Raw genomic sequence first — 144,179 nt, forward strand, 5'->3', positions numbered from 1 at the left:
ATGTGGTAGACACTATGAGGTTGACTTGGGCAGGAGCCATCAAACACTTCTGACTGCTCAGCCTCAAAACATGCATGATATGGACGTGGAAGGCATCTTCAGGTTTCTACACAATAGCTAGTCAGAACCTGGAAGCTGTTTTGCCTCTGAGGAGGGATTTCCAGGCTTAGGTATTTGTGGTTAGACACAGCTCCGGTCTCCTGGACCGAGGGCCAATGAGCTGGATTGAAAGTTATAGGTTCAGCTATCTTCTTGGCAGTACTACTTGTCTGTTAATAACAGAGGACCTCAAAGTAAGTCCCTGGGAAAAAAAGGCTGTAGGTCACATAAATCTTCAGACATTTTTAAAGAGGATATAGGGGAATATGCAATAGTTCACTGTTTGCTTATGCATTTTATTGCATGCTGTGATTTTCAAATGCTAGTTCTTGCTATGATCTTTATGTTCCTTGGGAGCTCAATTAACCTCTGTAACTGCAAGTATGTAATGCCTGATTTTTTTTTCATGTGTTTCTCCCAGCATGGTCTGTTAGCTCAAGTCTATTGCTGTCCATTTTCAATTCTATCTACAGGGATTGGCTTGGGGATTGATTTTGCTGGGGAAGAGGGAGTGAGAGGGAGACTCAGTCAGTGGTAACTTCTCCATGGCATTGCCTTGAAGAATGTGCACTCTGAAATGCACTAGCATCAGCATCTGCTGTAGCTGCCCTCCCTAACATTAACATCATCCCACATTTGGCAACAGAGTCCTGCAGGTTAACTTACAGTCCAAAACCACAATTACACCAAAAGGAGAAACTAAGAGCAGTATGTAGGGATGAGACTGCTATCTGTCCTGTAAGCCCATTCCTGTTCTGTCCTTTTTCCTATGGAAAGCTCATGGGCCAGATGTGTTGTGAAACTGCTCCTTAAATGTTTAATCTGGATATTCACCACTTCTGCTGCAATGTTACAATAGCAGCTTATACCTACAGGCTCAGCGGTTGCAGCTCCTTTCTCCCGGGGCTTGAAGCAACCTCGTTCTGTCACTTGCACCCCTCCATAGGCAGGCTGCCAGTAACACGGCAGGCTGACACGACGTTGGCTCCAGCGCCTACAGACCTGGCTTATGGCTTAGCCCAGCCTTTGAGTCACATCCTAGCGTGTCTGCTCGGGTGCACTTCAGAGGTGTAACTCACCCTCAGCCTCCACACTGATTGCCGTGGTGGGAACAGTACATGCCAGCTGCTGGCTCTGCCCTTGTTCCAGCCTTTCTTTCCCTTTAGCACCCAGGACCCCTTTCTGTCGTGTCCTGATGACAGCCTAGAGGTGGGAAGTGGAGAAGCAGGCACTCACAGTTTCCACAGGATTGCAGGAAAGGGGATCAAAGTGACATTCAGAGCTCCCTGAGTCTGGCTTCCCTTCTGAAGCAGGACAAGCTCTACCTACCCCACATCAGAGAGGCGTTTCGCTGATCTGCTCTTGAGCTCCTGTGGTGGAAATCTCACAGCCTTTGGCACGCTCGCAGCATCATACAAATATAGGCAGACCAAAGTTACCTGCTCCATTGCAGATATGTAAGGAAGGGCATAAGGAACAGGGCAAGTACAGAGTGATCTTTTTCTCAATACATGCTTCCAGCCTCAGGCCATCACTGATTTAAGGATTTCTTAAGCATCTAGGTTCTCAGGTACAGTAAATCTCAGTAGATTTATCACTTGTGACCATATCTCACAGCCCTTCTAGGATTAGTACCTATTAGCTTCACAATGTACCTTCATACACATAAATACTCAGTATGTTTGTCTTAAACCCGCTACCTGATAACTTCAACTGATGGCACCTGGATCTTACATTATGAAGAATATTTAATAGTAGTTTTGTAACCTCCCTCTGCATACCATTCCAACTATTTTATAGGCTTCTATCATATGGCTGCTCAGCTGTCTTTGTTTCCAAGCCAAAAAGTCCCACACTATTTGATCTTTATTTGCAAGGAAACTCTTCATGTCTCTTATAAAAACTGCTGATTCTCTTCAGTGCAGAGTTATACCACACCCTTTCTTGAAGTGAGGTGGTCAGAACTAAATATAACACACAAGGTACAGGAGCTCTGGGGGGGGTTATGTATAGCACAGATCTTTATTAATTTTTTTGTTCTCTTCCTCTCCTCCCATTTCCAGTAACATTTGATTATTGGCAAACATTGATTATTCAATGTTTTCAGAGAACTTTCTCCAGTGATCTTTCCTGAATATCAATAATGAGCTGAGAGGTTACTGTTGTGCCCCTGCAGCTGACTGGATTTTGCTGCCCGTGTCTATTACTGTGCACAGCTGACGTGCCACTGCCATGTCGCAGCAGACCACAGTGACAGCTGTCGCTTTGTTTTCTACTCAGGTTTACTGAATTCTGATTACAGGTCTTTGCAGCCTTCTTTAAATTTTACTTTCCTGGGTGACGATTAATCTTCCCAAATCGCTTATAAATACATGGAAGAGCACAGGGCTTCACACAGGTCCCTGGGAAACCCCACTGCTACCCTCACCCTGTCAGAGAAACTGCCTGTTTACTGTCACCCTTTCTTTCCTATCTATAACAACTTATCAACTTGCAGGAGGACCTCTCCTCTTACCCCATGACAACTGACAGAAACCAAGCCTAGTTTCCAAGCAAAAGGCAAAATATATTATTAATAGCATTCCAGAAAGCCAAGTGCTCTGAATTGTTTGCGCGTTCAGGGATATCCCAAACATGGGGCAGCTTCTGTACAAGCAGAGACTGAATAGTTCAGGGCTTTAGTCTGGAAAAGAGACAACTTAAAAGGGTCATGAAAGAAGTCTACAACATCTCGAGTGTTGTCACAAAGAGGAAAAAAAGGGAACAGCTGCCTTACCATTGCCTCAAATCCAAGAACTGGAACGAAGCTCAAGGGAAGCCATGGATCCAGGCGCAGCACTAGCAGTAGGAATTGTCTCACCACACAGTGGCAATAGGTGTTGTGGATGCTAAAATCTGCAGGCTTCAAGGGGAAGCTGGAGGAGTACACAGAAGATGAGGTACCAAGGACACAGAAACCATGTCCAGCTAAGGCTGTCTCCAAGCTAAAGAGTGGTGATAGCTGGGTGAGTATTAGACAGAAGCTGCTGCTGTAGAAACAAGCGTCAAATCTCCAAGTAGACATGGGCTACACCATAACTGTGCACTGCTCAAAGAAAAGTTTTGCAAGAGAAGTGCCAGCTCCTCTGAAGCTGAAAATGTTCATGGGCTTTTTGTCTCTCCCCAGGCACTCTGACAGTTTACAATCCCATTGCCCTTGTCTACCCCTATAACCATGTCACCTACACTGTGCAGTCACCTACAGATACTGAACCTGTTCTCCAGGGAAAACTTCAAAGCCTTCTACATATAAAACCCAAACAACAGTGGCATTTAACACCTGAACTGTTCCTGATGGTGGCTGCAGACGTCTTTGTGAGCAAGATCCATAGTTTCAAGGGCACAAACCACACAAAAGTAGACTCTGCTGGTATCCCTTAGTTCAGCAGAAGTAAAACAGAAGAAAAAAAAAATCAATGAATTCTTTATTTATAAATATTTGTAAAATATTCTTTTTTCTTTTTTTTTTTTTTTTTCCCCTCTCAAATTGTATCTTCTCAGAGAAAAGGGTGTCTTTGGTTTACACCCTTAGCAACAGCAAACGGAACACAGATGTTTTGACAAATACTGTCTCTAATTAAATCACCAATTTCAGAGCAGGGAATGCACCTTTGTTTTCCTGCCTTCCGTGTAAGGCAGAACCCATTTACATTTAACTACCTTCCTGGTGTAAGATGTGCCATACTGTTGGGAAATCAAAGCAAGAATGTAAAAGGCCTTGTCCATCAGAGAAGCTTGAAACTTCAGCCCCTTCTCATGCCAGTTAAGACAGTGCTCTGACAGAACCACTCAGCAGATTCAGAAACTTTCACCGTGATCTTCTGAGATATGGTTCTCGCCTCATCCCTTCCTATTTTGGGACATACATTGGGAATGGGTGTGAAGTGAGGGAGCAGCAGAAATCCTACAGTTTTCAATATTTTCCTGCATCCTTCTTCCACTTTGGGAAATGACTTGGCAACCACGAACTGGGTCTACGCAAAGCATATGGCAGTTCTGACTCCCCAAGGAGGGGACCCTGCTAGACTTGTGCATGACTCTGGCTTCCACCACAGAGCAGGAATTACGAGCTACTCATTAGGGGCCAGGGCAGCAGCCATTAGAGCTAGTGAACTCATGACACCTCAAGAGCCATTTTCCCTTACCCCAATACAATATACTCCTTCCCCTCAACTCTGCCCACCAGAACAACCCAAACCAACAGGCAACTAGTAAGGCAGTATGTGCCTTGCAGTTGTCACAGTAAACATGTGGCCAACACCATCTCAACACAGGTAAAACTCCTTTGATGTCAGTGAAAGTGTCACTTGGGTCAAAGCAGCAGGATCAACTCTGTTGTTTTGAAGGCTGTGTAGGTGGAAAAGACAAGACTTGCAGGTGGAATAAAAGCCCGAAGAAAATTAATTGAGAAATTATTCAGTAACAGTTCAAAGCCCTGCATGTGGGATGAAAGCCGGAATATGCTTAATAAAACTAAGAAATGATTCGGTAATAGTTCATCCTGTGCAATGGGTTCCCTGTAATTAAAAGCAGCATCCATGAGAGCCAATACAAATTAAGTACTGGTCGTTCAAATTAACTCTTTGCCTTTGGGCTGCTTTACTTATGTACCAAAGTAAGAACTTTTAATTGAGAGAAAAGTAATTCTTTCTCAACAATCACATGCTAGTCAACCCAAGTTACAGATCTGTTGTTGAGGGATTTTGAGCACAGTCACCATAGCCAGATCTCATGCTGTCATTGCTTCTCTGGTAAAAACACCAGATATGGGTAAAAATCCATTGATATAACAGAATTTCCCTCTTTCAGTGCTTGAAATCCACATGCAAAAGGGTGTTCAAAGAAAACTGTTTGAGTAGCTTTCAAATTTCTTGCATTATTTTGAGGCGTTTGCATTAGATGCTTTGGGAGACCAACACTGAAATGCCTCAGAATCGTTATTGTCCCTTGTTTATTTATGCCCTTCTGCCTTAGGGATTAGTCCTCCTTTCTCTGAACCCTGTGGCCAGCTTTTCTTTACTTTCAGAGACTCTTAACATTTATGGAAGAAAATAAAATCTACTACGGATAGTTTGGGTTTTGTTGCTTTTCAGTTTGGTGGTGAGGAACACTGCCTAGGCCCCACAGGGAACTTGTGGTACATTTCTGAAACACTGAAGATAATTCTAGATATACACTGGCTTCCAAATGCTTTCCAGAAAGATCAGGAATATTGCTCAGAGAACGCATGGTAGAGGGAAGGCTGGGAGCATGGCTGTGCCCAAGCTCTTAGGACAGCCTTGTGCTGAAGATTTCTGAGCTGTGGTCAAAGCAGGGATGGGCCTATGTTTTCAGATTCAAGCACCTTTGAACTCTGAGCAAGTCTGGAGCCAAGTCCAAATTCTTGCCTTAGCCCAGAAATTTTGACCTATGGAAATTGCACAATCTAATACAGTAGAAGTTTGTTGGTCAAACAAGTACCTTACACAATGGCAGATTCTTAAGCCCATCTGGTACTTCAGCATGGTTTGTACCTTGATGTATTAGTTCAGATGCCCTACAATGCATTACTCTATGGTGAGATAGATGAAGTGATGCATGAAGTAAGCCAGAAGTAGGCTTGTCTCAAAGTCAGAAGCTCCAAAGCTCCCTGTGATTAAGAAATTATCTCCACTTAGCTTCTATCAGTTAGTTGTCACCAATTCCCAAGAACACTAGGAAAAAAACATCAGCACTGATAATAATTTTCATTCCCACTATTCCTACTTAGTGCAAAAACTGGTTTGATATTAGAACTTAATAGCTAAAGATAGCTTGAAGAAATTAAGAAGTTGTCTATCAAACTTCCTATAACTGTTTTATCCTCTGAATAGTATTCACTAGAACCATTTTCCATCAGCTGAAAGGAGGCTGGGAAACCTGTTGCTGACAGCTGCTGTGGGTCAATTTCTTGATGCTGTCAGTGCTGAAACATGCTTACCCAGAAGAAAGGAAAGGTAGAAAGGGTTCGGACAGCTCAGCACTTCAGTGGTCACAAGCTGCAGGCACTTCAGACTGCTGTTCCACATGGGTGCTCACTGACTCAGGCCTTGTGATTAGATAGTGCCCGATTATCTAACCCCCCCATAACTCCAGATGTTGGGGGGGGGTAGAGAACCAGAAAAAAAAAAAATTGAAAGAGTTTGCATTACTATTTCTACCCGACCAGCTCTAGTAACCCTGTCATGCTGGCTGGAGGAATCCAGTTTTCAAAAGATACTGAAGTGCAAGAAGCCAGAGCAGGTCAGGACAGGACTGTACCCTCTAGGAGAAAATGGTCGTAAAATTAAAAGCTAGAAAGTCTTCACTGAAAACCCCAAACCAGAACAGATTAGTTTCAGCTCTTGAAAATTTGACATTTACATTGATAAGCTCTTTTCTCTGTTGGAAAGTCTTTTAAGAGAAACATTTGGCCAGATCTCAAATGATTTTCCACTTCTCCTCTCTCTCTTCCTTCCCAGCTGCTTTACTGACTGCCTTACCAGACAGTTCCTCTTTCTCCAAATTATCTCTTTCTATGAGAAATTCATCTAATTTCATGGGAAGTGGTGGCCTCTTTGAAGGAAGGAGCTCCTCTTCCCCAGATCTTCAGAGGCAAAGGGAAATAATACGTCTTAACTGACATGAAGGGTCAATTACTTTTTCTGTGATTAAGAGGAAGCATGTAAATATCACTAGAGACCAAGACAGACATCCACCGTTGGTCATTATTCTCTAGAAATTGCTTCTGTAGACATCACGTACACATCATATAACAAGGGAAGTTAAGAGAGATTCTCTAGAAAAACAGTTGAGAGAAGGAGCTGCCTGCCTTGACTGTTTGGTCATTGCATCCTCCACTACCCTGAGGCGCTGTGTCCTCTCTACTCAGGTGTAAAATCTCCCTTGCTTTGGTCACATCAAATATCCACCACATACTAGCAGCCTTGCCTTCGTGTCTATCCAAAATGCCACCACTGAAGTCAGTTTTTACTTCCATCACTCCAGGGAGGTCAAGCATTTCTTGACTACCTGAAATAGCTTTGTGTCTCATCTCTGCTCTGGAGAAGTTTCCATCTTCCAGTTTTGACTGGAACCTCCCACAGTTTGAGAGACTGACCACAGAAATAAAGGATTATCTCCTTCAAATTCTCCTAAAATATCTTTCTCTAAACTTATCAATACTTCTAATGTCTTCCCTTAACTGGCTAAACTACAGTTAATTTAGTGATACTAGTTCCCAGCTATATGCACATGTGGGATATTGCACACGATGTTCTTGCCCATGTCTATACTCCTAAACAGGACAGCATTAGGCCCCGTCCTAGGCACCGGAGCATGATCATCTATGCTCTGCTTCTAGTAATATTTAAATTGCAGCATTGTAGTTACCATGGCATTATGCAAAAGTGATTTGTTGCAACCTGTCTAAAATATCTCAGATGGAGGATATTTATTTGCTGTGGAGATCTGTTTAAAATATTGCCTCATATTTTCAGTGCAACAGTGTCATAGTCCTGTTGGGCAATCTCCTGTTTATATCTGGGAAAGGAAAAAACACAGTAGCTATGACAGGAGTGTTGCAAACTTCCCTTTTGATTCACTTTATAAGAATATCAGCAAAATCCTAATAGACAAGATAATTACTTTTCACAACATTCTCATTTGCATAAGATGATTAAATCATTACAGGTAAGTATGTGGTCTTTTATGACCCCTACTGTATGAACTTTGCTTGCGATATAAAGTTGCAGTTTTACAAAGGTTAAAATATGTAAGATAATATATTTACATAAGAAATGTTGGTAAAATGGAATGGACATAATATTAATTACTGAAGTCAGATGATATATAGTTTGAATGCTTCTGAATGTCGAATCTTTTGTGTAATCGTACATAATGTAATTGTGTATGTATGTAATTGTACATTGCAATTGTACTGATGCAGTAGTAAAAGTCTTGAAAAAATTATAAAACACAGCCACTGCCCCCCAAACAACTTAGACCCTAACTGAAGTAGAACTAGCACGGCGGTACAGATGCACACAGAGCAATAAGAGTGAAATTTTGGGGGGTAAAAGCAACATTCCCCACTGCCTGTCATCTACATGCACAGGAACGTGTGCCAACTCTCCAGACCCCCACTGTGCACTTCAATGTCAGAACTCTCCGCCTCTCCAAGTTCATAGAAATCCATTCTTCTCAAGATATTCCTCTACACAACCCCTCTACTATTACCATTCTAGTGCTTATTCTCAAATCTGTACTGTATCTGTACAATTTGTACTATAGTTCCTGATACTAATAGAAAACTGGAGTGTAGAGGTAGGCACCCCACAAGAAATAGCCAGATGTTAAAAGAAGAGATAATAAGTAGGAGAGAGAGAGAGAGAGCAGCTTTGGCAGAAACCGCTGTAGGGAAGGGAAGGGTGGTTCCAGGAATTGGGAGTATAAATTTTCATTAGGGCTGGGCTGGTATTTCCCACTTCAACTGCCTAGTTTTCTCTTTAATGAGGAAATGGGATTTTCACTTTTGCCCCACTCAATGAAGAATTAAATGGGAACAAGGACTTGCCTTCATAGGTAAGCTGACCCAAATGTCACTTGTAAACTATGACTACACTGGTAACAATAGTGTTTGAAAGTCATACCTGATATTGCTGTAAATTTCTTGTACTTTAATTGAATGTAACTGTCAAAGGAACTGCAGCACTTATCTCTGCAATTATTTCTTTCAAACAGAAGGAGAAAAGTGATTCCTTTCTCAACATGCTTAGGGCCAACCTTCACTCCTTGCATATGCACCACAGTCTAAAACACTAAGCAAACAAAGAACAGAAGATGAGATCTTGAAAAACATGGTCAGCAGACACATATCAGAATTTATACTAGTATGGATGATTTATAGTCATTGTAGTTTTCATTCACTTGTACAGAAATCAGCTTCACCTCTGCTGATGTGTGAGTGTGCGAACTAGCCTGTACCATGGGACGCTCACAAGTATTTTGTATGGAAATGCCACTTTCAGAACAAACGCAGGGTAACGTGTGACATATCCACAGAAATTTGCTACTAGGCCCCATGTAGATCAAGGATCCAGGCCAAATTAAAAAACAAAGAAGGGAGGAAGTGATACTAAAGTGCAGTTTACACAAGTAGAGTCATCAGAGAGAGGAATGGGGCAGAGAGAGAATGCCTAAATTATAGGTGAGGGAATGGCTGTGGAAATTAGCAATACTCAGTTTTATAGACTGAATGACTTATGAACCGTGTCACAAGGTTTAGCGTTATCCATCTACACAGTCTTCAAAATGTGGGAATTCTTTTTCCTCTGCTAAATTTGATTATTTTCTGCAGGCTGTATTATAAATTGTTTGTTTTAGTGATTGAATAGGACTACTTCTTCACGTTCATCACTAAGAGTCAGTTGTTGAGTAAAATGCGCTTTGAAACACAGAGATAACGATCAAGAGCTAAAGTATATTAATAGATTTATGTGCTTTCATTCAGCTTAAAAACCCCATACTTCCCAAGATCAGACAAAATATATTAGCTATGGAAACAAGCCAAAAAAAGTATTTAATCTTTATGAAAGAGATAAAAAGATAAAACTAGTGAGTGATTCAGTTGAAGAATGGGACAAAGGGGGAAAACGACTCCAGTCAAGTAATGGTGCATGTCTCCTCCTTATGCCCTACAACCACTCATAGAGGCATCGGGCTGGAGAGGTCCTCTAAAGTTCATTAATCCATTCCTCCTCCTCAAGGCAGGCTCCACTATACCTGTGGGGTTCCTGCAGATGTTTAGTCTGCCATCAAAAGTCTTTCAGTGGGCACTGCATAGGCTCCCTAGGTAAGCTGTTGTATGCCTTCACTGTCCTCCTACATCTGAAAGTTGGTCCTTTCTTCCTGGAATTCAAGTCCATTACTCGTTTTTCCATCTGGAAACAAGAACACAAATATAAAAGGCTGCTGCAAAGCAAGGAGGAGTAATTTGAAAACTGTTACACCCTCCTTCATAACTGTTCCTGAACCTGGTAATCTCAAATCATACCTACTTTAAGCTCCATACATAAATGAACCCCATAAGTATAAAAATGTGTATATACATTTTACACACACTTGCTATTTGTGAGAGGAATATCTTAAAATCATATTGCACTATTTTGTTCCAATATTAAAAACCAGCATTGTGGCACAATAAATTCTTTCATTGTTTTATATAAACTGATGGATGCTCTCCATTTCAGACAATTATACCAACTACAGGAACACAGCATGCTTCTTGGCTTGGTAATAGCATTTTGGAAAGAACATTATACAAATAATTTTGGTTCAATGCTTGTTCAATGACTAATAGCTTAACTGAAGTAAACTGTATTACTTGTGGAGTAAGAAAGTACTGAAGTATAGGTGATGCATCAGATTCAGGCCACTATCTCTCTAGTATTTCACTCACATTTAATCACTCTCTGTAAATTCATTTATAGGGAGTTTTTAAACTGATTCTCACCACCAAATTCTCATACGTATGAAACAATCAGGGTTTCCACGAGGCTATAGCACCTTATCACTTTTACCTTACAGAATCACAGAATGGTTTGGGTTGGAAGGGACCTTAGAGACCACCTAGTTCCAACCCCCTGCCATGGGCAGGGACATCTTCCACTAGACCAGGTTGCTCAAAGCTCCGTCCAGCCTGGCCTTGAACCCTTCCAGGGAGGGGGCAGCCACAGCTTCTCTGGGCAACCTGTGCCAGTGCCTCACCACCCTCACAGGAAAGAATTTCTTCCTTACAGCTAATCTAAATCTACCCTCTTTCAGTTTAAAACCATTACCCCATATCCTATCCCTACACTCCCTGATAGAGTCCCTCCCCATCTTTCCTGCAGCCCCCTTTAAGTACTGAAAGGCTGCTACAAGACCTCCCCAGATCCTTCTCTTCTCCAGGCTGAACAACCCCAACTCTCTCAGCCTGTCCTCATACAGGAGGTGCTCCAGCCCCTGGATCATCTTTGTGGCCCTTCTCTGGACCAGCTTCAACAGGGTGATGTGGTTTGAGGTCAGAAGCAACAGAGCACCATCCAGCCGCTCACTCATCCCTTCCCCCTCGGGAATGGGAGGGAGAAAATAAAGTAAAAGGCTCCAGAATCCAGGTAAGGACAGGGAGCGCAGAGAGGTAGCTCACTCATTAGTCATGGGCAAAGGACAGACTCCTTAGGGGAAGAAAAAAGAGTATCACTTTAATTCAAACACTAACAAAAACAACACTGAACAGACAAAGCGGGGACAGTGAGAAGCTCCACCACATCCAAAAACACCTCCCCCCACCTCTCCCTCTTCCCAGGCTCAGCTCTGCTCCCCATCTCTCTACCTCCTACCCCAGCAGTGCAGGGGGCAGGGGATGGGGGTCGTAGTCAGCTCAATGCTCCTTCCTTCTTGGGAGGTGGGGGGAGCGCTGCACATTCCTCCCTTGCTCCACGTGGCTCCCCGCTCACTGCAGACAGCCCTCCATGAACCTTCTCAGCAGTGAGTCCTCCCCACAGGATGCAGCTGTTCCTGTGCTGTTCCTCCGTGGGTCACCCCCGCATGTTGCAGTCCTCCCAGTGCCAAACTACATCAGTGGGGGCCACTGCTCCCCTCAGAGTCCTGGCTTCCTTTAAGGGCAGCTGCCTGTCCTGGTGTGGGCTCCTCCACAGGCTTCAGGTCAGCCTCCGCTCCACCGGTGACCTCCAGGGGTGTCAGGGGGGTGGCCCTGCCATCTCACCCTGGATGGCAGAGGGGCTCTGCTCTGGCACACCTCCCCTGTTTTCCCCTTCTTCCTTCCACTGACCTCGGTGTTCACATAGGTGTCCTCCTTGTAACTCCTCCTCACAAATCCCAACTCCACTCTTAAGTTCCCCTTTTTAAATACATTATCAGAGGTTCAGACATCATCGTTAATTGGCTTAGTCCTGGCCAAAGGCAGGTTCCACCTGGAGCCAGGGGAGCTTTCAAGAAGCTTCTCACAGGGGACCACTGCTGTAGCCCCCTCCCCTGCTACCAGAAAACCATGCCACAGAAACTCAGCACATCTTAATGAGTCTGTCTTGTGCCCGTGACTGTAATGGGTGAGTCATGCCTCCCCCGCTACCAAAACCCCTGCCACCCAAACCCAGTACACAGGGCCATGTCCTTACGTTGAGGGCCCCAGGGCTGGACATAGGACTCCAAGTGGGGCCTCATGAGAGCAGAGGGGGAGAATCCCCTCCCTTGACCTACTGGCCACACTTCTCTTGATGCAGTCCAGCGTATGCTTGGCTTTCTGGGCAGTGAACACACACTGGTGGCTGATAGTCAGTTTTCCATCCCCTACAACCCCCAAGTCCTTCTCTGCAGGGCAGCTCTCAATCCACTCATTGCCCAACCCGTATTTGTGCTTGGGACCACCCTGACCCATGTGCAGGACCTTGCACTTGGCCTTGTTGAACTTCATGAGGTTTGCATGGGCCCCTCTCCAGCCTGTCCAGGTCCTTCTGGGTGGCATCCCTTCCTTCCCGCGTGGCATCTGTACCACAGAGCTTGGTGTCATCAGCAAATTTGCTGAGGGTGCACTTAGTCCTACTGTCCATGTCACCAACAAATATGTTAAACAGCAGCAATCCCAACACTGACCCCTGAGGAACGCCACTCATCACTGCTCTCCACTTGGACACCGAGCTGTTGACTGCAACTCTTCAGGTGCAACCATCCAGCCAATTCCTTACCCACCGAAAGGTCCAGCTGTCAAATCCATCTCTCTAACTTTGAGACAAGGATATCATGCATATGAACCTTAAATGACAAAAAGGATCCCAGCAGCTGCTCAGCTTCTAGAAATGGCAATACTGGATCACTATGGATTCCTGCAGTATGGAAAATGAAGTACTGTTGACTGAAAAAAGGTTGATGTAATTAGGCTGATACCTAAGAAATGTCTGCTTTGGTTGTATTATGAAGTTAATTGTTTGCAATGATGTTGAATTAATATGTCAGCTACTACTGAAACTCCAATCTTCCCCCAAATAGTTGCTCAAGGGCATTAACCTGCTTTATCAATCTCAAGAATCTAAATATGCTTCATGCCAGGTCCCTACATGGGACCTTAGGGCTCTGCTACCTCTCTCCCACCTTGCCAAGGATTTGCCTGACTGTGCTGAAAGCCAGCTCTGGTAACAGTATTGCCAAACAATAGGGGACCAGACTGCTATGAGAAGAGATGTGTGAGAAAGAGTTCTGAGCACCCTTGCCAGAGGCCTGCCCCTGCTTTGCTTGGGAGCCACACCACCCTTAGTCCTCACCTAAGCTACGTTGCTGGTGTGCCTATGCCTGCCCAAGTACCTCACTGATCCTGACCTGCTCACTTGATCTCGGACCTGCCTTCTTGTTATGGACTTCTCTGGTCTGTTGGTTGAACCTCATTGCCATCACCCTACTACTCTTCTTCGATAACTGCAGGACTGCACCTCCTGCCAGGAAGGTCACTGCCCCTGCCTGCCTTGTCACCCCAAGCTCCCAGCCTGCCTTCCCTCACAGAGCTGCCCACTCTTGCTGCTCCCCAATTCCTCAAAAGCAAGGCTTGCAAGGAATCTTCATCCCTATTTCACTGAAAAGCTTTTAGGCTCCAACGCACGCCAGGCATGTTGGTACTATACCTCAGCTGTGTGCCAGAGTTCCAGTGCTGGACACCCTGATGAGCCATACCTCACTGTTCGCAAAAGTCAAACATCAAACACCTCTCCTGACCGAAGTGAGCAATATAGAAAGAACACCGCCTTATTTCAAACATTTAATAGTCAGATGAAGGCTAGGAAATCCACTTTTCTGGGTATCACTGATTCTAACAGGTGCTCATGGGAAAAAGTAGCCTGAGATTAAATATTAGTTCAATTAATTTATGAATTTTTAAATTTTATACTATTTTCCTGCTTTAGAAACATGCTGGGTGTCCCTCTGCCTGTATTAGAATGATGTGTCCTTCCTTCAGGAGAATGACCGCAGCAGGAGAACACCTTTGGCACTACAATTTTTGCTTGATTCTCTGTGGTCTTTCAAAATCTGTATCAGCCGCTGGTTATCCAGTAGAGCACAAATTCAGTCAGAGGTAAGATGGAGACTGCACAGAGCTTTGCCTCTACTTCACCTTATACGACAAGCAGACAACTTTACAATGCAGTACAGTCTTCCTTCCTGGAGGAACACATAACAACCAGTTGTTACATATGCTGTTCACAAATATTCAGATTACTGAGCCAGTTGTAACGTTCTCATTCACAAGTGCTATGTGTGACCTCCAGCTTTCTAGGATTATTCTCCAGAATGGCTGGTTAGATAACATTACTTACACTTTTACCTCTAATTCGCCTTAATCATAGTCACAGTCTTATCTTTCCAGAAATTTCACTGGTTATGCCTAGTCTATTTAAGCATCGTTTAAAGTATATCCCAAATATCCTTTATATGATATAAAAGGTGCAATAAGTACAATTTCCATGTGCCTTCTCTCTAGCAGTATGAAGTGTATTCTTCTAATCAGTCTCCAGCCTAAATACATGATCAGTATTATCACAATGAAGTACTCTGTAAACACGTAAAAAACAAAGCATATGCTGACCTAAACCAGTGTTAGTCATGAGAACCTCAAAGAAATATAATTTTTAAGCTGAAAGTTAACCATTTCAAACCCAGTTCAGTACTATACTGAAGATGAAGCAGATTTTCTTTTTTTTACTGCTCTTGACAGCCAGCAAAATCACTGCTGAAATAAGCATGCCTTAAACCATAAATGCACCTCTAGCTCTTGATCAAACATAATGGGATTTAGGCTTACCATGAGGAGCAAACTCCTCTGAATTCCTGCTCTTACAGTACCAGTTCTGTCCATGTAATCCCCAATTCTCCCTGTATCAACCAGAATGGTGCCAAGTTTCTACCATTAATCTTTCCACATTCAGTATAGCTACGTATATGAAGCGAACACACCTGAATTGCATGGAGATAATTTCTATGAGATAACACAATGCTCCAGGGGAAAGATGTTGCACTAGTACAAACTTTAACTTGTCATTGCAATTGGATTTAAAAGGCTTGACTGTTATCAAAAGACAAGACTCCAAAAACAGGGACATACCCTGGAGCAACCACAACTGCGTTCCATCTTCTCAGTGGCTAAAGAGAAGTAATAATGGTACTTCTGGATATACAACATGGGTGAGACCGACATTTGAATACTGGATAGTTCTGTGTAGAACTAACTTTCTCACAGAAAGCATAAGAAGCTTATGGAAAATGCAGAAATTTGACAGCTAGAGGTAAAAAATAAGTATTAAGAGACTCATCCTTCAGCTGAATGCAAGGACAGAGAGGTGATGATTACAATGTATGTTTTCAAGATGAAAATAGCAGGTGCAAAAGGCATTTTTAAATTAAAGGAAACAATATAATTAAAAACAGAAGCAAGGAATTAAAGTAGGTAAAATTAAATCAGGGAGAAGAAAATAAATTTAACCATGTAACTGATTATTCTACCATCTAAAAAAAAAAAGAAAAGAAAAAAGAAAGTCTGTGAGAAACCAAGGTTTTTACTGAAATAACTGCAAAAATTCTATGGTAAATACTGTCCAAGAGACCTGACCAGATTAATAACCTAGCTAGTTTATAAAGCAAAATACTTAAAAACCTTCAAGTCTCTTAAGAAAACTGAGACTGATGGGGAGATTCACTGATTCTTGTTGGATCCAAAGTTCAGTTTCTTGGATTTAGCAAAAAGACAATGTATAAATCCTTTTAAAAAGCAATAAACAAAGCTCCTTTAGCATCAAAGGTAAAAATTAATTTCTTTGCTGAAGTAGTGAACTACTTATGTAAATGATGGGTTTGCAAGATAAAAATCAGGAGATGCTGTATCCTGGTTAGCAACAAGCACTCTTCTGGGAATCGAAAAGAATCAATCATTTCCTTAACGCTGTTTCTAGTTTCTTCAGTTATTTAACTAAACTAGCTTTTTGAAGAACAGGAGGCTCCTGGCATGGCCTTACTGTGCTTGTCATGTGAACATACACCACTTGATCTACGCTGAACCATGGCTGGCTCATCAAAACGTATTAAATTTGGTGCTAAGGATTCTGAGTAAAGGCAATATTCTCAAAATCTAACTTACCAAGACTATCCTTCCAAAATTCCCCTTTGTACATCAGTGTGGCAAGAAAGGTTTCCTTATAGAGTGACTTAGATGAAACTAAATCAGGCATTCTCAGTTGCCCTCATGATGACCATTTGTACTTTCTCCTGGCTACTAGGGCAACTCAAGAATATAAAGCCAAAGTCAGTTTTTGAAAAACAATTGTGTGTCATCCTTCAAGCAGCATAAAAGAAAAATCTGTTGTACCCTTGCAAAGATAAGTTTTTAGACAAAACAACTTACCTTTGATCTTTTAAGCAGTCACAAATAAAGACTTCTGAAAGGAAAAACCCACAGCTCTTAAGTTAAAGACAGGTAGCCTTGCCGCATATGTAAGTTCTTCCATTAAAAACATGCAGGTTTGTACAATAACCAGTTACTGGTGATTTCTGCACAAATACAGTTCACACTGGAGTTTATACTACACCGTACTCGTAGTGTCCTTTGGTTTATACTTTTACTTTCATAAACTTTTCAATAATTACAACAGCCTAGCAAGGTCTGGCTTTTGTGTTCATCAGTGAATCAAAATACAAATACATTGGTACTTTGTCCCAATTTGATGAAGTCCCTTTTTCAAATGAAAAATGAGAGAAGTTTCTTAAAAAAATAATATAAAATAGGTCAATGAAACAGTCGTCCTCTTCCACGTTTGCTCCTGAGATGACTAGCAGAACGCCTAAGGGTTTTCCTCTCTTGACGATGTTGTTTCTCAGCTTCTTGCTGTTTCTTTTGCTGCTCTGACTGCAATATTAAAACAAAAATAGACTCAGGTTCTTGTAAACCTACATATCACCTCATTGTTCAAGTATCTATATATTAAGTCAGAATGCCATAAGGGAAATCTGGAAACGTCACTGTGAATGGTCCCATGCTATTTTGTCTTATACTACACCTGTTGTTTCTGGGCATCCCTAGGCATTATCATTTCAAGTAATTCAGAGCAAACATTTAAGACAAAGATATCAAAAAAACAGTGAATAAAATAATGTGTTTCAGATGAAAACCAACATCTAACAATAGACTGTAAAATGACACTCCAGAATTTACGTTTTAATGCCCTTAAGAAGGTAGACCACAGTTTGAGGCTATTTAGTATCTACTTCGGTTAATGGGTTTTACCACATTTAGCATTTGCACAAATGGATTTTAAAAAGAAGAACAATTAGTTAAATTTGCTGAAACGTACAGGTTTTCTTAAAAGTGTTCTCAGAAGTTCCTGAAAGTGTTTGATATGCTGTAGGCAATTCTACGAAGACCTTCAACGTGAAACTAATTTAAAATCTCTGCTCCTATGGCACATACTCTATTAATGCTTTTCCCCTTCATCAGAAGGGCGCTGAAAGGATTTCATTTACATACCACATAGATGAAATGGCTCTTACAGCCACAAATTGCCATTTTCTTTGGAAGACTAAAGCTTGTCATCAAACTAAGCATAAAATGGAACTAGCAGACTTGAACTAGCCAAGCCCAGGCAACTGTCCATGCTATAAAATACTCCAGCAATTAGAGAAATTCCAATGCCAACACAGAGTAAGTGCATTAACAGTGTGACAGAATTACTGTATATGCAGCTGTATCCCCACTGCATCTAATTCTGTAATCAGCAGCATTCATACGTCAGCCCATCTCTTCCTGCATTGCCCATTAAAGTACCATTTAAACTTCAGCTAGAGATTTGAATGTATAGACAACATTTTGGCTGAGGTGAGATAGGAACCAATTTACCAAATGTAGCAATAAACCCATACCAGTTTCATGGTAATAAAAGCTAGTGGTCTTTAGATGTTGTTGAAATTTATTGACTTCTGGTTTCACTGCAAGTAGGGAGACAAGAAACTCAGTATGTGAAAATGTAAGTAGTTTCACTTTGCCTCCAGACTCCATCTGAAACGGTCTTGAGAAATCTTAATATAATGTTGAGTGCTACCACTAGCATCCTGAAATCGAAGAATCTTGGTCTGCATTAGAAGCTTTGTTTTTTTGGTTTTTAAATGTCCTCTATACCCCCTTAGTAGTGTAAGCACTTAGGTATTTCAGAAACCCTGCTGTTTTGTTTTATGTATTTGCTATCATAAAGCATGCTGAAATTGAAGAACAAGACGCCACACTGTAGGAACCATACATCCCCTGAAAACTAAACTGTGAAATATCAATGACAATTTCATTGCTGGATCTGCCAGTGGTTGCTGGGCATCTAGGAGGCTGCTAACATTCTACAACTGCAGCTGCCAAGTTCAGTCTCAATTCCACTGACTTACAAGGTCAAGTGATACCAATCCCATGAAAGCACAATTCTCCCCTACTAAACCTTTCTACCTACTCCTAAATACACCTGCACTTTAAGGGAAGGGCATCACAAAGCAGAAGCTGATGAACAGCATAACACTAAAATCTCTTTTGTCTTGCCAATTTCATCTCTGCATTCTCTGAAAAGGAATGTCAAGACACAGCATACTGCATAGCATGACTTCTTCCTAGCTCTCCCTGCTCAGTTCCTTGGGACTTCAGAGTATGTACACAGGGTCTGTCTGAGAGAAGACTTGTCTTATTTTGCTATTCTGTTGATAGGAGAAAAGATCTCCACTGTAGATGCATTATTTTTCTTTTAAGTAGACTTAAAAAAAAATATTTTTAATGCAAATGAGCACAACACATATTTCAATACAGCAACATCAGTTAATAGAGAAAAAATTCCATATATTGTAGCAGCAACATAATTAAATAACCCTCAAAGCTATAGCATATCTGATGGAATTAAATGAAAATGGCATTCTGAACCACTGCCATATCTGTCTTCTTCCACCTTACTCCCAAATCTTCACAGAACTGTTAGCAAAAGGTGACAGTTCATTGTTCACCACCAATTACAAGAAACCTTGTGGCTTTGTGCATTCTAATTTGAATACTAAAAAACCCCTATGTTTTCAAAGCTCATTTAACTAGTTGCAAGACACTAGCGTATCAGTTACAGCAGTTGGTAAAACCCCCAGAACGGTTGCCCTACAGAGACCTGCAGAGGAATGTGGGACTTATTCCACAGTCAACACATTTTTAAATACAGCAACACAGGAATCAAGAACAGATGAAGAAAGACATCTGAAAATAGACAATAATGAGGTAAAACAGGTAAGGCATATATAGTCCAATAAATTTGGTTATTTAAAAATCTTTTTCAGGCATACCCAATGTGACAATCAAATAACTACTTAGCCATTCCTGTGACAGCAGTTTTACTGGTGAGAACAGTATTTGATCACTGGAAAGGAGAAATGTATTACAGCTAAGAGGCTTACCTGACAAAAATCAGTTTTAACTGAAGTACATTTTGTCAGCCAAGTACCAATTAATACAGGTCTTCAGCTTTTATGTGTCCTTTCCTCAGCTGTAAAGCAATTTTCTAGCAAAAAAATCCCTAAGTGTTCTACAGCACTAGCAGATGCCCACGTGCATTTAACTCTGCCCTCACTATAATCACCTGTCCGCAATCTACAAAATTCCTTAGGATGGGAAATCAAAACCCTCTGGAAAAGGTAGATAGGCAGCAGTCAACTACACACTTCAAACGGAATTTGGCAAGTAGAACAGGACCAGAGCTCATTCTTGTGATCTATGTTACACACGTTCAATGACAAAGGTGGTTATAAGCTCTGTTTTTACCATGCTGAGACCTAGCAACATTATTAACCAAGAGAAAGCCTGTCACCTACAGCATCCTGATTGCATTCGGACCGGCAGACCAAGATCTGATCAGTCCTGGCATAGAAGTCAGGTAAGGTCACAAGCATCTGATGGTATGTCTGCAAATAAACTATTAAAAGATGGAAGCCAGTATTTTCCACCGGAACAGAAGATTTTATGAGTGCTGCCTGAGTTATAAGGGTATAAATACACAGTGTACTACCGGAGGCTCTCATTCTCTTGGCAAGAAGCAGAAGAGTTGGCAGCTTATAAAGAAATGAAGGGGGACATTTGTTTGACGGTTTTAAAGTTCCTGTTCTTTCATGCAAAAACTAAAGTTACTTGTGTATTATCTTAAAAAACTACATATATAGCTCACCTTCTTTAATTTGAATGTTGCCTGTTTGCTGCCTACTGTGGTATCAGACACATTGAGCGTGCCAAGTTTTTCTTCAAGCTTTAAACGATCTCCAAGAGTTTTCCTGCAGAGAATAATTAACATTAGTCCCTCTTCTTGCCATCTTTTTACTATAATAAAGGCTGATAATGCAGACAAAACTAATCTCAATTTCTCTGAAACCCTGAAATGCCATAGCTCTAAAAAACAAACATTCCGTCAACAGAAAAGACAAGTTCAAATCATTTCCTCCAGGTATTACTTTCAGTAGAAACACTTCTAAAATTTATGTAAAGTTCATCGTTTTTTTTGCGCTAAAAAAGCAACAAGACTCTAGTTGAGAAAGAAACCACACCCTTCTATTGCTATAGTTTTCTATGAAATGTCAGAAAAAGTCAGGAATATTCAGCTGCAGTAATAGATGCATACATAAATAAAAAAAATAGTAAGCCTAGATATATACAGTTTTCTTGCAATCTTATTTCTCAATTGGAAACACTTTTAAGGGAAGGAAATAATCTTGGCTATACATCAGAATGAATTCATCACTGAATGAATCACTTTGCTGATAGAGACAAACTACTTAGTTGAAATACAAATGACTGTTCAGATATTGCGCCTGTAACAATCCAACACAGTTTTCTAAACAAGAGAACAATGCAAACAAGTGAATGTGGTAAATAAGACAGACCCTGACCCCAGACAGGAGCTCCACATAAGCATACACCTTCAAGTGCATGGTACTCATCAGTTAGCTTCTGCAAGCAACCTGGTATAGAGTCTCTCCCTCGGGCACTGAACTCTAGCATTTCCACAGAGGAGGGAGCTGTTGGGGTTGAAACTGATACTGCTTTCGGCTCTCCCCCACTGGAAGTTAATGTCCCTACAAAAGCAAGGCACATGGACATGCCCCAGTTGTGAGCTGAAATTTAATATCACCCTTGCTGACTTCAGTAAGATTGACTATAGACTGGAACAGCTGAGGAGTGGAAATACACCTTGCTCTCAGAGAGCATCCCGCACAGGGGTGAGGCGGGCAGGCAGGGATGGTGCTGGCTTCAGGCAGCCTCCCTAAAGGCACCTGCGAGTCCTAACACAGCTAGTCCTTCCTCTGCAATGCGGGCCTCACGAGGCCGTAGTGCCACCTGAGAGCGTGACATGGCTAGTATGATCAGACAGGCTCACTCTGCAATGTGCTTAAAAAACAATCGCCAAACTGTAAACGAAATTACTTTCTGCAATTTGAGATGCTGTGCCTTATTAGGTCTCTCTGAAGAGGGCTAAGGGACATGTACAAGTTTTAAAGTGGAAAATAAGTCGTCATAAAAATACAGACGTTTAGCAGCCACCAAAGTCAATGGCATTTCCATGGATGAAGGGCTCATTGACTATGGCCTGTGCATGAAGTCTCTGAAGTCTGCTGAATTTTGGTTAATGAGCCATTTTATGTAACAAAGACTTTTCAGATTAACAATGAAAAATTACTGTCAAGAATTACTTTATTTCTCATGACTAGGTACTTTGATTGTATTTTTTTCTGTAGTATATTTTTCATTGAGTACATGTAAAAACTTGTTCCATCTGTGCGAATCGGGAAGACAAGCTAAGCCTTAGAGCTAACTATGGCAGAAGATCAGTCACCAACATTGTGGTGGGATTTCTACATTCAAGTGAAGTCCCATTTTTTTCTCCTTTGAAAGTGAACTGGAGAAATATGGCTACTACCCAGCAATTATTAAGCATGACTGCCTAGATACTGCTTCAGTCAGGAGAAAAATTAAAATGAGGAGATAGTAGCAAAATGCTGTGGGGTTGCAATTTTACTGAATAATTGCAGGTATGGCTATATTTATCTGAAAATGTGCAGACCTCAAATGACAGTGAATTGCTCATACTGAAATGCAAACACAACAGCTGGGTCGTTTTTTTTTTTTTTTTTTTTTTTAAAGTCATCATCAACGAATTGATTCAAGGGATACACTAATAATGTTATTAGAAGCAAGTTCCCCTGCCCTACAGTAAAAAAAAAAAAAAAAAAAAAAAAAAAAACCAAAACCAACAAACAAAAAAAAATTGCCCAGGCACTTCTTTTTCCTTGTTATAAAGAGAACAGTTTCTCAGGACTTTTCCTGCTGTTTTAGTTTAGCAATACCTAGGAATGTCAACTATGCTTTTGTTGGCTTTTGTTGACTTGGCCACCTCTGAAGATATATACATTGACTGTCATACTTTATAAAGTATGACTACTGTTGCTTTTAATTTTGAGATGCTCTAACTTCAATAAAAAACCTTTTAAAGGGACATCAAGAAAATCAAAATAGCTCTTAGCACACTGATAAAACCCTTCCTTTTATGGATTCCTTTAAAGTTACTATGTAAGGAACTTATGCAGTAAGTAAACAAAGCAAAGTTTTGCATCTCTAATATGTTCAGCAGGTTTTCATATGTAAGCATAAGAGTGCAGAAGGGGAAAATTAAATGTAGACTGATTTGAGACAAGGCGTTTTTTACAACCATGAGTAAACTTTGCAGCTTTCCTGCGCAAAGAAACGCATAGACTGTTGGTCTATGAAGAAATTTATAGTACACACCACTGCTTTAGAAGTTGGGCTTGGAGCTGTGCTGAGTCAGGAACATGTCAAAAGAAACACCCAGTTTTATATAAGTCATAAACTGTTTCCTCAGGTAGAACATTATACGATTAGAGAAAAAAAGAACACCTAACCATTAAATGCATAGTGAAGGTATTAAGGTACTTAATTATATTGGTCACAGACCATCATTCCATAACTTGGATAAATCTCAAAGACAAACATGCCAGCCTCACCAGATTGTACATGCCACTACAGTCTTTCCAATTTTCAGTACATTACTTGAATTAATTATTTTTATGCTGACTACTTATCACTGAATAAGGCCAGCAGAAATCATATTTAGGTATTTTCTTCATAAAATTATAATATGTAAAAAACAGTTATTAACCAAGCAGGTTAGCTCACAACACAGACTAAGTCATTACAGAATTGTATCAGCTCTACGTTATAAGAAACAAATACCAGCTGTTAATTTTTAAATTTCACCTAAGAATTTGAGGAATATCAAACTCCATACTCAGAACAATGCTTGAATGAGCACAAATGGGATCAGCGAATATACAGCTAATTGCTTAGACAAAAATTTAAAAAATCATGGGAAGACAAGTCAATGACAGCAACTCAGAACAACATGAAGGATGTAATCCTGTCACATTCATTTTTTTTTGTCATCCTATTCTATCCTCAATCTTCTCTAATTTTTTTTAAACATTTTACATTACATCCCATCTGTGCATGTACCACACAGAGGGTATCTAACCTAAGCTACCCTAATTATGCACCACACCTTGCAAAATATTCTGCAGAAAATCAGTAGTGAATCTTAAAACAGATTATTTCTTCTCTAAAAGCAGTCTTTTACGTCTTTCCATGGTTTATGTCATCACTGATATTATTCCATCTACGGGACAGATCTGCGGTATTTGCTTTCATTTTTCCTGAGCTGAAGAAATTATTTTTCTCCCTCTATACACCAGATGGAAGAATTTATTTTGTCCTGTGTCACACTGTACTATTTTTTTCTAAATGTTTCTCTTCCTTACACCTGTCTTGGCTTATTTACTTAACTTTCAATAACCTTGTTCACATTTAAGCCTTCCATGTTTTGAACGAAATGAAACCTTAATACTTCAAATTGAGTGTCCTTGAGAATTTCCTTTAGAAGTCAGCAACTGAATTTGTGTAAAAGAACAGCATGTAAGTAGGCTGCAGCCATACTGCCTTTTACAGAAGTATTTCAGTAGCAACGAGAACACAGTGCCATTTGACCACTCTCTCAGGCTCCTTTCCAGTCACTTCCTAACATGGCTGTAAATCCAAGTACAACGTAAAAAATATCCTTAAATACAATACTCTGTCAGAGTGTCCAGAGTGGATTTTCTACTGACAAAGAAGAAAAGCTAACAAAAGTGAAAAGTTCCTTCATCTTGTGTAAGAAATAAAGAAAAATAATCAGAAGAAAGTTAATGGAGAAATCTAAGAAAGTTAGAGTCCAGAATGAGTGGGTAAATTCAATCTAAATCATAAAATCATAGAATACCAGGTTGGAAGGGACCTTAAGGATCATTTGGTCCAACCTTTCTTGGAAAAATCACGGTCTAGACAAGATGGCCCAGCACCCTGTCCAGCTGAATCTTAAACGTGTCCAATGCTGGGAAACCCATCACTTCCCTGGGGAAATTATTCCCATGGTTGATTGTTCTCATTGGGAAAAATTTTCCTTGTGTCCAATCGGAACCTCCAGGTTTGTAACTTGTACCCACTACCACTTGTCTTTTCCATGTGACTCCTTGTAAAAAGGGAGTCTCCGTCGTCTTCTTTGTAGCCTCCCTTTAAATATTGGAACCTAATGATAAGGTCTCCTCTAAGCCTTCCTTTCTCAAGGCTGAACATTAGTCAACATTCTGCACTGCATCCAGTGTGGTGCAAAAACTTTGAAGTTATTTTCTTTCAAGATTTTAATATCAACGCCTGCACTCCAAATAATAAAAGGCTATTAAATCTCATCTCCTGAAGGGCTCAACTAACCTCTGGGGAAAAAAAAAAAAAAAAAAAAAAAAAAAAAAATCAATGAGAGTTGCAGACACTAAGCACCTCAAGGCCAAGTCCTTCAGTTTGATGTGCTTTTTATACAGTACCCAATTACCTCAGTTGATCATCAATTTAAGGAAATCCAGATAAAAAAAAAAAAGGTGACCGATTTTTTTGTATTGCAAAAACAGTGAGACCTTACAATATAAGGACAACGTATTTTTTTTTTAAGTTTCTGGATGCCATAAAAATACCCAGGCAAAACAATTCTTGTTTTACCACCTTGTCCCTACCCCCAAAATAATGGCTAGTCATGCAGTATTCTACATCGTTTTAGCAGGTCAGGTGAAAAACATCCAGAGTGTCAACCTCATACTGACACTCACCGAGTAATGGATCCCCAATCTGGTTCAGAATATTAATCTCTTACTCATCTCATTTGTGTTGTCTCCCTGCCATACTTCAATCATTATATTTGTTTAACTACAAAACAAAGCTTTCAACAACTATGTCGCTTTAAGTTATATGCCTGAATTGCCAGATGTGACTTTACTAGTAAAGTGCTTCCAAGCCCAAATGCCACTGGCCTGCATTGTAGAGAACTACTTGAGAATCATCCACCCCCAACTATTAAAATAGGAACATTAGTCTTACTTCATTAATTTTTGTTTTTTGGCAGAGTCTTTGAAGCTTCTGAATTCCTCTCCTTCTTTAATCTCAAAAAACTGAGGTTTCAGTAATGTTTGCTGATCCTCCTTGGACCTTTCCTGCCGTTTTACTTTTTCCTCTTGGCGTAGAAGCTTGCGCTGTTTCCTGACCTCTTCAACCCAGCCTTTTTCATCATCTGAACTCTCGGAACTTTCTGCATCACTTGCTTTTCCTTCTGGTTCTTCTTCCTCTTCCTGCAGGCAAAAATAGCATAAAATAAGAAATCATCAACTAATTTTCTTTTCAAACCACTCCTGTAATTAGAGTACGTGACAGCTTTTACACAGATACAGTTGAAGACAACTAAAATTTGAAAAGCAGTAACAGCAAATGAAGCAGATGTATTATAAAGTTGTTTCCACCTACATATTTTATGTTTTTCAAATCTATATTCATGCAGACACAATATTGTTCACATCTAAAAACTAGGATAACATTATAAATTATATTTAATTACTGTAGCTGATAAGACATTCTTGCACTGCCTTCATCTTTCCTTCCTTCAAGGATGAAAATTCTGCATGCTTGAAACAAAGAAAAAGAACCTACAGATTCCTCCTAATCCAAATGGAAAATATTTTACCTGTTCTTGTGCTTCCAGTTCCTCCAAGATCTTTAGTTTCCTCTTTCTTTTCTCACTTATTTTAGAAACAAGTGGGTTAAGTAGCCTAAATTCTTCACTCTGCTCATCCACCTGGAAATCTGGATTCTCAAACATGACCTTAAAACGATCATCTTTAAGAAGGCTAGGCAGATTCTGGAAAAGAAGCAAAGCATAAGTGAGTTACAAAATTTTGAAACAGACTGGTAAAATAAGTACCACCCTTTTAATCAAACAAAACTCAAAACCAGCATGTGAAATGCCTGTTGCTTTATCCTTCCAGGTCATATAAAAATCAAAATTTATGCTTATTATATTTTATTACTTTCACAAAGATCAAATAAATATAATTCTAAGCTACCTATAAGCAAGACAGGGTATTTTATGTATACTATAGACAACTTAAGTACATTAATTCAAAAATATTAGTAATTGTTTCTCATACATTGAGCCAGCTAGTCTGGAGATGTGTTGGTATCTACTGAGTAATCAGCAGTACCTCCAAGGCAAATACCCTGCCTGACGGGGATGATTCTACAACATGTACAACAAATTATCAGGGTAAACATATCTTTATGCAATGCTACTATTGTTTTACTGTAAATACGTAAGTGTTTCTATACATCTTATAACACTTTTTCTTCACTGCTTTTGCATACAGAATGGAAAAGGCAGTTTCATTCATGTCAAAGTAAAATGAACTCTGTGTAAATTATGCTACTGTTGGATTGGGAACAGTTCAAGCTACAACTTCAATTTATGTGAATACCTGTTGTCATCATTTAAAATCATTTCACACATAGCTTTTTATTATAAAAAGCTGACCTTTCAACATTGCCAAACTTATACTAGCACATTCATCCCACCCCAGCATTAAATTTTCATAGTTACCTAAGAAGTGGGGGGGGGGGGGGGAAGATACAGAAAACAAATGTAAATTTCAAAACCAGAAACTGTTGCAAATGTGTAACTTGCAGTCACACAGCCAAAAAATAAATCCCAAAACGGAAATAAAAATTGCTCTTCATAAGACTGTAATGCCATTTCAGGAAAATAACTGGAACATGCATTTTTAGGCATACTCTTTTTAGTCCACTTATCACAATCTATATGTACTCCTAGACAAATCAACCCCCATTTATTAAACTCATATTTCCATTGTAACATTGGCTGAGACAGTCTTAATTTAAGGTTTTACCACCACCTACTCTTTCAGTAGTTGATGTTTCCTACTAACTGTAACACAGGATTTCATAAGATGCCTGCCTTTCATGAATGCTACATTCCTGTGAGAATGAGCACCTATGAAGTGCTACCTACAGAAAGCACCTCCCTCCCACTAGATATTAAAGATTAACATTTTTTTTTTTCCTTTGGACTTCACTTAGTATAAAAATGGATTGTTTTCAGTATCAGGAAGAATTCCTGTGGCATAAGAGCAAACCATTTTGGCTGGTTTATAAAATGTAGTTAACTGTGTACACAAAGAAAGGTAATTGTATATTCAGTGTTATAGGTAACATCTATCCTGTCATGGTCACCACCAAAATACAAACAAATGCAAACAACAGGTCTTTTTCGAACAACTTTGGTATTGATTCTGCATTTAGCTAGATTCCGGAGTCCTATGAAGCCCATATCAACTTCACAGTATATTTCACCATTTTAAGCTTTAAGTTACTACATGGCCTTTTTGGTGCCGCAACTACAGTGAAGTCCACCTTAAAGCCACCTACTACTATAGGTTATTTATGAGAGACAGAAACAATGGAATTTAGAATCTGTTTGGCCAACTAACAAAAAAAATGAACAACCAAAACCAACAATGACAAAAAAAATCAATACTGTAAGCATTACTGTTTTTGTGCTCCCAGTTAGAGGAATCTCCAGAAGAAAAGCTCACCTTCTGCTTCCTTTTTCTAGTAACCTGTTGCTCCTCTTCTTCTTCAATCAGTTTGAGTGCAAGCTCTTTATTCACTTTTGGAAGTTTCTAAAGAGAGGTAAGCAGTTAATCAGTAAATTAGACTTTTACACATGTGAAAACCTACATGCTTTATATTTCTAAGTGTAGTGAAGAGAGAATTCTTTTTCATTCTTATAACTCTTGCTGAAAAACTCCTTGACTGGTTCCAAATATCTTTAGGCACTAGTAAAGCAATAGTGCTGGGAGAAAATTTAAGGAGAATTTCTGTATCATTTTTTCCTTGTAATGTATCAGCTTGAGTACTTTAAAAGCAATTATTTCTTCTTGTATGTTGAACAAATTCAATCTAGAAAGTTACTAATTATAAACACAACACTATTTTTATATACCTCTTTCCAGAATATTATGGTTTAATGGCTTAAGTAATTTAGTTTAATGACAGAAGTAGAAATTGCAAGTTTTATCAGTGGGTTATCCACACAAGTGGCAAATGTGATGAGAGCTGCTCTTTCACAGTTTGGTATCAGTCTTTCTCATCTGTGGGAATCACACGCATGAGAATTGCAACGGTTCCATTCAAAAAGTTTTATAAATTACTTTGAGTGTCTGATGATAAACAGAATCAAATCCCAAGTCACCACATCTCTGAGATACACTTAGGAATATATTACTCTTTATAAATAGTTTTCCCAGAAGTATACTCATTGTTTACAGGATTTACCTTTAGTTGAACTCTCTGTGCACGTGTTTCTTCTATCTTCTGCCTTATTTTTTCTCTTCTGTATTCTTCATAGGCAAAGGGGTTGGCCATCATTTTTGCCTTTGAACAAGCAGGAGGAAGTAGAAAGAAAATACCATTAATACAGGACAGTCAGTTATTTCGGAAAAAAAAAAAACAACATAAACCCAACACAAAATAACAACAACAAAAATAAGTGAAGTCCAACACACATATTTTATTGTTAAGAGTAAAAATTGACGTGGATCAGCCTTATTTACCTTATGATAGAGTCTTATGTCCATGAAAAAGCCATGCATATATGCTCTGAGCAATGATGATCCGATGAGATGAGCAAGGCCTGGGAAAAACATTACAGAGGATTTCAAAGAGCTTTCATATATAAAGAACTCCTATTCCAAGCTAGCCCCTTCACTTACCCGATTCAAAACAAAAAAGCACTGCCAACGCAACACATGAATCTAACAGTCACATCCATTACATCAAGACTAAGTAAAACCGCAATAAAAAAATCAGTTTGGCCAGCAAGGAATTTGAGCTTCTTCAGAGCAACAAAATCCATTTTTCTTGTCACAATCCATGTTACTGTGCACTTTTTAAAAACACCCACATGCACTGCGATCCATAAAAGTTTACAAAGAAAAATTTGACAGGATTTTTATAAAAGTCCACAGATGTTTGACAATCACTTTTTTAGTGTGGTATAGAGACGTTTTTAATTAAAGAATTTTGCCTTGGGTCACTATCTTTGAAGAATCAACATGTTGAAAAAAATACAGTACCACATCAGGTCATAAAACTGTCACCCTAGGCCGTAACCTAAGTAAGAATGAAGATACTTAAGAGTTTTCTGATTTTCCTTCCATGTATCTTCATAAAATTCCAAGACTGATAAAATGAAAAGCCTTTTATAGCAAAATAGCCTCTACAGACCCCAAATCTTTAAAAGTATTAACAAACTCTTAGAAATAAATGGCAAATAAAGAGTGAGAAACTGCTGTGCACCTCAGAAAGCAAAGTTGCCTCTAAAACTTTTTTAACTGCTTCCATGACACAATCTTCCTGCATATTCCAAAATAAAAGTACTTCAGCTTATGGCTAGTAATACAAAAAAGCCCTGATGTATGAAATACAAAATATCCCCTAAGCTAGTTCTTAATTTGAAAGCTTGCATTTATGGGGAAATTAATTTGACCAAGCTATAGTGAATTTAAAGCAGAGTAAGTATTCCCAGTCAAGTCTCTGTGTAGATTATACTATGCTGCCTTATTCCCTTACACCTGGGATAGGGGTCAGCAGGCTACAAGGAGACCACCTACTCTAGAACTCTAATGCTGGAGATGCAGGTGCTTTGGATGACCTCCTCCTTGTACGGCCTCCTGACAGGCCAAACCCAACTCCCGTACTCATAGGTAAATTAATTAAACTTCAGCAAAACACTGCAATCAAAACATGTAACAAACAGAAAAAGGACTAACTACCTTGGGAGAAACATGCTTAACCATCTCTACTATATTTTATATATTTTATAATTTTCAGCATTCCAATTCCTTGAAACTGTGTTTCTATTAGCTCTAGAATGATTTGTATTTTATGGAAATTACTACATTCAAATAGGGCAGCCTTTGCCAGACTTTGCTCTGAGTTCCAACATACTGTTTGAGCACCTCAAAAATATTTTGAAAACTAAACCAACTTCTCTTCCCGTGCCTTCCGTTTAGTGTCTGAAAGCACACTCAACAGATTCCTAGACATATTAAATCAGGAAATATCAATCATCACCTTGGGATAAAAATCTGAGAAACATAAATATCTAGTGTTGCACTGGTTGGGAACCAAAGAACGTAAAGCCATCAGCCTGGTATATTAATAACCAAGAAGACTGGAGGAAACTACTGCCAGTGAATTTCTAACAGTCCCCACGCGTCATATTGGAATTACAAACTTGCATGTGTAAATCACCAAAAACTGAACAAAGTAGTCAGCTAGAAAGGATATTCAACTGTTTTACCTAAATTTTCAAGGTCTTTTCTGGTAACAAATTTGTAATCATCATAAACTGTGCTCTCTGGATTCTCTTCCAGTTCTTCAGTCAAGTTGTCCAAGAAGGAACACCATTTTGGGGCAGGACCTAAAACCTGTGGAAATTATAGAAAGTTATAACATTTTATATTCTTACAGAAAAAAACTCATTAGGCTCTCAACTACTGTGCTTAATGGAATAACAAGTGAATTCCTCTGAAATCAAACAGACCTTAAGAGCAACAGCAGTTAGAGAACAAAATTAAACCTATTGCTTGCATTACCAACAAGGTAATACAAGATTATGCAAGTGTTATTTTAATTTAGGTCATTTATTTGAGACCAACAATATAGAAGTTTTAAGTTTAACTGTTTCAAGTGGTCCCAGTCTGATTAATTTATTAAAAGCTCAGAGGCAAACATTACAGATAAAAATATGAATTAATGGGACTAGATAGCAACTAATCTGTAGAGCACTACTGGATCTTGAACTCATTAGGTTCACTACACAGTCATGGTAAATACTATTCTGCCCTATGTATTTTAGTTAAAACACCACAGGTGTATTTAATGTGTTTTTATTCAAGGATAAACTCAGATTCTATGAACAGATAATGGGAAAAATTTAAAAAACTTGCATATTTCCATCATGAGGCAAAGGATCTATTTGAATATTATGTTGCACTATCGGTGTACTTTTCCATATAAGCTTCCTCCAATTTCCCAAGTCAACAATTAGCTCCCTTCAGTTTTCCCTCCCACTGTTCTGACTGAAATTGCTCTCTATCCTGATGCATGCAGCCATACTCAACTGTTCCAGTTCTATTATTTTAGTAGGTGAGTTAGCTGAATGGAAAAATCCAACACTATGTTTTTCTCTCTAGAGCAAATCAACTGTTGTTTTAGAATGTGAAGTGACCAGGTAACTGCTAGAGTGGGACTTAAGTCTTGATTTGTTTGCTAAAAATTCACATCAAAATTCTGCAGTCAACATGACCATAGGAATGGTTGTGATTCAACAGCAACGTTTTAAGATCCTATTCAATTATGGAAACAAGTAGAAGTGTTTTTACATATGTAAAATACATGTAGTTTGTTTTAACTTGATAGTGTGGTAACAGTATGAGATAATGCTTTTAATTTAAAAAGAAGTGTGTTACTACTCAATCAAAAGCCTTCTTTTGAAGACAACTATAAAAAAAAAAAAAAAGTAAAATTGTATTCTAGACTATAATCTACTAATATTCTTGACTGTAACACTCCAGACAATAATACTGTATTCCAGAACACTATCATCTCTGTATCAAGTATGATTTATCTTTGTGATATTTCAGCCCTAGCTGAGAACCATAACATGCCAAATGAAAAACTGCACTTTTTTTTTTTTTTTTTAGTTTTTTTAATATTTGATCCAATTCGTAAGCACTTCCAAGGAAAGACCTAAGATGTCACCAACAGAAAGACTTTACCTACTCAGTGAATTAACCAAGACCCCGTGTCTGCTCCAGTACTACTCAGCTTAAACACTATATAATATTCAGACTGATTTCTTGCCAACACTGCAGAAGCTTTTGTCTCCATCCTGTGTCCATCCAGATTTTAGATTTTTCAGTTACTTTCACCAAACCCACTTTTTTAAGTCTAACCACCAAACTTTTATATTAAAAAAGCAGTCTAGATATATTAAATGTACCACCGGGTGTCGTGCCATGCAAAAAATCAGTTATCTGTGCTGCATTACCAGACCATCAAAGCATGACTGGGGTGAAGGAATCTTCTTTAAAGTTTACCTATCATTTTCTTTTGGATGAAACTGTTTGTCCTTCTTATAAAAAACATGTTGCTTACTAACTAAACAAAACTTCTCTCGTAATAAAATTTAAGTACAAGTTTCTCTACTGAAGATTATTAGAAATAAGAATAGAGAATCCTTGACTCGCATCCATTCCCATTAAACAAAAAGTTCCCCTTCATTCCATCTTCCTGACACATCATGTGAAGATCTCTATCACTTCAATAAACCTTTTATCATCACTTCCATGTCTATGACACTATCTGCTCAAGCCTTACAAAGCACATATTACTCATTAGAACCTAGGCCACTCCAACCAGTTAGGGTAATACTATGATGGGATCTTGACTGGTGTAAATCTTTGACTGAATAACTAAAGCAGAGGTCTCAAATAAGGGAAAACAGTTTATCTCCTCCTCAGCTGTAGCTCCACTCACTGTTCCAAGTATCCCTGTAGTTAAAACCTGATGTTGAGAGTAAAACCTTTCATGGCACATAATGAAACACATACAGCCAAAAGACCTGATTATTCATTATAAACCGTGGAGTTGGACGATCAGATCATAGAAAACAAGGCAGGGGAAATGAGATAATTAACGGAAAAAAGCAGCAGCAGAATACCAGGAAAAAATAGAAAGTCCAACCTTTACTCAAATTTCACATGTAAACTGACAAAAAGGAAAACCCTACAGAGATGTCTGTGTATGTTTTATTGCCTTACTTCCCTCTCTCCCACCCTGCCAAAACCACTTGCCCACCTATTCCAGGACACTTTAGGAGCTTTGCTTTGTGTATTAAAATGGAACATTTTTTAAAGCTTCAGAAGAAATTTAAAAATAGAAAAGGCAAAAAAAAGGCAAACAATGACAGCCATAAAGACAAAAACATAAACAAGAGATGTCCTTCTCTTGCAATACTAATTCTTCACAGAATTTAACTGTCACTACATTTTAACTGCAGAGTTTAATGCTCCTCTGTCAATCCACTGTCAACCAACAGACATCTCAAGATGGTGCTGAGGGCACGCTGAAATGGCAGGCTCTGCCATTCCTGTACCCAGGTACAAATGCAACAGTTCAGAGGGCTGGTCTGCACTGGGCCACCCAGGATGAGGCGGGTAAGTAAAGTCTGTCTGTCCCCCCAGTTCACGGGTTTCCACAGAGCGGGCACGCAGCAGCGCAGGTGGGACCCCTCGGAGTTCCTGCCACCCTGCACTGGCACGACCCCAGCCTGGTGTGCAGTCCCTGCCAAAACCAGCACAACAGCCACAAAGCTGTGGAGTTTGGGTAGGCTAATCAATGTACTCGTCAATTTAGATTGGGAATGTACAGTTCTACCATACCTAAGGGAGAAAAACGCACTGGAATTCACAGCAAGAATAAGCAAATGTTATCGAGGTAGGTAATTGTATGCAACTAAACTGACAGGTCTCATTTTTACACTATTTATGATATATCAAACAAGTATTTCCACAAGTTTTAGAAAAGCCCCACACAGCTAATGGGAAAATCACTATTATATGAGTGCACATCCAAACTCAACTTTTACTCAAACATTTCTTTGGACAGGAAAGCGAGACGTCATCCCGAATAGTGATTGAACCAATATTTTTGCTATTTTCGTTATTATTCTATTTTCAGTAGGACAACCACTTCTTGAGACAATTTCCACCACTTGCTGGTGAAAGTCAAGAAGACTGTCTTTTAAAACATTTTGACCTATCAACAGAGGAGCCTCACCTGTGGGCTGGGCTGCTCCCTGCTCTCCTCCCCTCCTGGCACTCCTTAATCACCTGGAATTAGCACCCCTGAGGTGACCAAAATGCAGTTATCCCACATCATGTCCCACCACCACACTGCAAGGCAGAGCAGCAGCTAGGTCACACAGGGCAGGGGCCGAGGAGCAGCCAAGGAGCGTGGGCCTCTCCTCCCCACGGGTGAGACACGCGGCCGGATTTACCACGGGGGGTTCCCCTGTGATACACAGGTAATACAGGCATCACGCCATGGCCTTTCGTGGCTTACACCAAACCACAATAACTAAAGATGTGGAATTTATAATTATAAATATTGTGCCATTCTAATGCCAAATTTTTGTTAGTACACATTAGAATCTTTTTTTTTTTTTTTTTAAACTTCAGACACAAAGCATGATCAGTAATCTAGCATGCAACAGAGCAGAGATAACAAGTGCAAGGCCACACTGTTCAGGGAAGAGAAAGATGTTGACAAAAAATATTCTTTCAATATTGTAAAGTAACTTTAAAGAAATCAGAGTTCTTTGTATTCTATTTTACAAGATGTTTAACTTAATAGTCTTGCAGCACCACAAACCATACGTGGTACAGCTCTGCAATGCTTTGTACTTATGGCCATGCCCAATTCCTGAGCACTTCTGTAGAAAATATTATCCTGTCATCAGTCTGTAATTCCCCTGGAATTAATGAACCCTAAAACAGAGAAGGTATTATTCCCAACCCACAACAGATGTTCCTTATCTTCAATCTGCAACACCAGACAGCACTTGTACACTTCTAAATGCCACTCAACAATTTGACAGCCAGCTTCGCAGAACCCTTAGAGCCACAGAAAAACTGGGTCTGATCCTAACCAGTATCAAACATGCTCAATAGCTTAAAAGAAGCCTAGGATGTGTAGAAGCTTCCAGAGTCAGATGTCATGAAATTTAAATGACTTCGAATGCACACAGAGACGAGTATTACTAAGTATCTGAAGGTTTCAGAGACCAATTCAGCAACAGTGAACTGAACAATTACTCTTGTCTTCTCAGGGAGTCAAAACAGGTTCCAAAGGCTATTTTTCAGGATGTTAAATAGTAAGCCCCTAGAAGGTTTCATACAAAGCAGTGATAGACTCTTCAGCCGTAAATAAGATGTGAAAATATATTAAGACTCAACCAGCAGAAACTCCTCTGAACCTTCACTGATGTATTTTAGCAAACAAACATGGAAAATGTTCACAGACAGCATAAATCGGATTTTAAAAGAACTGACTAGAACTTGCTAAGTTTACACTGCCTTAATTCTGTCTAGAAGACTAACTTAATGTATAGGGACATCATTCCACAAAACACTTCCAGATGCTTTGGAATGCAGAAGTACTAGTCGCTGTGGCTGTACAGGATGGCAACATGCAGTTTCACTGAAACTTCACAGGTTCACAAAAATTAACACTGTAATGCTGTACCATGTCATACCATAGCAATACAGTTAATAATAAGTATGAAAATATATCATATCATTGCTCTTTCATGACGTATTTTAGAAGTAAAATCTTCTTTCAAAAATCCTCAACTTTGTTGTGGTACCCTCTATGGATTTTAAATTAGACTGAAAGACCTTTACCAGGTAGCAAAAATGTACTAGTTAAATCATTCACTGCCACACTATTTGAATAATTTTAATTACAACAAAAATAGCATATTTTTAAGACCTTTAACAGAGCTCTGGGTACAGTGTATTGTGTAAAGTTCCTAAGATAAGAATTTTAGTAACTGTAAGGCAAGATAGAAACTGTCTAACAAGAAACAACTTATGCTGAAAGAGGTGTTACTGCACAGAAAGTAGGTTACAAGTGAAGCTCCAAGGACTATCTTATTAAATATTTTCAGTAATGACTGCCACATACAGTAGGAAAATGCCAATAAAATCTGCTGATGTCCAACTGTCACACAAGAAGTGTCAAAAACTCTCAGGAAATAAAGCTACCTTGTAAACTAAGATGCTGGAAATTGGATGAAATGTATATCTAATCATTATCAGCTGCAAGGAACAGAATAGGGAAAAATGATACCAAGTGATCACATGACAATAAAATAGTCATATAAAGCCACTGTATTACTACAGGATAGGAGTAATGACTCAGTGGAGACATCTTATACAACTCCAGGTAATAATGTTCAGGATGCATTCATGCAAACTGTAGCAAGTACAGTGAAAGGCTGTTAAAATGACTTCTGAAACAGTAATGCTTGTACAAGAATAAATACATGCAAAGTTATCACAGTGACACCGTAAATTAGGAAAGTTAGCTGAGCATCAGGGGAATGTGACTCTTGAACAGCCTTTTACTGGAGATAATGAGGAAGAAACAAACAACTAATTTTCAGATGAAATCTGACATATTAATGGGAAAGATTATATAATCTGATTGCCTGTGATAACATGGGACTGGACTTCATCATCCAAGGAAAATCCTCTGTTCCTCTGTTCCCATTTAAAAAATAAAACAACACAAACTTCAGGCACTCAACAAAGAGAGATTCTTTTCTAGAAAAATAGTAAATCTTAATTTTGGTTGGGTTTTTTTTTGTTGTTGTTGGTTGGTTTTTTTTTTTGTTTGTTTTGGTTTTTTTTTTTAAATGGCACAATAAAAAGCATTTAAAACTTTTAACAGGACACACTTGCTGGAGAAAGCAAATGCACATCTATGCATGCATATTCTCAGCTTCAACCACGCCATTTAACAGGGGAAGGAGATTACAGAAGGGCTAATGAGGGAGGAGAAAAAAATGGGTGATCCCCAGGGTGTGGGCAGTGATTGAAATGTGCAATTGCGTTTTAAACATAATTAGCTCCCTAATTGCATAGCCAAGTTTAATTAATGCAATTACATGAGTAATTAATTACTATTCATTTTAAGAGTACTGTTTTCAATGTTTTGTTCTCTAATTTTAAGAATTAGAGAGATCTCAATATGTAATAACTTTGAAAAGTTTCCATCTATATGCATTGAAAAGGCGAAAGCAAGAACACCTTGTTGCACCTCATTCACAGTCAAGGTTACATCAGTTGCAATTGGTAACTCTCAAAAATCAGAAGGATTATTTCTAGTTTGTAGACGTGAAAAGTTGCGGGTCTCCATTCTTGATTCAATGCTTTTGGGCTCCAGTCCTACCGAGCTCAAGAGTTTCAGTGAGCCCAGGAGATTAGCTCCTGTTAGAAGGGAGCCTTGGGATCACGTTACCTTGTTATGTTTGTCTACTACATTTCCAACTACAGTGTTTCCCTTTGCAGTCAACATGCTCCAACCAATTTGTGATTTTGAATTTTATTCTGCCATTCCTTTCTAATCTACTTTCTCCCTATGAATGTTCTACAATCAACTCCAGTTGTCCTCTGCTAATCTCATGAGTAATTCCATTTAAAGTACAGAATAAAATTATTTAATTCTCTAAATTAAATGGGTTTGGGGAATAAACACCAAACAAACTTCCCACATATTTTCATCTTTTGTAGTTTCATGCTTTCATTCACCATACATTATATGGTGTAGATCTGATGCTTTTACAACCATCAAGTAGCTCACTGGAGTAGAGGTATGACCAAAAGAGACTGAATAGAACATTCTTCCTTTTCGGCACAGTACTGACAAGAGCACTGTGTTTGGGTTTAAGCCCACACACTCATAAATTTCACTGAACTATACAATGAATTGGCTCTTTCTCTCATACTAAATCCAGCACATCCAGACATTTTTGGCAGATTCATTAATCAGAGAGCTTGGTTTTCCTACCTTTCACTCTGCTACATAAGCTGCCAAATCAACAATTTGGAGGTTTTACTCCTTAGAGAGCATGTTAAAGGAAACATTGCTTTTAAGATCTTCCCAGTGTTAAACAAAAACTGCTGCAGGAACTTGCATACATCTTCTAGGAATGAGATACTAAATCTTTATGCCCTGGTAGTTTATCAGATAGTAAGTACTTCTTTTTCTAATCCTAAGCAGTTTGGCTTTGTAGTGGTGGGTTTTTTTAAATCTCATCTTCTCTGATCTGACAGGCATTACAGTCAGATAACCAGTCGCAGGTCTGCTCTCATTGTGAGTGTCTTCTTGGTGAAACCACCATCTTTCAAAGGAGGCAACTGTCCTGTTGTTCATAATGGTGGCGAAAAAAAAAGACAGGAGGAAGATAATAATTATATAATGTTGGGAACAAAATATATCCCTCCAAGATATGAACAGCAAATAATTTTTCAGCAAAGAAAGTTATACCTTAAAATTATAAATAAGAATAGCTCCTCACAAGACAGGAAGAAAAAGGGACACTTCTCAAGACCGTAACTTACGAGCTGTGGCAGTAAGAGTAAGGAGTCTGATGCTTTCACCAGTGTCCCTATCATGTTCTGACATGCTGACATACATAAAAGATAAACACTCGTCACTCTTGCTATGAATCTTTTTATTTATGAGAGTTCCTACACGTTTTAGGTCTTTAGACAATTGGAGCTGAGACAATTTGAGGTCAGAAAAATAGACAGAAACTTGAAGTACAAGAACCCACTACTTTCACATTAAGTCAACTAATCAAATGAAGCTCAAGAGGTAAGAAAAGAGTGGCTTCTCAAAGCATATGTTACAAGCATGACCAGCTTCAAGCACTTTCCCATAAATTTCACCTGGAAATTAATTAAAAGTTCCCCAAAGTCTGTTCTTATTCCAATACAACAGCTTTTATAGCATATCTGGTGTAATAATTGAGGCATTTAGGTAAGTTATTTAAATACTGTGCAATCAGTTCAGCTGAAGCTCATTCCACAGGATTTATTTACCTGCAAACATCTGCTGATGGTTTGTTTCTTTAGCCATGAAAAAAAAGGTGCAGATCAAGTATGATCAGCTGATCTAATGCCTTGCCGACAATAAAAAGCAGCAATCACATTTTACTTTGGCCATCCACACCTCCCATTCCCTACCACATCTGACTACGTACTCTTAACATTTCCTTTGCATAGGTTCTGGCATTCGTTAGAGCCTTCACAAAGCCAATTTACTGTTCAGTGACTCAGTGTAACCAAGCCAGCACAACTTCCCTCACAAACACAACACCTCCGCTTTTCACATGAAATCTAACAAAAAACCCCCCACCCCATTACAATACTCTTCAAATAAATCCCTTGCAAAGCTCTCCCCCTGCATTTACAATTGTGTCTGCAGGGGAGACAAGCACGGCAAAGCAAGTGGGAGACTTTAACTGCCCTGGCCTTTTTCTTACACAAGGAGAGAACTTCTACACAGCTTCTACCTGTACCAACATGGTCAGAAATCTGTTTCTCAAAATATAATAGCATTTCTAGCAATACTAAGGGCATGGGCCATCAATGGACAAAACTTCCACCACTAATATAGATGAGAGTAACATGTGCGTTGATATTAGTATGTACATGATAGCCTCTGATTGCTATCTAAATTAACAAGTAAGAACTGGCATAATCCAGCAATGCAGAATCTTGGCAAGCCCCTTTCTCTGTTTGTCTGATGGGACAGGAAAACTACCAACTGTCACACTGTGCAGGGACTTGTCTCTAATGCTTTTAAATGGCTGGGAACAACAGGGATCTCATAGCACAAAGCCAGGTGTCAAGGAACATTACACTGTAAATGTCTTTATAGTCATGAAAACAAAACTTACTGGAGTTCAGAGGATGACCTGCATTTTAGGGAAATGTGAGGGATGCTATGGATATAAACGTAATAGCAAATCCAGCGGTACATCTACCTTACATAACTGACAAACTACAGGAAATCTAGGAACGTGTGAGCCTCTAATAACTCCCTGCTATGGCAGCTTAATTGCTTTTTGCAAACCTGGGAGGAAGACTGCTCTGTGAATTTATACAACTACTGCCAGACTACACAAAGGGAAGGAAAGGCAACTACCTGTTGGGAACATGCAACTCCTCCAGACAAGATAACGAAGATAACCTCAGCATAAACCAATGTACTCTTTATAGAGAATAATGCTAGAGAGAAGAAATTTTATGTAACTTAGGAAATAATTTTCTTTGAGTAGGAAACATCTTTCAAATATATACTTGAAAGCTTTCATGTATTTGATGGTTTTATTTATCTCTCAGGTTTGTGGATAGAAATCTCAAATCCTCACAACTTTGCTACTAGTTTTATATAAAGTAATCGTATCTTACACACATTGGATTCATCACTGAGTGCAGCACAGATGACAATACAGAGAAGCCACAAGACTCACTTGCCTCTGCCTTCAAATATAATGAAACAGTTAAAATTAGAAATAGAGAAAATTCTCATGTGTTTTGTCTTTTTTCATCCAAAAGCTAAAAAAGACACTAATTCTTATTACATGCTGATAAACCACAGTATAGTACAAACCTTCCTTTCAGCAATTACATCTTTTCATTATCTGTGACTGCTTCTCTCTTCACTGACTGAACCTGAGCAACGGCACCTCTAAATTTTCAGAAACCAGGTGAATAGATGGCCCAAATGAAGGAACAAGTGCAACTTAAGGAATAAAATTATCTTTCAGATACTCAAGGCTTAATTTTTTACCACTTAAAAAGGGGAGTACATTCCCCCCTCAAAACCTGTTCTTAAGATAGAAACTCAAGAACAAAGGGTCCCATACTACCAACTGCTTAAGAAGCAGTCACAACACTAAAAAACATGTGAGTCTATCAACTGGCAGAGCAATCACCTGGTACAACTCAGAAAATAAACTACTTTTAAGAGTTTTCTCCTTTGCTTTATGAAGGGTATGATGTAAACTATAAGGAAGTATAGACTTAACAGTCAGCATGCTGTTCTCTATTAAAAAGATAATGAAGTGCTGCCTATCATGCTATCATCCACAGCAGCAGTAAGCAGGGATCATATACCTTCATAATCTATACATAATGTTGACCTACTACATCATCAGCACGAAAAAACATCTAAACCAAGCTTTACAGGAAGATCAGAAATTGTTTCCTGACTATCGCACGTTAATGTTTTCCTTCTATATATGTGTGATAAGTGGTACAGTGTCTCTCAGCCAGTGCATGGGAAATGGAGGATATCCTTTGTTGGGAATAAGCCTGGCATGTTATTTTTCAGTTTGAAAGTGTTTAGGTTAAAAGTAGGAAGCTCACATTTCTGTTTGTGAAGATAAACAACTTCTTTCCTATGCTTCTAAATACTGTGAGATAGGTAATGCATCATTCACCAGACATTCTTTTTATATTGTTTGCACAATTTTCTGTGTAAAGGATTAGACTGTTCTGGATGGAAAACACAGTTCTGAAAGACTGATATACCAAAACTCAGAATTAGCTTAAAGGCCAAAAATGCACTGAAGTGTCTTTTTTGTTAATGGGAGGTTTTTTCTTTTCACACGTGGCAGCCCCAAAGTACATAACATGCTACTTCTTAACAGCACTGCTTTTCAGTCATTTCACAGTTCTCAAAATGAGCAAACTAAGGTCAAAACCAACATTTCTCATTTTATGTCACAACTACTATATTTTTATTTTACAACATTTTTTTTTCCCCCAGGGAATGAAACATTTTTTCTATACTATATATTGTTTCTGGACAGAAAAAAAATCTCTTAGCACAATTCAGCTTCACAGTTGCTTTCCACTTTATCTAAAACTTCTTAGATAAGAGCTACATTGCAGGAAATGAACAAATGTCTTCTAAAAAATACAGCATCATCATACGATCTTCAAGAAGACAGCTGAGGCAGCATTAATCCAGAATTACCTAATACTGCCAATCAGAACACATGAAAACATCCTAAAATAAATCAAAATCTCACACTCTAGTCCTAATCTTGTTCCATTAGTGTCAAAATGCCAGCCACAAATATAAAAAGAATTGCATCATTTGCTTCATAACTTTTACCATGCAGAAGCCAAAAATCAGTTCAGAAGATCTTGCTGTAACTCTATCAGCACCCATAAAACATCTCAACGACAGCTGACTATACAGAACATTGGTCTTAAGGGCATGAAGTACAAGGTGTGGAGAGGTGTTTTTCTCTAACTGTATCCCCACCATATAAAGACCCAAGAGGAAAAAAGAGTTAGTAGAACCCAAAATAATGAAAGGATGAGAAAGTAAGTCTTAAGAGGGATAAAATTGTTCTGAAAGGCTGTGACTGTAGCGGTAAGTGTGGAGCACGCCACACATGAGAAACCTCCCACATCTTTTAAACTGAAAAATGACAGACTGTATAGATAGATATCTGATGAACATAACTGCTTGTACAGAACTAGTGAGAGCACTCTATCACCAGACTGACAGAAAATACTAACCTATTTCAAATAAATGCTTTCTCTGAGTGAACGAAACACAACTCTGGTCAACTCAGTCACAAGTAGGCTTAGAAGCAGCTAACCTGGAAGCCTACAATCAAACCAGAGCATGTCCATCCTTAAATTAGCATCCAGGACTGTTCCAAACTAGCATCCAGAAAGAAATAAAGGGGGTGAAATAAGGTCTTAAAAAAAACTGCCTTCACTTGTATTTCCTTCAGTACAAGTTCACTCTACAGATTTGTTTCATCAAATATCCAGTGAATTAAATGAAAACATATAAGCTAGTAAGATTTGGTGCTGTTATCTGCAATTATGTTATTTCAAGGTTAACTACTAAGGAAAAAATAGCTTTTCCTACAGTTTTTCTAAAAATCTTTTTCCCTAAATCTTTTTTTCAAGAATAAGCATTTTTGAGGCATATTCAAAACAAAGATGGTGATAAAGAGTAATTAAACCAGGCAAGTAGAGGACCTAAAAAAAGAAATTAAATCGTTTAAAATAGCATATATGAAAGGAAAGTACCAGCAATGGCTGTTTTAGTTGAAAAGCCACTCAATTTGATGAGGACAAAATTAATAAATACTTCTAGCAATAAAGAGCTCCACATATCCAGAGCAGGTATTGTATTAGAAACCAGACCCATTATAAAGATATTCTTGGAGAAAGTGAATCATTGAGTAGGCAAGAAATACTTGCCCTTGAAACATTTCCAGTTTATAACTCCAACAACCCTAAACTAGGAGAGTGCTAGGATACCAAATGATTTTCCAAAACCACCTGAAAAGAAGCCAGAGACGCTCCAGGATTTATTTTTTCTTAAAGAGCTTAATATCTTCTCTACACCAAAAGTACATTGCTTCTAGCCTCAACAGGGAGTTTTCTGCCAAGACTGCAGGAAAGTAAAAAAAATCCAGAACACAGAATATTACACTCAATTAATTACATGCTTAATTGCTCTCTTCTTTTAACAGCCTAATGAATAGAAAAAGTTTCAGTTTCAGTATGTATATGTAGCCCAAAGTTTCAAGTCCAATAAAGGAGACAGGACTGATTTGAAATGTCTGTGCTAAGATCAGACATGTTCATGTAAGCAGTAGTAAACACTCAGAATAAATAACACCTATGCCCTTTACTTTCCACCCACAGCATCCAGGAGCTAATACGTAGGGGTTTTTCTGTACCACCTGAAAAGAGAACATTACGTGTCATGGAAGCTGACAACCTCAATTAAACTTAAGAAAATCCAGCTCATCTTAGATCCCAGGCCAGTGGACCACCATGTGTCAGTGGAGCTTCTTCCTCTCTTCACTTCTTTAGCCAGGACCTAGTTGCACTATTGACTCAACTTATGTTTCTGAGTCAGTAGTCTGAGAAGTATCCCAAGGCACACACAACTTTCATTTCAACCTTCCCGAGGCACACATCAAAGTGATATACCAGGAAGCCAGCTGGCAAGAAGCAGGTTCCAAATGTTTGCATAAACTGCAAGTTAACTATTAAACTATTGGCAAACAGCCCAATTCCAGTCAGAGGCACTTGCCCTCATTAAAGCCCAACAAAATAAAACAAAAACAAAGTCTCTAAGCTAAGCCAGTCAAGATGTTACCTATGTAAAACAAACATTTCATTTTAATGATCAGATTCAGTTTGGCTTTTACTCACTCTGCACTGTGTATCTGCATAAGGCATCTTCTTGCCATTTAAAAGCAAACCTGCCTGTCCTTTCTAGTAAACCAAAAATCACCTTCTTTTCGCTCTACTTAACAGCTTTGCACACAAAAGAAACAACTGCACTGATTTTTTTTTTTTTTTTGTAAGAAACACATCGTTTTCTCAGACATTCCTAGTCTCAAATGTCATACCTATCTTGTTGAAAATTCTGCAGGAAAAGCTGATGCATGCCATTTCATTTACAGACAATATTATGATACCCGTTGTCAACTCTTTTATAATCCTGAAGTTCAAGAGACAGTCATTTTTTGGTTTTGCAATGGAAATTTAGCTTTGGCATTAACAATGGAGAGAATGGGCACATGTACACAGATAATTCAGTCAGACATGAGCTCAGTCAGACCGTACTCCAAGCTGGCCGGACACGAGCCAGCTCTAGTTCACAAGTCATGTAGCTGTGTTAGCATAGCACTATGCCCACACTAATAAAACCTGCTGAGAGGCAGGGTATATGAGGCTGGGCACAATCCTACACTGTCTGGCCAACTCCAATCAAGGACAGAGGATGCTGGGTCTGTCTGCACCCATCCGTGTACATATGTGCTCCTGTTCTGCAAGACTCTGACTGAAGCTTTTTTTTTTTTTCTTATGTTGTAAATTAGAGGACTAGAGCACAGCACCATACATTTGAGATTAAGTATGCTGCTTGACCACAGTCATGGTAATTCCCTGTAGGTGCTGCAATGAAGATTAAAAAAAAAGAGACTAAGTACTGGCACTACAGTGTAATGTGGAGCTAGAGCAATCAATGGATTCTATCTACACAGAAGTACTTCCAAGTGCTCTGAAACACAACGGTCCTTTGTAGTAGTAGCATTCCCCCCCAGGCATTTATTCTGTTGTGGAATTCAAAAATTGTAACTCAGTTCTTGTCAACATCTCAAAAACAGAGAGCACATTTTTAGTAGTACTCACATCTATCTCAAAGTAAACAAACAAACAGAAAATTAAGCTATTCATTCGAAAACCACTGAATCCTAGTTCTTAGAAAAAGCCAGAAAACAAGACTATGACAAGTGACCAGGTAGCAGAGCAAATCACTAGTTCTTTAAAGTTTTGCTCCAAAGACATATGCAACTAAATTCTTCTTTGCCTGTGCAAGGAAATTACTCAGTGTTCCAAGGACGGAAAAAACCTACGTCTTAACAATCTACTGACACAAAAACCAAAGGACAGGTGTGCATCTCTGAGGTCAAATAACTAGCTCAAAAGATCAAGGAATAAAACTGTAACATGAACGCGTTAATAACATGGAGTTTTCCTTAATAACAAATGCCCTGGAGCAGCTTAAGGCTGACATGATTTCTCCATTTTATGTTTTCTTCATTTAAAAGGAGATTAAAAAAAAAAAAAAAACAAAACAGCCAACCAAAACAGACTTAGTGAGCTACATACTGGATTTTTAGGAAATGCAGTAAGAAACCCTTCAATTATACAACACTATCTGTGCCAGCCCCTTCAGCCTTGCCCATGAAAAGGCAGACAGGGTAAAAAAGCCAGTTACTAGAGTATGAGACTTCTGTCTCTATTTCAAAGTAACTTCTTACTATCTTTAGCTTTTCTATTGTTTAAAATAAGCATTCCATCTTTTGAACTGAACTACAGATTGTTGACTAAAAAACGTCATGCCAGTATTTAAGGTATCTTCAAGCAGCCTTCAAACTCAAAGCCGCTGATGCAAAATGAAGAAGTTCACCTTATTCAAAAAGTGAATTTAATGATTGCCTTATACACAACAGTATTTCCAAAATAGAACTCATATTTTGATTTATGCTTTAATGTAACTTGCGACTCATCTTTTGTATACTCATGTGTCACTGTGAACGTAAAACCCATTAAAAGGTACGATCCAAGCAAGTTCAGGCAGACTCAGGTACCAGTAATCACAGAGTGGTGACAAAGGAAGACGGTTTAAGTAAAGATTTGTGTTAATTTTCATTGGAAAAGCCTGCATGCTGCAAAAATACTAGATAGTATTAGTCAATATTTAGGTTTGCAGTAATGTCTGTTAAGTATGATCTGAGATCTAATATAAAGTGCTTATAGTTCTTAGCTAAAAATTAATTATCTGACTTCAGAAACATGAATTCAGAATTCACAGAGGATTCTACAAGAGTCAGATTTTTGAGAGAGTAAAAAAATAGGTACTTTTGATTTTGATTTATAACATGAGCAGGAATACTCAAAATAATACTGGCTAGAACAAGTTCTAACAAACATTCATTCGTCGTGACAATCAAGACAATGAAATAATTTTTTGGCTAAGTGGCAATGTTGGAAATGCACCTCTAATGTACTATAGCTGTAAAGTTCATGTATCATGCACACCTGCATAAAAAAAAAAAATCTCAGTGCACAATTTTCAGAGAGGAGCTGAATCTTAGTGACAGAAGGAATGCTTTTTCCATCCGAATTACTTAAATTGAGTAACTAGTCCATTCAAGTTTTAAAAACTCAGACTTTGAAAATATGGGAGTTTGTCTTCCCCAATCCATTAATTAAAAAGACGATAGATGAAAAAATGCTTGAAGAGCTACTCTCTAGACCTTATAAAGGACAAGGTAAATAGAAACAAAGTGTTCAGCTTCTAACTACAGCTAATACTTTGTCTTAAATACAAAAATATTTGTCCCTCCACTCTTTGTTATCCAAAGCATGGAACAGCTCCAGATAATAAAATGTAAGTTGGTTAGAGTTGAATTAGGGAAATAGGTAATTTACATGTGAAGAACAACCTGACATAAATGACACGCAAAGAATTCATGTATAAAATTTTACCTTTCTTGAAATGCAAAAATCTAGTAATAGAAGTAAATATAACCAGACCACAGAATTGTTTAGAGGGGTATACTGTTGTATTCAGACACGTACATACAACAGTTATATAGTGTCCATTCCACAAAGAAAAATAAACTGATGAATCTCCATCTTAACTGTAATCAAGATCATACAGGGTAGGAGGGATGATCCAGAAATAAACTAAAGAAAACTAAATTTAAATTAACTTGAAATTGACTATTTGAATTAAGACTTCCTGGCTGATTTCAAAAACACTTAAAAATATATTTCAAAATAAACAAACATTACAGTTTGTCCAGAATGTGAATAAAATTACTTAAGAAGAAGTGTAAGTATTTTTAGAGGGTGGTCAGTTATTCTGCACGTAACGTTCACATATAGCCTACTATTTGTCTCCTACAAGGCCAAAAAAAGCCCTAGTGAATGCGCTGTATAATCAAAAAACAAGAGTGAAATGCAGGTGTAATTTTCTGTACCATTCCCTAACATCAGAAGGCTTGCTGTTAAGTCTCCCTAAAACCAACCTGCAGAGATAAAACTTATAGCTAACCTACAGTTAAGCCATTCAAGTGAAGAGCTTCCCAAGTTAATAGCTGCAATTCAAGTAGGACATTGAGCAGAAGCTGTATTTGAAGACACACAATAACATTCCTTTGCCAGAACAGAGAGGAATATTTACTGTCATGACTATGTCACTATATACCACATATTAAAGAGTAATGAAATATTTCACAACAAAGCAAAATCATTATCTTCAAAGTAAGCTATATAGTCCCTATTTAGGAATTCTTTTCTGATCAGCTATCAAAGAACTACTTTTTCCAGCCAAGCTCCACTTGAATTTCCTACTGCCACTAGCCAGTTTTGGAACTGGCAGCAAAAGGCAAATTCCAGGCTGTTCTTCTAGTAATTTAATTAACATTTAACATTACATAAATAAATAATCATTAGCATCAATTTATTCTATCATGAAAAGTCAGAGAATGTCGATGTGAATTTGCAGAAGCAATATTCCAACATGAACACCTGAATGGCACCAATCAACTGAGTTTTAAAAGAGCATTATTAGCAACAATTTGTATTACTTACTGGTATATAATAGATATTCATTTTAGGGGCTTCACTGGCAGTCATTAGCATTCCTAAAAAGAGATTTCCACATTTAAATATACTGGTCACAAGAGGATAAAACGATTTTTTTTTTTTTAAAATACATATACTTGAGGCATTTAATTCACAGGAAGTAAATTTGTACATATGATTTAAAATACCTTTCCAGGAAAAGAAATGGAAAAAATGGAAAATTTGCTAGAACAAACAAACAAACAAAATTAGAATAGCAACCTGAGTATTTGTACGAAAAGAACCCTTCATAGGTGACATGAGGAGGGGTTTGCACCCCTTATATGCTGTATGAACTACAGGTAATGTATTTATTGCCTGCAATGGAACAGCTAACAAATTGTTGCATCAAATGCTAAGGAAATAAAGGTCTGATAGCAGCACAGTTAACAAAGCTTTGCTTCCTACATATTCATCCCCTTTTGTCCTCTATCTTAACTGTTCAGCATCACTTCATGCAACACCAAGTCCTGACAACTGCGGGCTGCCAATTTTCATAACAGATTTAAATAGTTCATCTTGTAATACTGTTTAGAACAAACCCAGTTAGTATTGCACTTAAAACATGACTTGGGCATAAAATTGTATTATTAATACAAGGCGGTTTTGTTTTGTTTTGGTTTTTTTTTGTTTTAAACACACACCTATAGCCTAAATAAAGTAATACATTTTAACATGGTTTACACCTTTATTCATATTTCATCTTGGGAAATCAACGCACCAGTAGCTTCTCAACACAAAATGACAGGATATTGTGGCTTCAAATGCAGTAATATTAGTGATATTAGCTAACTGGGGCAAATGTAAAATTTGAAGTATCTATGCATATACCTAAGAAACACCATGAATAAGGGTTGTAAATACTATGAATATAAAAAGCTACTGTAGAAATACTAAAATCCATGGAAAATCTTCAACTGCCACAAGACTTCATGTAAGTTCAAAATGAGAAATACTCTCAATTTCCTTCTACACAAGAGTAGTAAGAACATTTGGCATACACTCTTTTACATTTATCTCAATTTTGTCTTTCCAACATAGCTGATCACCAGGTAATACAAGAGATGGAATACGAAGAAGAAAAGAGCAATCAAGTTAGATAACATTCTGATCTAAAAGTACTGTAACATATGCCACTGAGACTATGAATAATTGGGTCAATTACTACACACCCAGAGGGTAGAAATATAATTTACACCCAACTAGAGGAACGCAATTAACATGGGTGGAGTAATCCTTCCTACCTAATCCTTTTATTAAAAGTACACAATGCAGCTGGACTTACAATGTCAGAAAAAAGTGGGCTTACTTTCCTGGCAAAGCAAGAAATTTGTGAAAGCTGAGTCAGCAAACCGAGGCTAAAAACCATACCTGGAAAGGTTTGCAGACAATTTAACGAAAAAGCAAGAATTTATAGTATATACATATATATACACAAACATACACAATATACTATAGTACAGTATACAGATTACACGCTCCCTTAACATATCAGCATGCTCGCTATTATTTCAGGAGACAAACCACTTCTCCACTGACTGACTATGAATCACTACAGATGAAAGGACAGAAATTAATTCTGCAGGTGCTTCAAAGATGACAGTGAAGGCAAAACCTCCTCATTAAGAGTGTTCCACTAATAATTAAAGGAGGGAAAAAACAGACTTTAGAACAGTACATGGGCGGGCGTATACTACAGGGGAAATAAAAGAATTAAAAAAAAAAGGAACATCGCTGTGAGTGGAGAAGTCTACTCCACACATTTTCATTGTTTCAGCTTGTTAAATTTTAACCAATTTTTATGGGAAGAGACCACACCCTAACAAACTATACAGCAGCCTAGCTTGATCACTTTAAAAGGAAAATAAGTGAGAATCTTTTTTCAGAAAAGAGATTTTAGTAAGACCATCTTTGAAAAGATGTCTGCAATACAGTACTATCAATTTAAAGGACTGAAAACAGGAGTATGATGCGGCAGCAAATGGGAAAAGCAGTTTTTAAAAAACATACATTTTTAATTAAAAAAAAATGTTTACAATAATTGAAACAAATGAGGCACAGATTTCTACACACTGAAAATGCTGTTAAGTTTCATTTATATTCTACAACTTAACCGAAGTTGAGTCAAGGCTACTCAGTAAGTGGTAAACATTTTTCCACTAACCCCATTCTGTGCATGTGTGATCAGAGAAAAGAGATTCAAAACTAGTTTATGAGATCCACTGAAGTTTGTCATCATGTAGTTTAGTCAAAGCTACACAAGGGTTTGCTTCCCATGAAAGGCAGTAATACTGGAGCTGGTTGGTAAAATAATTTAAAAAAAAACAAACTGTAACAAAACTCCCACAAAACTACTAAAAAGGAATAATTCACGTTACATTGATTCAGTTTATCATGTATCATAGGATTATAGGATAGTTTGGGTTGGAAGGGACCTTTAAAGTTCATCTAGTCCAACCCCGCTGCAACGAGCAGGGACATCTGAACTACATCAAGTTGCTCAGAGCCCCGTCCAACCTGGTCTAGAACACTTCCAGGAATGGGACATCTACCACCTCCAGGCAACCCATGCCAGTGCCTCACCACCCTCATTGTAAAAAATTTCTTCCTTATATCCAGACTAAATCTACTCCCTTTTAGTTGAAAACCATTACCCCTTGTCCTGTCCTAACAGACCCCATGAAAAAGTCTGTCCCATCTTTCTTACATGCCCCCTTTAAGTACTGAAAGGCCACAATAAGGTCTCCCTAGAGCCTTCTCTTCTCCAGGTTAAACCACCCCAACTCTCCCAGCCTTTCTTCACAGGAGAGGTGTTCCAGCCCCCCAAACATTTTTGTGGTCCTCCTCTGGACCTGCTCCAACAGCACCATGTTTGTCATGTACAGGAGGGCCCCAGAGCTGGACACAGGACTCCAGGAAGGGTCTCACGGGACCAGAGGGGCAAAACCAATTCCCTTGACCTGCTGGACATGCTTCTTTTGATGCGGCCCAGGATACAGTTGGCTTTCTGGGCTGCAAGCGCACATTACTGGGTCATGTCCAGCTTGTCATTCACCAGTACCCCCAAGTCCTTCTCAGCTGGCATGCTCGCAATCCCTTCATCCCTCAGTCTGTACGGATACTGGGAATTGCCCCGATGCAGGTGCAGGATCTTGTACTTGGCCTTTTTGTGAACTTCGTGAGGTTCACATTGGCCCACTTCTCCAGCTTCTCCAGGTCCTTCTGGATGGCATCCCGTCCCTCAGGTGTGTCAACTGAACCACTTGCTCAGCTTGGTGTCAGACTTGCTGAGGGTGCACTCAATCCCACTGTCTATGCTATCAATGACAATATTAAACAGTACTGGTCCCAAGTATGGACCCCTGAGGGACACCACTTGTCACTGATCTCCATTTGGACATTGAACCATTAATCACTACCCTCTGGATGTGACCATCCAAACAATTCCTCATCCACCAAACAGTCCACCCATCAAATCCACATCTCTCCAATTTAGAGAGAAGAATGTTGTGGAGTACTGTGTCAAAGGCCTTACAGAAGACCAGATAGATGACACCCGTAGCTCTTCTCTTGTACACTAACAAAGCCACTATTTCAGAAATATTTCAGAATGCTTTGTTACAATGTAGTTTCACTTTCCAATTCTTTTTTAGGTTTTTGTGGTTTGTTTTTTTTTTTTTTAATAATTATAACAACACAGTGTTAAAACTATTTCATAAGGGTGAGATTAGGGTACGGGCTTTCAGAGCAGCAGTTTCACATGAAGTGTTAAAACACAAGCTAGGCAAAGATCTCTTGGGTTTCCTGCGCCATGCTGGCTTCAGGAACATGCAGTGGTGCTCTGAAAATTGGATCTGGAGCAACAATGACATCACTGAGCCATAGCCATACTGGTACTTCTACTGTATTTCCAGTTTTCCACAACTGCAAACTCATATTACTGAAAATATTTCCTTATTTTCAGATGTTCAATCATTATTATTCTATAAATTCTGAATGAGCATGAGGTGGTGCTAGACATCTTAAATCCTGGAGCAACAGTATTTATGACAAACATGCAATGCACCATCTCTTAATTTCCAACGTAACATGTCCCAGTTTTTCCCCTTGGCCTCCATATGATTATAAAACACAACCTAATTTCATACCACAATAGTACTTACCAAAAGATATCAACCTGCCCTGGTACAGACATGGCTGAAGAAAGAATACGAAAAGCAGAACTCACTTAAGGAGGAGATACGGGACACAGGACTGGAATGGACAATCTAAATCACAGAAACATAATGTCCCATAAGCAACATTAGGGACATATGTACATTCAATTCTTTGTGCTAGAAGATTCTTCCTGCAGAGCGTTATGAAAATACTTTCTGCAAAAGCACTTAAGACATGTCTACATACCACAGAGGCTATAGAGCATCCATAGTTGAGTAATATCCAACACTGCAGATATTCAAACTTGACTGGTTATGACCTGAGTCACCTGATCAGACTTCGAAGTTGGGTCTAACTTGAAGTTTGGCACTACTTTCAGCAGGAAACATATGTCCCCCAGAGGTCCCTTCCAATCTAAATTACACTAAGATTCTACATTGTTAAGTAACTTCTGGTTCATTCCCTGTCATGAGCCCTTCATTATCAATGCTACATAGCTGGTAATTCTCTCCTGGGTTATCTTCTGGATCAAGACAATAAACTCATCAAAAGTGAAACCTGGATGAAACACTACAGATAATTCACTCCAACTACCTCTCTCTGTAGCCACTATGGATGAGAAGAGTTCAAGTTTGTCTACCTCCGTTTTGCACAGTTCACGCTGTTACCACACAGTTATTCTCAAATACACCCAAATTAACCCATACATGCAACCAGGGCACATGAGATGTACCCTGAGCACCATGCCATAAAATCCCTGTTTTAGCAGGCTTCTACTGTTCTGGGGAAAAAAAAAAAAAAAAAAATATGGAACACAAATAAACACACTATCAATGACTTTGAGGGCTCAGAAAAACCTAGTCCAATTCCTAAGTAGTGAAACACCATTGTGTTTCAGAGGGGGCTAAACATAAGCAGCATGGAAGTAAGTTAGTATGTTCATCAGCAAGGTCCTGCAGACAGTTTCGCTGCTGCAGAAGGTAAAAAATGCCCACCATCTCAACATCAGTATTTAAGTGCTCATCTTATACACACACACACAGAAAAAAGACACATCCTTAACTGAAGTTGGCAAAAGAGTCAAGATAAGTTTTAACTCGTTCGAAATCTCAAACTCACTTATCTACAATCTTGAATTTAAGCTGCTAGGATGAATAAAAATCCAAGTCACTCTGTCTTCACTGCTACCTCTCTCTAAAATTAAGATAATAGCAGAGTTTGCAATACAGGCATTGGATCAAGAATTTTGCCCTGTGCCACCCCAGTGGCCCCAGTTCTTATTTCATCTTTTTCAGTACTGCTTTCTAAAAAATAAAGTAGGTGTCACATAGTAGTTCAGAACTAAGCAACCCGGATCAAGCAGGGAAAATTAAGGCCAGTTGTAATCTGAGGTACAACCAAAGCAGATGTGCACATACAACCACCATTTTATAAAATATTTTTACTCATAAGGTAGGTTCTGGAAACTTTGCTTAAAATCGATCCTCAGTTTTGACCTTTAAACATAATGTTATGAGATGCAACAAATTTGAAAAGTCACAAAACCCATGCAAATATGTGCACTTCATCTACACTGAAAACCAAAGTATTCAATCTAAAGGAGGGCACAGTAAGTTCTGTATCTAAAACAAGGAAAGATCAAATAGTTGTAAACACTTGTAAATTTGTAAACTTATATAGATACTTTTCCTAGCTCTAGAAAGCAAGCTCTAACTCATCTGGGACTTAGCTGAGACAAAAGGCCAAAATTCCTATTCTTATGAAACGGAACACTTCAGATACTTGAAAGAGCAAAAGAGGTCAATCACTCCATTGACAGCACAGCAGATTCTAACTATGAAGAGGCTCCGATTTAATACACATGCAGAGGAAACAATGACATTATCTGACAAATAAGCATTTTTTCCTAGCTCTGTCATAAGGAGAAAAGTAGATCTAATTCAAATGACCTAAACAGAAAAAAAGACCAGAGCGTGAGTTAACACAAGCTTTCCGTTTTGAACTTAGCAAGACATTAATATATCTAACGTACCTGAATTTGGATACAAACAGACATCATTGATATCATATTCTGGCTCCATTGAAGTAAATATCTTCCCCTGAAATTGTAGGAAGAAAATATATTATAAAGAACTCACAAAAATATAATTAAATTTATTAAAACTAAAAATTAAGAATAGTCATTATATAAGCTAAGAAATATGACAGAATGAAGATGGAACAAATTTTGCAGAACAATCAAATGTGATTAAAATATCTGAACACAAGGAACCCAGTATTGTATTCTGTCTCTGATCCGATCTCTTACAAGGAAGTGTAGCCTACTGGTTATTGAAGACACAACAATGTACAGAGGCTCCTTTAATTTCTCAGCTCACACTTCTGTGTTGAAAATGTATGTGTCAGATTTCCTTCATTTTATACAAAAGGAGCTGGGAGTGAGGTCCATAAGTTCCTGGCACACTGTCACTGTAACCCTCATTTTGTTCAAATCTGAATGTGGTAATTTTGAATAATTTTATTTTGCTAAGTATCATTAGCTGAAATGATGGATTGGGAGTGGAATTTGATTCTGGAGCTTGGTTCTTCCACCCTGCTCGTGTCTACATGAAATGAAATATAGTTCAGCAGTTTATTTTTAATTTATAAACTCAGTTCTAAAGAGGTCTAAATATAAGATAAAAGTAGTAAAAGCATCCAGAGGTATCTAGCTTACATCAGAATTAAAGTTATAAAGGTTATTTAAGAAAGAGGTAAAAGCAGGAAACAACATTCTCAAAAAATAAGAATTGGAACAGAGTCTGAAAAATCCAGACAAAATACAGGTGCTCGTATAAGCCAACACATAAGACAGCCAGTAAAGGAAGAGTCTCTAAGAACTGGGCCACAGAACCTGAAGCATGAGAGTACATGCCTACATGGTTCTAAATGAGGGACAGGAACAGAGCAAATTTTGATCCTATTCCTCTTTTTTCTTTCCCTGCAGCAATCCCACCTACCTTTCTGGGCCCTTCCTTTCCCTCCCAGTTACATGCTGTTACCCCACCCACCTCTGGTCTCTCCCCGATGATTAATAAGAGTCCTCCCCCACCCTAGTCTTAGCAGACAAAAGCCTCATGCTCCCCACCCCAAGGCACGTCTCAGCATGGGGCTATTCTGGTATCAAAGCCATATGCTCTCCACCCCACAGTCTGCCTCTGCAGTTGATTCCCAGCCAGAGATAGTCAGGAACCAACATCTGGGAGAGGTGGAGCCAGCTGGAACATACTCTAGGAAAGAGTCCAAAGCTATCTTTGCCTTCCAGCAGTAAGAAACCCTCCCTTTTCCCACTGCAGAGGCCACCTGACAAACCTTACAGTGTTTCATTCTCAGTGAGGTAAATATATATACCTAGGAAAAATGGAGAGAGGCCACTGCAGATGTTTTAAATAACCACCAATAATTTATTTGCTCTTTTAAACAATAAAAAATAACTGCAGAGGAGCCTACAAAAAACTGCTTGCCATCACAGAAAAAATGAGAGGCTGTTGAAAGTTCATGAAGAAGCACAACAATAGAGAAATAACTGCCTGAAATAGTCAGAAAAAAGTGCCTCTAAACTACAACTGCTCTTGATATGTTTCACTATAAAGCCAGAAAAGCAGAGATGGAGCATGTCTTTTAGAAGGAATACAATGACTAAAGAAGCTCCTCAAACCAAACCAAGTTGCAGTAGTATTACTATGAATCCATGGGGTAATATATTTTGTGCAAATTTCACTGACAGATAAGAAAAAGAACAACGTAATATAATGAAATAAACTGTTAGAAAAATTAGAGATTGCAATTTCACTTAGAGGTGCAAAAGGCAGGGATAAAGGTGTCACTTACTGCAATAAATTCCATTCATACAGCATAATACACATTGTTATTTGGATCTTTCATAGTACCTGCTTCAATATCCAAACAGGCTTCTGAGAAAAGAAGCAGCACCTGATTTTAACAGGTCATAAACTAACTGATGTCCCTTTGAAGTTAGCCCTTCTCTGAGCAGGGAATTGGAATGACCATGTTTTCTCTGATGAAAACTCGTAACTGGGTGTGTTCAAGCACACTGTAAGAAATACACAAACCAGGGCAATGGCTAAGATACTACTTTTTATGTTTAAATCCTTCAACTGAAAGAAGCATCTTAAGCAGACATGTACGAACAGTTACGATATATTAAAAAAATACCTAAGACTATATCTTTATACCTGACAGGCTGTTGAGTAACTTTCCAGATGCTGGTTTATTTAGTGAGACAGGACAAAATGCTATGTAAATTAGGACACATTAAAAACCCAACTTCCTATGCTGAATGTCAGCTTTATTATTCAAGCTGCATGAAAAACAAAAAAAAACAAACAAACAAAAAGTAAAAATTAAAAAATCTGAATGCAGCAACATAAAAACACTTACTGTATCTTTGTTCCACATTTTTATGATTCGAGAATCTGCAGAGATAATTAAATCCAACTGACGTTGAAACTGAATTGACTTAATAGGCAGGCCATAGTGGTGATCTTTGACTATTAATGGATTACTAGACCGGAGATCATATAATAAAACCTTCAAGAAGAAGAGACAGATTAAACTTCTAAGACTGTAAAATGAAGAAGTCGTCATGCACACCAGATCTCCACTAAAGATTTAACTAAACTTGAGATTTTTTATTTAAATGCAGACAGGATTTATGTAACAGAAATAATTTTAAAACCTGAAAACAGCTTATGAAGTGAACCTAGTTTATTCTGACAATATATTTTAACCTCAGCGCGCTTCAGTCTAGAAAAATTAAGAGCAAATTTAACAGTTCACCATCTTTAAGTCTTTTTAATGTCTATTCAAAAAATGAACCGTTTTCGAGGCTTTTAGTATTTTTTAATTACTAATATTTCACGTTCAGATTCTTGTGCTGTTCTTACAGGATTTAAATTTTCAGACCCTTCCACATTCAGTAAGAATCATTTTCACTCAGTGAAACACCACAGAATGTAATTTTCTATATTAAGGCAAGTACAGAGTACAGGCCCAGTCTTCCAGAAACCTGTATTTTTACCTCAAAGTTTCCTATGGAACTTGAGAAAACCCTTAAATCTTTCACATGCAAAGTGTCAATACTAATAATTTTGGGGAAAAAAATATTATCAGTTTGTTTAATAAAAATATAACACCAATAAAACTTGCCTGACGTATACTATCACAAATACAATTCTTAAATACATATCTGCTCTTGAACAAGGTACAGTTTTCTAAGCCCATGAAAAGACCGATGAAGACAGAAAAAAGTCCCCATACTCTGCTTTACAAATAGGATGGGAGATGATGAATAAATGAATTGAAATGATCCCTTACAGAAAGATAAGACAGTGAAAACAATAGCTGAACGACAATCACTTCTGCTTCTTTAGCCACCACCTAGATAAGGGAGAGTATATATGTTGCATTGTGATCGTACTGGTAAGAGTCTCAAAAAGCAGCAACTTCCCCACATACTTGACTCTTAAGTCGTAAGAAAACTGCAAAATTTGAAGTTATATAGTATGTAAGTTGTGATAATTTAACTGGTTCCTACAGTATTCTGAAGAGCAAGACCATCTGACAAATTTAATTTGCTGTTTAATAATGAAAATTACTACTCTATACATGTAATTTATGCTCTTATAAATACTTGTATGAATACTTTACAATAAGTGCACTCAATGTATGATAGACTTGGACTGGCAACTGTAAGAACAGGATCTCCTAAGAACTGTTGTAGATGAAGTTAAGCCTACCTGCCCAGTAGATGTTCCAACAGCCATATTCAAAGCTCCATCAAATTTCAGTGCTGAAATGGATGGTAAACCATCTATCCTGCAAAGCACAATGCTTATAGTTAGACATTCTTTCAATAAAGGCTGCAAATAATTTTTAAAATGTTAAAAATAGCTAAGATAATTAATGTAAATTAATTTACAGATACCACTTAGCAATACTACTTCAGAAAGCTGCATTGTTTACATTCACAACTTGTGGTTGTACAGAAAATTAGCCACTACTACTCAGATCAATAACTAAGACACTCCTTTATGACTAAGAAAACCCTTTATTCACATTAGCAATGAGAAGACCATGGGCAGGTCATTTTAATGCAAAGTGGGATTTGTTTCTAAAAGCAAAACTTCTGAAAAAAAAGAGAAGAACACACTTTGAAAATGTCGCCTTTACTCACTCTGTGTCTGCTGTCACACTGCTTAAAGCACAGTCCAACAGCCCAACTCGACTTCGAGTTCTAGGATCCCAGCATTCCACTTTACCCTGAACAGTTCAGAAAATGTTTTAAGCTTATGCAACAGATGTCTGGTATTGTGAAAATGTTTAAATAAAATTATGAATTATTTAATCTGTGAATAATTAATAGAATTTCCTAAATTGAGTTGTTCTAATAATGGCATACAAGCTCCACACATTTCATTTCTATTCTTCAAAAATGTGATCTGAACCAAAATCATTACCACAAAATTTCTGAAGATTAATAGGGCACATATGCTAACTAATTTCTGCAGATGGCTATACTGTAAAGCAAGGTAACATTATTTTCTCCCCCATCTGCAAAATCTCAAGCAACTCAGCAACCAAGGTAGCACAGAACTTGTATCTGCACTATGCTCTGAAGTCATCTTGTTTAATAGATATATACTTAACACAGTAAATGAGATCAAATTAATTAGCTAGGTTCCTGTCATGATTTCTTCTTATCCTCATGCAATCTAATATAAAAAGGAAACAAACACTACTGCCCTTTTTATAAAAGAAATGCAAACATTTACCTCAGCCGTTCCCATAGCAAACAAGAAGTGTACAGGATTTATGTCACAGACATTACTCTCTCTAAAACAGAAAAAGGAGCAAGTTTAATGACCTCAGAATAATTTAACACATGAACAACTAAAAAGATTTCTGTAATCATGTACACTATTGCTCAGCCTGGAAAAGCAAAAGCCGGAAGGAGGGATGGATGGATGGCCAGCCACCTAATAGCACCTTCCCATACTTAAGAGGAGCTTACCAAGAATTTGGAGTCATCAGAAACAGCTGATTACTTGAAACAGGTAAGTTTACAACTGGAAGTAAGGATAGTATTTTGATGCTATGCAGATAACTAAGCACTGAAATAGGTTTGCCCATAGAGGCTGTGGAATTTCCATCCCTGAAGTCTTGAAGACCCCCTGGGAAAATTCATCTAGACCATGCCATGAGCAGCAGGCTGGGCTCTGAGGTTCTCTCCACCCTGAATGATTCTGTTTCTCTGTCTATACCCACCCACCACCTAGGCTTGCCATATTGCTCTGCTCCACTATATTCTTAAACAACTCAATTATGTCAAAAGGTCTTCTTGATCATCTACAGCATATTCTGTTGAAAGGCCTGTCTTCCTTTTCCTCACCCAAGTACCCTATTTCTCAACAGGGCACCCAAGAGCCCTATATTTCTCCAACAGTTCTTCCAAAGTACAAATATTTATCTTTACCCCACCCATCTTGGCGCTTTCCAACTTCTTTCATTCAAAGACATACATCTCTAATTCTATAACTCATCCAACCTCACTACCTTCTCACAACTTCAAATCTCATCTCTCTAATTCAAATTTTACACTACACTCTTAGCTCTCCCGCTCCAGGATTTCCACCCTTCTTTTGTCTGCTGCTCAGTTTCTGTATTGTACCTTCCCAAATATTGCTTCATTCATTAAGCTATCCTACCCCCTGAGCACCAGCTGTTGCCCACCAACTAGCCACTTTACCTAGTCAAGCTTGTTCTTCTCATCAGCCTTTCCCACATGAAAGAAACCCAGCTCCTGCTCTGGTAGGGTTTTCAAAAGAATCAGACACATGCTGGAGATACAAAAATTTTCTATGGGCTACTCCAAGAGCAGAAGGACAAAGACATGTCTGGGAAAGTACATACCCTGTGGGTAGATCTCTATATGATGGCTAAATTGAGCAATAATGGCAAAGTTTTAATGAAACACTCCTAAGATCAAGTTATATAATACTTATTACAAGTCTATATTAAGCACTTTTTAAATATTCACAAAAGAAAACTCAATTAAAACATAAAAACTGGAACAAAGAATTACAGAACATAAAATAAAATGAGGCTCAGACTCAGCATATGTTCCTTTTCAATTCTACAATCTGTTTGAGCAGTATTCAGATACAGAGCTGATGGTGAGCATGCTAGTAGTTTGCTTCCACCTGGTGGAAAGAAGACAGACAGACATTACAGATAACTTACGAAGCATCAGTTTGCAGGGAGTTCAGAAACCTTCCTTGTTCCAGATTTAGCCTGTATACTTCAGAACTACAAAGGAAAAGTCCAAAATTACTCCTTTCTCTTAAGAACACTGAAAAATACTGTTGTAAGTTAGGAGGAGTTATAAAAATTCTTGCTGACAGTAATTTCATCCAATATACAATTTTCAGACTTCACCATCTAAAACAAATCTAAGACAAATCTATCCTTCAGTGTTAAAAATACAGAGAAAAATGTGCATGTTCACCAAAGGTATTTATTATACTGCAATATCTTAGCAATTATTCTTTTTCCAGGGAAAAGATGAATTAATTCTTATCTTAAATTCTTTTAATTTTCTATGACTTATGTTACATCTTGAATTGCTACTTATTTTCTTTGAAACCCTAAAGACCTCATTTTATTTTTACTATGTCTTCTCACAAACTCAATTACTTATTTTATGTGATTTCACTCACACTTTAACAGCAACAAAACACCAACCAGGATAGAAAGTTACGTAATTTTCCTCACTTAGATGCTAATCACTTTTTTTAAAACAGTACACTGAATCACAATTTTTATAACAAACTTGTAAATACATGACGTACCTGATACAGTACAAGAAACCAAATTAATTCTAGTCTTCCAACATTTTCCACTCTTCACAAACAGTATCCACTATTAATTTGGAAGGAATTGCCACTTCTTCCCATTTTTAACTTTTTTGGTATTTTAATGTTTGTTATTGAAAAACATTGCTAACAGAAGTGAAACAAAATAATCCACTTAATACCTTGCTCCTACAAAATACAGGTCACACGATGGATAGTGGTAAGAGAAATCTCTACCAAATTTTGGTATTCTTGTCCTGTAGTAATGGCCGTGTTGTGAATGAAACTCCACAAACCTGCCACACTGCAAGAAGACAATCTGAAAATAAAACAGAAAGCACTGAAATATACAGAAGCAGACTACAGTTTCCTCAACTTCTCTTACAGCCCAAACTCCAGTGTTTTTTTTCACGCTCAAATAGGTTTATCACAACTTATTTAAACCATTTCTATTAAAATTATAGAATCAACCTGTGCTTCATCATTCTCACTAGCCACAGCAAAGAGCTTTATTAATAAACATTAAAGAAATATTTACAAGAGTATATGTGACACCCTGAAAGTAACTGCAACTAGAAGCAGTATGGTTGTCTCGGTGCTGTGCTGCACAAAATTAACATCTGTACTTCTTTCAAACACCAGAGTTCATCATTTCTTCTAGGTACAGTGCCATGCAGACACCAATATACTCGCAGGTACTAAGCCCATGAGCACATCCTGATGCACGGCAATGTGCCCATAAATGACACCAACAACCTTTGTGCATTTTTTTGTTGCTTGCCTATTTAATAAGCACACTGCTTCTTTCTGAAACTTAGACAGACATCTCAGTCCTGGAAGAGCCCACAGGGAGGCATTACTAGGTGGCTAGATCTATACTAGTAAATAAAATAGGCCAGAACCTGCCCCTACAGTCCTGATGGCACGTTAACATGGCACAACTCATATCCATATGGAGGAATTCTTCCCACTCCAGAATCACCCACACCATCTGGTACACTCATGCTGTACCTTGAACCATGCCCAGGCACTGCGTGAGGGAGGAACAGTTGGCAGTTGGCCTGGCCAAAACTCACACCACAACGCACGCGAACAACTAAATGATATGAATAATCACAGGCTAACTCTTGACTCTGAGCCTCATCCCTATTTAGCTTAGATTAGAAAAGTGCTGGTTTAGTTTAGAATGTCTATAGCCCATGCATCTTTTAAGTAGTAGATAATGAAAATTTTAAATTTCCTACCGCTGGATTACATTGTTAGCAATGTAAATGAGAAGCTCAGGAAAGATGAGGTACAAAAGTTATTCAGAATCTCTCATCTTTATTTATATATCTGTATATTCTTCCCTTATGAGACATGGAGAAAGTACTGACCTGGGCTAGTACTTCCTGCCTACTTGCCATTAAGGACTCCCTTACTTATGCTTTTTCTGCTATCAGAAACCTTGGTGTTTTAGCTTTTATTCATGGATTCACTTATCTTGGTCCAAGACCAAGTAGAATATCATCTTTCAGAAGTGTAACTACGATTTCATACAAGGTTACAGATGCAGCTATGCAGTTCATGTTATACAATAATGTTTTTCATATACATCCCAATCAATCCTTTGTGTGCCTAATGCCTCTATGCTTTTACAACAAGCAAAGCTCTTCACTTATCTGTTTGAAACAATGCCCAGTTCAACTCTTTTCTCTATCATCATTGCAAAAGAAGAAATGTCTGCATCTTCAAGTAGTACAGAAAATAAACTATGAGAACACAAAATTAAATTGTATTTAACTTAAAAATATCAGTATCACATTCTCTTAGTTCATTACCAGTAAGCCATCAAAAACCTGTTACCAGGAAGAGAGAAGATGCAGTTTGCTTTCTATAAAAAAAGTGAATTTTCTTCTCATTCACTCTCCCTCCAAATAGATTTTAGAAAGTTTTTATAGTTTCCAAAGGCAGCCAAATATTCTGCTAATGATCGCCATAATAATTTTCTATTTTAAGATAAATTTCTACAATATTGGACTTGGAAGATATTTGTGTCCTCTTTCATTAGCAGTGGATCCAACTCACTGTAAATCATGTTTGCCTTTCCCTCATACAAGATTAATTTTGGTCACTACCAAAAAACTACAACCTCAGGGTAGCAAAAGCATAGACACTGGTGTGTGGCAAAAATAATAAGCAGATATACATGTTTTCTTGCAAAAGGCCGTGGAAAAAAAGATTATCGCTCTCTCCTAAGTCTGAAAGTTAGTCCAAGTCTAAAACTTAGGAGAGCACAGAAGTGTAACTGGCCTTATGGATACCAGTATGAATGAAAGCCAGCAGCGTGATCTCACTGTGAAAATGCAAGTAAGCCTCAAAAGGCCCCTTACGAGGATAGCAGGAGCAGGCTGGGGAAAAGCTATTTACCCTGCGCTACTCAAGTATGAGGCAGCACGTCTAGTGCTGGGCCCTCCAATTCAAGAGGGATGTTGAGAGCATCAAGAAGGCTACCAAGACAAAGGGGCAGAACACAAAACGTACAAATAAAGTTAGAAGAATCTTAGCTTGTTTAGTCAGGCAAAGACAACCTAATAGCAGCCAGCAACTGAAGTGCAGTTACAAAAATGACAAGAGTCAAACTCTTTGCAGTAGCAACAGTGAAAATTTCAGATTTTCCTGGGCAGGAAGGAAAAATTCTTTATGATGAGGTAGTGCAGCCTTGCAACAATTTATTCAGTGAATTTGTGAACTGCCATGCTTGCAGTTTCTGACAATTCTGGTCAAGCATTAAATGACGTCTGAAGGTCCCCTTCCAATCAGTATTTTTACGATCCTAAGCTTTTCAAGTCTTTCTAACATGTTCAAAACATTATGACAGCTACCTGAAATTAGTTCTCTCTATAATGATTTGCTAAGTTTTACAAAAACAAAATTTAAAACAATGTTGTATTAAGTTGTGAGAGTAGGGCTTCAGCCTGAAATAACAGTACCAATTTCAGTTGAAAAAACACACGAGCCTTACTGTTCATAACCAGTTAGAAATATTTGCAAACACAATGTGTTCCTCAGTCTCCCAAATAACTGGTCTGTACAACCAGAAACATTCTCCCACACACTGTACTGTATCAGTTGCATTCTTCTGCTACATGAATTCATGCACATTCTTGGAAATCTCACAGGGGAAAATTTTGAACACTAAAGCTAGAAGGCTAGAAGATAGTGTCTCTGATCAAATAGAAATATTTATTAAAACACATATCTATCAGAAATGCTGAGGTCTCTTCTCAGAAAAAAAAAAAAAAAGATTTAAAAGAAGGCTTATCTTAATGAAACCAGCTATATTATATGATTAAATTTCATATTTAATTTGAAACACAACACCTTGATGATTCAGCAAAGTTTATAGAAAGAGGTAGCATCTTTTATTATACCAACTGCTGCGGCTGAAGAAAACAGCCAGGTGTTAAACAGAATTAGAAGTGGTAACTGTATTGGGCCTGAAAAAGGGTTGATGGTCCTAAGAACTCAATTGTTTCTTCCAGTTAAAAAAAAAAAGACATTGCTTCTCTTCACAGTTTTTGCTTCACTCATATTCTTATAATCATCATGGCTACAACAACACTGACAAATCAGGCTATTAACTTACCTACAGCTATCCCACCTCTCAAAAAAGGTGTATGTGTTTATCCCTTGACACAAGGGATTGTGATTAAATATTATCCTAGAGAGAAAAACTAATTCTATTTTTTCACATTATTTTGTTTGTAGGATAGATCATTATTTGAAGTTGTTCTCTACTACAGACAAAAGACTTTAAAAAGTGGTAACGCACATTATAATACAAAGAGACAAAGAAAACAAACAACATTTTGAAGGTACGAAAATGTTTATCTTGTTTGCTTTTTTAAAAATAAACTTTTTTGTTCCAAAAGTTGTGTTGATTGACTGCCTTTACTATATATGAAAATGCATTTTAATATACATATTAAACAATTTTTTAATTTATACATTGAAAACATTAAACATACCTTTGAGTAATCATCTGATAAAATCTCAAATGTAACCACTAGAGGAGAGAGCAAGAGAATTTTAAGTCAACTAAGAAAGCAAACTTATTTGCAAACATTGGCATAAATCCTGAAAACATTTACACTCATGCTAACCTTTAGTCATATGAGCATTCCCCACAGGTGTCAATGCATAATGCAGGCATAGTGATAAAATCTTTAATTATATAACTTTATTTGCAAAATAGCAAGTAGTTTTCTAAAACTTTAGAAACATATGAAGCATCTTGTAATCTTTTTATCATTCTTGTATACTTGACACGTTCCTCAACACCATGCTCAACCATGTATTTATTGGCTTGGGGAAGGTCTAATCAAATGGTTTTAAGTGAGTGGGTGGTCCATGGACCTTTGGTAATCCGTCAAAGATGGTAAAAAATGACATGACTTCAGACATACTATGCACAAACCCGCACACGCAATCCTTTTAAGGGGTCAGCACTTCCACAAAAAAAGTTTTAAGGCTCAAAAGTAAAAACAACTAAAAACCACAAATTTGAAAGCAACTATCCATGCTGAACACTGCAATGTATTGAACTTTGTCTAGTTTTAAATGAGCTGGGTTGGGAACATTAGGGAGCAGCTGCTTCAGCTAAATTGGTTTCATTTAAATGAGGTAGCTCATTTAAAGTTACCTGAAGTGACTCTATGCTATATTTCAAATTAAACATACTTTAGCAGTCTAGTAAGATGCCAGTTCAAAAAAATGTGCTTTAAGCTCTAATTACCAGCAAGCATTTACTGTTACAATGACTCCTACTCTTTTAAAGTGGGTCTCTCTCCTGCCATAGCTACCTCTCCCCAGCCTCTCTGAACCCCTGCCCCTACCACCTCCCTTCTCACTATGTTGCAGCACTGTCCCTCCACCCTGCATGACTCCTTGTAGCTCTGAGGCACAGGGTAAAGAAAAAGCAGCATGGTCTACTCCTGTTTTCCTGACCTCGTTTTTTCACATCACTTTCACACACATCACAGTTAGACCAATTCTATTCTTGCGTAATGATTTAGGATTTCTGCCACTCTATGCTCATCCCCTTGTTGCTTTGGTCACCCCTGTGTCCTAGTTTTCAGCCATCAGTCATCTATAACATTCCAGTCTTTTAACAAAAAACAAACCAAACAAACCCAAACACCATTTCCACAAGTCTATGCACCAAAAAACCTAGAGCCACAGCAGTTCTGACCTCCTCCCCTAGTCTAACTGACAGCAGATTCTCCCTTTCACATTGTCTATATGGCTCTCTGCTTTCCTCACCATAACTGTTCTCCCTCCAAACTGGTAGCAAAGTGTAATTAGGGCCTTGGCCATGCTACCATCTATCCCTAGAGTACCTTATTTCCACTAAAACAAAGAAAAACACAAAACAAACCAACCCGGTCTCAGGAAATTCTCCTTACCCTGCAACACACCTGCTGAGCTTGAGTTCTGGTGAGAAAACAGTGAGAACTCATTTCAGCAACGATAGCGCAGCCACAGTCCATTCTCCTACCTTACTGCTTCACAGAAGAGGAAAGAAGGGAGATCTGGCCACTACCCAGACACTGTTCCTGTGTCACATTCCCCAAACAGAGCGCAAACTTCAACCACATTCACTCCCTGCACCCCTCACTACTGGCTCAAGGTAAATCTTACATTCCTTACACCGCTCCAAGAAAGGAAAGAACTTCGAACAAGGAGGAAAAGTGAAAAATATAGGGATAAAGACTAGGTGATATTTTACTCTTGATTCTTGTGTTCCTCCAAAGCACATTCTGTCCCCTCAGCACAGGGATGGAAATGTCTACTCAAGTCCAGCCTGAATTATGCATGAAGGATATCTTGTACAAACAGCCATACCTTATACTAACCTTCAGAATCTAAGCATCTTTCAAATTTCTGGGATAACTGATAAGCATCAAAACAGCGGATCCTTGGCTTGTAAGTTCCTGAAAGAGTAATTTGATCTTTTAACAGAAAAATTAAGCAAAAAGATAACATTAAAGCATTTTTTTTTGTTAAATGTGTTTTACATGTACAGCTTTACTACATTTCAACTTGAAGTATTCTGATCTTACCAAAGTGTCTGTGACTGGAAAAACCTGCCTCTTAGTAGCATAACCTTACGGCCTGGATTTTCATTTTGGTGCCTGAAAGCACTCTACATCTCTGTATGTTCTTCTGATTACCAGATACATCATACAGAACTTAGTAATACCTTCCAGTAAGTCTGAAAGACCAAGTCTCCTTATGCTATTAATGCCTCCTAAAGAATTAATGTTTGGATCCTGCTTTGACAGTTACAAAATGTAGCATTATCCTCCATCCTTTAAAACAATACTCAATGACGTTCAGAAATTATTTAAAGCATATTTACATACATACATACAATAATTAAGAACTCTGTTTTTAACTGTATTATAAACAGCTTAGTTTTTAATTGTATTATAAACCTCTGGTGGCAGGGGGGTTTGAACTAGATGATCTTCCAAGGTCCTTGCTAACCCAAAGCATTCTGTGATTCCATGAACACCTGTGTTCTAAAAAGAAGTTTCACAATACCACTACCGTGACAACCACTCTATCACATCTTAAGTGTAAGCTTCCAAAACTCTGTTCAATGCTACATTTAAAAATGAACTCTTACCAATTCTGCCTGAAATGCTAAATCATTCTGCAGTCAAGACTTTCTAGCACTTTTGGTCTCTGCTACAGGGAGACACTTTGTTAACTCACCAACTGCCATAATATACTGTCCATCTCTTGATACCTTAATCTTTGTGCTAACTGTGGGCATTTCAAAGTCTTGAATAAGTTCAATTCTTCTACGGATATCTATAAAGAAAAAAAATAATTTGTAAAGGTAGCAGAAATGTATCAGTCTAAAAAACTCTTTCTTACAGAATCATGTTGCATTAATTGAATATAGGGAACATCTTTTAAAGTATAAAGATCTTTTAAGTATAATTAACATGTTATAAGCAGATTAATACAATCCGTTAACCCTGAGAAGCAAGCTACCTCCAAGAAAAATACATGTCTATTCTGAGATAACTATGTAACAAATTATTATATAATTTAGTAGCAAATATTGATCACCCATTTTACACAACTAAGATGTTGTATAATGTTTCATCCTTCTGTTCACACTTTTTTTTGTTGGTTGAGTTTCTTGTACACTTCCTGTGGTATGTAAATAGCCATTTTTATTTTGTGTAACAAGTTTAGGCTAAAACGAACATGTTCCTGCACTCTAAGATTAGCACAATACCAGAAAGGAGTTTATAGTTGGACTTTATCATAAGCTGTACACAGAATTCATCCACCATATTTCTGTACAATCTACAACCCATGTTAAATGTCTTAAATTTAAAACAATCTTGGTACTATTCTGTTCACATAAAGTTATACAGAAAGTTGAAGTAAGCATTTATAGCTTTAATTTTTTTGTTTTTATATATATATAAATAATTGTGTAGTTTTTAAAATATGAGCTATGCATAACTTCCTTGTATCAGTCAGTAAAGTGTCTCCCTCTGGACTTGTTCTAGGCATGTTCTAGCCATGTTCTAGATGTGTAGCTGAGTATGACTGAGGGCCCTGTGAGGGGAAAACTCACCCACATCTTTCTTCTGTAAAGCTCTTTTCTTCCTGTCAGAGAGCCACTGTAAGAAAATATATAAAACAAATTTTGAGCTCACTATTCACGAAGGAAACAAAGAACCACTCGAAGTTTATCCAACTTGGAAGTATTAGACATTTAGGCCATTAATTCATTTTTTCTTGGTTAGTTTAAAATTTCCACTGGTAAGTTTAACCATTCCACACCACGAAAGTCGTGATTTTTAAAGGTCTCCAGAATAACACACCAACAGCCTGAGATGCACGCACTCAAACTGCGCCTTTAGTTTAAAAAAAAAAAAAAAAACACCACCACACTCGGAGCTGGCTGTAGTCAGCGCTCCCCCCCCTCAGCGCCAGCGCACATGGAGAAGGGGCAGCTCAGGGAGCCGCTCCGCCCCAAAGCTGTTACAGCCTCCCGCGGCGGGGGGGGGGGGGGAGGCCGGGACGGGCCGGGCCGGGGCGGCAGCGCGTCCCCTCGCCCCGCTCTCTCACCTCCGGGAGGCTCCTGCCGGCGCTCAGGCTGTAGATCTTCACCTCGTTGAGGCTGGAGACCTGCATGGCCGCGGCCCTGCCCGCCTCTTCCCGGGCGGAGGGGAAGCGGAAGGCGGCGGCCGGCTTCCGGCCCGCGGCGGCGCGAAATGGCGGCTGCGGCCCCCGCCGCCCCCAGGGAAGGAGGAAATCTGTGGGAAAGCGAGCCACGGCGGGCGGCCCTACGGGTGTGAATCACGAAAGCAGCAGTTGCTTTTGCAGGCTTGGTGGAGGAGGTTATTTTTCTCGCCCTACGGCAAACCGCGTCCGTTACGTAGGGAAAACAATGAGTCCAGGATTTGGTTGATCAGAACCTCGCCAGCAAACGGAAAAAAAACCCCGTTTTTATTGTTTTGTAGCATCACCGTTTATGAAAGAGCTGACGTGCGAAATTCTGACCATTCCCATTCTAACTTAAAAGAGCAGCAACAACGACTGAAATAATGTATATCCAATCTATACGCATCTTCAGGAAACAATGGAAATCGCAACTAAATTCTTGCCACAACGATAGATAACTCTGGTAGAAAATGCAAACTGAAACTGTGGCAGATTAATATGTTTTTTTCCTGGATGATGTCTCTCAACAGTGATGATACCAATATCGTGACTAGAAAGGACTCTATTCTGGTTTGTATTAGAGGGCACTAGAGCTGACGGGCATGGGAGATCAACACACCTAAATAAGTGCCCATGTAGCTCCCCTTTCAGAGACTTAAGGCTTTACTTGCTTAAATGTAGGTTGTCCAGCGGCATTTGAGATGCGGAATGGTATCCAGGACACCTAGATGGGGCTGACACAAGACCTGCAGCATGAGCTGGAGGCCAGGCAGGACGTGCAAGGACATCTCAAGTGGCACCAGGAGCTCCGGCAGCTGAATCTCATCCCTAGTAAATGCAGTTACCGAAGCCTGAGGAGCGATGTAGGGCAGTAGCCACTAGGTGTCTTCTTCAGGGCGAGCTCAATCACTCCTAGGATCCACTGTAATTACTTATATCACCACTAGCTATTAATAGACGTTTAAAGTTGAATTCACTTGCCCACACATAGAGGTCTTGTGCTATTCAGGGTGTCCCGAGGAATCCCAGACATCGCGTGGAGGTGCAGAAGACCAGTGTCGCCGTGGAACAGCAGCTGAAGGCCCAATAGGGTGCTCCAGGGCACCTCAAAAGGAACTATGCAGGGGTAGGAGGACTGAACCTGCAAACAATTCCTAGAGGTGTAAAGCACTGGAGAATCTTACAGACTGGAAAAGTATGGTTTTTAAGCAGAGTGAAAAAAACCCACATTACTAGAAAACTAAACAAGTAATGCACATAATAGATGTATTAACTTTTATAGAGAACTACAGCTGTGTTGTTGCCGTTTTCCAAGCTTAAAACATAAGCTTTCTCATTAGTATCAATGTCATAATTATCTAGGTAATTAATTTTGATTATATGTTAGAGAAATTTGCCTTGGGAGATACTTCAAGTAGGATATTTCAGGACCCTTAATTACTGTTTGCAGGCATAGTTTTGCTCCTTAGTGTGACATCAGAAGTACTCATAAACAGAGAGACAAAGTCACAGAAAGGTTCATTGCCTTGATGGATCAAATGGAACAGAAAGGCACATGATGATCATGAGGAAATTAGGCAGCTCTGAGATCACATGGCACTCCATGCAGGACCAGCCAGGGAAATGGCAGGGAAGACAAGAGCTGTCATAGCTGTGCTACCACCAGTGTGCAGCACACCTTCCATATCCCAGAGCATGTGATGCTGCATGCTCCTTCCCTCCTGCACCTTCACTGCTGCTTCTTCCAGCCTAAAAAAACATACAATGGGGGAAAAAAAAAATATTTTAAAAGTCACAGTAAAACCAGAAAATGCGATAATAGAAAACAAAATAGGATATTGCTTAGGCATTAACATCATGTTTCCTTGATAATTTTCTATTAATAAGTAGCATAATATTTTCCACTTTAATAATAGTAACCAAAGCAAATGATTCCATGTGAAAAAATAAGAAAATTGACATTGCTGCAATAAAAACATTTAGGAAGGAAATAGCATATATTGTAGAATCTAGAAATCTGACAAGCCTTCAGCTTGAATTTTACCTTATTCACTATAATATCCATGCGTGCAAAAGCATCCCCTGACAGCTAGTGCCACTGCAGCAAGTAACATTTTTCATCAACAGACACAATTCTAAATTTAAGAAGCTTATGAGAATGTAACATTTCTAAAATTAATCATGCAAAGCATTTCCATGGCTTGAGACTGAAGCAAGGATCCAGTGAAAACTGTACTTGGTTTGAGATGGGAAAGAACTGCCTTATCTACGTGCTGAGGTTCACAGTACTTTCCAGACCACTAGTCTGTGGGTAGAAATATATGATGTACATACTCTAACATCAGCCAGTTCTGTTTTCATTATTAAAACATATAGTCTAAAGAAACAAAAAAAAATATAATGGAAGATTAGAAAATAATAACTATTCCTATGAATGTCATCACATACATCAATATGTTACATCAATATGTTAGATTTTTTGCATAACCTCTGGGAAGCCCTTTGTTGTGCCCTAGAAGACACCATGATTGAAAACAGCTAGAACAATCACAGTTTTAAGCACTGAATGTTTAATTAGCCTAGAAAGGAAAAAGAATAAACAAACAAAACAAAAAAAAGGCAAGCAAAGAAGTCCCGTAGAGTGTTTGGGTTTTTTTTTCAGCTACAAACCTTCTCTATCTTTTTCTGGAGAGCTTTCAGTAAGGCTCTCCTCCTCCACACATGTATTACTTTTTTATATATCACTAAAATGTTAAAGAGAAGCAAAGGGAGATGAATCCTTGCCTAATCTAAGGATTCTATAAATTTAGAGTCTAAGACCTTTACCTGCATGATAGCTACCTACAGCATGATTTAGGTGGAACAGTCCAAGTCCAAGACTATGACTCGGGAGGAACAGTCCAAGTCCAAGACTATGACTCAGGATGTCTTCCATCAGCTGCTTCTACCTAATGCTGCAGATACATAAACCCATTAGGGGTCTTCATTTAGGGTTCTTGGAAGCATCAAGATCTCTGCTTCTGTTCTGACCAGCCCTACCTGGCCACAGCATCCCAAACCCTCTCAGTTTAGGACAGACCATGTGGAAAACGAAGAGCATCCTTCTGTTTAATTTCATGTGGGGCTTCATTTACATTTGATACACAGAGACGTGCAAAAAATGCACTGCCTTTTGAATAAAATAAACCACCAGAAACAGGAGAGATTGCCTAAATGCTGTGTGGCAGCACAGTGGTTAGATCACTCAGTTGGAAAAGGAGAACTGGATGCACCATGTACCTTATGAAGGGGTTAAATTCCCACTTGCAGAGATGCCACTCAAAGGCAGGTACTCAAAGTGCTTAGACCCTTGTTTCCTACAGAGGTGTCTGGTTTGGAAGGCTCTGGGGAACATTGCTCCACACGACCTACAAAACATTCCCAGTATCTTAACCAACCTTAAGACAACGTAAGGCAAACTTAAGACTAGGTAAGGACTAAAAGCCACAGCTATATACTACCAAGGAAGAAGCATCAGCAGGGGAGGAAGCATCGCTACCTTGCAGACTCCATCATTGCATCGGTATTTGGTAAATAAAGCAATGAAGTCCCAGAAACAAGTTTCCTAAAAGTTTCTTTAATGATTCCAAAACCTGCAGACTTGCTAAAGGCAGTCGGTGTTTAATAAAGAACAAACGGCCTCTGCCATATTTTTACTAGTTTAAAAGGCCGCAAAGAAGATTAGAAGCTGCAAGAGTCAGAGCCGTTACCGGCGCTCAAGGAAGGGCTTGTCCCACCGCCTGTCACAGCCGTCCCCGCGCCGAGGGGGACCCACGACCTCCCACGCGCCCACCCGCGCCTCGTTCGGCGTGGGTTCGCCGCCTGCCCACCCCCCGCCCCGCCCCGGCCGGCGCACCGAGCATGTCCGCGCCCGCCCCGCCGGGAGCCACCGCGGGGTTGACAGCAGCGGGGCAGCGGGCAGGGCGTGAGGGGCAGCTCCCGCAGGTGAGGGCGGCGGGCAGGGCGTGAGGGGAGCGGGCAGGACGCTGAGGGACAAGCGGGCAGGGCGTGAGGGGAGCGGGCAGGACGCTGAGGGGAGCGGGCAGGGCGTGAGGGGAGCGGGCAGGGCGTGAGGGGAGCGGGCAGGACGCTGAGGGACAAGCGGGCAGGGCGTGAGGGGAGCGGGCAGGACGCTGAGGGGAGCGGGCAGGGCGTGAGGGGAGCGGGCAGGGCGTGAGGGGAGCGGGCAGGGCGCTGAGGGGAGCGGGCAGGGCGTGAGGGGAGCGGGCAGGACGCTGAGGGACAAGCGGGCAGGGCGTGAGGGGAGCGGGCAGGGCGCTGAGGGGAGCGGGCAGGGCGCTGAGGGACAAGCGGGCAGGGCGTGAGGGGAGCGGGCAGGGCGTGAGGGGAGCGGGCAGGGCGCCGAGGGGAGCGGGCAGGGCGCCGAGGGGAGCGGGCAGGGCGCCGAGGGGAGCGGGCAGGGCGTGAGGGGCGAGCGGGCAGGGCGCTGAGGGGAGCGGGCAGGGCGCTGAGGGACAAGCGGTCAGGGCGTGAGGGGAGCGGGCAGGGCGTGAGGGGAGCGGGCAGGACGCTGAGGGACAAGCGGTCAGGGCGTGAGGGGAGCGGGCAGGGCGTGAGGGGAGCGGGCAGGGCGCTGAGGGACAAGCGGGCAGGGCGTGAGGGGAGCGGGCAGGGCGTGAGGGGAGCGGGCAGGGCGTGAGGGGAGCGGGCAGGGCGTGAGGGGAGCGGGCAGGGCGCTGAGGGACAAGCGGGCAGGGCGTGAGGGGAGCGGGCAGGGCGTGAGGGGAGCGGGCAGGACGCTGAGGGACAAGCGGTCAGGGCGTGAGGGGAGCGGGCAGGGCGCTGAGGGGAGCGGGCAGGGCGCTGAGGGGAGCGGGCAGGACGCTGAGGGGAGCGGGCAGGGCGTGAGGGGAGCGGGCAGGGCGTGAGGGGAGCGGGCAGGGCGTGAGGGGAGCGGGCAGGGCGCTGAGGGACAAGCGGGCAGGGCGTGAGGGGAGCGGGCAGGGCGCTGAGGGACAAGCGGGCAGGACGTGAGGGGAGCGGGCAGGGCGCTGAGGGCGGCGGCGGCGGCAGCAGCAGCAGCATCTGCGGGGCGTGTGAAGGGGCGAGTGTCGCGTCTTCCCCGTCCCACGCACCTGAGAGCGAAGGTGTGCCGGCTCGGGGCAGCCTTCGGAGAGGAAGGGGAGAGTTCTGGGTGGGTGCTGCTTCCCGATGTCCTGCCCGGAGCTGTGCGGGTAACACCAGGGTAGTTGTTCCCCGTGGATTCTCGCGGCTGTTGTATCGATGTTGTTCTGCTGACACCATCTCTCTACACTGTGACTTGCCTTCCTCTGGCTCCCTGCTATCCAACCTGGGAAGAAAAACTCTGGGGAAAGCAAGATTTCATCTTACCAATGGCATCTTTTGCAGCCTACGTGTTCAGCAGAGGTCTTTTTACTTTTGCCTACAAGTGTCCAAAAATTGAAGACACAATATTCAACAAGCAGAAATCCTTAATTACATTTGGAAGGTTTAGTGAAGTCCCTGTACTCTGCAGTCGGGATTGGGCATACAGTGCAAAGTGAATGGGACAGGCTGGGAGGGAAAAGGGGAGGGGAGGAAACTCCATTTCTTCATTCAGAAACTGGATGGAACAACCCTGAGGAAGGAGGAACAGCCGTACTCTTCCCGTGACTTTCAGGAGAAGGTCACATTTCGTTTCAGCCTGAAACACAGGACTGACTCACTCTCATGGTGTTTCTGAACAACAACAACAAAATCAGTGATCCATTCTAACGCTTTCTGTTCTTAGGGAAGAGCACAATTTGTGTGGTGATCTTTCAGCCACTTACCTGCTTTGTGTTTCTACAGTGACCAGGAGTGAAGGGAAAATATTAGATCATGTCGGAGTTCTGGCTGATTTCCGCCCCGGGAGATAAAACAAATCTGCAGGCATGGGAGAGAATGAACACAGTGACTTGTAAATCCAACCTGTCCAGCAACAGCAAATTCCATATTCCAGACTTAAAGGTAAATGAGGAAGGGGTTTGTGTATGGGTGATACAGCAGCTTTAGCGAGGGCTAAAGAGTTTTGGGATAAATGTGGGATTTATCTTTAGGGATAATAAGCAGAAAATAGAAGAAGATTGCAGTTGGGGGATGAGTTGTGTTCAGCGAACTGAAAATTGATCAGAAAGAAAAGAAGTCATTGTGCTTGAAGTTGACCTTCACGTTGGAAGGATGTATGTAGAAAGAGTGAAGATGAGTGAGATGAGTTAAATATCTAATCTACTGCTCTCGATGTACCATTTGCTCCCAGTCGTGAAAGTCATACAGCGCTGTACACCTTGGACCGCTAATGCGAAGGGAATAGCTGTGTATTTAGAACCATGCCAGTAAGACTGCTGACAGAGAAGGTGCTATAGTGCATGTTACTCCCTGGGAAATGGATGTGTGTGTATATTCAGCCACATTACCCAGCTTCATATCATCATATAAATAGGAAGAGTATTAATCCAATATTTTTAAAGATATCTTTGCATTATTTAATCCTTATTTTATGTGATCTGAACCTTATTTTTATTTCATTTGTGTCTATGAAAAATCCAAATATGCTTCATTAAAGTCAATGGAGCTACCACAGATGTGGAACTGGGTTCCTTGGGGAGTTGCCATCACCCATCACTTAATGAAGCTACACTGAGTGCATCCAGGATCTGGCTTTAATCCAAAAAGATTGTTAATGGTTATAACTTGAGCTATTATCATTACATAAGGATGCAAGTAAAAGGCAAGTGTGGCCTGTTCTTGAGTATATAACCTACTGAATAACCTACTCGAGAATAACCTACTGAATTGTCACATGAATGTTTCAGGCTGGGAATGTTGCTTTTTGCATGTGCGCCTGAGATTAGTATGATTTTTACCATCTATGGGCCTTACCCAGCCAATGTTGGTGTGAGTCTGCTAATGTTAAAGGAAATAAAGCATTTGCAGTATGTGAAGGTGCAACCAGTCCATTAATACTCTGCTAATTGTTCTATGTAAAATTTAATTCCTCTCCTTCAGCTTGACCCTTCATAAAGCTGAGTTGGCAGACTTACAAGAAAAGGTTCAACAATATATTGCAATACCATAAACACATAAACATGAGGTTATGACTGTGACTGACAGTCATACAAAAAGCAAATGTTGATCTTGGAGGAAATGGCTTTGTGAGAGGCTTAGTCTTTAGTAATAGCAAAGAACGCAGGCAGAGACCCCCTTTTGAATAAGTGCTACTTCCCACAGTTAATCTGTTTTGTCTGTATGTATACAGTGTGCATATCTAGTTACTAATTTGTCAGGTTAAAGACTAGTCTATGAAACTTGATGATACAGAAATTAAAGCAGGAAGGGAGATGCTGATGTGTAATCATCTCGAGACTACACATATGTTTTTCCTTTATCGGAAAAGGCTTTTTATGCCCTAGGTCTCGGGTAAAAGAATCGCTACTATTTTCCACCAAGTAAATAAAACTCTGCCAAACTGTTGAATTCACAAGTGCTAAACATGAGTTGATGTCCCTGAGACTCTGCCAACAGAAGCCTGAGACAGACTTGTGCATCTTTCACCTACTTCTCATCTTTTGCACAGGTGGGGACACTGGATGCTCTTGTTGGTCTGTCAGATGAGTTGGGAAAACTTGATAGCTTTGCTGAAAGGTAAAATAGATCTTATTTACTACCTACGAATGAGAAACAGACATTGTTTTTATGAGATGCTATGTCCTTGTGTTCACCTCGGTCTGACTCAGTTCAGCCCGGACTACAACTGGACTGAAGTGGATAGGCTTTGTTTAACCCTTGTGTTGATTGGCATTGGGTCATCACGAAGAAAGATCATTCCTTAAAATTGAGTCTATGGTAGTTTGGTCTGTAGAGCAATTCACCTGAGTGGCAGTGCTAGGGAAGCTTTTTCTCAAAAGTAAACTTCTTAAAAAGGTTCATGGTTTTTTTTTGTGTTTTGTTTTGTTTTGTTTTTTTAAAAATAACATCTTCCCACGCCATTCAGAAACTTATATTAATAAAACAGCAGTTAGTGACTATGAAGCTTCCCTGATCATATTTTCCTAGAATATTTCTATTGAGCCTTCTGCCCCTTTTCAACCAGATACAGGAATTCTAAGGAGTAAGTCCCTCTGAATGAAATCCAGAGCTCTCCCTCTCAGGCTTTTAAACTCCTTGAAAACCACAATATCAACTCACATTGTATCAAACCTACTTATGCAAAGACTCCCATGATCTCCTTGCTGATCATTGCCTAGTTTGTCTTTTCTGCCAAACTGACCTGGTTGTACAAAGAATAATAGAGTACAGCAAGCTGAGAAAATGCCAGATTGTAAGATACTTCATGGAAGAAAGCAGACTTTGTTGTCAAGGCAATGAAAGTACAAGCTTCTGGGGCTTTGGGGGGTTTTCTTTTTTGCTTTGAAAGCATGCCTCACATAGAGTTGGTGTCTTAGTGACAGAGGCATTTTCTAGCTCTGGGGCTTCTTGCCTTTTTTCCCCAGACATGACTGATAAGGATTTGCTTGTTTAAATATGCTTGATACTTCCATAGATTCTGTCCGGCTGTTGCAAACACGTATAGAAACACTGATATAAACTGTTTACACCTATGCTAGGCAGTTGGGGTAGAAGTAAGTCTGCTAGAATACCTTTCTCCATAGGAATTTTTTTTTTTTAACTGTTGCTACAGCAGCACTGTATTAGGGTGATTACATTTGATCACTCTGGGTCGCACACAACGTTGATCTTCTTAGAATCATAGAATATCTCGAGTTGGAAGGGACCCACAAGAATCACCTAGTTCAACTCCCTGCTCCTCATTGGACTACCTAAAATTAAACCATATAACTTTTTTTCAGAAGTTTTAGCAGAACAGAGCTTAATACATCAAGAAAACCTTTTCCATTGTGACCCTGCCAAAAAAACTGCCCCAAGTTCTTTGTAAACATGTTCAGGCCGCTGGTTCCTACTGCAGAGATTGTTCATGAAGTGAGAATGGGGGCAAGTTTGGAGAGAGATAGTGCCAATACCTGCTATCTGTTCTACTTCAAAGGTGTCTCTAATTAGGGCTGCAGATGGGCAAGCAGCTGTGTCATCTGGGTTTGAGGACTGCCAAATATCATGCAGAACTGATTTTTCAGAAGGGCTTAACTAATTCCCAGGTTTGTAAAGAATTAGGACTTCTGGAAAGCTGACTGTAGGATCCATGTAGGATGACAGAGGGTAGTTTTAAGTGAAATGTCAGTATGAGCTCCCTAGCCTCACTAGCTCCTCCTTTTACCTTTGTCTTGACAACATGGTACAGGTTGTTCTGGCTGAATGCCACTTCACGCCACTAATTGTCCCTTTAATGCCAGTTATGACTTACGGTATGACATGCTATAGGTACTGAGCAAAGTGGGTCGGTGAGGCCTTTCCACTGTAACCTGCTGAGGTAGGGACTCTTCCTATTTGTCTCATTTGCCTGTCGAGCTAGGTAACCAAGAAGGATCAACAAAATTTAAAAATAAACATGTTGAAAAATAAGTTCATCATAGTAGAGTAATAACAGATAATAATAAACACAAATGTATTAGCAGATCTAGTCCCACAAGGACATACAACAACATTTTATAAATAAATTTAAGTGGATTTTGAGTCTAAATTGTGATTCAAGCGTTAAAATGCCAAGCACTCGCAGTTCATTGACTTAAATGGCATCCAAAGGGTTACAAGGCTGTTCAACCAACCTCAAACTAAGAGCATCTATGTTACTGCTCTTCTGAAACAGCTACCTGCTGTGCTGTTGGTAGATAAACACAACTGCCAGTAGAGCCAGGCAGTGCAAACCTGTCAGCACTGCCTCCTGCCAGGACAGCAGAGAATGGGCAAGAGTTTGCAGGATCTATTGTTTCCACATACTTTTATTATTTATTTACACAGGGAGGCAGAGTGTTTTTCCATGTCACTGTGGGGTAGTGTGGAGCTCCCTCAAGCTGACAATCCCTTGGTCACTCTTGCCCAGGGGTTCTCCCGGGTCCTTGGCCTCAGATTGCAGGGCTTCCGCTCCCCTCCGTATTTTGGAGGCCTAGCTGGTATCACCCTTTAATACACAGTATCTTTTAAAAAGTGTTAGACTGTTTTTTACTTTTTTTTTTTTTTTTTTTTTAAATAATGACACTGCAGCTATTTCAGAAGCAAAATGTAAGAGTCTTTCAGTCCATAATAATACACTAAATGGAGTCATTATCTTTACAGGTTTTTATTATTACTTCTTGAGGAGGTTTAGCTGAAACCCTCTCCTTTTATAATGCATCATTTGAGCATGCTATTTGCTCAAGGTGGGATTCATCTCATCTAAAAGCAGAGGTTTAAGGATTGCATGTGAAAGCTGCTTGCTGTTGGATGTCACTATAGTTGATGGGGCTCCCCCAGGGCTCTCATTCCTTTTGCGTGCCTCAGACAGCGGTGGTGTGCAAGGTGTGTGTTCTGTCTTTGCATGCGGAATGTATTGGATGAGTGAATCCCACTTGCATTTCACAGGGTCAAGGCAAGGCACAGAAACTAAGCCAGAACTGGAGAATGTTTCTCTGGCCCAGTATATGCATACATTCTGTCTGTGTCCTGCTGCAGGGTCCTTGGGGTGTGTGGGCTGGGAGGGAGCCAACCCTCACCTGGTCAGCTAGGACTGTTGGGTGCATGAAAGCACATACCTGTCCCACTGTCTGTACCTACAGAAAGAGACCAGAGCTCAATGTCTCCCAGCTGTCACATTAGCTGTCAGCTGCACTCAACAATAACGAAAGCAGCTCAGGCCCCTTGGAAAAGCTACTGGTTTATACACTTCCCTGTTGAATGCTTTCTCCGTAATGTCTTTAGCCTCCTGCTATACTGTTCATACCAACTGAACTGGAGTCCTGTCATGTTCAGAGTTCCTTTGGGCTCCCTGAGCACCATGAAGGAGCCAAAAACCAGCTGCATCCACAAGCCAAAAATTGCAGAAATGCTTGGCGAGGTCACAGCTGATGGGGAACTGCTGTGTGGATCCCTGCACCCTCCCTGCAGCACGAGTGTGGGCAACACGCGCTGTCCTGCAACGCTCAGCTGTCACTGGGTCCCTAAGTGGCTGCAGCCAGATGGTGACAAACTGCAGCAGCCTTGGGAGAGGGATGTGAACTAGGGCACAATGGTGTAGATTCCTCCTACAGGCACTCTGAACTGCACCTGTCCAGGGCCAGAGAAGAATGGTTTGGGTTGGAAAGGACCTTTAGAGATCACCTGGCCCAACCCCCCTGCTGTGGGCAGGGACACCTTCCACCAGACCAGGTTGCTCACAGCCCCGTCCAACCTGGCCTTGAACCCTTCCAGGAAGGGGGCAGCCACAGCTTCTCTGGGCACCCTGGGCCAGTGCCTCACCACCCTCACAGTAAAGAATTTCTTTATGTCCAATCTAAATCTACCCTCTTTCAGTTTAAAGCTGTTGCTTCTTGTCCTGTCACTACAGGCCCTAGTAAAAAGTCTCTCTCCGTATTTCTTATAAGCCCCCTTTATATAGTGAAAAGCCACAATAAAGTCTTCTCTTCTCCAGGCTGAATGACCCCTAACAGCAGGAATTCTGACTACTGCATTCTTGGCAGCATCAGCAATCTCAGATTTTTTTCCTCCCTATCACAAGACTGGAAAACCTTCCCTAAGACTGTAAGTTTCTTCACAGGGATGGAGGTAGAGGGAATCTTCACCTTTATGAATTCCTGCTTTTAAATGGCCCATATAACTGCTTTGCAGCACATCAAAGAAAATCCTTTCATGGTGGCTGTACCTGGCCTGAAGTCCCTTTCTTGAGCTCTTGAAAGCCACAGGATGTCACAAGACTCATTGTCCAAACACTGTAGGTGCCCTTTCAGTCTCCAGCTCATCTGCAGCTGTAGTAGTCTCCCCTCTGTAAGGAAAGAAAGGGAAAAGCCTGCCATTATGCTCCACTCCCTGTCACTACACCAAGGATTGTCCAATTCGTGTCCCTGCCAATTCCATGACCACCAGGCAGTTACTTTTTAGCTGTTGATTTTTTTTTTCTTTTTTTTTTTTTGTTTTTCCTAATGAGGTGCAGTCAACCTGGAACGGTTAGGGAACTGAAGGCCAAATTCTGTGAATATTTTTGAGTACAGAAGCATACTAGAACAACCAGAAAGGCACTTGGCATGTATGAGATAGATACTTTGAGCCAGGGGGCTCTACTGCTGGAGGGACTTTATAAATCCATTTTTTAAAAATAAGAAAAGAGTAAGTAACTGTTTGGAGACAATGTTCTCCAGGAGGGGCTCTGTTCAAATTACTGCTCTGAATTGGTCAGGAGGATTTGAATCTAGTTCTCCCACACCTTACAGGAGTGTCTTGTCCACCATGCTAAAGAGAAGAGAGAAAGAATCCCCTAAAGAAGAGGAACAAGAAGGAAATTGTCCCTGTCAAACAAGAGAACATTGTCATTTTCCCCCAAGTACTTTGTAAGAACCTTATCTCAGCAAGCCCTAAGGGCTTATTTAGCATCCCGTGGAACAGATTTTCAGCCAATGTTGTCTGTATGTAGCCTCCTAGTTCCTCCATCACCTTTGGAGTTTTAAATGTGGGTTTCTTGCCTTCTGGTTTCTGCTATGAGTGTCATGAGTATATAGAAGACTGAATCTTGATCTTCTGAAAGCCTAGAGCACTGGGGAGATGATATTACCTATGTGTTTGAGGAGATCGGTGTATTCAGAAATAAGGTATTATCATGGAGATGATTGTTTATCATCATTTGAATTGAAAATTAATCTGCTGTGGTTCCGAAATGTTTTGTTTGGGCATTTCCATGTTTATCAGATCATTGTGGCAACTGTTTTATACTAATTTTGTTTCTTCACTAACAAAGACTCTCTTCTTACACCTAAGCGTAATAAAGAAAATAGCCCAGTACATAGGAGAAGTTATGGAGGACTCAAAAGATAAAGTCCAGGAAAATCTTCTGGCCAATGGAGGTAGGTGCTGTGATTGTGATTTTTTTAATGCATTGATGCTGCCTTTGTTTGCTTCAGAATATGAACATGTGGAGTTGAAACAGTCACACATTAGAAAGGACAACCATCAGCAACGTTTTTTAAGAACACATCTGGCCTGCTCCCATTTTTGTCAAAATTAGCAGAAGCTTTATCCAGTGCCAACTTTGCTTCCAGAGCAGTGTTCAGCACCTAGTACTGAACTAGTTTCTAACACCAAAGCTGAGGAGTGAAGAGGAAATCAGGAGACATCCTTCTTCAGTCCTAAAATGACCTAGCGCCTTTCTGTGCCCTGTATAGGCTTGATCTCTTGCAGGCAGCTGAACCTCATTCAGTATGGCTGCATGACATCTGTCAGTGATCTGTTAATGATTTGCCTTCCCTCCTACCATACTGGGATAGATCATGTTGTTAACTGTGGATTTCTGACATCACGGATGGATGTGTGAGCCAACAGCTCCAAAACATGGAGCTGGGGCTGCCCTCACAAGGGGGTGCCAGGGGCTGGCACGATGTGCACGTGCTACTCCTGCTGGGAGGAAATGTCCTCCAGTGGGGTCCTGCCCTGGCTGGCAGCAGTGGTGTGGCAGAAAAGAAGAATGGGCAGTGACAGCAGAGGCACTTCTGACACGTCAAAGGGCTGTGGGAGTCCACTACCTCATTGTATGCTCCCCCGCATCATCTCTGAGTAGTCAATGAGGTGTTTTTATAAACTCCATGAACTGATTTTCCCCCCTTATTATCTAGTACGGTACTCAAGGCCCTAAAGGGAGCCTGTGTCAAGGTCAAAATTAACGTTTAGAAACTGATGGCTTGTAGATCTCCACATGTTTCATTAGATGCTGAGCGTGTTTCAAAGCAAATTCCTCCTTAGCTGTCCTGGAAAAGTACAACAAAATTGGATGTGCTACATGTGCTAATTGCAGGCTTGTAGAATGATGCTTTTAAATAAACTAAGAGTGTGCACTCCATCACCCTTTGACTGTCTGCAGTGTTGTCCTTCAGATCTGTATGAGAAAAGTATGGGGAGGAAATTCTTTTAGAAATGCCCCCTTTGCATGACATAAGACTGACATTTGATGAGTGCAACTGTTTGACAAGTACATTAATCCCACTTAATGTGTTTCAGGGCTAAAGGATAAAATGAAGTGTCTCAAAAGTATGTTGAGGATTGATGATTGCAGTGTTGTTACAAGCATGCATTTGTGTGTATTAGTGATAGAGACAAGTCTTGGTCTGGTTGTAGAGATACAGTGATCAGGTTGCGATGGATTTCTCAAGTAACAACCTCGTAGCTTGATCACGATATCCCTATGACTTGAGAAACAACAGGTTTCACTTATTTCCTTCATTTCCTCTCTTCACACCATTTTCCTTTCCTATCAGCTCTGCCTGTGTGGTAATAGAAGGATGTGGAAATTACTTGTATGTGTTACTAATTTCTGTCTTCTGTCTGAATTTGGTCATCCAAACAAATCATATTAAACAAAGACATTAACCTTTCCAAGATTATTGACTGCATCTTAAAAACTTGAGTCAACTTTAATATATGAGGATTCCCCTAATATAGTCCAGTGCCATTTTTCATGAGCAGCAGCAACTTTGCTGTATGAATTCTTCTTCCTTCCCTTCCTGGTTAGCAAAAGGACCCTAAAGTTGCAGAGTTCCTTGAGGTTGTGAAATCAGAAACAAAATTATAAGACATGACATTTTGGTCCCATTTCAGACTATTAGACCATCCTAACTCAAATTTTGGTTTAAGTTACACTATACAAGTTTTCTGATTTTAGCTCAGTTGTACATAATCCTGACAACAGTTCAGTCTACAAACTGATGAAGGTGGTGGCTCTGTGTCGAACAATTTTTTGGTTAGATTTGAGTGAAGAAAAATGTGAAGTACTAGAAAATACAGCACTTCTAGTGATGTGAACAGACACGCTGCTTTCCAGTGGGCAGCAGTCAGAAGCAGGCACTTGGAGAGAAATGTGTGCTTGTGTAATAAAGGGAATTTTAGTATATCACAACAGCAGCTAATGCTTTCTTGCTTATGACAGAATTAGAAGTGTAAAATGTGAGTAAAGCTTTTCTTCAAAGATTTAGACCAAATTCTCTTCCATTTATAGTGATGTTAAACCCAAATGAATTTTAAAATTTGTTAAGTGGTGGAATAACTGCATTCTTTATAATGAGCTCAAAACAAAACAAAATGGGAAGCATAACAGTTTTGAAGAATTAAGTGTTTTGAAGGGAAAGTACTTAACATTGCCTCTTAGAGCTGGATGAATAAATCAGAGTTATGAGAAATTCAGTCTGTGGGGTTCCTGGGCAGCTGTGAGCATGTTGGGGTAGGTAGGAAGCATCTCTCCTGGCTAGGCAGCTATGTGAGGTCTTTCAGAAGTGACTTGACAGGGTTGCGTAAATGAGGGATGTCATTCCAGGAGCATCAGGTTGCTTGGACTGCTTGGCATTTTAAGCTCAATTCTGCTAGTGTGTTCACTGTAGTTTGTGCCATCCCCAAGATCAGGATGCTTAACTAAACTGCACCAGTGCCAGAGCACTGCTCAGGAGTCAACTTGTAAAACAGGCTGAGAACTTATGCTGTGCTTAACTACTTAACATTTGAATTCTACTGAGGTTCAAGGCATACGAGGATAGAAAGGGCATGTGTAGGTCTTCAGGGAACTTTCATATCTCCTCAGCTATAAATCGATCAGTGTCTGTCTTCAAAGAACCTGTGAATACACTGTTCCTCCATGCAGCCCAGTAATATCATGCTATTTGCAGGTTTCATTTACGTTGGATTCAGCAAAGCCTAAACAAGAAAGCTTGCAAGAGAGACAGCAGGATAAAATCCCTGTGTTGCATACCCTGTGCTGAAAATTCTCTGTCAACTTTGTTGCTCAAGTATTTTTGACCTCCCTGCCTTCCCCCCAGAGGCCATGAGCAAGCACTGCCAGAGAACTGTGCATGCCGGAGCTGTGTGTTAGCTCTCCCTGCCATCTGCAGTTTTGCCCCCTTTCCACAGCCTCCCTGTTCGGGAGAATTTGTTGATTCGCAGTGAGAGCTTAGCAGAAAAGTTTGGATCTTTGCCTCATGACTCCTGTCCATTGGATGCGGGGGAGATTTACACAGCTGTGGTTTATAAGAGGGGGAGAACACTGTCATGCCAGTGCTCGCTGCCTCCCAGGCAGTTTATCCCTTGCCTGTTTCCTCCTAACATAAGACTTTCCATGCTTTGGAAATCTAATAGGGTAAACTGACTCTGTTGTGGGGTGAGAGAAGCCCATGGAAAGGATAGTGCTCTCCTGCCAAGGGTATTCAGTATCACACGAGACAGGGTAGTACCCTCAGCCTGGTAGTATGGCAATTACACAACTTTTCACATTCCTTCTTATGCATCTTGGTTCAGAAAGTTTTCCCCACACCCTGGAAGTCCAGCCCACAAGAGATTGTGCTCAAACCTCGCTGTGGGACTGAATTAATTCTTTGGACAAGGCAGCAAAGAGCACTGAATGACTGCAGCACGGCCCTCCTTTTACTTGTCACCTTGAGCTTGTTTTGCTCCCCATCTTCCCAGAGCAACTTCCCGGGTATTCTCCATGATTGCCCTCCTGGTCTGGAAGTCCACCCTGCAGGTGACAGTGCCTCTGGCCTCTTTGTCTAGACATTAAGACCCTGCTGGCTGCCTTCCTCTAGTGTCCCTAACTGCAGGGGACAGTCCCAACCCTTCTGCTTGTTGTGGCAGGACGTGTGACTATCCTATCCCATAAAGTTGCCTGAGAACACTATGTAGGGGTGTGTTTTGCATCCTAAGGGCTCTTGGGAGTCAGGCAAAGAGCTGTCTGATTTCATAAGCCCCTAGAGAATTCCTTATTTGGTACCATTATGCACTAAACCTTAGTGTTTTCTAATGTTAAGGAGCCTTAGCCTTCAGAGTGAAACAGCATGATCCTGTTCTAGGAGCTGGGTGTCATATGTGTCTTCTCCCCTCAATTCTGGGAAGAAGCCATGGCTCTCCATGGTCCGAGGGTGCCTTGTTTTGGGGGGGCTGCATGCACAGGGCCTTGCTGTGAATTTCTATTTGTGGATGCTGTGAGTGGATCTAATCCATTTAGAGAAATACTGTATAGCTTTTTGTGAGATGGAGAGCTCTGTGTGCAGAGTCAATGAGGAATTCCTCATCGCACCTGAATTTGTTTGATTTCCAGTGAGCGCTTGACTGAATCACGGAGAAGTGACATCAGCTACACTCTTAATACCTTTGATCAAGCTCCCAACAACCCTGAATAGTACTGCTGGTCCTGGGCACAAAGTATTTTTCTGATAGATCTTGCTGAGATTAAATTCAGGCATATTTCTAATCAAGATTGAGGTTACATGAAGCTGTTTCTACTGTGAAGAAGAATGGCTGCACATTGCGGTGTCCTGCTGATACAGCTAATTTTACAGTAATGGATGTTCTATACTGTTAAGTGTAATGCAGAAAAGCTTTCTGGTTCAACATCTAACTTTGGGGATGTTTAGAAAGATGACTAGATTGGGCGTGTGATCTGCGTGGATTTGATCTAGATCAAATTTCTATGGGGATTCAGAGGTGGGCTTCGGGTTCACGCCTGTGTCTAATGTTAGTCAAAGTTATGCCTAAACTATAGCTTGGGACTACGACCCAAACTGACCTGCCATCTGGTAAACTATCTTCTTTCATGCATCTGTTTGCATTTTCAGTTGACCTAATTAGCTACCTGACACGGTTTGAGTGGGACATGGCCAAATATCCCATAAAGCAGCCGCTGAAGAATATATCAGAAGCCTTAGCAAAGGTAAATTGTACTCCAAATTTTAAGATGTCGGCATGGGGAAGCATGTCTTTTGTCAGTTTTTGGTCCCTCCTCTCATCATATCAGTGAGAGCTTTGCCTTTCCTTTGGGCAGGAGTGGACTCAGCACACACTTCGTACTAAAGCAGTTGATATTTCAATTTCTATTATATTAATGTTGCCTGTATTTAAACCTATCTAGTCTGTAAGTATAGCATTTTATCAGATTTACTAGAGCACATTGACATGCTTTCTGCACTTTAATCCCCTCATTTTAATATCTTATTTTTTTTATATACTGCCATATTATTCTCCATTTTGGAGTTCTTTTGTGAAATTGTTGGCCTGACATTAAATCAAACGTATTGCAGGCTGGATGAATTATTTACACTGTCAGTCCATTCAGAAAGGCGTGATGTGTTGTTCAATACAGCTAACAAATGAAACTGTGAACTTGCTCCTTGGGTACAGCTGTAACACATACAGCAGCAGCCAACTGTATCCTACTTTCTGCGGAGGCCTTTGCCACAGGGGAGCTCTGGCAGCAGCTCCTTCTCGGCCGCAATCAGCGGGTTTTATGAGGGGCTGACAGCTGTGTCCTTGTGTTAGGGTGCAGAGGTAGCAGAAGGGGTGTGATGACAAGGTCTCAAGCACTGAACTGACTTACTCTTTTCTACTTTGTTTTAGCAAGTGACTCAAATAGAAACAGACCTAAAGACCCGATCAGCCGCATACAACAACATTAAAGGAAATTTGCAAAACCTGGAGAAAAAAACCGTGTAAGTATAGCACATGCCTGGTTTTGTCTGTAACGCTGCATGGCTGAACTGAGGACAGTGCATGTGCGGTGCAGTGGAGCATGTGTGTTCTGATGGGAACAAATTTTTTTGGCTTTGGGTCATGCTGAGCATCTGCAGACCCAGCAAAAGCTGGGGAGGAAGCTGGTGTGATCAGCATGTCTCAAAATCATGTCGGGGACACCGCAGTTCCTAACAGGATTTTATTGCAGTGTGAGCAGGCAGTCTTGGAAAGAGTCAAAATAAAATGCACTGTATTGTTCTGATGAGATTTCAGAGAGTTGGAAATTAGATGATCTGGGTCAGCTGGTGGATTCCTTTGCCGTACAGAGATGTTTCCTATGTTCTGAAGAGCATTTGCAGAGCTCCCGTAGGAAACAGCTCTGTCTTGCTTGTTCCTACACCTCAGCAGCATCCCACTTACATTTTTCCTTTCTTTGTTTCATTCTGTTGGTCCAGATAATTCCCTGTCAGGGCTTCCCAAATGTTCTCTCTCCTGTCTTCAGCTGCTTATGGTCTTTACCTATGTCAGTGCTGACACATGGATTTTTTTCCAGGGTATCACTGGGGAGAATAATAAGTTCCAGTATGTAGCGTATTTAAAGCAACTCAGATGATGCTGTGCAAGCCCTTGCCCAACACATGCTCATCTGTGCCACTCTGTCCTACTCACAGCCCCTTGCTCTGGGCACAGGACGCGGGTCCTCACTTCCCTGGCACTGCAGCCAGCCAGGCTGGCAGCCCGCCTAGAAACCAGCCTTTACCCAAGGAAGATACTCACAGGGGCTCAAACCAAACTCCACAGTTGTTGGAATTTTGTTCTGAATGTGGAGCTAAAATTAGTATACCTGGCACCAACTCCACTGAACCCAGCAAGAAACCACAGAAATAATACTTCCAGGTGGTGGTTCAGCACAAGTTTGTCAAGAAAACGCTCTCCCTTATGGAGACCCATTCAACACGGGGACTGCAGTGCCCACGAGGGTCAGCAGCAGAGCTGTATCACAGTTACATCTCCCCCTCTCTCTGCTGAGTTCCTGTGTCCCTGCCTCACCACTGGCCTGTGCTTCTCGCTTGGTATAGACAGTGTTAGACACATTTGTCTCAGGCTGCATGCATGTGGATAATCATGGGCGAGAGGGATTAGGGGATATTAGCTCCCGTTTCCCTTTTCTTGGCACCGTTCATATTCCCAGCCTACTCCTGCAGCATCTCTCCGGCTTCCATGTCAGTTTTAAGCACCCGGAGAGAGGCAGAGCTCTGTGTGGAGAATATGAGCAATGCCAGGCCTCCAGCAGGGAGAAGAATGGAGACCTCGTGGTCCAGGCCTATCTTTCTCCCACCATCCTGTCCACCTTTAAATGATGGCATCTCTGGTGTTTACCAGTACCAGCTAGCTTGGGTTGAACAAGCATCTAATAAGATGTTACTGGCCAGTTAATTAATGTTTAGACTTACTCTTCCCGAAGAACGGTCACACAGGCAGCTCAGCAGGCAGCTTCAGAAAGCAGGTGGCTCCTGAAAGATGCAGCAATGATGGGAGCAGGGTGGTAATTTCAGCTGTGCACTTCCCCTGCACCTCCATCCTTACTGTAGAAACAATAGCTGCAGAATAGTGTAATTTAACATAAAGGACATAAACTAACCTAGTGCTAGTCACCAGTATTCTGCCATTAGTACTGTTGCTTTTTTGTTCTTTTTAGTTGTAGTAAAAATAACTAAATGGACGTTTTAGAAGTATAGATGGGTCCTTTAGCCACCTCCCTCCTGGCCGCCTTCTACCCCAGTATACAGTGTTAGCAACTATACCCACAGCACAATACCTCCAGTGTGCTGCTGCTGGGTTCCTGCTAATGTTATTTTTCCTTTGTCTTCTTCACCACAGGGGAAATCTGCTGACTCGGACCCTAGCAGACATCGTGCATAAAGAAGACTTTGTTCTGAATTCTGAGTATCTCATCACGCTGCTTGTCGTGGTGCCAAAGTAAGGCAATAGTGTGTGCACACCGCTCAATGTGGCATTGAGTTTCAGGCCTCAGCACCGGCTCCAGGCGATCCTGGGTCAGGTTGGGGCAGCTCATCAGCCTGTGGCTGGGGCATGGGTGGAGCTGTTAGCAAAGAGCAGCCTCTGCTAAGGGTGGTGCTGCCACAAGAGAAATACACAGAGACGGCTCCAAACTTGGAGCAGGACAGAATTGGGATGTAGGTTTTTTAATGGTTCTGGAGTGGGTTCTCAAACAGCCTCCTGGTGTGGAACAGTACAAGTTAAAAAAGAGAAAAACAGATTCTTACTGGAGTGTAGCCAGTTTATAAAAGAATTAGAGCTGTCAAACTCACAAGGCCTCTGTTGGCCATGCGTTGATAAGTCCCTGTACATAGGATGACAGCCATCACCATCAGTTGTGAAGTTATACGATGCCCTTCTCAGAAGCCTACACAAGACTTTTCCTCTCCGTATAGCCCGGTCCCAACACACACATACAGTACTGCCACTCTTCTGTCTGTGAAATACATGTTACAAAAAGCTATCTGAGATATGTTTGTTGAGTTCCTTATTTGCACTTTTTTTCAGATTCCCCCCTATAAACACTTCTTGTTTTGCAAACTCCTACCATCCCCTCCGCCCCTTTCTCCCAGTGCTGGCACTTGCCATATTTGCAGCATAGCGCCAGATCAACTCTGGGATTGCCTGTAGCAGATGTACCACACCTACCCATGGATCAGGGGCAGCTTGTGCAGGGATCCTGGAGCATGGGGCGCTGCATGCCAGCTGGGAAGTATGTGCCAAAAGCCACGTTCTTCCCACCATCAGCTTCCTGCTCTTCCTCATGCCAGGACCCAAAGTGAGGATTGAGGGTGCAGCATTGAGGGAAACATCTCCCTAGCTGGTGACTAGGAGAGGCTTAATGTATCTTAATCCCATAACTCGGCACAAAGAGCTCCAACCCTTCCACCCTAAGCCATTAGTTTAATTAACTATATTTATCAACACATTTTCTGTTTAGTATATAGTATTTATTTATTGTGCTTTCTTTTGTGTTGCTCAAAGGTCAAGCTATGTACAGTGGCAGAAGACCTATGAATCCCTCTCCGATATGGTAGTGCCTCGCTCCACCAAGTGAGTGAAATTCCAAATTAAGGTCCTGGTTTGTTTCAGAGATCCCTGTCATAGTTTAGCCCCTCAAATTGCTGGATCCTGAAAGTAATCACTTGTCTAATGCATGGACTCCATGTTCACATATAGATTTGCCCAATCTCATTCTCAATTGAAATCAGAAATTACTCTGTTGAAGGAAAGCACAGATGAAAGAAAATCACTTTTTTTTTTTTTTATAATTAGCTTGTTGTTCCCCTTTCCAGTAATCTAGTTCTTTCTACTTTCAACCAGGGCCTTTGCTTTTTGTATAAAACAGATAAACAATTTGTTACAGTAATCCAGGCAGAATTCAGACATGTGCAATCACATATAACTTTAAGGAAATTACTTTTTACAAAGATCAAACGCTATCTTTGCATCTTTAATTAATTGCTTCCTTCTGTAGAATAGGATAATTCAACGTATTGTCATTTGCATTAGCAAGTGCCATATTAACTTATCCTTTCACCTGGAGTAAAAAATCCTTCCTAGGAATTAAATATTCACACATGAGGTCCAATCCAGGGCACAAGAGGTGACAGTGCTATCTGAAATGGAAGAAGTAGAAAGCACAGAGAAAGGAGAAAGCTGTTTGCTACTGCCTATCTCAAAAAAACAAGTGCATGGGAAGTGGGGGAACGTTACCAGGAAACAGAAGAATCAGGCAGGCAGAATGTGTGTGTAGTGCGATGGGTTCAGGAACTTAACTCATGGGAGTTCTACACTGGAGATAGTGTGGCCAGTGCTAGTAAAGCCTTTGTTCCCTATTGCAGTCACATCAGTTCTTGAAAAGCAGGGTGTTGTTCTGTACCATAAATTAAAAAAGAACTGTAAAAGAGGGAGGTGGAGAAGGCATGAGGGATTTGCCATGTCAAATCATAGCAGTGAATTTCCCTCCCACAGAATGATTGCTGAGGATGCAGAGGGAGGACTCTTCACCGTGACCCTATTTAGAAAAGTGATGGATGACTTCAAGGCTAAAGCCAGGGAGAACAGGTAAGAAGCACTCACTGATGGCTACGCAGGGCAGGCTAGCAAGCAGATAATGAGGATAAGGTGAGGCTTGTTCTGTGTACGGTACAGATGAATCCACCACTGGTTTTCAGGACTTCTTTACTGTCTGGGCTGCTGCTGGCCCTAAAGCCTCTGGGATGACAGTGTGGGAAGGAGCTGTAGCAGCAGATACAGTGATCCTGTTCTTCAAGCACCAAACTATAGATCCTCAAATTGTCCTTCCTGCTCTCATGAGAGCAGGCAGCTTGCTTTCTGGGGGTGACTTCAACCCTCACCCTCTACATACTTTAACTAGTTAAATGGTTAGCAACTTGGAAATAGCCTGCACCTGCTTCTGCAGAGGCAAAAGAAATGAGCATGCATATTGCTTGGACTATGGCTTGTGAGAGCAAATGTCATTCAATTGTAGGTTCATGGTTCGAGAATTTTATTTTGATGAGAAGGAACTGAAATGTGAAAAGGAAGAGCTGATGAAATTAGCTTCTGATAAGAAACAACAATATGTAAGTAGCACATCATGTTGATGGCCCACATGACAGCCTTTGCTTCGGGCATGCCTATGCACCTCTCGCTCAGAAATGGCTTTATGGTTCCAGCAGAATCCTGTGAGGTCCATTTAGCCCAGAAAATTGAGGCACAGGGTAGATAACACAATTTGCCCAAGGTCATTTGTGTTTCTGGTAAACTGGGAGCCACTAACAGGCTGCCTGAGAATTATCTCAGCAGCGCCCCCAGCTTCGGTGGCGTTAGCTCTGGAGCTGCTTCACACGGCAAGGGGGATCACAGCGCTGCTGTGTCTGTTCTCACAGGGCCCGTTGCTGCGCTGGCTGAAAGTGAACTTCAGTGAAGCATTTGTGGCTTGGATTCATGTGAAAGCCTTGAGAGTTTTTGTTGAATCTGTCCTGAGGTAAGTGAGTAACCACGCAGTGCCGGCAGAGATTCCTGTAGAAATCAAACTGTACAGGGCTCTTCCTGGGGCAGTTCCTTTGTGGGAGGGAACATCCCTTACACACCTCGCTCCAGGAGCTGACAATACAGATGACCACAAAAAAGGTGACATACATAGAAGGGTTGATAAAAAACAGTTCTCTGGGGGCACTTACAGGGACGTGGAAAACAGAAAGGTGCTGTTTAGTTGACTGTCGGCTTCAAAAAGAAAATGCTTTTAGATAAGGAGGCAGCACCCCCGCCCTGAGATGTGTTCTGCAGCGCACCACCAGGTAGGGTGGCCAGAGCCTGAAGTGGGAGAGGGGCAGGAACAGCAAGGCGTGCCCCCTCCCAGCAGGTGACCGGGTGTGTTGATGTGTTTCAAGGTACGGCCTCCCAGTGAATTTCCAAGCAATGCTGCTGCAGCCAAATAGGAAGTCTGTGAAACGCCTCAGAGATGTCCTGAACGTGGTCTTCAAACACCTGGATGAAGTTGCAGCAGCAAGTATAATGGATGTAAGTATTTGGACTGCAAGTGCACATGCTGGAGCTTTTTTCGGCTTAGCCAAATGAACGCTGTCACTGTCCAGGGGCCAGAGCACACATCTCCTCCCGTTTTGCCATGCTGGGAACCCTGGATGCAGCTCTAATGCCTGGTGGTTGCATATTTGATTAATGTAACAGGAGGCTCAGATTATGATGGATGGAGATAGATTGCTTACGTTTTCTGTTGAAGCATCAGATGTTTACAACTAGCGGCCTAAAACAGTTCCTGTAGGTTAAAAGCTTCAAGTTTTCTATAGACATTCTGATCAACACAGCAAGAAAAATGAACTCGGAACTAAATGCTAGGACTGTGCCACCTCTGTTCCCTGTGAAAGCAAGCACCAGTACTTGCTTTCTCCCTCCTCTATCTTGAGTGCACAAACAATTTAGGATAAACTGAATAAGGTAAACCAGTAGGCGTTAAAACAGCCTAAAACCATCAAGGATAAGACTTCCAGTGCATGAAGGGAGGAAAAAGAAATGAGTTGCTCTAGAGCTGAAGCACACAAAAATATGACAGTACATGTTCATACAGTTGCAACCAAGCACAAATTCTCAGTGGTGACTGCATCAGGCAGCCTGAAAACACTAAGCAAACACCAGTGGTGAATTCCCCACCTTAAGCACCGCAAATACAAAACTTTATTCCACCTGTGGAAGAGGAACACGAAAGCAATCCGCTGTAGTGTGGAACTGTGCAAGTCTGTTCACTGGTACTAAAATCATATTGTTTCCTTTTGCAGCCTGGCATGGACATCCCTGGTTTACAACTGAGTAATCAAGAATACTATCCTTATGTCTATTTCAAGATTGACCTCAGTCTTCTTGACTGCAGTTAAAGAAAAACTGCTCCAGCTTCATCTGTAAATGTTACAGTAAAACAATCTTTAGCTACTGAAAGTCAAATTAAAACAGATGCTGTAGCAGGATAATTGCTAAAGAACTTCCTACCACTTCCAGTAATTTTTACAGCGATTTCAATATAAATATCTCTTGTTCATAGTTTTACAAAAACATATTTCAGAGTCAGGAGGTACTATGGTAGTATTTATTTTTTTTTTTGTTAAGTTACAAAGGTGGAATATCTATTGGACTTGAAATAAACCAATTTGAAGTGTGGTGGCTAATGGATCTACTAGGTGTATACAGTCCTGTTTTTCTAACAAAGCAAACTTAAACTGCAGAAAAAGTAGAAATCAGACCAAAACTCAAAGTTTTTTTAAATTAAAAAAAAAAAAAAAAAGTTTAAAAAAGATCCGCAAAATCCGCTGTGGAACATAGCATAGTACAACTTACAGTCCCAAGTATTTGTAAGTTTAGTTTTTGCCAAGACATTTCAGTTAGAAGAGTTCTATTCAATCTCATATACTGGGATGACTTAAAACTGCACCAAATCAGCAGTCAAGTTACTGTTGGCTACCAGCAGCTCTTACGCCACCTTTCACAGGGATCAACTATGGGCCTCTTACAGACCCTAGCTGACTAACACCCCTATTAAGTTATTTCCTTGAAAGGAAGGGAAACTTTCAGCTCATTCCTGCCTTGTGAACAGGCTGGTCCCATGAGGGTCACTGCACTAGACACCAATATATAAGGCATGGAGAACAACAAAATATAATAGTATTTTTATTTAAAAAGCAGCAGTAACCATCCCCATTCCTAATTCCCCTTCCAAGGAAATAGCAGTTTCAGATCAAAGCAATGCCAGATGGGAAGTGAAGCAATTTTACCCAATTTGCTGGAGCCAGCACCATGGTGTTTTTCTGTTAGCACCTGGAAATCCTCATGCCCTAAAACAGGGATTAGCTTCACCGCTAATCCAGGGGAAAAGACCAACAGCTCCTGGTGTCTCGCATTGCGGCAGTGACCTCACTTCCACTCTATTAATAATCTTAAAGTCTGGCACAAATAAAGAGAAAGCCCCTGAGAAGGAATAGGAAAAGGAAGACTAAAGAGCATCTAAACTAAGATTGTCAATGTAATCTGGCTTTAGGCCAAATTGTCAAAATTGTTCACAGCAAGGGGGTTGTTTAGGACTCCCCTCTGCACCAGCCTCTCTCTCTCCTACAGTTCAGTTTTCAAGAGTCATCCAAAAATGGGATAGCTTAGCACATGCACCTTTGTTACTCTATACAAGACTAACACCATGTGTCAAAAATATTTTATTTTTTAATTGAAACAGAAGCTGACCGGGCTCCACTTCCATGAAAAAAATATCACATTTAAAATTGGTTACACTAATAGCCTCCAGTAACATTCAAAACAGCACACTATCAACAAAATAAAACCCAAGATGTTCCAGAGAAATATCCATGTTGTCCTCAAAATATTTGTTACACAGAATACAATCAAGTTTACTGGTTATGACAATTCATAGAATTTCTGCATTGTTTTCTTGAGATGTGTACAGTTCACTGCTGCAGTGCATCAAACAGCACAGTGTGTCACGTGCTATTTCTCCATGAAAAGGCCACTGGAATATCCATCTGAATGTGAACCAGGTTGCAAACTGCTGCACAAACTCTCCCAAGAAAAGAAGTTTCCTGAAGATCTCACAGCTCATCTTTATCCCAGTCGTCCAGATCCACATCACTGAGATCAATATCATCTTCAACTGGAAGCTGTGAAAAAGGGAAGGTTTTGCGCACACCTTTAGAAGCTCTGAACACCAGGACATCACTGACTCTGCTGCATCCTGAGAGTAACACTCCCTCCTGTCATCTCTCTCATTCATAAAAATTCAGTGTATTAAGCACAGGACAAGGTATCAGAGTTTATACTAGAAGGTTGTTTTCTACTAAAAAAAATACTTCAGATAAAGGCAAATACAGGTGAACTGTAACAAAACCATTATCATATTCCATATTTTAATTCCATCTGAAGTAGGTCAAAGGATTGCACTAACTTTTTTTACAGCAACATTGAACCTTAAGAACATATTTAATCACTGTGTTATTTATTACACAGGCTTTACCTTACAAGCTTTCTGACATTAAGATTTTGATGGTAAGGTCAGCATATGTCAGAACCAAAGTCTCCACAACATTTGGATCTTGAACGCATATACCACCACCTCCCCTAGGTAATAACACTTTTCAGTCTCAAATGATTACAGATTACATCCTAGCAGCTAGGCAGGAGCATCTGTCCACAATGTCAGGCAATGACTCTGGTGTTTGGTCTGGTGGCAGGGTTTAGATTGTGGGAAACCATCAACACAACTTGCCACAACCTTTGAAGAACAAGAAATTCCACACTGCCAGTTCTTAATTACTCTATCCAGTCACTTCTGAACCTAGCAAATCATCAGCACTTTTAGAGATGGAGCACCTCTTACCTCACCATCTTTGCCATCCCAAGGTTCAACTGAATGAATTTTAGGGAAAGTTCCACCACCCACTGGTGCTGTAGAGCCACGACCAACAGATAGTTCCCTGAGAACAAACAAGTTAAATTTAAGGAATTTCTTCTGTCTCCATCCATCTGGAACAATGCCGGCTTCAGATACAAGGAAGTCAACTTTGAGGTCACATCTCTTAAAGCAAACCTAAACTGTCCAAAAGCAAAAGCTTTTCAAATAGAGAAGCAGAAAATAAGAGCCCTTAAAGCAGCATTGCAAATTTACAGTTGGATCCAAAAAGACCAACTACATGAGCTATACTGTTTCCTATCTCAGCAGTGTAACAGTCATGGACAAATACATCCCTTTTAATAGTAGCGTGGTTTATCACTTAAGGTAACGCCAAGAGGAGTCTAATTCTAGTTTTGGAAGTCACCTGAAACTTGAAATAGGTACTGATTTTTTTTTTAGTGGAGACTAAGCCTTCACAGGTTACAACGGATATGAGGTTCTGCTTTGACACATTCTCATTTTGCATTTGCTAGTTAGGCTTTCTGAAAAAACCTAATGTTAAAATCCTGAAGAGCTAATTCCTCTGCATTCTTTCAGAGGTAAGCAAGACTGAATAAGCACTTCTCCCTAGGCGAAGTCTACAATTTTTATGCTCTTCTCAGTGCTGATTTCCTTACTTTTGGTCAACGCTGTTGAGACGGCCTATGAGATTACAAAAGCTGTGCATAGCAAGCTGAGTTAACAGCCAACTATGCCAACTGTGATTGTACTGCTTTCTCTAGGCAGCACAGCTGAGCTGAAGCATCAAGAGATTATTCTAGCAAGTATTGCTCTGTAGTTAGACAACACCGAACCAATTATCTAATGCAGTATCATCTGCTAATTTAGCTGTTGTGTCCTGGAAGCACCATCCACCCTCACCAGGAGAGACTTCAAGATGCATTTTATTGACTAAGAATTTGCCATGTCTGAGAAAGGCAGACACTTCTCACATGCATTTGCACGGACTGTCTGGTATTACTCTTCTTGTATCTGAATCCTAAATTTTATTTGATGCTCTAAGAATATTCCCCTTTTGGTATTAAGAAGAAAGCACAAGAGGCAGTTTTAGGGAACTTGAGCTGAGCTGAGCACTACTGGCTTTTTGGATGGATTGCTTCAGCACCCCCAATTAGTTTCTCAGATGCCAGGGGAATGGGAAGACAGGACTAGACCAAACCAGAAAGATGAACAACAACATAGAGAACCTCAACAGCACCCACTTAGATTCCCAAAGTGGAAACTTCCCAATTACCAATCAGAATGCACCACTTTAATTAAATAATACTGATTACCAAGTCCCATTAATTTCTTGGCTTATCAGAGAATCAGAAGTTTTCAAGATCAAAGCTCACTTTTTTTTTTTTGTTTTCACACTGCTTTGAAAAGTTGTGTTAAAACTACCATTTAAGTCTAAACGGCCAACTTAACTGTGTCCACCACAAAAAATTCATGACTGCTTTATTAGTTGCAATCCCCACTGAAATCATCCCCTTACTTCGGTGAAGGCTCATCATCTTAATTCTCTTAACTGCGCAAGTCTGATCTGATCCAGGAGACCCTGATTTTGCTCTAAAGAGTCACAGCCCCAGTTACAGAAAGATTTAAGTCACTTAAAGATTTCATACCTGAGAAACTCATTAATCCCTTGCTCACTGAATGATCCTTTCAGAAGGGCAAATTTCATCTTCCGAGCGTTAACAGCCGCCATTGCTGGATACCCAAAGCCTCCAATCCCCAAGGAGCTCTCAAGATCTGACTGAGCACCTGCTTCTGTCCACAGCCACCTTGAGGAAAAGACCAAACAGAAAATGAGTAACTAGGACAGCCATTACAATCATTTAAGTCACACATATCCTGCAACCCTGCAGAGTTCAAGCTGGGCTCTAAACAGCCCTTGACAGTGTCAACTATTACTGAAGTCAGCAGGGAATAGCAGGGTCCTGATTTTGAACCATGTAACAGAAGAAAGCCCCTCCAGGCCATCCCATGCTCACAGCCACTGAAGGACAGATCAGAAGAATAGCCACAAAAAAAAGAGTCCAGGAAGAGACCTATGTTACCAGTCTGAACAAATAAATTGCTACACTTTAGCCTGTATTAAGGAAGGTCTAAAATGCCTCAAGTCACGGATTTAAACATGACAAAGTACTGCCCAAATCCCACTGTAGAGAATTTCTTGCCGAAGACTGTAAGACCAGTATTTCACTCAGTTCCTTACTGGTCAGGTCTTTGTTCCTCTAATGCTTAGCAAGTCCCCTGAGGAACCTCTGGAATCAGGCCATCTCAGCATTTTCCCCCCAGGCTTTCATGCCTCTTCACAGCAGTCAGTGCGTCAGAACAACTCAAACTTCCCAGAAGTCCCAGAGATCCTAACCTCCACTTGAGAGGAGGAGGAAAAAAACAAAGCCTGCTGGCCTGCTTCTTTGAAAGCATGAAACTTGTTAATAATGGGAAAAAAAAAAAAAAAAGTAGTTTGAGAATTCAACAGTCAGTGGCAGACTTACTCACCAGCAAAAGACTCTAAGAGAAACAGGGTAAGTACTACCCTAAAATATTTTAGTATTCAGGACAACAGATGTTTAATCTGATCTCATTAATACTTAGATTTCACTTATAACTGCAGTATTTGAGAGGTTGATAAAAAGAAAAAATATTAGCAGTTTTAAAATAAAGCCGCAGAATCCCCTACTGAAGTACAGCTAGTGAAATACCAAGATATACTATCCTGAACAAGGAACTTGTATCTGCAGAGAAATTACTGTAATACAAATTCTATCCCATTACCTCTAAAAACACTCACATCATCTCCAAGACAGTCTACAATGACACTTACCCCCACATTTTCTTTTTGTATTTTTCAGCCATTTTTAACATGACATCCAAGTAAGAATTCCTCCCTGAAGCTCCTGTTGGTTAGACAGAATTGGACAAGTTAAAACACACAAGTACATGGTTTGAGTGACAAATTCATACAGATGTCTGCTTGCTTGTATGTCTACCTGTGTCAAGAATATGAGGCAGGACAGAAATGATGCAGAGCTGATGAGCATCACAGGTACCCTTCAGAACATCTTCACTAATTATCTAGAAGAAATCAGCAGAATGTCAGTAAGATGAGGACATTTAATCAACATTAACAAAGCACTACCAGTTTTGTGTGATCTATCCTGAAAAGCAATCAACCCATCTATCTACATCAGTGGTCTCCAAACTTTGATTGTGCACCCCTACCAGTAAAAAAGTTTCTAAGCACACAGCCCCAATATATGTATATCAACTATATACACGTAGGACAGCACTAACATTATGTACTTTATAAAGCATACAGAAAATAGAAATTGTAAAAGGATGACAAAGATTAAAGAGATATTTTAAAATGGTGATCGTTTAAAGTTTATTAACGGTACAATTTTTTTTTTTTCCCCTCTTCCTGCACCCCCACAGATTGTCTTGCATGCACCCCACTTCAGAGACAACTGATCACTATTTCAAATCTACCAATATCAAGCTGAAACTAGAAGTCACCATACAGAGGGTAGAGGCTTTTTGGTCAAAAGGCAAGATTAGCCATCACCCATCTCCTAATGGACTGCTTACAAATGACAAAACCCTGCCCTCTAGTTGCAAGAAGAAAGATGGGACAGAGAACCCAAATTTTTCACTCGTTACTCAGAAGAGGATTCAGACACTCTGGTACCATCCTGTCAGTGCTTTTACCATATCAATTCTGATAGCCTTCCAGTCAACAACAATTCTGTAGTAAAAATTAAACAACAGAAAGCTAAATGATGAAACTCATCCTCCTTGACTTTTTGCTGCAAAACAGTGCCCAAGCAGCACACTTAAGCTGTTTTATTTACAGTTAATACAGCCCTGTAAAAACTGCTGCAAAGGATATGATGGAAAAGGAATTTGAGAAAATGATGTAGAGGTACCTCCAGGAGCTCGGGTGGTGGTGCATTGTCAGAAAACAGATCCAGAGCACGAGAAATGATATCAGATCTAGTTCTCCCACCATCATAATCAACAGGGTCTTCTCCTTTTTGGAATATTTTAATGGTGGGAAATCCACGAATCTGCAAGACAAGTTTAAGCCATCAGCTCAAGTAAATCTGAGTATTTATGGTGGAAGTTATCTGCTACTCTGTTGTGTTCTAGATTAAGGGAAGAGATTTAATATCTACATTAATTCAAGTTCCACAGCCTATTATGACTGAACTTGAACAATTTTGTAGCTTCCTACTTATACAACAACTCAAGAAAAGCTTAAGATACACCATAACACCATTTCAAGTTTAGGCCTGATGAATCAGCAATGGTTTCATCTTAGTTTGGCCCCACCAAGCACTGAAGGTTTAAGTACCATGAGGACTGTCTTAACTCTTCATATTTTTTAGGCATTAGTTTCCCCGATTTGTCTGTTGGGGGACAGTACGGTGTCTACATGGCAACAAGTGGACCTTAAGCTCCCCCTGCTCTACTTGCAGTAAAACTTGTTCAGTGCTCCTGCTGACTGCCAGGCACGTGCAATTACAGGGAAACCAAGCAGCACACTAAGTCCCTGTACTGTATTAAAAATTAAATAATACCAGTTTACTTTAGGCACGCAGCATAGCTGATCTGGGCAGCTAACACTGTCAGAGTGATCCCTGATAGCTGGCTCCAAGATGTACAGGTACGTGTGTGGGTTTTGGAGATGCTCAGCCAGTGTGCAAAAGGAGAGACCTCTCACTTCAGACGATAAAGCTATACAAGATCTTATGCAAATAAACAGCCTTGTTCATCAGCAACATCTAGGTTTATTCCTTTTCTCTCACCCCATTTATGTTGTTACTGATAATACTGAAAAATGGTATGTCACAACATTATTTTTAGCACAAAACATTTATGTGGTAGCAGATTAAGGAACAATGCAGTAAACATTACTAGAGATGGAAAGGGAATTGTAACCACTGCAGAGCACACTCACCCCATATCTGCTTGCCAGCATCTGATTGACTGTTGCATCTACTGCAGCCAGCTTTACTTTTCCCTTTGTCTGCTCCTTCACCTCGGTGGCAGCAGCTGCCCATTCTGGCTCCAGGCTGAAAAACAGAGTATGAGTGCTTTAAGCTCTCAGAGCTAGCAAAGGTTACAACATTCCAACATTATGTAACATACTTAGGAAAAAAATAAAGTCTCTGCAGAGAATGACAGCTAGGAGGGTTATTACAAATGAGACTGAAGACCTGCATCTGAAAGAATTAAAAGGTTAGTAACGTCTGGATCTTATTTCCACTGGTAACTGGAAATTTTACTGCTAAAGAGGAGCGCAGCCAGGGCAGCACCCAGGTGCTCTGAGCAAAAGGAGCCCACACATCTTTGTTAAAACACCTTACAGAAAACTCCACTTCTGATACACCTGAGATGCAAGGTCTCTTTTGGGGGATTATGGGTATCACACAAACCCAAACACTAACGGGAAGTTAATTGTCAAAGAAAAACCTCATTTACTTTTTGCAGTGCCCACACCATGGGGCATAAAACTCCACCATCCACACATCATCACTATTTATGACGTTCTTATCAAAGTTGTCATCAGTCAGCTCAATCACATCCTTCTTATCTCCACCTCCGCTCTCTCGGCTCTGTAAGAAACAAACAGACCCCCCACATAAGAAGCAACCAAAACTGGTTTCCCACACAAGCCTTCTCCTGTGTGTCATGTGGTACCAAATGGTCTTTATTTGAATGAGACACAAGACAGGCAGTGTTAGGTCATACAACTCTCCCATTTTAGAACTGACAATACACACAGCCTACTCCCACAGCACTTTCAAGAAAACAGCAAGTGAACCTTCTTAAAAAAAGAGTCAAGTCAAACTAACAAGAAGACATGGGAACACTTCTCTAGTTCTTCATGCTCTGATCTGTCCGAGAACAAAGTGGTCTCCAACCCCCCACCACACTGTGCCCTGGTTTCCAGGCAAAACGTGTGAGTGCAGTGAGCACTCCAGGGTACAGTCCACCCTGGTCTTCTATCTGTCCAGCCTGAGGAGGTTGTGGTGCACTTGCTCCATGATTTAGAAATAGTAGGAGACAGAACCTTTTCAATTTACCTTCAGGGAGAAAACCAGCAAGCCAACTTCAGAATACTACCAAATTAAAAGAAAATTCAGGGAACTGGGGGTTCTGGTGGACAAGCAGAACATGAGCCAGCACTGCACCCCTGTGGCAAAGGCAGCCAACAGCCTCCTGAACTGCACCAGGCAGAGCTGCCAGCACGTCTGGGGAGGTGATCGCTCCCTCTGCTGCGTAACACCTGGAGTGCTGGGACTAGTGCTGGGCTCCCCAGCAGAATGCGTATGCACACACTGGAGCAAGTCCAGCCAAGGGGCAAAGCTAATTAAGGTCTCTGAGCATGTGACATGATGAGAGGCTGAGAAAGCTGAGATTGTTTATCTGGAAGGGAGGGAAAGCTCAGCATGGATCCTATCCATGTATACAAATACCTGAGTGAAGGGGAATAAAGAAAACAAAGGCAGACTCCTCTCTGCAATGCCCAATGACAGGACAAAAAAGGCTTGAGTTGAAACACAAGAATTTAATTTAAACATAAGAAAAAACTTTTCTACTGTGAGGGTGGTCAAACATTGGAAGAGGTTGCCCAAAGAGTGCATGTAGTCTGTGGGGAGTCTCAGTCCTTGGAAATACTCACACCTTGATGAGACACAGCCCTGAGCAATCTGCTCTAGTTGATCCTGCAATGGGCAGCAGGGCTGGACTGGGCAGCAGGGCTGGACTGGGCAGCAGGGCTGGACTGGGCAGCCCTCCAGAGGTCCCTTCCAACTTCAGATATTCTGTGAACTAAGTCAGGATCACAAGCTCTGATCTCCTTTACAGGACAGGCTCCAGTTGAAAACAAAACACATGAATTCCCTCAAATACCTGTTTCCCAGAACTATATCCTCCACTTCTGCCACTAAGACGGTCTTTCACCAGGGACCGAAGAGCACTTAGAGCAGCATCAACAATGGCATCACTTGTTCTGCCACCTGTAATGCAGCAAAATTAGTGATTAATGCATAAAAAGGCCAGATTAAGGTAGGCCCCTAATTTAATTACAAATTTAATACTCCCTCACCCTAAGGAGATTTCAGTAAAAGCAAGACTGGGCTATGATTGATAGGGTACTAGTGGTGGGACATCACTGACTTAAACACAAGTGGCAGGATTGACTTCACTCCACTTTTTAACTACCCAGCTTATCTGATGGGGACTGACTGTGGCAAGCTCCCAGTAAACAGGAAGAAAGCAATAATGTGGTGGTGGTAAGGCACTGGCACAGGTTGCCCAGAGAAGCTGTGGCTGCCCCCTCCCTGGAAGGGTTCAAGGCCAGGCTGGACTGGGCTTTGAGCACCCCTGTCTAGTGCAAAGTGCTCCTGCCCATGGCAGGGGGGTGGAACTAGATGATCTGTAAGGTCCCTTCCAACACACCCTGTGATTCTATGAAAATGTCTTTGGATCTGCCTATCAACCTCCATCAACTATAAACTGCAGGTGGGACTGTTAGTCCATGCTAAGACATGCACAATTTGGTCAAACAAGCCCCACCCATCTGTGTTTTACTACAAGCGCTAGACAGGAAGAAAATACCACACAAGACAACATTAACAGCTACCATAATTACTGTATTCAGGGAAGTTTTTAGTCATGCAAGATATGAAAGAGCATCATATTCACCCTGATAATCCTCTGCTTTGTTTTTGTTGGCTCCAAATATCTTGATAGTTGGAAACCCTCTGACACCATACTGTCCACCCAAGGACTGATGTTTATCTGCGTCTACTGCACCTACTTTCACTACGCCCTGTGGAAATAAAACAAAAACTAAGACAAACCTTCTACAGGGGTTCAACACATTTTATATACTGTATGTGCTGGAGAGCAAGTTATTGCAAGGGTAAGAAAACAATTACCAGAAGAGGTGTTATGCCCCCAAAAGCATTACAGAACATCATTTATGTTCATTTACTTCTTTATCCTGACAAACTAAATTTAAAATTGGTTGGGATTTTTTTGTTGCGTTTTTTTGTTGGTGGTTTTGTGTTTTGTTGGGTTGGTTTTTTTTTTAGGGGTATATATTTTATACAGGTAAGAGTTCAGCAAATCACTACATGACCAAATTTTCTGTAATTAAAAAAATACTCTTCACCAACAGCTTATAAAGCTGTTTTCAAATATTCAGTTCATGCTGTTCCTGTACTTCAGAGGGAGGTGACAGGACAGCAAGGAAGAAAAGAGAAACGTGCTATTTTGGGGGATGGCTGGATTCTAATGTCTTCTGATGCTGTTAAAAGCAGCCCTGGAAAACAGTAATGGGAATTCACAGGGACAGAATTATTTCTTTCCTCTATAACTCAATGACTTCTTTTAAAGAAAAGAAAAAAAAACACAAAAATCCTGATTAAGTGCCTCTGGCCACTTCTCTGGTTGGACAAGTATGATTAAAGTGATGCAGTTTTGGGGACCAAACCGTACCTCATGTTCCTAAGCCAGATGACAAACAGCCAAACTCTCCTCAATCCACTGCCACAAGCAAATCTGAAAAGTTAAACTTACTTTTAATGCTGTTGCTGCTTTCTTCCACTCAGGGGTTAGTCTTTGACAATGACCACACCTTTTAGAAAAAAAAAAAACAAAACAAAACAACCAACCAGTAATTGTGATTCAGATCCGACAACTATTGCACAAAGAGCAGAGTGGTCTTGTTGGGTTTGTCATTACAGAAGAGTCGCTCACAGCAAACTCTAGGAGACTTAAGATCTACTCATGACGAATGAAGGGGCTATGCCACAACATCACATCATCACTCAAACTTCTGAGGAAAAACCTGCACATGTATTATATAAGTGCATACACACACATGCACACATCTCAAAAGCCAGGTGGCTTTCCTAACAGAGGCAAACGTGAGCACCAAAATCCAGATTTACACACTAGTCTGCTTGTTGCAAGCTAAAATGGACCTGTGATGAGGCCTGAAAAAATTGTTCTAGTGGTAACTTCTTAAGTAGCAAGAATTGTGGCAAATTTCCTGTAGGTATCGGGGGGAGAAGAGCAACAGCTGACTTGCAACTAGTGTATAAATCACAGCATCATGAGTCTGAAGCACCAGTTTACTGATACCTACTGATACCTATACTTTATGGCCATTGTTCAATAAAGCTTCTCATTGCCCATAAAGCTGCACCAACACTGGAAGAGGCACAGCAAGCTTTCCCGTACAGCTCAGTCCAAACTCAGTCAGGCTGTTGCAATGAATGGCCCCTTTCTACAGAACACGGAGTTTTGGATGGCAATAGCACAGAGGATCTGTGCAAAGATGGAATACACGTCACCAGAATTTACATGGAAGAGATTCCACGCTCTGGACATAAGCAGGATGGGAGCTGGAAGTAATAAATTAAGATGCACAAAGCCAGTATTTTTTAATGGAAACTGGAAATTCTAGGTGTGAATTCAGATATGTGCTTTCACATCAGAATCAGGTTCAGAAAGACAGAAGTGAGGGGACTTCTCACCTATTGTACTTTGATGAGTCATTTTTAATACTAGTTTCTGCAGAAAAATTTAGTAGTAAAATGGAATGTAAGGTTTGTTTTGTTATTAGACTCTAATAGCCAACTTGAAACCAATGCCTGCCTTTTTCCCTTGTGAGGATATTTAAAATAGGAATCTCAACTACAGCAGTTTTGCTAGCCAGGAGAACATCAAGCTGGTAACTTGTACTGGCAACAACTGAATGAAACCCTGGACTGATCAGCGGCAGATTCCTGTGCTGCTCCTACATGGTAAGAGCAAGCAAGTACACAGATGTAACTCTTACCATGGGGCGTAGAACTCCACGAGCCACAGGCTCTCACTCTGAATGACCTCCTTGTTGAAGTTAGTTGGTGTTAGCTCTATCACATCATCACTGGATGAATATAGACTGTTAACTGCCAGGAATAACGTGCAGCTCACTGTGCCTACAACAAAAAGCAAAGGAATCAACATTTCTGCAGAACATTTATGATTCTCCTGTTGCCATGGCTAAACCATCTCCCCACTCCCTGCAAATCAGCAGGGAAAAAAAAAAAAAAAACATGGGAAAGGGATTCCAGTTTGACCAGGGGAAAAAGAAAAAAGGAAGGCAAGATAAATGCTTTCTCCCCTCACTTAAATCATGATTCCACAGGATCATGTAATATATTCACTGTGCCTAAAGCTATCTGGAGTTATGCCACTCCTGCCATAGCTCTTCACATAGCATTTTGTCAAAGCTGCTACCCTAACTACTACTGGGTACCAGACCAGCAGAACTTCCACAGGGATTCCCACAATCAGCTATGTTCTTTCAGTTCTTTCTCACAGAAACTCCTAAGCCAGTTGCCCACACATCTTGCACCACAGGCACTCAAACACATCTTTCATAGGATCACATAATGCAGGATTGTCCCAACAAGTCTTCGTACAGTTATACTGATTTTAGGACCAGCACTTGATGCACTGGTAATGTAAGAAGCTCCTTCATTTTTGCTCATGAGAATCTTGGTCTACCACTGATTTATCTCTCTAGAAACAGACTGGAGAACAAGAGCTAAATCTCTCTGGTTAACAAGTCAAGTACTCTTAGAATGCTAAAAAAAAATCATTACATGGTACAAGGAAATTGCTTTCTCTTAAGAAAGACTTTGTACTTCTGAACCTTATTATTGCTTGAGACTGCACATAAAACCTCATAATCCTTCTTCTATATAGTCAGAGAGATTAAGAGATGACTTGATGAAAGATGACATGCATCTCTGTAACAAAATCCACATAGTGAAAGACTGAATCTACCAAAGACTGGGGCGAGTAAGAGCTCAGACACTGAAGTCAGAACTAGGCAAAAAATAGTTAGCTTTTCTGCAAGTAGTTAATGACTTGCGTAGGAAGCTGCACGTCCTCTCTCAAGATTGAACATGAGGAAGATACAGTTCAGTGATGCAGAAACTCTACAGCACATGGTACACAGACCGCACGGCATCACCTACGCTTTATCAGTTCCACTCAAGAAAAGCCAGTTTCATTACACCTATTCTGCAGGTGAGAGAAGCTGACAGAAATAACATCTTCCAGGTCACTCAGCGAGAGATCAGGGCTGAACTGCCACACTGCAACCCAGCGCCCCATCCATTGCACCACTCCCCCTCCTAACAGCTTCTTCTAGCCCTAGGACGCAACCCTTCTCTTTCAGAGTGATCCTGGTTGGTTTCCATCAAGAGATTTACATGTTAGATTGGCTCTCTCCCTTCAGCATGCCCACACACGAACAGAACTGCATCAGCACCAAAGAACTGACTTCCAAGGCAATGTGTGGCTGTCACAGTATGTTAGTGACCTACAGTAGCAGCTGCCAGTGGGGTAGAGTAAGAAAATAAGGATGGAAAAAGCTACTTGAATGCTACAGTCACTCTCAAGAGAGAAACTCTTCTCTAGACAGAATGAAACCATCAAATTGAAATCAGCGTATTTTGGCATCACCTAAAGAGATCTCTGGCAGATTACATTCAGAAGCTGAACAGAGTTCATTCAGCCATTTCTGTCATTTCAAACAGAGAAGCTCTAGCTTATGCAAAATCACCTGCTAAAGAGCACTCACAAAAGAAAGCACATGGTTAACTTCACCTAGTCACACAGCACTGTGTTTGTTTTTTTTTTTTTTTTAAAACCATGACTCATGAACTGGTGGCATAATTTTCCTTTCTATAGTGAAATATTCAAGGTTTAATTAATCTTTAGCAAATAAAAAGACGATTTTCCTACAAGCAGGAAAACGCAAATCTGTCCTTGATATTAAGGCAAAAACCCCCTCAGATAATCTGATTTCAAAAGTTGTTTTCTAATGTAAGCAAATTACACAGACAGAAGCGTTGTTAAACCAAGGCAGCTCGCTGTAACGAATCCTCATCAAAAAGCCAAGTTGTAACTCTGAAGACCTGTGAAAAAAAGCTTTTGCCACGGGATGATGATGGTTCTGCGAACTTCCTCCTTAAAACACCCACCCCTCCTTCTGCAGCAGAGCTCGGTGCGCTGCAGTTCGCTCACCCCTGCACCTGCGGGGACAGCCGTGTCCCCCCCCGGGCCCGGCCAGGGCCAGCGGCGCCCCCCGCGCTCCCACCCGGAGCTACTGAACAGCTTTACCGAGTTATTCGGCACAGGAGACCTGGCAGCAGGGGGAGGGGAAGAGGAAGCCCAATTCCCCACGGACTCCTCCTTTTGTCTTCAGCCATTACTTTTTTACTGCCCTTACAGCACTAGATCCCAGGTCAGGACAGCCAGGCAAGTCAAACATCACCGGTTACTGGAAATCAAAGCGTGGGTGCTTTTTTTTTTTTTTTTTTCCCCTGTTTTTATTAGGGCGAGAGATAGGCACCGTTTTCTCTATTTTTCTTGCTGTTGGGGGTCTTTAAGCCACATGCCTACGTCCTGGCAGTCCGCCGAGGGCCTGAGGGCGGTGCGCCCTGCCGCCGGCGCAGCGGCTCGGGCCGGCAACGGCCGAAACGCTACTGCGGGCGCTGCCCGCCTCCCCCCCACTCCCACTCCACGAGTGACCCGCCTCGCCGAGCGGGAGCCGGGCACACGGCGGTTCCGAGCCCGTTCCCCGCGGCTGCCCGGCCCAGCACCCGCCTCGAGCCTACCCGGGGGAACCCCTGTCCCCTCCGCGACCGCCCACGCCGCCCGCGGCTCCTACCCCACCAGAGACGGCCCACGCCGCGCGCCCCCATGGCTGCCCCCCCTTCCGGCTCCCTCGGCGGCCGCTACTAGAACCCGCCCGCCCCGCCCCTCGGCCCACGCGCCGCGCCGTCCCCGTCGTGGCCGCCGCCCATTGGCGGTTGCCGGCGCTCGCGCACTGGGGTAGCCAATGGAAGGCGGCCGCGTCAGGCGCCGTGGGGCGCGGGTGGCCGGAGGAGGCTCTGAGGGGCGAAGGAGGAGGAGGATGATGATGGCGGCGGCGAGGCTTGGCTGAGGCTGGTGGGCGGGGAGTGGGGGTGGAGCGGGGTGCTGGCTTTGGCCGGGAGGTGCCCAGGGCGGGAGGGTGGCAGAGGGGCGCCCGGGGGAAGCGTGCTCAGCCTGCTTCCAGCAGCTTCCCAGGGTCCCGCCGCAGCTGGGGTGCCCTCAGCCGCGCCCCCGCGCCGGGAGAGGGGCTGGGCCTGGGCTGAAACCCATGCAGGCCTTCACGGGGAGGGAAGGCAGGCCGGTGTTCTGTCCTGGTTGGTGCCCGAGCTTCTTTTGCACTGCCGCATCAGTGCAAACAGAAGTCTCAAGGGACAGTCTAAGTGGTGTCACTGTGAAAAGGCAAGCCAGGCATCTAGATTTGAAAAAAAAAAAAAATTTGCAAAACACAAGCTTGTATGTAAACGTAGAAATCAGCCTAGATGCATCTGTTGTATGCCAACGATATAGAAGCAGGGGGAGGGGAGGGCTGGTGCATGCTGATACAAGCTCTGTTAAAGCCTGGACAACCTGCTCGTATCCAACAGACTTGCAAAATTTGCGTTCAGCAGTACAATATGTATTATTACAGTTTTGTATGAAAAATCAGCATCCTGGTTCAAAAGCTTCAGAAACAACTGATGGAAAAAGCTGGTTGTTTTTCTCCACCCTCCCCCTGCTTCCTAATGGTTGCACATTGCAGGAGGGTACTCGAGCTTGGGGCTGTGGTGTTGGTGGGCACAGATCCAGACAAAGGCTTTTGCAGATCAAGGATTCAATGATCAAGTGAGCTGTGAATTTTTTTAGTGTAGTAGTAGCAGTAGTAGCTGGACTTAATGTACCATTAAAATAGAATTTTTCAGCAATTGGATCTGCAGCGGTCAGAATTTTACCACCATCCACACACTCATTGCTTCTCCCTCACAAGTAGTACAATTAAGTCCTGCTCTTTAAGAGTATAAAATTGTTAACATGGAAATGAGAACAGACAGCCATTTTCACTCGCAAGTTGTTTCAGAAATGGGGGAACAGGGATGCACGAAATAAAAGTTTTAATCAGATTGGCTACAAAATGCTGACATCCTGGCATTCCAATCCATAAAAAGGCAGCCTGCTGAGCAGGCAGGTTCAAGTGTGTGATGATTACTAGATCTTAAGATAAAACATACCTCTTACTGACTCCTAAAGCAAACAGGAGGTGCTTTGCAGATCATCCTTCCCAAAAGGATAAGTATTTCTCTTCAGTTTCTCTTAGGTTTCACCAGTATAATGAATAAAGTATACATGACACCTTGGGGCACTATCTAGCAGTTGGCCTAGCATGAGCTTCAGGTAAAATGCCTAAAACCAGAAATAATTAAAGGATAGTTTTATGGCATATAAATTGATATTTTGAGGGGTGTGTGTGGGTGGATAATAGAAGGAACTGCATAGAGGAAGTGTGTTTTATTTTACATCAGTGTCATGCAGCAGTAAGTTGAATGACTGTGGTTAACATTTCTATAGCACCAAGCAGCATGTGTTGAAGTACTTATTGCTGAATAAGAAGCTTTTAACACAGATGAACACACATGATGTCTCGGTGAATTCCTAGTAACTTTCTACAGGAAACAGTTCTACACCAGGAGCAATTCAACATTTTTATGTGTGTTTTGGAAATACACCTAAGATAGTGCTGATAAAACCTGCACCAAGACAAATATTAGTAGAGTGTTAAATAATGATGGAAACAGGGCAATGATACAGGGTATTTGGTAAATGAGCTGCCTCCAGACAAAATGCATTAAGGGTTTGAATGTGTTTGCACGGGGCTTTACTACCTCAGTGAAGACAGTACTTGAATAGAGCTCCCTGAAAGAGATTTAGATGCTGTTTCTCCATTGCAGCATGACTTTCTGTGATATTACTGGCAAAAAACCTCATGTGACTCATGGCTACATAAAAAGGGAAATAATGGAAAGATACCTTGTCTGCAGAGGTCAAGACAAGTTATTGAGTCTATATTTAAAAATGTATAGGTAATTGCAGGGACAGGATTAGAAGGGACTTTGCAGATTTTGGAGGTCAGCACACATCGTTCAGACATACATCAGACATCGTTCCATGTATGAATCTGTGAGACCTCATGCATGTGTGCGGAGGAGCCGGCTGAATCAAAACCTGAAATCAGTTACCAGGGAAAGGAAATACAGTGTTTGAAGAACACTTGTACAAAACAAACAGAGGATTAATGTTATAAATTTGAGGAATATTCTTGTATTGCAGGGATCTTGCCTGGTTCTTTCCCTGGCAGATGAGTAGGAGGAGTATAATGGACAGGGATTCTGGCTTTACAAGTTCTGGGAACTTTCTGACTCCAAAAGAGAGACATGGTTGAGTGTTCCTGGAATGCAGTTCACAGTAAAGCAAGCTTTGCCTGAAGGAGCATTTTTCATTTGTGTTATTAACGTGCATTTAATTTTAGTGACCTGTAATTACCAGAGGGCAGTGGTCATAAGCTTTTCACTGGAGACAGAAAAAACAGGGGGAACTGTTGCTAGCAGAGGGAAGCCAGCTGCTGCACAGCCTCAGAAGGAATGATGGATGGAGCTTAAGACAAACTGTTCTCTACTTAATGAGGCTTATTATCTGTTTAGGATGAGGCTGGGGTGAAGGTTTGGGAGCTGTAAAAAGACCTTTTGCTGGCTCATTTCATACACATGACCAGAACTGACCATGTTTGACAAAGGAGAGGAAGACTTGGAGGCAGCAGAAATTTGAGGGGCCTTCACTAACTGGCAGGTGTACCCTACAAATATTCCAGGCTCCAGCATCTGCTGTTCAGAGATGCAATAGACATCGTCAGCTTTGGAGCCCACTTGCCTTGATCAGGGTGAGGCCGTCACAGGGGGTGAACTCAGTTATCAGGCTTTGGTGTTATCCTAAACCAGTTATGTCTGTTTTCGCCTTATCCCCACCACAGCTGGAATCAGCCACCTTTCTTCTTCTGTTGCTTAAATGGAGCATTCACCTATTCAGATCCAGGCCTTTCTCTCCCAAGTCTTAATTATTGTCATGGTCATTCAGGTTCCCAACAGGACCTGTCATTCCACTTTTCTGTATCATAACTTATTTGGGATTAGCCTGTTACACAGCCATTTTATAATCACTTTTGGACTCTCAAAATGGCATCGAAAAAACAGTAGTTTTAGATGCACTTAGTCTGACCCAGTCATGTAGCCATATTACGTGATGCACCAATATGAGGTTTATTCTTCATGCATAACAGAAGACATCATGTTTTCCAGTGCCAGATGTCTCCTTTCTTATGTTATATCCTGATAACAAATGAGCTGGGTAGCAAATGACACACACTGCTATAGAAAGTCACCTGCCATTCAACTGGACCACAGGAGAAGCCATGTGATTGCAATATGCTTCAGAAGGCTTTCCAGTGGCCTTCTCTAGATTCTTGTTTGCTGCAGCATACCCGTCAGCTGTCCCTCCCTTGAGCTGTGAAGCCTCTGTTACCCGGGTACCTGAGGGCACACCTACTCTTTCAAAGGAACATCCAGGTTCTATTTTCTTAGTACTTTACTGGCTGCCAGAGCAGTGTTGCAGTTGCCCATGAAGAGGTTTGGGAGGAGTGGCCAGTGCTGATGGAGGCAAAGCTACTAGTCTGGTCCCCTTCTGGTGCCTCTGGAAGCAGTGACAGCAGGAATGTGGGGACACCCAGCTGAAAGCTAGTTGCTTTATTTTCATCAGTGTCAATTTTCATCTATCTCAATTTCCTGGGCCAGCTGCACATGGGAGGGTGCAGGTTCAGAGGCCAGAGTCTGGCAGGACCCCAGCAGTCCTGCCTTTTGGAAGCTTAAGATACTGTAGACTGAATCTTCAGATTTCAGTATCAAAAGGAAAACGGATAGTAAGGATCTAGTTTGTGGAGGATGCCTCTGTGCTGTTTAGAAACTTGTGAGCAGCAAGGGAGCGGATGATGCAGGAAGGGATCTCTCAGACCAGATATCAGGAGATCAGGGAGGATGCAACCCTTCTCTATTGCAAACTCCTATGGGAGGAAGAGTATTACAGAAAATGAGCATCCAGTTTGGAATATCAGAAGCATGAAAGCTTTTCAAAATCACTGAGTTAATACATAAGAGTTTCCAGAATTTGTACAGATGAGTATCTGATGATAATGCTTCCTGTGCACAGTTCCAAACAAGGAGTAGTACAGAATGGAAAAAAATAATTCTTGTTTTGTTGAAAAAAATTGGAGGTGCTTCTGAGTCCGTTTCTCTGTTTTCTTCAGCTTGACCAAACTGCTTGCAAACACAAGTCTCAAATCTTCTAGCTTGAAGTATCTAACAAGTCTTGACAGCAGAGAAACAGCATTCTCCACAGCTAAATAAAATATTAGACTCTTCCTGATAAATATACCAGAACATTTTGAATTAAAATAAAAAAATACAAAAAAACACATTTCAACTAAACCAATAAGTTTTTCAGGAAATAACATGATGCTTGCTAAGGAGAAGACCACACCCCAGATCATAGGATCCTTTAGAAGTATCTCCAGGTGATTAACATTGCCACAGTTGGGCCTCACTTTTGTGCTAAACTTGCAAGTTCAGTCTCTTCATGAATCTCAGGGCTGACTGAATTGTATATAGTTGTACAAAAGGCCAGACTGCCTGTTGCTTTGGAAGTCACTTTGGGATTGTCAAGAAAAGACAAGTATAATAGATACCTAATGTTATGGAAAGTAAGCTTCTTGTCATTTTTCAGTTTAATGGCTGGCTTGATTTGTTTGACCGTTGTGGCAAGGAGAAAACTCTGTGGTAATAAAGTAAGCACAGATGTCATTCGTGAAGAAAAATAGATTTGTGTATCATGTATAGGTTGACCTGTTGTATAGAAAGGCCTTGGAGCTCATTGCAGATTCTGCTGAGCACAGCTTGTTCTTGGTGAGGAGAACCTCAGTCCTGCACCCTGGATTCCCACTATGCCTATCCTGAGAAAGAACCAGTGGAAATGTTGCAACCAAGTAAAACTGCAACAAGGGAAATTCTGGTTAGATGCTGAGAAAGCATTTTTTACTTTGAGAGTGACTTTGAGCATTGGAGCACAGAGACTGTAGAACCTCCATCCCTGGAGGTATTAAAACTCAGCTGAATATGACCCTGAGCAACTAGACTTAACTTTGGCTCTGAAGATCACTCCCAGCAGTCCTAAATAACTCTCAGAAGGCCCATCCCTGCCATCTGCCTTTTGCAGTGAACACAGCATTACTAGTGTAGTTAAAGCTTTTTTTTTTTTTTTTTTTTTTTTTGCATGACAAACTGTATTTCTGTGCAAGGCTTTCTGATGAGGTAAGGTTTTACCACGCAAGGGTTTTTACTTAATAGCTGTGCATAGTTCTACACATCTAATCACTGCAACTCTGCTAGACAAGCGTTGCATGTGTATGCTCAGCATCTCTGTGGCCACTTAACATCTCCGCTCAATAAAGTCAAAGCATCAGCCCATTGAAAAGCTAAGAGCCAGCACCACAGACCTGAATTAAAATTCCTGTCAGACTGCATTAGAGGGAATTTAAATAAGTTTAAAAAAATCAAGTGATTTCTAGTTGTTCCTGAAGGGCTGAAGCTAGATAAATCTTGTTACAAACATGTATTTGTGCAGAAATCTGCTTTCTCAGACATGTCACGTATAGCTCATGAGTCCACCTCAGCTCTCGGTGTCTTGCTTAATAAGTCACTGGATATAGAAACCTGGTTCCTTTAGCAGTTCTGGGTTATACTGGTTCTCTTCAACCCCTGAACAGGAGAGTTTGCCTTAAAACCCAATAAACACATCTCATAAGGGTTGGCTTTGCCTGTGTTACAATGGAGCTTTCAGAAGTGTTAATTTTAAAGGTTAATTAAGAAGAATAAAGAATGGTGTGGAACAAGACTTAGTCTTTTTTAGAAAAGCAGATACTGAGGGGGTTGAAAAATACAGCAGTGTATGTACACCAAGGGAAACTGTAAAAGAAAGGGAAAAATACCAAATGTGGCAGTAGAGTATTTCAGAGGTTTTATAGATGTAGATGCCTACTAGCTTCTTTGTGTTGGGTGGGTGGAAGCCCAGTCTGACTGGAAGGGGGAACTGGCACAGCCAGTCAGCTCCAGTGGTCCCTGTGTCCCTGGGGGTGCTGGCTGACCGGGCAGGGTGCTGCAGCCCCATCCTGCTGCTTTCCTTTCATTTTGGTCAGTTCAGGATGGCAGTACGCGCTGCCAGAGTATTTCTGTGCTATGGCAGGGTGTATTCTTTTCTGGCCAGCAGACTGCATGTTTACTGTGATTGACTGCTCTGCCTTGTCCTGAAGGCACAGGCTTTTCCACGTGGCTCATCTACTGCCCTGCCAGGAGCACATATAGGACACTATAAAAATGATACAAGACAGTGAAGGTAAAGCTGAGACTCAAAAAAATTGTATCAGGACTAAACTATGTGAGACATCATTTTGAAAGCATAGCCTGAATATTGGCCGTCGGGCTGTAGACAGTACAGGCAAGGTCTCAGTAAAATAGAAACATACCTGTGTTAGAACCAGGATCCGGAACCCAAGGAAGAAAGTACGTCAGTGTGATCCACAGGCAATATTTTTCTGGAAGAAGTTGCTAGGTGCAAAGAAGTAGATCAAAGGCTGATGGGAATGATTAGTGAGATCAGTGAGATTGAGTCTGGGGAACTGCAAGCCAGTGTGCCTGGGAGACTGACTCAAACCTCTGGCACCCTGAGCCATTGAAGCCTAGAAATACCTGGAGGTATAATCCTGACCGTACTACAAACCATGGCAAGTTTCCCCTGGCTTCAAGAGAGGAAGGATTTTTGTTCAGTTAGTTGTAGTGAGCAGCAAGTATAAAGCAAAGTTAAAGGCACTGTCTGTATTGGAAAAGCCGAGCTAGTTTCTGCGCCCACGTTACTCCAGGAGAAGGATACGTGACTCAGATGAAGAATAAATGAATAAAAACTGTAATTTACTGCCTCACTTAGGAGCACATTGATACATTACAGATTAATGTGGTGGTAAGAATCTGTTCTCTGTAACCTTGTGAAGTTTTATTTTAACTTACAGTGAAAGTGATGGAGTAAATTTGAGAGTGGCATGGAGGCAGTGGATAGAGAACAACTACTTACTATGTAATACAAGAACTAGAGTTGTTAAGAAGCAACAAATGAAAATAATTGGTGTTTGGTTCAAAACCAAAAATGCAGATACTTTTTCCTTTGGGTAGTTAAACTATTGAACTCCTTGCTGCAGGATTTTTGAATGTTAAAAATTGAAATGGATTACAAAAGTGGCTGGACAAAGTCATGGAAAGAAAAACCTACTCTTGGCTGGCTAGCCATGAACCCTGTCTTGGAAAGTCCCTTAACCATAAAACAGTAGGGTCTGAGACTGCGCTGGGAAAATGTATCTATTTTTTGCTGTTAGCTTCTTCCAAGGCACAGTGCTGGATGACTCTTTGGCTTGCTTTCATATAGCTGTTTTATATTGTCAAATGCTTATCTGCGTTTCATTAAGAAGTTGGTTATTTTGGGAATGGGGTTGGAAAAAGCTTGTGTAGGACAGTTACCAGCAAGCTTGTTTCCTCTTCTGTAATTTCTTAGCCTGAGTTGCTAATGGGCAACAGAAATTCTCTCTCTAGTTGAGTAATATATAAGCCTGCATTTATTTTTTATCTTAACAAAAACATTGAAACTGCTTTGCTAAAAAAAAAAATAAAATCCAATAAATCAAAATTGTTTTAGAGAAGGGCATCAAAGTGACAGAGGTTCAGAGGTTTAGAAAGATGAACTGGAATGACCTATTTCCTAAGTAATGAGTAAACACTGAGTAGGTAGATGACAATATATGACCAATATATGTATAGTACAAATATCCAGGTGATCAAGGAAGTTTTTTACTAGAGTATGTGGAAGCAGAAGAAGGAGAGGTGTGAAGAAATGCAAGAATGTGTTCATGAAAGCTGTTTGTTGGAAGAGCTACTTAGAACGGACAACCCTGGGGGGTGATTTTCTCTGCAGTGGAGAAGGAGACAGACAGGCAGACTTCTGCATTTCCCCTGCCCTTTAGCTGTTTTTGTACTCCTCTGTCTCAGCACTAGTGCAGTTTATGGCCCTAATGAATCAAGAATTATTGCCAGGTATAAGCTAATGCAATGAATACCCACTAGATGCCACTGTGCCTTTTCTCAATCTGTTCATGACTACACGTCCTTCTCAAAAGTGAGCAGAACATGTTCCTTTCGGTGGCAGCTCTGATGCTTTTAGCTAATGGAGATCTCGGCAGAACATTTGAACATGTGTGTGAGTGCTTTTGTGTGCATATAACCCAACAGAGACTTACGACAACACTGTTGTAGAAAACAACAGGATAGGTTATTAATTACTGAGGTAATGCTAATGAGACTAGTTGTTATACAATAGAAAGCAGCGGTGGCCGTTACTTTATAAGAAGTTTGTAATGATTTCTTACAAGCTCTTCTTTGTGCTCAGCCTGAGTTGTCATGTGCCCATGTCTGTGAGCTTGGGGACAGTCAGTCCTCTCACTGAGGGCTACCAAGTAGGGGCACAAATGCACATAAGCTCTGTAATGCGTCTAAGCATTATTAAAAAAAACTCTATAGAAAGCACCTTTCTCTGTGTTGTAACAAACTGTCACCTATTTAACACTGCTCCATGTTGCCTCTATTGTGACATGTTACCTCCTTGTGATGTTACCAGTGCTGTTGTATGCAACCTCTTCAATCAGCTATTAAATCAGAAGATTTTAGTGTGGTTTAGAAAGCTCTGGTGGGGATAAACCACAAGCTAAGAGCTTCCCCATGGCTAATGTCATGGTTTAACCCCAGGTGGCAACTCAGCTCCACACAGCCACTCGCTCACTCCCCCCACAGCAGGATGGGGGAGAGAATCAGAAGAATAAGTGAGAAAACTCGTAGGTTGAGATAAAGACAGTTTAATAAGTAAAGCAAAAGCCACTCACACAAGCAAAGCAAAACAAGGAATTCATTTCCCACTTCCTACAGGCAGGCAGGGGCTCAGCCATCCCCAGGACAGCCGGGCTCCATCACATGTAACAGTGACTTGGGAAGACAAACACCATCACTCCAATCATCCCTCTTCCTTCTTCTTCCCCGAGCTTTATATGCTGAGCATGATGTCATATGGTATGGAATATCCCTTTGGTCAATTGGGGTCAGCTGTCCCGGCTGTGTCCCCTCTCAGCTCCTTGTGCACCCCCAGCCCACTCACTGGTGGGGTGGGGTGAGGAGCAGCAAAGGCCTTGACTCTCTGTAAGCACTGATCAGCAGTAACTAAAACATCCCTGAATTATCAATGCTGTTTTCAGCACAAATACAAAACATGGCCCCAGTACTAGCTACTGTGAGGAAAATTTACACTAACCCAGCCCAAATCAGCACAGTGAATGTTCCTTAGAGAAGATTTAGGACTTCATTAGCACTTCATTTGCTTTGGAATATACTTTCCTGTCCCCCTACAGCTGTATTTTTGTGCTGACTTTTTCTCTCAACTTGACCTTAAGACTAATCCTAGAATGCCTCTTGGACAGGGCACCCCAAACCTTCTCCCAGTTACACCACGTCCAAGGGAAGACACTTTTTGTAGCCCTCTCTGTCTTCTTCCAGCCCTGCTCTAACTGTGGTCTTGCTCTCAGACCTAATCCTGACCCTAGCAATAAGCTAAGCGGTAGACCAGAGTCCCTGCCCAATCCAGTGACTAATTATTCCTCAGTTAAAGCTCTAGTAAAGCTAGTGCTTTACTTAAGTGCTGGCTTGAGAGAAAGAGAAAGCCCAGAGCTGCAGGAGCAGGGCTGATGGCACTCTTTCAAAGTAATTTCTGGCATCAGCCCTTAGTTTACTCGGAAGGACACTTTCCAGCCCCTAATAGCTCTAACTTTGAGTTTATCTTTTGGCTCTGAACTGATCTGTAATCCTTGGCTGGACCTTAGACAAGGTACCCAAGCCATTCCTCCAGCTAAACAGTCCCCATGGGAGAGATCTTTCTGCAGCCCTGAGCTTTCTTTGGCAGCCCCTTTCCAGCTCCACCCCAGCTGCAGCCCTGGGCTATCTCTGTCTCTCAGCACCCAACACTAGGCTGAGCCATTAGCCAAAGACCACTTAGATATCAGGATCTAAGTGCCTCTAATTCACTTTAGTTGGTGGATTTCTGGCAGGAAAACTTTGTAATAGACTTGTGTGGGTGTGCACATATTTGTTGAGTTCCAGAGAATTTGCAAGACTTAGCAAAGTTGCAAAAAAAAAAACCAAACCGAAAACCAAACAGTACAGGTTACTCATTAACAATATAATACTAAGAAGATGAGACTATGTAAAGGCTATACACTGGAAAACGGGAAAAAATGGCTTTTATCTTGTAAAGGGTCTTGTGACTTTCTCCTATGCATTCCATTTTGCTCTTAGCCTTGTTTGCCACATGCACATCTTTGTGAGTGTATGGACAGTGAGGGCTACAGTGCAGGCACGTGACTATGTGGCCACTCTGTGTATGTTTGATACTATGTCAAAAACAAGATGTGACAGATACAGAATTTCTCATGAAAGATGCTAAAATTTAACAGCAGCCAGTTTCACTTGTGTCCTTCCAATATAAAAACATTTAAATATATTCAGCTGGGTGTTAATTGCAATTTGCAGAAGACCCATGGAAAGAGAGGCTGAGCATGAGCTAGGTTGCAGCAGAACACAGAACCACCATGAAAAGCTACAGGGATGCCTTTTGCCTTGCAGCTCTCCAGCCTAGTCAGGCTGGTCGTGTGATGAGCCAGAAGCTGGTCTTCCCAGATGCATATGTGTATTTTTTGCTACCCTGTTTTATTTAGTATTCCAGTAACTTGACGTGTGCTGTATGAGTAGGACCAGCTAGGGTCCTAACTCAGTGCTGCTCCTCTGCCTACACTTCTTGGTTTAACAGGTGGAATGCAGTGTTTCTCTGGAGTGATACCGTTTATTTTTCAAATATTGGTTCAGCTGTCTTCTGAGTTCTTCAGTTTTTCGTTTGAGTGACAAATGAGTGACAAGAAATCAAAGCACCTTATCTCCAGACACCAGCTGGTACTCTGTCTGGACTCAACTGATGTCATTTAGAAGTATGTGAAATCTGTATTAAGCATCTGAAAAGGCATGTGTTTTCCTTGTGTTAATGTTTGGATCTTGCTGGATTCTAGTTCTTGCTATACCACATGTTTTCTGTGCCAGAATTTACAAGTCTGCAGACTAACTTATCTTCTTTTCCTCTCACTCAGTCTGCTATTGTCACTAATTAAAACATGTCATCCATGAGAAAGCTAATTATCACTACTGTACTGAGGAGCAGGCTGAGGAAAGGGTATTACTAGGATATCAGAGCTGTGTCACGTGTTTATTCTTTGGAAGCTAGAGGTCTGGAGGACTATGTCATTTTTACCTTTTTTATTTTTCCTTTTTTTTTTTTTTTTTTTTTTATTTGTCAGGATGATTTGGATCAAGTCCTCAGAAGAGTCCTGGGGGCTGTTTTCCTAACTAACCTGCTTGTGTACTACCAGACAATGCATTGCTTCTCAGAAATTTTTTTAAAAAAAGACTATTTGGAAAGTCTCTAGCCAGCTGTGCCTGTGCAGGGTGGCATGTTCGTTCAGAGACTTGCACATCTGGAAGGGGGTTTATCTGGGCAAATGGAGGGAGTAAAGGAATAGAAATGGATGGACTAGAGACTCCCATGCTCTATTGTAGAGATTCTCTGGGAGAGAAGTTAGAGGATCATTTGGGACAAAAGAATATTGATTACCTATGAATGCCTGTGGTCATGTGGAGGCAGGGTCTCTCTTATCAGGTATTCATCTTGGACCTTAAAAAACTTTTCCCCAAAAGTCTGTCAATTAAACTAACATTACTTTGAATACTTTTTTATTGCAACAAATCAAAATGTTCTGAAAAATATGTTGTAGTTAGGTGTGTTTCAAAAATTCTTAATTAGTTTGAGTCATGAACTGAATCGATGGCACATGAACAGTTATCTTCACTGTAGGACATTATAGGGAAATGGGGAGTGTGTGGGGAATATGATCTTTCCTTACTGCTACCACAGAATTTCCCAAGTTCAGTCTGCTGCTCCTTGCAGTTCTCTGAAAGAGCTGGCAGATGGTGCTGCTTACCTTTGGTATACAGAATATTTTATCATTGTACTGTTGGTACTGCCAAAACAGATTTTTCATACAGGTGTTGCATACTGGAGAATGGAGATCAAGGGAGGAGGAGAAGAGTAAAAAGGGGTGAACAGGAGTGAGTCTTCCAATCCTTAAGATTTTGATCGAAGATAAGATTAGTTGGAGCTACTGGATTAACACGACAAGTTGTGTTGTTTGCTAACATTAAGATTGAAACTCATGTGCAAAATTAGACCTACCGTGTCATATTTTTAACTGAGTACTCATAAATTGATGTAGCCATCAACTTTAGGGCAAGAAGGGTACATTCTGCTGGTCTAGGCTGACCTGGGTTAAAACAAAGGTCCTTGGTTTTACCCAGATTAATTACTGCTGGAGCTAGTGTATATTTTTAGAGAATCAGACAACTGCAGTTTAAAAATGAACAAAGGTCAAGAGCTAGATCAGTATTCATTTATCCCAGCTGAAGAAATGATACGTTACATTTTGTGTGCTGGATTTTACAGTGCTTCTGTAAAAGAAAAAGCTCACATTGCCTCATACTGCATCATGTCATTGTAGGAAATAATGCTGCACCATTGTAGAAACCATACTATAAACCTCAAGGCAGATGTTATATGGAGGGAAAGGTTATTCTATTTACAAAAAACCCAGTTTCTCCCATCCTCATACCTACATGATATAAAGCACCAAGACATGTGTGTACAGGTAACATGCCCAGTATTCAGGCATCTAGAAGGTGGTGTGGCGTATTGGGTGGATAAGGTGGTCAGATCCATATTCCTTGTGGTGAAAAAATGTACAAAGGACACTGATTACTGAGTACTTACCATGCTTCCTGGGTTCTCCTTAGGTTAATGACCATTTGATAGTTTTGGATAAAATTTTTTTTGCACCCATAGAAGCTGATGGTGACTTTGATCTTTGCCTCACTGTCCCATTGCATCTCACTCATTAGAATTTACTCACGGTCCTTTGTCTCCTTATAAGCAGATTTTAAGGATCCAGCCCTGTTAAAATCACAGAATGGTTGAGGTTGGAAGGGTCTTCTGAAGATTGTCTAGTCCAATACCCATGTTCAAAGCAGGGTTAACCAAAACAGGTTGCTTAAGACCTTGTCAAGTTGGGTTTTGAGTATTTCCAAGAGCGGAGACTACCACTTTTGACCACCCCTTCAGTTAAAGTCTTTTGTTGTGTTTGAATTGGAATTTCCTGTTCCTCATCTTATCATCATCATCTTGTAATGTCTTGAGTCTTTGTTTTAGTCTTGATGTAGGCTGTTCATTGTTTTAGGCTCTCCTTTTTTTTCCCAATCTGAGTGTGAAGCATGCTGAAGCTGTTGGCAGATATGCTGTGATCTTGATGACATGCTAATCTAGGCGCCATCAACACATACCATTCTTACACCTCTACTTCCATGCACTCTGGTGCATCCAACATCCAGACATTTCCCTTCTTTCTCCACTGGGACCCATCCTAAAGTTTCTGTTACAAATCTTAACATTGTCAGTGTCATGTAGGGACACTCCACTTAAATCAGGCAAATGTTAGTTCAGAGTCACCAGGTATAAGGGAAATGGACGTAGCAGAGTAAGGTATTTTCCTTCTCACCCAACTTAGAGAAATAAGCTTAATTGCAGAAAACAGGGCAATGTTTCAAATTAAAAACCATGAGTTCTCCTGTCAACACAGTCTGTGACAAGGAAATAAGATCCTCAATAATAATTTAGGAGGCTGACAATCTGATAATGAAGGGGAATGCAAGAACATGTCCTTGCAATTGCTAAAAGTTGGAACAATTGGTTTCTTGAATGTTGAAGAATGTTTGCTTAATGATCAGGATCCTGTATAGACACTAAGAGATTCAAAATGAGGACTCATGAAACAGGAGTGTATTTGTCAGTGACTGCTTCAGAACATCTTTTCTTTATTTAAAGGGAATGGCACTTGCTTAGGAAGGTTCATGTAATTACCAAAATTGATCTGTATGCCCATTGTGAAATTCATAGTTTTAGGAACATAGCATTCTTCATCACCTATGTGAGTTACTTGGGTGAGATGTAAAGACAGTATTTATGTACTTTGCCGATTTTTCCCAATACTGATTGAAGCACAGTCTTGAAGGAAACTTACAGGATGTTTCACTACTTGAGAGCTGAGTGCCACACTTGTTCGCAACATGCTGATTTTGTGTTTATTGGCACGTATTCACCTTTGGGCTTCACAGAGCTTTGCAGCTACTGCATTGGGCTCTCAGTTGAAGAGCCACCAATATGCTGCCCTTCAGCAAGGCAGAGGAGAAAAGGCTGACTGCTTTTAGGTGCACCAGATCTACTGTGCTCAGGTTGGGGTGGTTCAGATGCCAAGGAAAGTCGTTTTCACAACTCTTGCATAGCTAAAGCTTCTTCTAAAATCACACTGACAGGCCAGCAATATAGTAGACAGATTGGATGGATTTAAATGGCTGCTTTTTATCATCTCAATTTCAGATTTATGTCCTTAGCCCCTGGAGGTGTCTCATAAGAAGTAAACAGTATGATCATACCAGCTGGCCATACATGGCACTGTGATTAGCGAAAGATCAGTATGCAAGTATGCATTATTAGGAGGCAAAGTGTAATTTGGGCAAGTATCACTATTGTCAGGACCTGTGTTCGTACCTGGGAGCCTGTACAGCTCTGGTGTTACATGCTGGCTCTTTACTCTTGCAGTAACCTGCCCAGAATATTTCTGTTAAACCCCTCAAAAAACCCAGGTGCTTTCCTTATACTACTGCATAGGAAAACAGTAACACCAACAGTGAATGCAAGATCCAGAGTCCAGATTTCACAAAGGGGAATAATTTGTAGTTATTTTTATGATATATTTTTAGCCTTAAACATATAATCAAATTTTCTTCTTTTTACCACCAAATTGAGCAAGTTCAGTGTAATTACACCAGAACCTTTAAGGGGAGAATATGACTCTTTTGGCTTCATTGTTTTGGGCTGTTAATGTACTGCAGTTACACCTCTACTGGTAAACTAAGCAAAACCTGGATCCCTTTTTGGCCTTGAGAACAGTTGGCCTGGTCTGGCCATTACCACACTAAGGAGCTCTTTAGCTTCTGAAAAATGTCTGCATCTGGATTGATCCCTGGCTTGTATTAACTCCAGAACTGTAGCTGAGGATCGTGTAGGAAAGTGATAGTTGGCCTGGGACGAAATGGTACCGTGGATTATTCTAATTATGTAGACACTCTAGAAAATCAAGTGTCCAGGCCTACACCTCTAGCTTAGTTAATTAGTACAAATATAATCTTACAGGTTGCAGCATAGCTTGTTTTTTTCACAGTAAGTGTAGTTCCTACGTGACTTCTAGAGCCAGGAGGCAAGATGGAAAGCAAAATTTCCATGTAACTCTTTTCACAAAACCCATTAACTTTTGTACTAAAACCACTTAATCCATCTTTTTAAAGTAATTTGTTAAAGTGAATTTCTTTCTGATTAGAAAAGCCTAGAGGACAAATGCAGAAAAAGAAGCATCTATCATGGGAGTCATCTGCTTGACTTCCATGTGAAAGAGCTACATAGATGATGGAGGGATCTTAGGCTGCCTTTGTAGTTGAGAGAGATAACTACTAATTTCATACCAGAACAGGTATCTAGATAGGTCAGGTGAGTGGCGTATTTCTGGCCAGGGACTGTACCGAGAAGCTGGGTGAATGCAGTATCTAACCTTCTGGTAGATTAAACCTGAGCGAGTGAATTCCTGCTCATTATGGCTAATATTAGCTCCTACAGATACTTTGCCCAAATATGGCAAACTCCTCAGTTGTTTTGAAAACCTTCTGTTGAGGAAAACTCAAAGGATTTTGGTGTCTGTGAAACATGTTTACGGAAACATCTAGCCCTGCTTCCTCAGGGGTGTTACAGGCACCGCCAGAGCTGTGTGAGGCTGCTGCTTTCCCCTTTGTTTTACATAAGCTGTGCAAAGAGAGACCTTAAACTCACTTTAATCATCACTGATTCATCTTCCCTAGTTTGTGTCAAAAAATAATTAACTTTGGTTTGCTAATCTGCATATCTCATTAATGCAGACTCTAAAGACCGGGAAATAACACGCTGTCATTCAAAACCACTTCATCCTGTTCATGCTGTGAGGAGCCGGAGAAGAGAGATCTCCAGCTGAGACAGGCGGGCAAAGGGAGCTGGGCATGGGAGTCAGCATGGTGGCTTGGCTGCAATCACTGCCTCCATCCCTCTGCCCTAGTCTTATTTTCTGTTCCTTGTTCATACCTCCTAAGACAGGTCAGTGAAAGTCTTGAATGCTGGTACAGGCTGAGGCTGCACCTGGAATAAGCCACAGAAGCAGGAGAAAGAGTTACTTCTACTGAGGCAGAGGCTAAATCCTGACTCTTCACTCTTAAATCCCCTGAGGCCAGGCAGGAGGGCAGCGCAGGAGAACTTCCTGTGGATAGAGAGGTCTCAAAATAATAAATGCTATGAACCTGTGCTCTGCTCTGTCAAAAAGGGAATGATTCCCCAATCGGAGCTTTTCCTGACAGAGAAAAAATTGTCTAGGATTCATGTCAGGTAAGTATACAGAGGTCACATTCTTGTGGGTTAGTCTTAAGATGATCTCTATTTGAAGAAGTGGTCTAAAAATGCATGTAGGCTGGGCTGCAGATGATGAGAAGAAATCCTTGAAGCTGACACTAAAATCAAGGATGGAGAAATTTAAATTGTTCCCTAGCAATAGTTGGGGGGATATTTTTCTAAAAATAAGACACAGCCAATTTAATAGTCCCCTGAAGAGTTACTGCAGAAGTTATGAAGACAAAATTTAATCATTAAAATATGAACTAAAGGGATTTTAGCTCTGCTTTAATTACTAATTTCAGTGAAACATCTGCTGTGACGTTGCTACAGTTCCTTCATCCTCAGCCGTGACACTGTTCGTTCTTTCATGGCCAAAGTGCATCTATTAAATTAAAAAGGACTTTGCATAATTTACAGAGGAATATTACTATTTCCTAGAACAGATAACTTTGGGCTTTCATAGTAACAGCAATAACCACCAAATAATGTAATGAATAATTATCAGCTGCTCCTGGCCCAAGATGAGGTTACCTTTCTGTGCGTATTGTACTTCGTTAGGACTGCAAGTCACTGAATGGACACTGGCCTGAGGTGAGGCTGCCCTGAGTGGGATGTGGAAGACTACAGGATGTGACATGAAAAATTGCTGTATGTGGGGCAGTTGGCAATGTGAGAGACTGCCAAAAGTTACAGCTCACACTGTGAGGGAAGGCTGGATTTCACAGGTTGTTACAGGGGAGCTACATGAGAAATGGCCAGGCTTCACAGATAAATAGAGGGATGTTTTGAGAAGTATTGGGGACCTCTTGGGGAGCAGAATCTTGCAAGTCCAGCAGTGCCTAGAGCAACATATTAGCAACATCCAAGGTGACCTAAGCAATAGTATGAACATACAAGATTTGGGTGCAGACACAGCAAACCTGGGACAACGAGAAGAAAGCATTTAGGGCTGTTTTTCTTGAGAGAGGACTGGCGTGGTGAAAGGGAGGTGCAAGAGTGGTGAAAGGGAGTGTCAATAAATGGGGAAAGGAATAACAGGGGACACAAATCTTGTGAATGGAGCTGTCTGGGAGTGACTGATGGGCAGCCCTGTGCCTGATCATCACAGCTGGAGCAGGACGATAAGTCAGGCATGTTGCTCTGACCACATCACAGCAGCCAGTCTTGCCTCTGTGATCAGGGGGAGCAAGATGGAAGAGAGGAGGTATACGCTTCTGGCCAGCAAGCAAACAGCTGGATAGATGAATTGAGCATCCTGGTATCTCCATGTCAGTGCCTGTTCCAGACCTGATGGCTTTGGCAGCTGTCCACTGCTTCATAACACATTTACTGTGTTGTCTGGAAGATGACATAGCTACAGTACAGTCCCAGCAATACCAGGTAAAAGTTGAGTAACTCTGCCCATTGGAATACAGGTGGGATTTACCCACTCCAAGTAAGAATGGAACATACTTAAAAATATTTGATACAATTTCATAATTTCCAGACAAAGCAAGGCAGTAAACCAAAACAGAAGTACAGCTTTTTCAAGCCTTGCTTCACATCCTGTGATCTGGAGGTTATATCTTCCAGGTCAGCTGTTTCTGTTCTTAAATGCACAGTGAAGCTGCAGAAACTATGTGCAAAGGTGATGGTAAATTTGATGTCTCTGGCACCATTGCCATATTTCACTGCACTGACTGAGCATCGCCACTAGAATAAGAATGAATCCGAATTCATGTCAAAAGAGTTTACAAATTTTTTGAAAATATGGGAGATATCTCTTACTTTTTTCAACTGCAGCTGAGATTATGGTACCTGGTTACATGACTGGCTTTAATTAATGTTTTGATTGCATCAGCATTGCTGTAGAACATGTATGCAACAGTGACTTTTCCTTGAGCCCCTGCAGCCCAGGACTTACAGCAGTGAATTAAATTTACTGACCATCTCTGAACTCAGCATTTAGTATCATCTGAGGGGAAAGTATGTCTGCACTGCACATGGCAAATATACTTCATAAGTAGAAGTTTCTTTGTTTAAAGGAAGATAGGAAAGCCTCTTTGTAGCATATAGCATGATACTTGCACTAGCCAACAAGTAAAGTACAAAACATACATAAAAAAAATAGAAAAAAAAAACCCCACAGCCAAGAAAAGCCCACCAGTAGAAAACATGACAATGACTTTACCCATACGGAGCTCTGAGGGTACCAGGGCACATACTGGTCACTGATACTCCACAACTGAGCCAAGAACCAGAGGTATCAGTGTAGGTAGGAAGGTTTGAAGATTGAATGGTTTTGAATTAAGAGCATTGATTTCTTTCTCAACCTTAAATGAAATATTTGTTTGTGCCAAGGTATCTGGCATGTTCAAATTGACTTGCTTGCAAACATCAAACTATACAAATGGAAAAGTCATTGTAAAGACTATTCTAGTGTGGGGCTTTCTAACCAGTGGCCCAAGATCACCTCTGCTCTCAAGGCATAGCCAAGTGACTTGCTGGCAGGCAGAGATCCCACAGTTATGAATATATTGTTAAGGTTCAGAGTGTCCCTGTGGGCCTCGCACACCACCATGAGGAAATGACACTTTCTGTGCTGGGCAAATGACTTAGACCCTTGAACATAAAAACAAACTATATCTCAGGAACCAAAGACCTAAATCCTCAAAACTCCCATGTAGTTGCTACCCGAGATACTTGAGCTTCACAGACAGCTCATTTCTCTATGATAGTATAACCAAGTGCTGGGATTTCTCCTGTAAATGCCAGAGTAACCTTGATTTGTACAGGGCTACACAGAGTTATTTATCTCGTACCCATGGCCTGCCAAGACCCAGTAATTCTACAGATTTGACAGATGTCCTACAGAGCTCAGTCCAACCAAAGCAATAAAATGGGATATGGCAAGATTATTTATTCTGTTATCTTCTTTGCCTGAAGAACTTCAAACCTACATCTCATGTAAGGGAACTAAGCATTGACTTCTGTGGTTTTGGATGCAAAAGAGAGGATGCTTAATCCTTTCTATTGAAGATGTACTTCATACCATAGGCTAGAAGGATTATTTGGTAAATGGGCAGGGTAAGCACGCAGCAAGTTAGTGTGGGCAAAGAAGCTGTGGTTCCAGTCCTGGAGAACAGGTAGTATTTGCTCTATATGGGAGCTCAGTAAATGATTTGGTTCTGTATGGAAACAGCATCACAGAAAAACGCCTTTTGCCTATGTTTGTATGGGCACTTCATTCCCTCCAGGTATAAATAAACATTTAATAACAGATGGAGATGTGTGCAGTCCTTTAAGTTGCTGGGTGATGGCATGTGATGCTAACAGTCTCACTGTGGTTTGTCAAACAGCAAAGCAGTTCAACAAAGCAATAGTCTGTGAGAAGGTGTTGATTCTGGAAATTCCTAGATGGCCTGAGAAAAGAGAGAAATAATATATTTACCAAAATTTCCTGAGTATAAGTCGATTTTAGAACTTAAAGCTGAGGGAGAAACACAGTATCAGGATTCTGTTAAAGAGTAGCTATGACACTGTGGATATATACATTTAAGTAAAGATTGCCAAGGCGTGAACCAAGGACTGGGAACTTGATTGTCCACACTGTTGACTTGCTAGAAAAGTCCTTGACATGGTTTTGGTCTCATTCAGTTAGCACTCCCCCAAAACACCTGTGAGAAGAACTGAGGAGTGACCGCAGGCTAGGGACTTTCTCCAGTGTGCAGGTTGCACATTTCCACCCTTTCTTGGAGGCTGAGAGAGCTTTTGTCTGCCCGGATCCTGCTTACAACATTAGTATAGATGTTACCTCTACAGGGGTTTGACTGATTGAGTGTAGATGCCTACAGTATACATTCAAATCACTGTCACTCTCATCTCTGTGGTGAGAAACAGGCAGTTTTAAGATGTGATTCATGTCGTCTTAATGTAGACATCTAAATAAATCAGATGAATCACAGCCTAAAACTTCTGCATGCCTCTCCATTGATGACGGCAGCACAGGCGACTGATTCAGGTGGAGGACTACCTTCATTTGTCCAGACAAATTCCTCCCTTGATGAGCAGAGACCCAGTGGCCTTAGTGTTAAACTGTAAGTAGGGCCACCGAGGCCAAGGTGAAACACAGAACCATGGTGTGAGTATAAGTGGAGCTGGAATCTTGTCCCTACTGTAGAGAGAGGCACTGGCAGCCAAGAAGACCTCCTGCTCACTTCAGAAGGTAAAGGTCCTACTTTTTAATGCCTAGATTTGTTTCTAGAAACCAGCTGTCCAGTGTTCTTATCATTGACATCTTTTATTAATGTTTTTTCTATACCTAATACCCGAATGCTGCATTTGCAAATGTGGTCAGACTAGAACCACATAGTGTGTTATTTCAGAGTTATTAGAGCTGAACTGTGGTAGCCTTTTCAAGCTAAGTGGAAAACACAACCAAATATCCCATTATGTATTGGACTTTGGAGACAATAAGCTACTTCCCAAGGCTGTGGGCAGCATGGTAAAGTCAATCACAAGCTAACGGGATCAGGCTGTGATGGGGTCAACAGTGATGAGACTGGTTGTGGCTTAAACTGTGCCAGATGAAGGCAGCAGGCAGCAAGGGGGAGAAAATCTGAGTGCTTGGCAGAGGGATGTGGAGGATGAAAGCTGCAGGAAAGGTTCTGGTGGGCGCTGGGTTGTGTTGTTTGCAGTGTGTTCCAGGAGAACATTAAAGCAGACTGGGAAGACTAGGACAGCCTTTTGCACTGCTAGCTCATTAGAGAAGTAGGAATATCTTAATTTGGAAATGCAGCATCAACAGCTAATTTTTCTGTAAGAGGTAATTGAAGACAAATTCTTTCATTTTCACTCCTTTAACTGACCTGGCAAGATGAATGTTACCTTTTGGATAGCTTTGTACTAAATCACTAATGCTAATTAGGCAGTCACAAAATCTAATACAAATTAAGGTGTTGCACTAGTAGTAAACCTTTGAAGTTCACTGATAATAAAGGAGAGGGGCAGTAACCAGGGGAAATGCAGACAGTTCATAGAAGCTTTCAACATCTTCCTTGTAGCCAAGTCTAGGAGGGGGCTATAAAGGACTAAAGGACCAGCCCTTTGACCCATCTGAAAGTCAAAGAAAAGTGAAGGTTCGGCTCTGAAGGCCAAGGGCACAGACTTAAGTGACAGGTTAAGAGATGAGGAATTAGCAAAAAGAGCAACGCAGGTTTTAGCAAGCACAGGAAAGGGGAAGACTAGTTAACAATCTGTTTCAGAAAAGACCATCTTCAAGTGCTCTTTTAGCCATTTTTGGATATGTGTTAAAATGAACCTCTAAAGCAAATTAAAACGATAACCCTTAATTAACTCCAGGAAGTGTTGAACTGTGGTGTGCTCAGAACTGCAAAACAAAGTGGTGAAGGACAGGGATTTTTACAGCTACATGTTAAAAACCCCAATATTGTGAAACCCAGATTCAAATATTGGGGCATTTCAGTGGTGCTGAAGAGTAAAGGAGAACTGAGTGAAGTTCATTCCTGTCAAGTGCTGAGATCCTGATCAAAGAGGGAGCCTAGAAAATAGTTGTGCAAACTTGAAACCCAAACCTGTGATTTCTTACATACTGCAAATGATATCAGTGTGTAATATCTGTATGTTATGAATGATAGATCTAAGGTGGCATTCATCTCTGTTTAACCATCTGTCTACAAGGTGGCTAAGTCAAAGCTAATTAATTGACACCCTCTTTGTAGTCAACGAACACAACCAGGCTTTTGCAGGAGGCAGTTTCTCTCGGGCTAAGATAGCTGCATGCATGGGTCATATGAATTGCCTGCTGCAATTGCCTCTTGACTGTGAAGTGACCATGGCAGAGCAGTTGACACATAGGCAACTAGTTTTCCAACATCTACAACTACATCAGCTAAATCCTACAATTTTTACTCTTGCATAATTTGTCACACTGGGTCTCTGTAGTTGATCTCCTTAATGGTAAGAGACAAGGGAATGGATCTGAGATGAAGACAGATGTTAGTGTGTTTTTAGATGCAAGCTCCAATTTGGAACATTTCCTTTCCTTGGAAATCTCTGAGTTAAGCTGAGGCAATGTCAGGATTTTACAGAGATCACAAAGCATAACTTTTCCCCAGTACCCACTTCATATTTGCAAAGCTAGGTAGAAAAACTGGAAAAGCCACAGGAAAAACCCTGATCCATTGCATTCAGCTTGATTCAAGTCTTACAGAAAAAAAAAAAAAAAGTGCCATTATAATCTACATTTTCTTGGTAAGGGTGGCAACTTCAAACACTGCTTTTCAGCTATTATCCCAAGGTTCACAAAGGCAGAATTTACCTTAACAATTTCATCATTCACAGTGAGAAACTGCTGGCCTCAGTACAGCCGTGCTAGGTGATTTTGAAACAACTATCTCGCTACCTAAACAAAGCAATTGGATATCAATCTGCCTTTGGTATTTGATGAGTATGGCAGATCAGGGTTGTTCAAATTTTCTTTTGAACCCAGCACATAGGGTGGTAAATCACGTAGTATCTACACAAAGCAACTCCTTTGGCCATGGGAAGAGTCAAACCTGAGTCACATGGGGAGATTCTGTCCTGTGAAGATAATTGTCCCTTATCATGTAAAGGACTACAGAGATAGCAAACAGAGTTACATCCCCTTGTTCAAGTGCTGAGTACTCTTCTGTCCTTATTTGTGACAGTAAGGAATGTGATATGGAAATAATCCGTGTTATTTTCAAGCAGTGAAGCCCCAGTTAATTAGCAATAGCAAGGTAAAGCCACCAGTAGATCTTTTGAGAAAATGGCCACATACTTGTTCGATTGGATATCATTAGATTACAATTTGATTAGTAAATTGTATTTTATCCTCTTTTGTTCACACCTGTTCATTAGAATGACAGGCAAATGCTTAATGAGAGGCTGTGGTTAATAATTAGCAGTAGCATCTCTGCTAAATTTAAAGCTTCATTTCTACTTCCTACTGTTTAATGAATTAAGCACTGAGTAATTTTTTTAATTGGTGCAAGCTTGACATATATACATAAATCTCCTTTCAGCATGTCCTTTGACAGTGCTTGCTTTGATTATTAAGATAATTACAAACCCTGCTGCGTGGAGGGTTTTGTAGTTGTGGGTTTTTTTTCCAGAGGCCGAGCAACAGGCTGCCAGCACCTAGAGTTTGAATTTCTGCAGAAATTCATGGAGATCCAGGAAGGTATGACTGTAGCAAACACCAGAGACAGTTCCCAGACCAAGAGGAAAATGGGTTTTGGAGCTGCAAAATTCCCATGAACTAGTGCCCATTGAGGAATATCTGTATGGGATTATGTGCAGACCATGTTCCTACTAGTAAATCAAAAAAATGCTGTGGCACAGCTCCAAGCACTGCAACCCAGTTAAATTGTTAGCATGTCCCCTGACCCAGTTTAACACTGGGAACACTGAAATGCCACTCCAGTTGGTTTTGGGGCTGGAGACTGGTCTCTGGCATTACTTAATGTATTAATGCAGTCACAGCCATTGGGAGCAGCAGGGTAATGACTCTTTCAGCCATCCTGGCTAAATCCACCTGCAAATATGAGTCAGAGCCTCATGCATTGCTCACGCCTTACAGCTGAGAGAGCTGTCAGTGCTCTCACTGGGGCAAAACTCCTACACAGTGGGAAAAAACCCAAAACATCCTTGGTAAATAATACCTCCTGGTACACGTTAGGGAGAAGAGCCTATTTTATCAGTAGTTAGAAATTTTGGAATCAGCCCAACACCAATGGGTTTGGGTTATTTCTAACTGACATTTGAGGTGCTGTTAACGCGACACCCGTCGCTTCCAGTGTTCGGGCTGGCAACTCATCACTAGAACGGGTTCTCACCCCCAGCAGTACTTCGGAAGGTGGATCAGCTATTTTTTTCAATACTGGGAAAATAATAATGTTGAATTGAATAGCTGAAAAACAAGGTCTGGGCCAAAGTTGTCCTTAGTAAAGTTGTGGGTCCAGTTTTTAACAAGTATTTAAGTGCCTAACAAGGCAGATGGGTGCTCTGAAGGCTGTGTAGGAGCTACCGGGTACCAAGAATGAACTCCTGACAATTTCAAGCCCTTAGATGCTTTTGGAAGTCCTAGTGAACATCTAAATACCTTTGCATGTACACAATCCACCATCTTAAAATATGAAAACTGACTCTCATACTACAGGATAATTAAACCATATCCTGGGTGTAAAGCCCATCGTCTATGGTATGGCTGAAACCCATTTATTCAGAGACCGCAGTGTTCCTCTTCTCACAGCAGCATGTAGGGGACATAGGTAATTAGCGAGGGCCTGTTTCTGTTGAGCTGATGCAACAAGTTCTGGGTATAAATGAAAGAAAATACTGGTCAACATTATTTATCTATTTATTTAAATGTGTTTCTATACAAACATCTGTAATAACAACTTCCCAATTACTTTCCAGTCATTAAGACTCGTACTCTGTTATTGTGTGCTTTGAGTGCCCTGTACAATCTAGTAATTTGAATTGCACCTAAAACATAGAAGTCAAAAACTCCAGAAGGTACTTAGTGGAGAGGAGGATGTCTCTGAAGACCTCCAGAGGAAGCCTGTCTGTCTAATTAAATTCAGGGAAGCAATTTCCTTAGATCTCCGGTCTTTTAGTTCATCAGTTTATTTAGATGTAGTCAAATGAGATGTACATTAAAAGATTTAATAAAAAGTAGCTAGAATGTGCTGAAACTAGAGATTTTTGATTAAAAAGTCTGAAATGAGTAATACTTAAACAAAAAGGAAAAGTGAAAAGTTTCTTTTTTTTTTTTTTTTGTTTCTGGAAAGAAACCAAATTAAATTCTGAAAAAAAGCAGCCTTCTTCCTTGTTCTCATCTTGAACTTTTCCATATAAATATTTGTATAATGTTATTTATAATTACAGTAATATTGTTAATCATAATGATATTAAAAATTTTAGAAAAGTACTGTGGAAAAGCAGAAAGCAGTACATTGCAGCAGTCTACCTCTGACCAAAATGAAATCCACTCCTTCATTGTTGACATCAAAAAGTAAAACACAAACTCATACAGTACAGATAAATGCTTCTACAGATGGAATCCTATATATTAAGTTATAGTTTTAGTCTTTTTATATTAAACTATATGCACAAAATTGCCTTCTAAAACTGTAACATAGATCAATTACCAAACATTATTCTGAGATCTAATTAATATTCCTAATACTTTTACATATGATATAGGAAAAAACATTTATCAGTGGTCATCAAGATAAAAATGTAGTTAAATTTATATTCTCGTGGCTCACCCTAAGTACATTTTTCTGTAACAAATATTTCCTTATATATGGAAAGTATAAAGCTTATTTAGGTGACTGAGTATGGGTTATGATCTGTTCACTATTAATTTCCTCGCCCAGAAGTGCCTGAGTGCTGAACACTAATGATAGAAAAGTACTTTGCCAGCACAAGCTGTAAAGTGAAATGCGTTGTTTATAGACTGTGAATGTACACTGTTTATAGGCTTGCTAATGCATGTGAGCATACATATAAGTGTGCACACACACACACACACAGGGTTAAATTTTTTTTATTGAGTATGTTTTATGTCCCACTGCCTATGCACTGTTAAATATCTGGTTGATCTCTCCATTTTCTTATTACTCCACAGAGACCTTAATAATTAAATAGAATCTGACTTCCACATGTAGAGCCTCTACCTTCTAAAGCCATCTTAAAAAGTTAGTGCCATTACAGCTGCCAGAGTCTGTAGTTCCTGGGATTTATACTTGCTCACAGAAACATTTTATTTTTTTCTTTCTGGTTCTGCTCTGTGTAACATTATAACTTCCAGCATCAGTTTTAAAAATAATTTAACTAACATGCAGAGCAAAATTAATCTGGCTATTATTCTTTCTATGGTGGCTCCAAAATGCAACTGCTTTTGTATTTATTTCACTTTGAAAGCTCAGGGCTGTGCTCAGCTCCTAGGGCTCCTGTGTGCTAGCCTTGGCGGGATGTCACCTCCCCGAGCTGTTTGCCAGGTCGCAGCACGGAGATCGCTGACAGCAACCGGGCAGTGTCTGTGGCATCAGCCAGAGACTCCGTGGAGCTGCTGCCCTCTGTCTTGGATACAAGAGGGGTTTCTTCCAGAAGTCTTTAGCTTCTTGAGCAAATACGGACTTACCGAATGCTCCCTCTCCTGAGATTGGTATGAAATTTAATCAGTACTTAAGCCCCTCTTAAGGCCTGTTTTAAGAACCTGAGAAGCATGTGAACATTGATCCTTTGCAGGGTGGAAAATTTCATCTCTGGTAAGAAAAGGGGATTTGAAAATTGTGCTACCAAGCAGACAGCTGAACAGCAGCTTCTTCAGAGGTGAGGTACTCTAAAGCAGTGTGCAATCATCCTACCATTTCTCTCATTTTCACCACTTCAACTGACAAATTGTGTTTGTTTTCAGCTTTAATTTTTGATCTGGTGTCTAATGCTCTTCTTGCAGTTAGGCCTTCATGTTACTGACTGACCTGGTAAGAAAATGGCAGGTGAAATTCTGTGTCAGTGACTGCAGGTAATGCATTGGGAAGGAAATGGCCCTGGCTAAACACACACAGCCATGGACCCTGATTTAGCTATTAGCACTCAGGAAAGAGCTAATACTCAATTTCAAAGGCAAAGGGAGAATTAGGAGAATCGCTAAGAAAAAAACCTGAGAACAAAACAGAGATAATAATTTAGGTGCTGTAGGAATTAGTGATGTCCCCACATCTCAAACACTGGCTGCACCATGTGTCACTCCGCGGAGTCAAATGTTCCCTTAATCTCACAAGATATAGCAGAAGTAGAGAACAGAGAGATATAAGTGAAGGGAGGTGGGAGGTATGCTACAAAAAGTAGTCATCACTCCTGTGGCTTTGTCAGATGGCTTGCACAGAGGCGTCTTCCTGCAGCACAGTCAGAGTTGTGGAACTCATTGCTGCAGGACATCGAGGGCACAGCAAGTGGAAACAGGTTAAGACAGGGATTAGTGATACTAGTGAAGGATAGCTCCATTAGGAACTATTAAACATAGTTGTCTAGATATAGCCTCTGGCACAAGAAGTCCTTCCTGTCCACAAGAATCTGCCTGACAGATTCCGCAATATTATCAAATTCATACAAACCTCAGTGCTGTCCATCCATCATCTGTCTGGAGACAAGTTGCTGGATGACAGGGCATCTCACCCAGGCAGTCCTCTAATTTTTAAGAATTTAAATTTGGTTGGTTTTCCTCCTTTTTTAATAAGCTCTAAATCGGGGAATCTCACTTAATTCCCTGGCCTTTTACAGTTGGTAGGCACAGAGCAGTGCTTTGCAAGGTTTGCACAAGCTTTCTGTGTCTGGAGAGAAATGACTGCTTAAGTGGTTTTAGCTGTCACTGAGCCGTCTCTTTTTCCAGACACACAATAACAACGTATATTTAAAAATCTGTGGGGCAGAAAAGAATCTCCAGAAATGGAGCATTAAAAATCAAGTGGTGACTGGATGCATTTTATATGCTGAGTTTGTTTGGTGTTTTATTTAGAGAGAAAGTATTAGAAATACGCAACCTCAAAGGAATGCACAGACTACGCAGGGGTTATCAGATAACTCAAGCTGTCCCACTTCCGATAGAGTACCAAGGGGGAGAGTGTTATGTGTAAAAGGTTGACAAGAAAATAAATGCCTTTTCTTTCTGCAGCATTTTTTTCCTAGCGATTAATGTTGCTGCTACGGAAAGAAACCTATATATACAGGAATAAGATGTAAAATGAGACAAATTAAGAAATACAAGTGTTCTCTGGAGTTTCAAGTTTCTAATACAAGCAACATCACACAAAGCCTCATGATTATGTCTTACCTGCAAGGTCAAAATTTTGAATTTTCCCAGTCCCAAGGGGCCCATGAACAGATCCAATGGAGACTCAGGGCACCTAAGGCAAGGAGAACACAAAAAGCCCTCTTTTCCCCTATTATACATAGAGATTGTTGGAGACGTTGACTGCTGTCATCACTTTTGGCAACCTCAGTTGCCATTGCTATCAGACACCAAGTAGCTATAAGATGGTGGGGACTGGAAAGGACATGGCAGGAGTTAGGAGGGAAAAGACTATCAAGTGAAGAAGAGGGACTGTGTGGGTTATGAGTAAAGTGTAAAGGTTTATTTGTGGTTTGGAAGGCAGCATATTTTTTAGGGAATGTTGTTTTTTTCCTTGGAAAAACAAGGGGGTTCTTGGAAATAATTAGGGGAGACATTTCTGTCCTTATTGGAACTGCAGTATATTGTCTGCTCTTAGGGAAAAAAAAAAAAAAATTTTTTTGTAATTTTGGACAGAAATGTCCCAGTTTCATTTAGTTATGTTCTCCATAGCTTGTGTAAACCTAGCCTCCAGGTAGATAAGCCTCTCCTCTCTGACCCATACCAACCAGAGCCTACAACTCTAAAACATGCTTCTTATCTTCCCTCAGCCATGTGCCATGCACGAGGGCTCTGAGCAGTGTTTGGACATGATCCCAGCAGCATCCCTTGGCCGGAGCAGTGCCAAGTTGCGTTTCAGCATATTGCTTTCACAGACATACTGCCTTTCTTGTGGTAGCACGCAAGGAGGCATAACATTGGCATTTCTCAAATGTCAAATAAGGTAACTCATTATCTGGCACATAATTATATCCTTTAACATTACTGGAAAAGGAAGAATTGCTGGGGCATAAGAGAGCCCATTTTGGGGGGGCTTGCTGCGGAGCTCTGCTCAAGGCAGCAGTACTACACTGCGTAACATGGCTTTGTTTAGTTCACTGACTATTAAACAAATGCTTTAGAGAACAGTGCAATTAGAGATCATTACCATAAAATCAGAGTAAATAATGAAGGGTAAGAGTGGCGAGAGAGGGAGAAAATAACATTGCATTGGCAGACACCCATGACACTGGCTTTGTGCAGCAGTTTGTCTCTGTCTCTCCTTTTGCCCTCCCTGTTCACCTGGGGTATCCTGCCCAAATGCGGCAGTGTGGGGTATTTGCCTTGCTTTATGTTGCAGCTTTTCTGGGGGTGTCCATAGGCTCCTGGTACTTGGAGAGAGGAGGTGTAATGGAGATGCAGGGTGGCTGCCCTGGGTGGCAGGAGATGCTGCAGATGAGAGCTGGTCCCAGCAGGACAGACATTGTGGAGAGGCCCTTCCCATGGACGGACCTCCACTTGCGCTTCTCTCTGACTGCAATCCTGTTTCTCTTTCCTCCCACACCCCTCCAGCCACTTTGGGGTCCTGCCCTTTGCCTGTGCTCCCTGTGAGCACCTCACAGCTGGGAAGATGCTCTCCGGGAGAGAATGACTCATGGCAGACCACAATAATTCAAAGCATCTCCACTCAAGTAACCTTGCTGCCTATTTGTCCAAAGATACAGTGCAAGAAGAGAAAAGAGGTTAAATGTCTAAAAGGCTGCCAATTTAAGTCTGTGTTAAAATATATAGTTTTTCTCATGACACGTGGACATATCTAACTGCCTCAGACCGACCCCACAAGCTCAAGATCTTTCAGGCTTGGCTGTGAGAGCAGCTCCTTGGCAATTTAATTAAAAACCAAAACCTTCTTCTGTAGAGGAAGTTTGTGAGCTTCTGTCTTAGGAAAACAAGTTGTTTAATTATAGCTGGCAGCTGAAAATAGTATCTTTCTAACCAGTTGTCGGGTGGCTGTTTTCTGCTTCAGAATGACTTGTTTAGAGATATCTTATACCTCTCTGTTTTTTTCCACTTCTATTTCTGACCAGGTCTTTGAGCCAGCCATGTGGCAGGGTGGCATACGAAGCAGGCAAACCGTACAGTGTATAGGTCTCCTCTGTTATTCACAGATACAGAAGACCATTTTTTTTTCTTTGGATGTGAGCAAATGGTTTCTGTTCAAGGCATATATGAGGGCAAGAAGTTTGCTCCAAGAGATGAGGCCAGGGTACCAATCCCTGCACAGCTGTGCAAGTGGAGAAACAGTGGAAATGCTTCTCCTCCATCCTTGTGTGAAAACTTGGTAAAATCCCTCTGGCAGTACTCATAGGCTGCCAGGCCTTCTCCTGGCCACTCTTTTGGTTACACCAAGCTCCTTGCAGGAGCTGCCATGGCTGAGATGGGACTAATAGCAAGCACTCCTTTGAGAGCTGGTAATTACGGTTTCTGTGAAGGGTTTTACAGCATATTGCAGAGTTTTATCAGATTGTCCCATGAATGGGATGTCTCCAAAATGCAGGTAAGAACATTAGTTGTGTCCCAAGTGATCTAGTACTTCTAGTCACTTGAATCAAGCATCTCTTTTCCAAGGAATGTAGAAAAGTGGCTTTCCCATCTTGTGAGACAACGTGATACTCTGGCTATGGTGACCCCCAGGGACAGCTTCTGCAGCTTCAAAGAACATGGGAGAAGGGACGAACTAGCCCAACTTTGTTCTCCCTACTTAAATCCCACTGTGCAGTGCTCTACACAACTGCCAGCACTTGGTGTGCTGTTTATAACAGCAAACTGCTGTGGGGATGATGCACATTGTACAATCTGCCTGGTTATCGGCATAGACAGTGCAATTTACTCTGAGCCTGCAAGTGTTTTGTTTTACTTCCTAGCAGGTTTTAGAACCCTTCACGTGCAGTGAGCTCTTGTAGTGCCTCAGGAGGAAATTCCTTTGGTGGTAACTTGCTGGACAGCGGAGGCGCCTACAGCAGTTTACAGAAGATGTTTAAAGCTGCTGTCATTGCGCTGCTGAGATACCTGGGGTTTCAGGCCAGCAGAAAGACATTACAGGGAACGGACAATAAAATGATGTTAATGACTCTGCCAGACATTGCTATTTTTCAACTCTCCTAGATATTTGTACAATATAGTTACTTAACTGCATTTAACAAAAAAAAAAAAAAAAAAAAAAAAAAAAAGACGTGTTATGGGAAGTGCTAAAAGCTTTCCAATAAAATTGATGCCAAGAAACTGTGTTTTAAAAGTTGGTCTAGTCTAAATAAAGTGCAACACCAAACATTTATATGTGGTATTTTCTTTGTATCATGTTTTACTCTCTCCCTCCTTTTTTTACTATTCTTTCCAGAATATCTGCCAAAACATTCACCACGCTTAACACCGTATGCTTTCCCATTTCTCTGAGTTGTAGAAGATGAATGTCTATAAATTATTTGTTTTAACCACTCCCATCAGTCTGCTTTTCATTGATTAAGCTGGACTGTTTAATTTTGATTTGGCATAGAAATGCTAAGGGAAGATTTTTATTTAACAGACTGAGATCTTTGTCCTCAGTTTCCACAGCAAAGCAATGTTATTAAGACACTAAATCAAATGCAGACTTTCAAGTCTCAGTTTTGCTTATTACATTGCTCTCTGTAATGGCTCCATTGAAGCTAGTGGAAACATTCCTATTAAATCAGGGACTTAGGTTAGGACATAAGTTGTGGAGATCATCACAGAAGACAAGAGCATCACAGAAGTCATAGCATTTCATGGTGCAAAATAAAGATGAGAGCAGAATCCAATCATTGCAGGGTAACACTTCTACTTAATTAAAATATCATGAACACTGTAGTAGGATTTTTTTTTTTTCACTATTCCTGTGCTCCTTTGCAAAATATTTTTCATTTGTGGCTGTGTGTGAAAGCACTCCTGGAAATCAGAGGGTTGAGAGAACATTTAGGTTCAAAACTTTTACAGACTGGCTCCCAGGCTGCCACTTTCTTACCTGCCAAGTAGCCCCTCGCTCACACCCCAAGTTTTTGAATATTCAGATCTCTTGCTCAGCACAATAAGTGTAGCTTTCCTAAGGACAAGCAGAGTCTGTAAATTGAGCCTGGCTGGATCTGAAGCAATGATCATGTGGCAAATCTAAATGCTCCCAAGAAAGCCACATCCATCATTAGCTGGTACTAATGTAGCAGAGTTAAGAGTCAAGCCCCTTATAAACTGGTTAAAATCAGCTGGCTCTAATACCACCTGCATGGGAAAAACCTGAAACTTCATTTGGTATCTAATCAAATAAGGCATACATCTTTTTTGGGGGGGTGTCCAATTTAGCATAAAGCAAAGGAGAAGTGAGCTACTCAAAATATTTCCACTGGTCTGTCTGGTAATAGAAATGGCAAAGCTGACTCATGAAGTTAGAGACAAGAAACTCAAATCACAATCATGATTGCCCTTTATTGCATAGTCTGAGTAAGAGCCTTTTCCTGCTGTTTAGTCCCAATGTCTATACTCACTTTTTAAATACGGATAATTGCATGAGGCAGATTGTCCCCCACCCCCTGACTGGTAGTCTAGACTTAATTCATCAGGAATACGGAGATGAATGAGATGATGCATTCAAGTTGCTGCACTTTAGCGAAATGTCTCCTATAGCTGTAAATGAAGATGTCTGCTTTTGGGGAGATTGTTCTGAGATAATACAAATGCAGTTGTGATGCTAATTAGCTATTTTGTTGAGAGTCCACCCATAAGTATTCAGTTATTATACACAAATATTCTAAAAGCTGGAGCTGAACAGAGAAGTATGTCTGCCCCAAAGGTTTTTAACTGTCCTACAGGTTCATGGAAGGATGGATAATGCTATACCTTTAGCAAGGGTGTCATGGTTACGATACTTATTTTAGCAAGGATATAATTTTCCTGCAGATTAACAGACCTTTCAGTCTGCCACAGCCTCAAATTCATTTTCCTTATCTCAGCTTCTGTGTTGCAGCCATTACCATGGTGCTTTGGTACCTATGCAGAGAATATTATGCATTAACCAGTAACTACTATCAATTCAGCAAAAGACTAATCAAGAAAAATCAACATTGTGCCTCCCTTAAGTTTTCCATATTTGAATATTTCCTTGAGAATG

General features: G+C 40.8%; 3 protein-coding genes across 3 annotated transcripts; 1 reads left to right on the plus strand and 2 right to left on the minus strand.

Moving 5' to 3' along the window:
- Positions 1 to 16,771: 16,771 nt before the first annotated feature.
- Positions 16,772 to 69,859, minus strand: NOL10 (nucleolar protein 10). Its single transcript, XM_042803436.1, has 21 exons — positions 69,765 to 69,859; positions 69,268 to 69,313; positions 68,385 to 68,483; positions 67,520 to 67,597; positions 65,633 to 65,670; positions 61,805 to 61,941; positions 61,012 to 61,077; positions 59,544 to 59,604; positions 58,946 to 59,031; positions 58,509 to 58,587; positions 57,151 to 57,300; positions 54,743 to 54,809; positions 48,520 to 48,572; positions 31,023 to 31,149; positions 29,272 to 29,351; positions 28,994 to 29,092; positions 28,252 to 28,338; positions 26,331 to 26,504; positions 25,694 to 25,941; positions 20,397 to 20,499; positions 16,772 to 17,077 (listed from the first exon to the last, which is right to left on the minus strand). Exons 1-21 carry the CDS (start codon positions 69,828 to 69,830, stop codon positions 16,958 to 16,960), a joined length of 2,064 nt encoding a protein of 687 aa, XP_042659370.1. The 5' UTR covers positions 69,831 to 69,859; the 3' UTR covers positions 16,772 to 16,957.
- A 3,891-nt stretch (positions 69,860 to 73,750) lies between these two features.
- Positions 73,751 to 95,352, plus strand: ATP6V1C2 (ATPase H+ transporting V1 subunit C2). Its single transcript, XM_042803143.1, has 13 exons — positions 73,751 to 73,844; positions 75,711 to 75,869; positions 77,476 to 77,543; positions 82,794 to 82,879; positions 87,623 to 87,717; positions 88,401 to 88,492; positions 90,396 to 90,494; positions 91,560 to 91,628; positions 92,550 to 92,642; positions 93,070 to 93,163; positions 93,470 to 93,567; positions 93,974 to 94,103; positions 94,877 to 95,352. Exons 2-13 carry the CDS (start codon positions 75,741 to 75,743, stop codon positions 94,970 to 94,972), a joined length of 1,149 nt encoding a protein of 382 aa, XP_042659077.1. The 5' UTR covers positions 73,751 to 73,844; positions 75,711 to 75,740; the 3' UTR covers positions 94,973 to 95,352.
- Positions 95,168 to 110,368, minus strand: PDIA6 (protein disulfide isomerase family A member 6). Its single transcript, XM_042803142.1, has 13 exons — positions 110,285 to 110,368; positions 107,396 to 107,537; positions 106,129 to 106,186; positions 105,250 to 105,376; positions 104,455 to 104,561; positions 103,021 to 103,154; positions 102,497 to 102,611; positions 101,463 to 101,603; positions 100,527 to 100,611; positions 100,361 to 100,433; positions 99,153 to 99,311; positions 97,471 to 97,567; positions 95,168 to 96,754 (listed from the first exon to the last, which is right to left on the minus strand). Exons 1-13 carry the CDS (start codon positions 110,316 to 110,318, stop codon positions 96,686 to 96,688), a joined length of 1,341 nt encoding a protein of 446 aa, XP_042659076.1. The 5' UTR covers positions 110,319 to 110,368; the 3' UTR covers positions 95,168 to 96,685.
- Between the last annotated feature and the right edge of the window lie 33,811 nt (positions 110,369 to 144,179).

This window comes from Tyto alba, unplaced genomic scaffold, assembly GCF_018691265.1.
Source record: "Tyto alba isolate M040663 unplaced genomic scaffold, T.alba_DEE_v4.0 Super-Scaffold_40, whole genome shotgun sequence".
NCBI lineage: Eukaryota > Metazoa > Chordata > Aves > Strigiformes > Tytonidae > Tyto > Tyto alba.

Coding starts and splice junctions, on each gene's coding strand:
- NOL10 (XM_042803436.1), bottom strand. CDS start 69,830: ATGCAGGTCTCCAGCCTCAACGAGGTGAAGATCTACAGCCTGAGCGCC. Junction 59,605..61,011: donor TCCCTGCAAACTGATGCTTC/GTAAGTTATCTG, acceptor TTTCTGTTTTAG/AGAGAGTAATGTCTGTGACA. Junction 17,078..20,396: donor CAACATTCAAATTAAAGAAG/GTGAGCTATATA, acceptor TTAATATTGCAG/TCAGAGCAGCAAAAGAAACA.
- ATP6V1C2 (XM_042803143.1), top strand. CDS start 75,741: ATGTCGGAGTTCTGGCTGATTTCCGCCCCGGGAGATAAAACAAATCTG. Junction 82,880..87,622: donor AAATCTTCTGGCCAATGGAG/GTAGGTGCTGTG, acceptor TTGCATTTTCAG/TTGACCTAATTAGCTACCTG. Junction 94,104..94,876: donor CAGCAGCAAGTATAATGGAT/GTAAGTATTTGG, acceptor TTCCTTTTGCAG/CCTGGCATGGACATCCCTGG.
- PDIA6 (XM_042803142.1), bottom strand. CDS start 110,318: ATGGGGGCGCGCGGCGTGGGCCGTCTCTGGTGGG. Junction 104,562..105,249: donor CAAAGCAGAGGATTATCAGG/GTGAATATGATG, acceptor GCTGCATTACAG/GTGGCAGAACAAGTGATGCC. Junction 97,568..99,152: donor GGGATTAATGAGTTTCTCAG/GTATGAAATCTT, acceptor GTTTGTTCTCAG/GGAACTATCTGTTGGTCGTG.